General features: G+C 50.7%; 1 protein-coding gene across 1 annotated transcript; it reads left to right on the top strand.

Moving 5' to 3' along the window:
- Positions 1-22,324: 22,324 nt before the first annotated feature.
- Positions 22,325-112,003, top strand: LOC144152674 (uncharacterized). Its single transcript, XM_077684057.1, has 8 exons — positions 22,325-23,385; positions 69,558-69,851; positions 85,837-85,948; positions 87,364-88,775; positions 95,391-96,096; positions 102,395-102,568; positions 103,568-103,674; positions 104,872-112,003. The coding sequence occupies exons 2-8, from the start codon at positions 69,642-69,644 to the stop codon at positions 105,328-105,330; spliced, it is 3,180 nt and encodes a 1,059-aa protein (XP_077540183.1). The 5' UTR covers positions 22,325-23,385; positions 69,558-69,641; the 3' UTR covers positions 105,331-112,003.
- Positions 112,004-114,889: the final 2,886 nt, after the last annotated feature.

The raw sequence follows: 114,889 nt of genomic DNA, 5'->3' as shown, positions 1-114,889 counted from the left end.
AAAATCAAATGCCGGACTGCTTCTCGGGGAGTCCGCGGTGAGTCCGAGACTGTAAATCGAAGAGTGCGTGGACTCCCCGTGCGTGGACTCCCGCATACTCCACCTGTGGGAGGCACGTAGAAGCCGTGGAAGCGACAATCGTAGCCCTTCGCAAACGCACCAACGAACTTAAGACAGCCGCGGGGCACGCCAAAGCACTCTGTAAAGACAATTGGCTTGAATTTTGCAACGACCTTCAAGGCACAGTGTCAATCAAGAAAACGTGGCAACTATTTATTTATTTATTTATTTATTTATTTATTTATTTTAGTTCACAGACTCTCATGTTTTCGTTCATTCATATGGCGTAGCATGCTAAGCGATACGGCTCGGCTAACCTCGCTTTTACCTTTAATTGCATTCTCTCTCTCTCTCCCTCTCTCTCTCTCTCTCTTTCTCCGTCACCTGATTGACCCACTAAAACGCGAGAGCGAAACCAACCGCAGCTTAGTTCGCACTTTCAACAACTACGTGGGCGATGCTCCAACACTAATGAAAGCACTCAAAGATTACCTTCAGACAGACCTGCCAAGCACCCCTCGACGTCACCACGCGGGGCGCCCCAACGTCACCCTAGACCGGCCAATCCTCCTTCACGAACTCAAAGCAGTGATAGCCGAGAGTAAAAAAAACAGCACCCCTGGACCCGACAGCATCACGTGAGGGACACGTGAGGGAATCTGAGGGACGACTCTCTTGCCTCCCTACCGGAACACCTCAAGTCAATCTGGGCCTCAGGCACCCTACGAGCTCCTTCATGGAAAGCAACAGAGGTACGATTCATTCCGAAACCTGGTAAATCCCTCCACGTGGATAACCTCAGACCCATATTCCTTACGTCCTGCGTGGGAAAGGTGATGGGAATACAGAAACACCTCGACGACGAGCTGATGTCCACGTCCATGTTTGGCTTCTGGCAACACCTCGGAACTTTGTCGAGGACCCCCTTCCGGTCGAGGGCCAAAACTGCTCTAGGAGAATTTCGGGTGGCATGTTTGAGTACCAACTCATTTAGTTGAAGGAGTATATTGACCCCCGAATTCATAGATCTATCTTAGACGGCGAGCGTACTTCAAGACGTCCGCTCCAAATCAGCAGGAGGCTTGAACGGGTCTAAGACGACCTTCGCGTTTCATATGACCGCATACTGGCCGCCCTTATTGCCACAGACTGCGGGGAATGAACTTATTCATACATCAAAGACTTCCTTTTCGATTGTATGGCGACACTCAAGATTGGCACAGTTACATCATTCGATCCCATCCAGTTTGGTTCCGCGGCACCCCTCAGGGGTCCGTGCTCTCTCTGTTGCTGTTTATCGTGGCTTTACTGAACCTCCCTTAAAAACTGGCGGATATACCAAATCGCGGCTACACCCTGTGCGCCGATGACATTACCCTTTGAACTGGGACGGGGTCTCTCGGAGAGATCCAAGACACGCTCCAACAGGCCACAGATGCAGTCCGCCAGTATGCTAAACCTTTTGTCGCCTCCAGTGTTCACCTAAAAAATCAGAGCTCCTTGTCGTCGCCCTCACGCCAAACGACACATCAAGGAAGGCATTAAAATACCCCTTGACGGCCAGGCCATCACTCCAAGCCCCGGCATCAAGATCCTGGGCCAGGATGTCCAGGCTAACACAAAGAGTGTGTCCTTGCAGCGCCTCAAACATAGCATGAATCAAATAACACACATGATCAGACGAGTTGCCACCAAGAAACGAGGCCTCAAGGAAGCCGATACCCTTCAATTAATTCAAGCTTTTTGTCCTCTCGAGAATCACTTACGTCATCCCCTATCTTCTTCTCGGCAAGGAGGACATAAAGATGCTTGATATAATTAGAAAGGCGGTTAAGCAGGCCAATGGTCTTCCCATGAGTGTGTCCACGGAGAGGCTGCTTAGGGTGGGGCTCCACAACACGGTGGAAGAGCTGATAGAGGGCCACCTTTCTAACCAGAAGCTGCGACTGAGCAGAATTAACTGCAGTGGATCGCCGCATCCTCCACCAGATTGGCTGGGCAGCACAAAATGTCACTCCGCGTGATGTACTCTCGGGCTCTTGGCGAAAAGAACTAAAGATGCCCCCTTTACCTCGAAATATGAAACCCTCACATCACGAGGGTCGCCGACAAGTACGGGCTCAAGCGCTCACCACCACCATCGGTGGTGATCACGCGGTCATCTACACAAACGCCTCCCAACATCGAGGGCAGCAGTACGCCATCATCGTGTCTACCACCAGAACCAACCTCCTTGCGTGTGCCTCACTCAAGATCCAAGACTTGGCGGTAGCAGAAGAAGCAGCCATCGCCTTGGTTCTCACTCAACGAGGAGTTCAGAAGGTGTTCACCGATACCCAAAAAGCCTACCGGAATTACCAGTCGGGGTAGGTGTCCCAGGCTGCACTGCGTTTGTTAAAAAACCCCTCCCCAATCGGTTCCATTCAGCTCATCTCGAAGCCCGCTAACGCTTCCATGGAGAGCAGCGAATACGTCCACCAACAAGCCATCGCTTTTACCCTCCAGGCTATGGAGCTGCACGAGGACAGTCACCCGCTTGTCACGTTCAGGGACATAACTCAACATAATGCTCGTTGTGACACTCCTCACAACAGCGCACTGCAGCTGTTGCCCCCGTCGCTGCAACTGCAGTAGCCGTCGCTGTGGGACGGACCCCCTTGCCCAAGCTGGCTGCCCGAGATTCGAATGGCCACGGCCATGACCCAGCCGCTAGAGCCAGTGCCACGTGCTGAGCTCGAGGCATCGGTTTCACCAGAGCAGCCCAGCTACGCCGAGATGGTCAAGTAGCGCAGCACCCAGCAGCAGTCACGGCTCGACCCACAGACGCAGCAGCCTGCCCCCAAGGACTACAGCAACACCGGCCTGCAGACCAGCGGAAAGCAGCCAGCCGCCCCATTGCCCAGCAAACCGCCCCGCCCGCAGCCCCAGTCGTTCCGCTTGCAGCCCCACGCCCGGAGCAGCGGAAGCCCGTCCTGGTGGCCGGCGCACAGCTTGGTGGGCAGACTGCCCGCCGAGGACCCTGCATGGATGGCGGCCACGTACGCCCTGGCCCTCCTGAACCTCAACGCCCACATTCACCATGACTAGCAGACAGTGTGGGAAAGGCCAGCGGTAACGCATACTTCAGTGCAACGGCCTCGGCCGAAGCAACGCGTAGCTGACTGAGCACTTGCTGCGGGAGACCTTCGACGTGTTGGCTCTGCAGGAGGTGTACATCTACGGAAACACTCTGCGCTTGCAGGGCTGTGTGTGCTGTCTTAGAACCACAAGCTTCCGCCTGAGGTCCTGCAGCAGCACACCGTCCCATGACGCCAGCCACCCATCGGGGAAGTCGCGGGCAGCCGTCTATGTGCGGGCCGCCCTCAAGAGCGCCCCTGTTGACATGGCCCCAGTTGCTAACGGCCCTATGGAGTGGCCCCCGTGACGGTACGCATGGGGACAACAAACACCACCGTGGCCAGCGTCTACATCCGGCTTCAGAAACCCTGAAACGTCGTGTCCCTGAGTCGGTTGCGCGCAAATTTGGTCTGGGAGGTCGTAGTGTGCTCAAAGCAGAAATTCGGGCTAGTTGGTGGTACGACTTCGACGTGGTAAAAGGCGCGACAAGACGGGGACACAAGGAGAGGCAGTTACACGGGACGAGCGCAAGAAACGGGACGAGGACGGGAACAGGAGGAGAGGCAGTTACACGGGACGAGCGCACGGTACCAGCGCTCGTCCCGTGTAACTGCCTCTCCTCCTGTCCCCGTCTTGTCGCGCCCTTTACCACGTCGAAGTCGTAGTGTGCGGCGACTTCAACGCACATCACCCGGCCTGGGAGAGTCCCCGCGCCACCAGCAGGAGACGAGAGCTTATGGACGCCGCCACCTCCTGTGGACTGCACGTGGCCAACACCGGCAGCCCCATCTTCGTCCGCCCTTGTCGTCGTTGTGGCACGGTCCAGCAGTCATGCTTCGACGTAACCCTGGTGATGCAGTGGTTCGCCTCCTCCTGGGAGACCGCCGCCAGGGGTATGACCCCATCCTTGGCACGCCCGGAAACCACCGCAGGTGAGCTGACACTGGGGTTTTTATGCTGTCACTATCTATAGCTGGGTCGACTTCCGCAAGGTAAAGACTAAATGCACCGAGGCGACAGCAGTCGACTTCATCGCAGATTGATTAATTATGAGGTTTAACGCACCGACGATACACAGGCAATAAGGCGCGCAGTAGTGGAGGGTTCCGGATTAATTTTGACCACCTGGGGATCTTTAATGTGCGCCGAAATCTCGAACACACGGGCATTTTCGCTTTTCGTCTCCATCAGAAAAGCGGCCTCCGCTGCCTGGAGTCGAACCCACGTCGTTGGGCTCCGCACGACCCAAGTCGTGCGGAGCGCCGACAAGGCCATGGTACGTGGGAGGTACCCCTGTGCACGCCACTCCGGACCTGGAGATGCTTCAGCTTCGGGCCAGCCGCAACCAGTTACAGAGGAAGGCATCTCCGAGATTACAGCATCTCCGAGATCTAACATCTCCGAGATTACAGCACCCCTGCGTGCGCTTCTGAGCAAGAAAACGGCCTGGTCCTGGCACCACGAACAAGAGTCAGCCTTCAGCAAGATCAAGCAGCTGCTGGTATCAGATAGGTGCATGGCTAAATATCACCCCTCCTCGCCACCACGATTTCGGCGGACGCCAGTTCTTTCGGACTCGGAGCAGTCTTACTTCAAACGCAGCCGTCAGGAGAACGTCGACCAGTGACTTTTGTTTCTCGCTCCATGACGGTCACGGAACAGAGGTATAGTCAGACAGAGAAGGAAGCTCTGGCGGCGACATGGGCAATGCGCAAGTTCGATGAGTTCGTACGGGGCATAAACTTTGCCGTGGAAACGGATCATCAACCACTAGTCACTCTGTTTAGCAAAATGGAACTGGATATGCTCTCTCCTCGTGTTCAAAGACTGCGCCTCAAGCTCATGCACTACCAGTTCACCATGCAGTATGTTCCAGGCAAACTACTAGCAACTGCTGATGCTCTCTCAAGGATACCACCGAAGGTTTCTTCTCCCCTTGACTCGGTGGAGTTGTTCGCAACAGAAGTTGTTAGCAACGCATCCTCAACTTTGCCATTGAATCCGGATGACGTCAAAAGAGCCCAAAGCACGGATGGCGAGTGCACATCCCTTATTTCTTTTGCCCAACGTGACTGGCCTCATAAGAAGAAGCTGCCCTTATATTTGACGAAGTATGCGGCGGTAGCTAATGAGATAACACTCTGTGATGGGCTTCTGCTCAAAGGTCCCTGCATTGTAGTTCCTACTTTCTTGAGACCAGCAGTCCTGCATCTGTTGCATGAAGGACATCAAGGTATAAACCGGTGCAAAGCGAAAGCCAGAGACTCGGTGTGGTGGCCGGGGATTGCTAAAGACATCGAGTCCATGGTAGCCCGATGCGAACAGTGTGCACGCACTCGGATTAATCCAGCGGAGCCACTTATTTCCACACCCTTACCGAGCCGCCCATGGGAGGTTCTGGGCATGGATCTCTTCCACAGCAAAAGACAAACGTTTTTGCTCCTCGTGGATTATTACTCCCGCTACCCTGAGGTTATTACCTTACGGTCGTCCACAGCTTCTGCAGTCGTCGAGGTGCTCAAGAGCATATTTGCTCGACATGGTATCCCAGAAGTTGTGAGATCGGATAACGGGCCACCCTTTTCTTCCCATGAGCTCAAGAGGTTTGCCGACTCCTATGGGTTCACCGTTGTGACCAGCAGCCCGCACTTTCCTCAGTCAAACGGAGAGGCTGAAAGGATGGTCCGCACAGTGAAAGAACTGCTTGTCAAATCGAGTGACCCACATCTAGCTTTACTCAGCTACAGAGATATCCCGGGCGTGAATGGCTTCAGCCCAGCTCAACTCCTAATGGGAAGGCAACTCAGAACTCGCTTACCGAAGATGAAACAGTTGCTGCCACAAGTGATGCATCTTACAAGATGAAAAGTGAGCGCAACTTCAACCAGCACCATCAAGCCAGGCCACTGCCTCTGCTGGAGGCGGGAGAACGAGTGTGGGTTCGACCTGAAGGAGTTCGAGCTGCGGTCTGCAAACCGGGACAGTGCTTACGCCGGCGCTCGCGCGCCACGTGTGCCCGGACATGTACGAGGACGAGGTGTGCAGTGTGTGTGCGCGTGTGAACGCAGACTTGGCCCACTTGATGTGGGGATGTGCGGACCACGACTCAAGTGCGGGGAGGCCGATCCTCCCACCGGACATTGCGGACTCAGTGCGCTCTTCGGGGCGAGAAGATCAGCTAAGGGCCATCCAGCGGCTCGAGGCTGCACTGGACAGGCAAAGGCGAAAGGGGAACCCGCACTCCCCTCGGCCTCCTCCTGCGGGAGCGAGGGCTAGGGGCGACAGCGGCGGCACTCCAAGTAGCCCGCGCCGACCAGACGTAGACCTCGGGGTCGGCCCGACGCCGCGGTGAGCGGTGAAGACTACGGGACGGTGAAGCCCTGCGTGGCCTGATCCGTCCCCGACTGCCGGTACCTCAATAAAGTCCTTTCTCTCTCTCTCTCTCTCTCGAGCTGCGGTGTTAAGTGAGGGCCAACGACCTCGCTGTCATATTGTAGAGACTGATCAAGGTGCAGTCCTGCAGCGTAATCGGCGACACCTGTCGGGGTTCTCACAGCTGAATCAAATAGACCCTGGAATTCCTATGGACGCAACGCAGGGTGCTTCTCCTGCAAATCCAACGGTGGAGATACCGAACGCTGCACCGAACGTAGCAACAGACGTCGGCAGTGACCATCGAGACGATGGTGTTATGAGAACGCGTAGTGGTCGCCGTGTAGTTCCACCAGCCCGTCTGAACTTGTAAAGCTACACAAGTTCTTGAAGGAAGGAGGTGTTGTGGTGTCACCTGGTTTCAGCCAGCCGTCTGGTGGCGCCGCCCGTGACAAGGGACACAGGGGGGCGTGCCCGAATAAAGTACTTCGTGTTGTGACGCCGACGGCTGCGGTGGTGTCTGCTCTGGCCCCGACGAAAACAGCGTCGGGGTCAACATAAAACACAACAAGGACTAGACGGAGTACCGGCGGGCAGACGCCCAATGCCGGCGGCGGGCATGGCAGCGTTGCAGGCGAGGGTGGGAGCCGCTGTGCTCGTCCATGGACTTCCGCAGGGACACGGGCAGAACCTGGCGTATCTTTAAAGCCCGGCTGGGGTCCACCACCAGCAGCCGGCGCCCCCTGCTCATGGTCGCCATACCCCTGGACATCACCATGAGGGCCCTGGCGGAGCCGTTCGCCGACCAGTTTGCTCGGGCCGCTCAAATCCCGCATCCAGTTTCTGCGGCCCCGCCGGCCGTGGCGCCAGCCGCCCCACACGATCAGAGAGTGGTGTGTCCCTTTGCTCCACGAACATCACACCCCGTGAGCTGCAGGACGTCCTGAATCGTTGTCCCAAGCGGCAGAGCTCCCCTGGCATCCGCGGGGTGACGTATTAGACGCTGCAGAACCTGGACGTCACCCAGCTGGAGCCGCTTGTGTGGCTGTTCCATCGGGTATGGCCGACGGGTGTCCTCCCACCACCCTGGCTTATAGGACTCATTTAGCCGATCCTCAGGGTCGACAAGCCCCCAATGGAGCCCGAGTCCTACAATGCCGTGCCCATGACGTCGGCTGCCGGGAAGGTCATGGCGGGTGCGGTTCAGTCCCGTCTTGAGTGGATCGCGTACCAGTGCGGCGTTTTCCAGGAGCCGCATAGCGGCTTCGGGCGGCACAGCTGCACGGCTGACTCCCTGGGGGACGTCATGCATGCTGCAGCATGGCCTGCCACAACAAGGTGGTGGCCTTCCTGCTACTTCTGGACATGCGGTCGGCCTTCGACACAGTCTCCCCTGGGCCTTCCTGGAGGCTCTGGACAACCTCCTTGCCCTGGACGGCATGGTCGTTGTGGGACGCCTCGTATACTATGTCCGGGCGTTCCTGCGCGACTGGACTCTGCGGGGGAAGGTCGGCAGGGTGACCAGCAGTCCTTGAGATGTCCGCTTGGGAGTTTCCCAGGGGAGCGCGCTGAGCCTGTTCCTATTCGACTTAATTGGTGCTGGCTCCCCTCTCCGGCTGCTGCTGACGATGATGAAGATTGATAGTGGTATCCCCTTAGTAGCGGGGTGATGACGTGTCATCTTGCCAAAAAAACTAATGTACCCATGTTTCACACTCTTCGTTTAATACTTGCGCTTCTCTTAGGCCAGGCACAAAAAAGTATTAGGCAAAGAATACTTCTTTTTCCGTTACAGGTGGTAATTGTCCTAGGCAATATTCCCCTCTCTGCTTTTCGCCCACCAGCATTTTAATCTTCTCTTCGTCGCCTCGACAGCTTTGAAATTAACTCTCTCTGTGTTACCCTTAAATCCTAGGGCTTCTGGAAGCCGAATATTTCCCTCATGTAGATTTAGATGGATACCCTCGCATTTTATGTGTCGCATAGTTTCTGTTTCTTTTCCGCAGACCACGCATACCCCATCATTTTGTTCGTACTTCCACACAAAGCTCAAGCAACCTGCTCTAGCCTCAAAAAGCAAAGCACTCCCGGCTTGCGCCACCTAGGGGAGGTTGCGGTGTATGCCGACGACGTGGCGCTCTGGACCGACGGCCCCATCGCAGACTGCCACACAGTCAAGGCGTCCCTCAAGGAGGCTCTGGCGGAGGCCAAAACGCAGGCCCTGATGCGGCACCCGGGAGGCCACAGCGTCGACGGGCAACACCGCCCATCACCCATCACACTCCGCGGACCTGCTCTTTCCTGGCGGCTGACTGTGAAGTACCTGAGGTTGCTCATTGACTGCTGGCTCACATGGTTGACGGCCGTCAAGGCCGTCGGGGAACGCAGCGCGCGGGTGCTCCAAGGGGGTGCGGCAGCTTCTGGATTTAGGCAACGGCTGCTCACACCAGGTGGCGCAACCCGTGTTCCGCGGCGTGTTCCGAAAATTCTTCGTATTATTTTTTTTATGTGCATCGAATTTAATTACTCAAATCTGAGTTTCGCTTGAAAGAAAAAAAAACATACTTTTCTATTAACCACGAGAAAAAATGTTTTTGTTGCGCACTGCTCCTTTAGTTCACGAACTGCGCCAACGAACCCAGTGAGTTTGTATTTTAACGTGTACGAGTGGCGAGTTTTCTATTTCCAAAAGAGCAAGACTAAAGAGGATTACCGAGCCAATAATAATTGTAGAGAATGGTTCATACCGTAGCGAGCACTGTCTGCCGCTCCGGTAGCAGGGCCGGTCGACGCCGTGCCTTCTGAACGAGAAGAATAGTGCAGCTTCGTATAAGATGAGCTTGCTTATTTAAAATGTGTTTACAGGTCATGGTGAGAATCATGTTGAGAACGCACTCGTCGAGCTGCAGCATTGCCTCTTTATCTACACGTCGCTTTGTGGTCCCCTACTCGAGGACATGTCCACAAACAGCAGGGTTTGTGGTTGGGCACGTTGGTACATCATTTAACGAAACAGCGCGATGCACGGGACAAAGGGAAGAAAAGACGACACAAGCGCAGACTAACAACTGTTTATTTGAAAACAAAGAACGGAATATATTGTTACGTAGACAAAAGACGACGCAGCTGTCCTAAAGGGAAAACAAGTTTATTAGAGCCAACTTGTGCTCCCCTAACAACTCAAATAATACACAGGCGGCGAAGCAGCAGTGAACAATGGGATGTGCGTAGGCGAGTGTCGGCGAATGGAATACCGCGGCGTCTGCTCTGCAGGCTTTTATCTTTCGGCGCGAGTGTTTCTGGAACCGTCGATTTACATCCAGAACATTGTAGATCAAAGAAGATTATTCCAGGCCAGTGACGTTAGGGGGGAACGCTCTCCTTATCCAAATGAGATAACCCGCGCGGCATCAAACATGCGCTTCGCTTGGGACACAGATAACACAGCAGGGCGCAGCCGGGCAGTAAAAACAAACCATAAATAAACAAACCCAATGCTTGGTTCGCGGCAACATAGGCGAAATGTTATCGAAGAGTAGCCGTGCGCATGATCAGTGAACGAATTAGGTTATTTGCAAACAGAGAGAATGTTACATAGAATGGAAGATGCTATCTTGACAAGTATGATATTTTTTTTTCCAGGAGTGCTACTGAAAGGGTGCTTACACACAAGGTTCCTATCGCAAACGCTTCACAGATTTCGCGCGTGCGCTGGGCTTTGTATCGTCGTAAGATATCCCCCTTTCACAGACGGAGAGCACTGGGCGAAGGCGTTGTGCAGCTCGGACTGTGAGGTCCAGGCTAAGGTCATCCAGCGAGCTGCAATGGTCACCGGCCGGTTACCACCGCCGGTCACCCGCCACCGCCCCGTGCATGGGCTCAAATAAACTCTCTCTCTCTCTCTCTCTCTCTCTCTCTCTCTCTCTCTCTCTCTCTCTCTGCATTTCTCGAACTGTGGTGCACATCGGCAAGCCTTGGCGTGTTGAGCAATCATGCTCCCGTGCCGGTCTTCAATGAGTTGGCATGCTCCCTTCACCTGTCATTGATGCAACGCCCGGTTTGTCCGACGTACGACTTGCCACAAGGCACCAAGGGGATCTCGTAGACCACTGCTTCCTGTCATTCGACATAGGGCTTCGTGGGATTTATCTGACATCCTTTCTGCGCTGCTTGGTGTCCAAGCAGCGGAGAAACAATGGTGTCTAATCGGAAGAGTAAAAGTTCCCTCTCTTTAGAACGACGCTCAGAAGAGAAACGTTTCGGGCGCACTGCAAGACTGCATACCCACAACAAACACACGCACGGCTTTTGTCGGTTCGGCACAGCATGGGAAACAGGGGTGGCACAGTGCAACAACAGTACTGAACAACTGCAGGTTATGGGTGGTGTTGAAGGCTGCATCGTCATCCTTTCTGTCCGCGCCGTTCACTAAACCTCAATGCTCTGGCCCATGTACGAACACTTCTTGCCGCCACATTGCACATGTCGCTGGCTGCGTTGATTTTCTTTGAAGTCCTTCACTTTAGATTCGATGTGACCCTATTGGGGATCGGTCGGCCGTTGATCGAAGAGATGATCAAATGAAACGATGACTCGCTCGCTCGTGGTCGACGGCACGTCGCGAATTTATAACGGGGTCATGCAGACAAAATACAAGTTTGTTTTATTCGAAATATTTTATTTTTTGTAGTGCCCCCAGCGCTTGTCCAGTAGCAAATGATGCCGTATTCACTGAGAAATTAATCAATTTAGGTTAAAATTTTGATTCTCCCGCCAAATCGTGTGTTTTCGTGACGTCTGCCATGAAGTAATTGGTGCGCGTATTCAAACGGACTTTCACTGCATCACTCGGTTCTGCCACGGCCGGACTCGACTCTCCTCTTCCAGCGCAGGAGGAGGACAGTCGAGTACGGCCGTGGCTCTGCAGCCTTGCTTGCCCTCAGTCGTCCCATGCAGATGGCGCTACAGTACTCACCCACGTCGAAGGAGAGACTGCGCCAGTGGTGGTGGCGGACCCGGCAACCAGGGCCCAGAGACAAAGGTGCTGCACGCGGTGACACTGACTCATAGGGAACCCAGTGATTCGTGCAGACAGTGCCTCCATGCCTATCCTTCCCTCTGATAATCTCCTTCCTGTAGATATAGTTTGCAGCGACGGCTAGGGTGCAAAAACTGTGCCCACCCGATACAAAGGGGATAGCCACATCATCATCATCATCATCATCATCATCACGGACCGTTGCTCGCCGTTGTTAAATTTGTTTTCGACCTGAATTGTCTTTGTTACTCTAGAAAGTAATCGTAACATGGGATACAGTCGGCAAACACGGACACGTAAGACAACGTCGCTTACGTTAATCGGCCAGTGTCGTGTAAGAAAACTCCAAAGCGGTGGACTGCAGTTCAGCCAAAACAAGCATAGTGCGCCCAGTATCAACAGCAGTGCGCATCGGTACTTCTATGCTTACGTGTATTTTCGTAACTTTCCAATTGTTTACCGCACCATTCTTACTGCTGTAAAATGAATATGCATTATATTTCAGCGCAATCACCACATTCGGCAAGCTTATCAGCCGTGCCTCATTTGCGTTTGCTTTTGCCGTCCTCAGCCAATCGCAGAGCTGGGCGCATATGACATCACAGGTTATGTTGCGGGAAATGAGCTGTTGGGTCGCATGGCCATTCCCTTTTTTTGCTAATTATGTAGCTCATTCTAACGAGGCAATCTTTCGAATGAACCAAACTGGTGTTTTGTCTGCATGGCCCTTTAAGAAGCATTGCAAGATGCACAAATTATTGTACAATTTATTTATAGTAAGCGTTTACAACTGTAAAGTCACAGCCAAGACCGCAGAAAACAGGTCGGGCAAGGCCCGCATCGAGCGGGGCTCACCTCTCTCCTCACAACATCAAGCTCCTCGGTTTTGCACCACGACCGCATTAAACGCATAAAGATGCATTATTTCGATTGATTTATTTGATTGATTGATTGATTGATTGTAGGGTTTAACGCGCCGACGCAACGCAGGCGATGAGGCGCGCCGTAGTGGAGGGCTCCGGATTAATTTTGACCACCTGGGGATCTTTAACGTGCGCCTAAATCTCGTACACACGGGCGTTTTTGCTTTTCGCCTCCATCAGAAAAGCGGCCGCCGCGGCCGGGAAACGAAAAGATGCATTATGTATTTCAAAGGGACAGTTTCCGGGTCTAAAAAGAAAAACGTATAAAGCCGAAAACGTATTACGCCGAATCGTATCAACGAGATTCCACTGTAGTACATGGAAACACAGACACAATGACCGATATCTAGTTGCGGGGCGGCTTTAATTAACAAAGGTGCAATGTACACACGACCCTCTTGAGGTTCCGACAAGAACCAGATAGGGGAGAAAGTGGTGAAAGTGCAACTACAATTTATAAGTGCTATTGCCCTGTGGCGCAGCATCCTTTGCTGTGAGCTACATTCACTAAAGCTCGCCCATGCCCACGCATATCTTGTCACCAAACCAGACATCCCGGTGGGTGCGTTTACCTAAAGCCATTCATGGGGTTTTTACGTTTACGCACAGCACTCCTCGTTCACGGTGGGGTGGATTAGTTCCGCGCGGCCTGCCTTCGCCATGCCCGCTCTTTCCCTCCGCTGAGGGGCAACCTCCTCGCACTCCCCGCGCGCGCATGCGCAGTCCGCTCCCGCTACTCGCTAACCTTTGCGTAGCGTACGGGAGCCGCTATGCTAAAACTCTCCGCTCCCTCGCTCCTTTCGGTGCAAATGCGATTCCCTGCAGCCTCTCCCGTTTGCCGCCTTCACGAACGACAAGCCCTTGCTTCACCCGCCTAGCGTGGCGAGTCGGTCTCCTCTGTTGCTTTGTCCCGCGGGGAGGACGGCTCCGCTTGGCAATTATCTAGCGCGTCGCAAAGCGCACAAAAAAGTTTACTGCAGACGCACGGGCCTGATAAGGTGTCGGCACCCCACGCCAGACAGTTTCGGGCCCTGTTCTCCCCCTCTTTCCCCCTCAAAGCCTTTTAGCTTAGCTTACCGCACGAATATGGCTCCCGCGTTCCTCAACCGCAGAGCCTTGCCGCCAAGCACACAAGCGTCAGCGTGTCGGTTCGGAAATCCGTGGCTGGTTTCGTGTTTTGTGGGCGTTGTCAACGTAAAATTGGCTACTCTCCCATCCTGGAAGCAGCGTAAGTTGTGCAACAAATCTTAATGGGGCAGGAGGAAGGGGGGGAGCCCGCACACGAGCTCTGCATACCGGTTCCGGCGTCCCTGTATACGCTTGCCTACACGATATTCAGTTACAGCTTCTCTCAACGGTAAAACTAGTGGCTCGGGAAGGTGAGCTTGTCTCCGATTTCGAGCAAGATGGACATTTTGGAATTGCACTACTGTGTATTCGGTTGTTTTCCTGTGTCCTCCACAGCATGCATACACACCCGTCATTCCATGGTGTATTCGAACGTCTCCTGGTTGCGCGTTTGTATTTTAAATGCATAGCATTTTAGTAACTCACAATGTCACGCGGCGTTGGCGTGCCTTGTCGTAGTCCGCATGCGCGCCTTGTCGTAGTCCGCATGCGCGTCTTGTCGTAGTCCGCAGCCAGGAAGAAATAACAGTTTCCGGCGCCCGGTTTCGAACCCATGACGCCGCGGGCGGAACGCAAGGTGCCCGGCGCACTACCGACCGAGCCACGAAACCGACACAGATTTCGATGCACCGAAAGCGCCTTATATCCTTCACTCATTTCTCGTTTGTTTCGAAAGCGCCACAAGTTGTCCCGCGCCTCCAAAAGATGGCGACACGGGTCCCGCGATCGAGAGATACGACTTGCCGGCGCACCCCCTCGGAAATGCTGTGCATTTGGTCGTGCCCCTCGCGAGGGGGATGTCTTTTTTTTTTAAAAGAGGACACCGAGACGTCTGCCGGCACATCGAGACTTACATGCGACCCGGGAAAAAAGCCCTATAAGTAACAGGGCAAAGGGGAAACGAGGAAGTAAGAGGAAAGGGGAAAAGAAAAGTAACAAATTTTCACTTTGCGGAAAAAAAAAAGTTTTTTGTACATAGCCGTCCGGTTTCTTGTCCTCTTCTGCCAGGATGTCTGCGCTACTAAGGCACAGGTACCTGTGCACCCTCCTTTCTCATTTCATCTCATCCAGGTTTTTAACCTTTAGGTTTGGTTAGGTATAACTTCATTGATGCCTGCAAAACGATGGTTTTTACGCGCCGCCGTGAGTCCCGTGACGCGGGCCTGGCGCCGACCTAGGGTTTGCTGTTCTCTGCACAGAGCCAACGCATCGCGTTGCCGGGTCGCGTATTCCCCATATCCCGTAGGGGCCCAGGCCGACCACACACCCCCAACCACGCGACGCAGCACCGTGACGTCACTTCCTCTATGAGCGCGGCTTCATGCGACGTGGATTTTTTCTTTTTTCCCCCTCTCCTCGTTTCGGCTGTTTTGCGGGCGGCCGATGGTTTCGCTCCGTGCGCGCGCGGCTGGCCTGCGGCGCTGGGGAAGCTGACGCACATGTGGTAGAAGTTAACCTTTTGTACCTGAGTCCCTGATCTCTCCGCGCTCTTCTTGCGCGCCTGCAAGTTGACGCTGACCCATAGGCGTGCGCAGAGTTCTCGATTAGGGGGGGCAAAGTCTTACCGCTGCCCCCCCCCCCCCCCCCCCCCCCTTACAGCAACTCCCGACCTCTTCCCACTGACGGCCCAGCGGTCCGAACGCAGTGCAAAGAAGGATGGTTATAAAATTTTTATTTCAATGCGATGAAATTGCAACACATAGAAAATATTTCTGAGCAGAAATTTTTACTTTAATGTGTTACATTGACAAAATATGGGCCAATTTGGCGCCCCCCTTCAGATGATTAGGGGGGGCGGCCGCCCCCCCTGCCCCCCCTGTGCGCACGCCTATGCTGACCTCCCATCGTGTTCTTAGATAAGCGCTCGGCTCGGTGCTCGAAGTTCGCGCACTCGGATGGACGCTTTCACGTACATGTGGCTATTATATACGTTCTGGAAAGCAAATGCTCTCATTGAAAGGACATTCTGTGTTTTCGGCGGGAGGTAGTACCAAGGCGTGTAACTTTACATGTTTTATTTACTATCCCGGGCGTAAAACCCCCCAAAATTGAAAAAAAAAAAGGAAAATGCAACACAAAATACGACTTTCGTGTAAAGTATGAGTGCGAACGGAGAGGCGGTTCGCTCGGGAACAAGTTTTAAAGACACTCACCTATGGTTGGGACATCCTATAAAACCCTGTCATCGATGAAAGCTTTCCGTACCTTTACGGTAAAGCGAACTGGAACTGCTGGACTATCCATGGTCACAGGAAAAAGAAGGGAAACACTGCGACCAGAGCACGGGACCATTTTTTCCTAGATTGCCTCTGGGGCCATTTTTTCCGGGACCATTTTTTCCGGGACCATTTTTCCCGGGACCAATTTTTCCGGAACCATTTTTTCCGGAACCATTTTTTCCGTTTCCGGAAAAAGATACTGGGCTAGGCATGGAATGCGACCTTCGTGGCTTGAACATATCATTCGCCTTTATAGGAACGCACGCCCGCCGTCTGCTTCTGGGATTCCTTTAGCGAGACGAAGCACGTCCGTCAGCAGTGCTAAGCAATCCCTCGAAGGAGAAGATGCACGAGGTCAGTGAGTGGCGCTCACCATACACCGCGCTCTCCCATCTCCGAAGAAGATGATGCACACTACAACGCACAGCTGTTCAAAAGCTATGATGGCTGTCGCCCATAATCATAAAATCGCCAACATCCACCACCATTCACGTAACCTCTAGTCCTCCGCTGCTACCCGACTTGGCTCCTCCACCTACTGAGACATTACCACCAGCGATACAGCTTCTACGTTACAAAAAGGAAAAAAAAAGACCGCCTCAAGGCCCTTACTCCAACCGGCTTTTTATCCGCCCTGCCCTCGCTCCTAAGATCAGCCGAAATTTTCATACACAAATATTTTGCTAATGCTAGCCTTACCACCGAGACCTTCCATAAATGGTACACCCCGTCTCTACCGCCTCGATGTCCCTTCTGCGCCTCCCCCACTCCCGCCAATCTCCAGCACCTAATTTGACACTGCCCGAAGTTCGCGCGCTACAGAACCTTCAAGCCTCCTCCAAATACAACCTCTCTTTACATCGACCCTCGTACACTGGAACCCTCCATGCTGGCTTTAATTGCACACTTTTCCCTAAAAAGTGGTCTAGCGCGAGCAGTCTGGAGTCGTAGCCTGGCGGGGGCAAGATTCGCAAGAGGGCCGCAGAAGAGGCCGAAAAGAACATTGTGCTGAGAACGGGAGACGGCACCGTCATCCCGAAAGCACAGAGCATAAGGGTGCTAGGCATGCACGTCGAAGCGAACCGGAGCAACTCAATTACGATCGGCCGGATGACCACGAAAATGGGAGTAGCCACGCGCCTCATCAAGAAGATCTCCACGCGCAAGCAGGGGATGCGAGAGGCCAGCCTCCTCCGATTGCTACAGGCTTTCGTGATGAGTCACGTCGCCTACGTCGGCGCGTTTCATCGCTGGAAAAAGCAAGAAAAGGATAGGATAAATGCGGCGATCCGCAAGTCCTACAGGTCGGCCCTCGGCCTCCTGAATGGCACGAATAACGAAGCGCTCCTAGCACTGGGGGTGCACAATACCCTAGAAGAGGTGAGCGAAGCGCAAAGGGTGGCACAGCTCGAGCGCCTGAGCTCCACAAAGACTGGCAGAAAAATTCTGCAAAGACTGGGAATCAACCCTCCCTTGGGATCGCTACGGGAGGACGAGATCGTCCCACTAAGAGACGAAATCGCCCGAAGTATCAAAGTACCGCCGCTCCCGCGCAACATCCACCCGGACAGAAACGCGGAACGGCGAACGGCGCGAGCACAAGCGCTCGCCAAGGCGTATAACGCAGACGAGGGAGCCGTGTACGTGGAGGGGGGCAAATACCGCGGACGCTCCGACGCGTACGTGGCGGTGGTGCTGAAAGCCACCACTGGAGAATTGCAGAATGCCGGCAGCGTGAGGGCCAGAACGGCTCGACAGGCGGAAGAGGCGGCCATAGCCTTGGCCATGAGCTGCCCGACAACGACCACGATTCTGAGCGACTCCAGGTCGGCGATCGCGAGCTTCGCCAGGAATGCAGTGTGCAGGGCCACGGCACGCATCCTCTCGAACGCCGAATGGAAGGGTCGAACAAGGACTACAAGAATCCGATGGTTCCCCGCACACGCGGGAGTGGACCTACCGGACGGACACAGCAACCGCAACGAAGAGGCGGACGCCGCAGCGCGAGAACTATCAACGTGCCGCACTGCGCCACCCCGCCCGCCGTCCCCCGCATCAGCGGACCGGCAACAGCAGCACAACGCAGACGCAGAGATGGAGCCCTTGACCGTCTACGGTGAAGTGCTCCAATGGTACAGAGACGGGAGACGCGCCTTCCCGCCACCCCACACGGGACTGACGAGAAGAGAAGCGGTGCTCCTACGGCAGATGCAGACTAAGACTGTGCTCACGCCAGCGCTTGCGCGACACGTGTGCCCGGACGTTTACGAAGACAGTGTGTGCAGTGTGTGTGCGCTTACAACCGCGGACCTCGCCCACCTGCTGTGGGGTTGTGGTGGACACGTAGCAAGCGGGGGCTGCAAGGACCTCCCCCCGGACATTTACGGACTCATGAGCTCGCCAGAATGCGAGCGGCAACTGCAGGCAGTCCAGCGGCTCGAGGCTGCTCTGGCGCAGCAGAGGCGAAAGGGGGACCCGCACCTTCTTCTTTCTGCCGCCCCTCGGGGTGGCGGAGGGAAGAGAGACGGGGACCCTTCTAGTAGCCCAGGCTGTGGTCCAGGCCCCAGTGCTTCGAGGTCTGCCTAACCATATAGACAGGGGGGACGGCGAAGCCCTGCGTGGCCTGACCCGTCTCCTCCCGCCGGACAAATGTTCAATAAAGTCATTTCTCTCTCTCTCTCTGGAGTCGTAGCCTGCTCTCCTCACCCCACGCGGCCTCTTAAGCCTTCTTAAGGAGCCCATCTGTTTTGGGTCGAAATGTACGCATTTAAGATGTCCCAAGTTACAAACCCCCCACCTTCTACTTCCCCTTCCCCCACTTGACGTAGAGTCTTCCTGCCACAATAAAGGCTACCTCCTCCTCCTCCTCTTACTCTAGCTTGCAGCCACGAACACAGCGTTGTATTTCAATTAATAATTTATTGTTAGAAATAATACTAATTCCTTGTAAATATATTATATTTACCAGCTGTATTCCATCTTCCCCTCGCTCCCCTCATTGCAAATTGAATCAAGGTTTGTTCCATGCAATTCAATTTTCCCGTCATCAAACTGCTGGCGCGCCATCTGTTGGATCCGCGCCCATCTTTTTCTTTATTTTTCTTTCTCGTTCTGCCTGAAGCAGCGCGAGCGCGCGGGCTCTGTTATCTCCCTTCTTGCTTTTACATCGCACAAGCTGGAGCGCGTTATTTTTAGATGCAGAGCATCTGATTCACTCGCCTTGTCCCTCCGGCGTCGTCGTCGTCGTCGTCGTCCGCCCCTCCCCCATTCTCCTCGCCGCGCCAGCTGCGCTCTCCGCCGCTCACCCCCTCTCCTCTCCGATAGCGAACACTCTCTCGCGAGGGGCATTGGATTGGATTCGATTGGCTTGGATTGGCTTGGAGTTGGATTGGATTGGATTAAAGTGGATTGTGTTGCGTCATAGCCGCGGCAGACGCGCTGGGGCCGGCGCATGTGCAGTACTCTCTCTTCCGCGGTTTCCTCTCCTTCGGGCGCGCTGCGCATATAACCGGTGTGCCGTTCTCCGGCGAAGCAACATCCACGCTTGGCTCAAACACCTAGAGTCCACGCCGCTTTAGAAGTATGCCAACGTCGTCATCGACTGGGACCGGCTTACGCAGTCCCCTCAACGTTATGCGCGCTATAAAACGCGGTCCCTTTACCGCTCCGCCTATGCGTCGCATCTACACAGGTGTTCCCGCGAGGGGAGGTGGGAGTTTTTTATGCCTCACGGGCTATCTCATTCCGCAGACTGTTTCGCCCTAACGTCACTAGCCCAGAACAGGTGGAGGAATTTTGGTCTTGAAACCACTCGCCGTTCGGAGAGCGTTGGCAAGTTCAGTTTGGTTAGCATAGCAGTTACACAATCTGTTCGATTATATTTTGAAAGAATAAATCGCGCGGCTCTAGATCTCCTCTGAATACTTTCAACTTTATCGATTTTGTTCTTTTTGAAGGAAGAACATGGGACGCGCAAGAGACAGGTAGGCTGTCAATTTCACATTTGGAGGACTTAGTTTGCGTGTTAAGAACTGAAGCTTTTTTTCGGCCGAGCTACACAGATGGTTAATGTGAAGTTTCCAGTTGAAATCATGCGATATAGTTACGGCGAGGCATTTACAGTTGCTGGTTTTTTTTATAGAAGTTTTCTGTGAGCGGGTAGTTGAAATCAATGACGTTTTTTTGTTATTGTTGTGTAGGCTGTTTTATCGCAGTTTATTTCTATTCTTTTTACTTTCCACACCAATCACTAACAGTTTTTACGGCTGAGTTCAGTGCTACCTGATTCTCCTGGCGTGAAATATTCGAATACAATGGAGAGTCATCTGAGAATACACGCAGCGTAACACTCTTTTCGAGTCCTTCCGTTCTGTCGTTGATGTAGCATAAGAACAAAACATTACTCAGGACCGAGTTCTGTGGGACGCCTGAAGTTAGAGTTTGTGATCTTGCTCCTTTAAATTCAACAAATTGTTTTCTATTAGATAGATAGGCTAACCCACTTCAGGATGTTATTATGGGCGCCATTATTGAATAATTTTTTCAGGAGTTGGGAGTGTGAGACGTGGGACATACGGCATCTATTTGGGATCGTTCTATTGCCTGATAGATTATGAATTGTTTCTGTGAGCAGGGACGCCGGAACTGGGTGGGGGGGGGGCGCAGGGGGAGGGGGGCCGAGCCCTTTGGAGTAATTTCATGTGCGTGCTCGCCTCCCCACCCCCTTACTTCCTGCCCCATTTTCATTTTTTTTGGCAACTTGCCATTTCAGCGTTCCTATCAATTTGGCTGCTTCCACTACGTGATAGTTGCCCATTTTACGTTGATAACAGTCACAAGATACGAAAGCAGCCACGGATCGCCGGACCTGCGAGGACACAGGAGACGCTTGTGAAGCTCCGTGGGCAGCCTCGGTTGTTCTACCTGCAGGACGACGTAGCTTGGGGAAACGCGCTGCTCCAAGTTTGGAAAGGAGATTTACTCGTCACGCTATGGCGGGTGAAGCAAGGGCTTGTCATCCGTAAGTGGAGGCGGCAAAAGTGCTACCGCAGCTAAGGCTGAAAGGGGACCGGCAAGCTTTGCCAGTATGACCAAAGCGGCGACGGAGCGAACAATGTTACTCCCAGAAGCGGTGGCGGCAGACGGACATTCCTGCGACCATGGAGGAAAGAAAAGGTTAGGAGAGGCCCTGACGTCACATTTGTGAAGCCGAGTCCCGCCATGACTTGAGCCCACGGAGCCCAGCACTCTATCCCATCATCCTTTGCTGTCTCCTGTTTGATTTGACTAACATGGCGTCATCCTGCATGCCCTTACTCTTCGAAGCGAAAACAGCTTCGTCGCTAATTCCTCGGTGCGATGTCATCTTCTAAGCTGTAGATTTCGCCTTCAATTTGCCCATTCTAACCCTCACCAAAAGTTTCAATCGAAAAACGGCCTTCGTTTTTGAGATAGGACGATTTTTCAGCTATTAAGCCTGGCAAAGTAGCGTTTGTCGTCGTCATAGAAACAGGCTGGCGGGATGGCGAACGCAGACGCCTCCGACAGCAGAGTTTTCAAACCGGCCTAATTTAAAAACGTTTGTCGTAGCAACTGCGCTGGTTTGCAAGCGTAGCGAGGCAGCCACATACCAAGCGCCCTAAAAATTTGTCCGTTCTATTCGCACAAATTTGGCCGCCGCAGTTGTAAACAAGTAAGCAGCAGTCTATGGGCACAAGAAAATTCACATGACTTCCTCCACACTTTTCGCAATGCATTGGTGTGCTATATTCTTTCCTCCATGCCTGCGATGGATGACCGATTAGCTCTCGCGAGGGGGCGGGGAAGGCGGCGCGTCAACGTAAAAAGCGCATGATTGGCTTTATAGTTAAACGCACCCAACTGCATGTGTGGTTTGGCGGCAAGATACGTGCGGGCCCTGGGCAGCGGACAGCAAGGTCAAGCGGACCGCTGTGTCGTGCAAACCCGATTATAAATTTTAGTTGTACCAGGTTGTACTGTGTCACCCCCTTTACCACCACCTCTCTCTCATTTTAAGAGTGACGGATCCAAGCGCTCTCATAATCACTCAGGAAGAATACACGCTGCCTGCCATCTCGACGAGGACAGGGCACTCCTACGGGAACGTCAGCACAGAGAACACTAGTGTGATCTATGGTCTAATACCGCAGAGGCATCTCTTGGTTAACCCGATTCTGCGCATCCGATGGTTCCTCGCGCCAGGAATTCGAACGGTTCCACGCCACGCGGCGACTTCAAGAAGGTGGAGAAGGAACGCATCCTTTTCGAAGACGAGCCCAGATGGCGCCACAAGTTTAAGAGCAGACGGCGCCTGTTGCCTGTAGCACAGCCTCGGAAATGCTCGAAAAGGCGGCGCGTGTTTGTAGGAGCGCGTGGTTATGGTTTCTAAAATTAGGGCACATACATCGACTTCAAGAGCATTGCCGCAATCAGTGACAGGAGGGATGGATTGAGGTTAAAGCAAAATTACGATCATAACGCCCAAAGCGAGTCCGTAGGAGCACTGTGCTTCGACATCTAAACCGCACCGCCAGATTGTGACCTGCACAGGACCTTTTGTACACTGTAGCGGTACCTCGTTCATGTCCTTTTCGAAAGAAAGTTATTTCTGAAAACAGGAGAAAACGAATAAACAAGGAAGAGCTCGGCGCAGGACGAGCTCTCCTCCCGTGCACGCGCAAGGAAGGAAGCCCTCGTTTCGTCCACGCGTGTGTGATCGACATACCGGACGACGCATGTCGATTTTGCAAGAGCAGCAGCGCGCAGAAAGGGAGAACTGCATGGAAAGGCAGCGCCGCAGTCAGCAACGAGGAAGTGAGAGGGCGGACGTGAGACTATCGGAGCAGCCGTGTCGGCATTTGCGGCGCGCTTTGATTTACGTCTCGCGCCTTTTGCGCACCGGGCCGAAGAGGCGCGCTGCCGAGCGGGGGGCGAGCGAATGTGGTGGCTAAAGAAAGCGGCCCTTCTCCCTCCTTTATCTCTCCCTACGGCGGCCGCCGCCGGAGAGAAAATCGTGCAAATCCCAACGGCCGGCCGGCGGAGTAGTCCCCTCGGCGAGTCACGTGGCAGCCTCAGGAATGCCAGGCACGCGGGGGGCGGAGCGTGCGTCAATCAAGCGCGTCACGTGACCGCACTGGAATGTCAACAATGTGGAAGGTGGGAGGAGCTTGCACGCCACTCAAACTCGGCTCCCGGGCGCCTGTTCATGGATCCCCGAGGTGGAAACTGTTTTTGAACGAATGCGGCAGCAGCCAGCGACCATGTCGCGATGTGTTCGCCGACGACCGACGGCCCCGATGTGGTGTGCGTGACGTGCTGGTGTGGTGAAGCCGACCGACGACGCGTTCAGGATACCGTGCCAGCAGTTCTCGGTCCTACGTGTAAATGATCTGCGCCGTGGTCCGCCGGAGACCATGTTTGGAAGTGCAGTGCTCCGCACCGTGGTGACTAGTGCACGTTGTGGTGACGCTTGGTGCTCTGGATTACACGTATCCCGGTAACCACGTAGGTAGGTGCTCGCGTTTTTTCCACCCCTCCGCCCGTGTCCGCGAACGCGCTTGCTTGGTGCACCCCGGGCGGTAAGGGCTAACCAACATGGCGACTGTCGAGGCAGCAAATTGGGGTTGCCCCTGCTCTGTCTCTCGACGGCCCTGGTAGATCGGGACAGTTTTGAGACGTGCACGCGGCACATCGGCGTACGCACGCCACGGCCCGTGGCCGCACCGTGCGACCTGACTGCTGCCGCGTGCGCGAGCACGGACGCAGACGGTGCGTGCCGCAGCCTGCTCCGGGATATCACATTACCAGTGCTGTAGCGCGCTTTATTCTTCGCCGCCGCGGGAGACAGCGCAGGAAACACTCTGTGAACGCGTTTGCTTTGATTCTCAACGCCGCATCGAGGCGGCATTAGGTTTGGGCCGTGCGGGCGCAGCCCCGAAGCGTCTGCAGACGACCGGCAGAAAGTTTATTCATGCTAAGCCTAACGGCGGCTCGGTTTCGCTCGAGACGCGCTCGATTCGGCCGTTTCGAGGCTTGTGGCACGCTTTCGGGCGCCCGGTTCTTCGCAGCGTGGCTCGCGGAACCGCGGTCCGTGAGCGCTACCAGATGTCTGTGCGCGTGTTCGGACTGCGGTGTCGGGAGGCACGCGAAGCAGACGCCATGGGACCCGAAAACAAAAAGACGACGGCGCGACCTCGGTTAGTGCTTGACCGTCGTCGTCACCCGATTGGCTTTTTCCGCATTGCCGCATTTCGCGGAAGCTACATCGCGGCGTGCCGCCGTCGTCGTCGCGGACGTTTTCAAACGAGCCCATCAGCGCGCCTCGATCGAGCGTATGACGAGCGGATCTCGTGAAGTGTCAACAGTGTGGGCCGACCGCACGCGTGTGCGAGCAGCGCAGCACTGCTGTGACTCACGCGGTTGGCTCGGATCTTTTCTCTCTCTTTTTCTCTGCTGGCGCGTACGGATCATTGTGTTGTTTTTACAAATTCTCTACCCAGCGCGGTGCTTGCTTTCACAAAGCCCCGTTCGGCATCTTCTGCAATAACTGTTGGCAGTGCGCTCGTGGAAGAAAGGGCAGTGGAAACTCGTCGACGGTCGTGTCGCTGAAATAAAGCAAGGCAGCTGCGCAGGTGATGGATGAGAACGTTTCGCTATTGCGTCGAATCTCGTGATGGATGTAGGCTTCTTCTCGGACACTAGCGCGTTACACGTAAGAAAGCTCCTCGGTCGTGCGTCACTGCATCTCGGTGCGAAGAAAGCACGCGCAGAGCACGTGCGACTGCGTCCGTCTCCGTCATTCTAGCCGCGTGTCCCAGCTCTCCCCGGCGGAATGATTCGACGTTCTCCCGTTTCCACGTTCCTGGCCGCTCTGCTTGCACGTCCAAGTATGCGCGGCGCGTGAACGGGGTGTCGCGTTTCCTCGGGCCGTGAAGTTTAGCGCCTGCGTTGTGGCCGACTTTTTTTTTCGCCACCGGACGCGCATTCTGAGCTCCGTAAACACTGCAATGCGAGCCCGCCCACGTTTTCTTTTTTCATGCCCCTGGGCGTGGTACGAGCTCGAATGAAGCGCGCTTTTTAACCGACAGGGGACAAACACGGGAAGGATTCAGCGTACAGATTGAGTGAAGCATTTAAAAGATTCAAAGCACTTAACGACTTAAGCGCTGCACTCGTTCTGTGCGTGGAATCTCTTCTGTGTTTGACCCCTGTCAGCCCAGAAGCGCTTTTCATTCGGGTTCATACTGATACCAACTATACTCGGGGACAACTTTCTTTGGCAATGGAGCGAAAGCTACGGAGGGAGGCGGAGGGGGAAGCTAACTGCTCTGTGTTACTGCGCGAAGTAGTTCCCAGTAAACTGGTTTCGGTTTCAGTTTCGGCATGACCGATACGCATTTGATACAGTTCATTTCTTCGCATCAGCTCCGTAGTTGAGTGCGCTGAACCACGATCACCGAGCATGCAGACATGTTGTCGTCTCCTTCAACACGCTTCATTTGTTTGTAAACACAGGCCAACGCTTTGACTGGACACGGCCCGAGCGGCCGTGAACTCGAGAGCTCAGACCGACTGTGGACTCTGTATCGTTCAGAAAAGGAGTGAAGTTTGTAATCGCTGCAGTTTTGACGGAATGCAGCGATCTGTAAACTGTTGTACGGGCAGCACCATCGGCATGTGCGGCGTACTTACCTAGCGCAATCACGCTATACCGAAAGAGCAGCATGCACACATGCTTACGCACACGCTTGCTTACACCGGGAAACTGGTTAACCGAACGATTGCGAAAACAGCGGAGAATCCTGGTTGCATCAGTCTCACTTGAGCGTGCACTTTGCAAACCACCCGCCTCGTTTGTTTAGACAGCGCAGCTTATTACAAATCATACGCAGAGAATGAAGTGGCGAGCTGCCGAAAGCCGTCGACAAGAACGCCATGTTTTTTGTTTTCGGGAGGGAACCATTGCGATGCTGTCGCCGCAACCAGAAATATCCGAAAATGTAAAAACAAGCTCTCTGTTTTGTATATTCTGGCTAGCAATATAGTAGCATTATCCCTGCGAGTCTAAAACATAAGAACTAAATATTGTTTAATTGCTGAGGTTACCGCCAGCCGATTATTTTTGTTGAACTACTTTCAGGTGCACGTGAAAAGGCGTAGTCCGGCTCCGTAGCCTTGGCTGCATTGCCACAGAAAGTTGTCCCCGAGTATAGCCCAACATCGAGCTTTACTTAGCACAGTAGGAAGTTGCAGAAGAAACAGGTATTCTGCACATTAAGTTCAGCCAAGCTAACACTTCTGACACTACTGGTGAAATTTGGGGAGTATATGCATGCATGGTACATATATCTGGCACCTGTACAAAAACGTTATTTTAGACAAAATTCTGGAAGATGCTTTTCATCAGACGCCGGAATTCTACCCCAATAATCTGCTTCTGTTTTTGTCCGTTTCGGATTGCAAGTTCATTGATTCAAACAACAAATGTGCAACTAACTTCGTGGGGCCAACGAGAATGTTATGTCGGCGTCGAGAAGGAGGTTTTTGGAAGGAACAACTGTGGTTGAGAGCTACTTTGCTACACGCTCGTAACCACCCTTTACAGCTGAGATGAACAAACTGTCCCATTTCCCCGTGTTCAATGTTCCTACTTGCTGCATGTAAAGAGCTTGAGCTCATCTGTGGGCACTACACTCTGCGGCATCAGTTTCGCACAGAAGTGTAGAATGGCAAAGTCTCGCAAGGCTTGCATCAATTTTCTGAATGATGAGAACAGATGGCGTGAAGGAACATTGAACATTCATTGGCTGCTGTAGCTTTCCTTGTGTGAAGCGACGACTGTCCTCTCATTGAACACTTTTGTTTATCACTGTTTCAGAGTTTTCAGTTATACGGGGGTCCTTAAAGGTGACATGAAGGCAGAATACAAGTTTGATTGATTGTAGGGTTTAACGCGCCGATGCAACGCAGGTGATGAGGCGCACCGCAGTGGAGGGTTCCGGGTTAATTTTCACCACATGGGGATCTTTAACGTGCGCCGAAATCTCGAACACACGGGCATTTTTGCTTTTCGCCTCCATCAGAAAAGCGGCCACTGCGGCCGGGAATCGAACCCGCGTCCTCATGCTCAGCAGCACAACGCCTTAGCCACTGTGGCGGGTAGAATACAAGTTTGGTTTATTAAAAAAAAAAAAGAGACTGATTTGTCCCGATAACTATGATTCCACTTTGTAGCAAACTTCGGAGAAATAATTCAGATATTTGAGAAAACAGGCAAAGCAAGATGGCCAGTTGGTGCAGATTCACATTCATGATGGAAAAACAGCGCGAGAAACGCAGGGACAAAAGAAGAGGGGACGACGCACAGCGCTGAACTTGCAACTGAAAGTTTATTAGATAGAAAGTGCGTATTTATACACAAAGCCGTATCATAGCTTGAACAGATAACACTGCGATTGGATGCAGAACATCGTCACGTGCTACGTTGTTTAAGGGTTTCACCTGTGGTTGATCACATGCAATCCCGTGTTATCTGCTCACACAATAGTATGGTTTTGTGTCTGAATACGTGTTTTCTTTCCAATAAACTTTTAGTTGCCAGTTCAGTGCTGTGCGTCGTCACCTCTTCTTATGGCCCTGCGTCTCCTGCGCTCTTTTTCAAGTCCCTTGCGATGTCTCTGTGACATCGCAGAATCTTGTTTGTGCAGTTAGCTGATCAAGTCACTGCCAAGAGACATGATTGGGGGATTACAGTATGTCCTCTGGTTGTTTGGCTGTGACACATGAATGCTGTCGTGAAGTTAATACCCCTGCTACACTAGCGTCCGAATGTCATTTGAACTAAATGTCATTTGATTCAAATGCCAAGTTGTGCTGCTTCACTAGGTCTTGAAATGCCATTCGGCTCAAATGACATTCGAGCCAAATGAGCACCGAGAGAGACATTCGGGATTTCAAATGCCATTTCTAGCACTCTCGCACGCAGAGTCTTCGATTGGCAATAAAAAATATAACACTTCCGTACGAAAAACAAGCAAAATATTTTTGTTTGTGGAACTTCATTTACTTATAATATGAAATCAACATATGTATAATTTTCATACTCGCAATACCAGTGCGTCAGTACACAAACAGCCACCACATTAGAGTCAAAACTCGTGTGTCTTCTAATTTGATATCACTTTACTGCCTTAGACTCTCCTAATTTTGATCGTTGTATTATTGTACGGAAATGGAACGGGGCGAAAACAGCGCCACTACAGCACGGTAAGCGAGCAATTGTGAAAGCTTTCAAATGCCATCGAAATTGTATTGTAGCACAGCGGATTCTGAATGGCATTCGAAGCACCCCATTTGAGTCAAATGACATTTGGTTCAAGTGACATTCGGACCCCAGTGTAGCCGGGGGTATAACACGCCGAAAACGGCATTTTTATTGCTTGCCTCTTTTGCAGCCCTCCTGCCCATTTTCTGTCTTTGTACCATCAAATTTGAAAGATGTTTAATATTTTTCGCCTATTTCTGGTTAAGCAAACGTCTTTTGTAGCTAGAATGGATTTGAGTGAGTGACAAAAGACAAGTTCTTTCAGGTTGAACCTGGCTTTATTTTGTCTTCATGGCCTCTTTCACAGCCGTTTCATCTGTGACAGGAAAGACAATGAGTTTTAGGGGCGTAGCCTGCAGGCCTGACGGCCTTACACACGCTTCACTTGCAGGAAAGATGGTAGCAAGAGCAGATCGACACAAACTCAGAACCCGGGTCGTTCGTCAAAAGGCTGACGTGTTGGCATTTCTCGGTTGTGGTGGAAGCGCTTTGCCGTGCATTGTTTATTCCGTTGCTTTGTTTTATTTTGGATCCTGTGCTGCATTGAAAAGTGGCAACCTTCAGATTTAGTAGTCTATATGTTTGTGGTACCTCTTGTGTGTTGACATGGGGGAAACGTGATATCTTCTTGGATATTTTCAGTGTTTTCTTTACGAAATTTTTGCTTGATGGCATTTTTTTCTTTAGGGGCCACTGGGTGGTGTGTGCGATGTGCTTGTTCATGATTCTGTTTCTGCTGCTTCCCTCGATAACTTGTGTGACCAAGAAAATGAAACTTAGATGCGGGTAATGTCACAGATGCTTTGAAGTGGAATGATTATCTGATAAAATAGCGGCATTTCGGTGACGCTGCACCTTAAAATTTTGTAGTTTTAAGATTTTAGAGGCGTTTTGCTCAATCGTTGTGTCAGGGTGCCCTTCAAGCATATTGCCGCAAGAGCTGCGACCCTCAAATGGAGGTGCAACAAAGTCGTGAATTGTTCTCAGGTGGCAGTCATTTTGCTCAACTTGCGTTTGAATGGAGTGCCGCTGAAAAAATGTGGAGAAGCATAATATTCTCATTAGAATCAGAATGACATTCATTTCAGATGCATTCGAATAACCAGTAGAGCGCGGGTATGAAACATTTTGAATTATCATTTCAGTAACTTCTTTTTTGCAATTTGCATGAAGCCTGGCTGACCTTTCATGTGATATGCAGCGTTTGGAGTTCGACTGTGCCATTTCATTTTTGGCTGACGTCGTCTGCCTTGGCATTCCTGGAGATTTTGATTGTTTTTCATCGATCTGGGGACCACATTCTGCCTCCGCCTCGACAACATAGCCTTATAGTGCATTATTTGTTTCCTTGCTGGTTGCTCGGGGTTTGCTGTTGAAATTTATTACTCAATTAGTACGCAAGTTCCCTGTAAAAGTCATCGAGGTTCCGTACTCGTCTGCTTTTTCTAACCTCTGTGAGTGGTGTCTGTGGAGAACAGTCTCCATTTGTCTTTGAGAAGACAGCTGTGTCCTTGCAGTTGTATAGCGATTAATGGCGATCTGAAAATACTGCAAAGATTTTTAACATGGCAGAAACTTGGTGCAGTAGAACCCTGGTATAGGGGAGTTGCTCGGACCAAAAAGATTCACCATATCAGTGCCTTCACTAAATCACTGTGTGGTCATGCCCCATGGCTTCTCCATTTGAAATTCCCGCTAGTTAAAAATTAATAGTTTTCACTTTAATCACTCCACAGAACCACTTTATTAGGTGTGGGATTAGGAGTGCAGTGGACAGAAGTCCTGCGGGATCGTTGTTTGTGCAGATGTTCGATCAGGAAGTGCTAAAAGCTTCTCATGTGTGTGAAGCCTTGGTAGTGGTAGTGTGAAGCCTTGCACACTCGAGGGGCCCGTTGTGCCCCTTGAGTGTGCAGCACTGTTCTCATGATACCAAGGTCCGATATGAGCTGAGCTTGAAGGCATCTTCACTTCTCCATCGCAGATGCCGAAGCGCCACTTGGTGTGACAATCTCACATAGGATGGCATCGCATATTTCATTGTCTGTCAAGACATCGGACGTTGACGCCTCGCTGCCACATTGCACAAACTCTTTGAACCTCAAATGGCCCTCCATGTTTAGCCTGTTGCACAGCTGTAGTTCTTGCGTGTCCCTTTCACTTGCATCACCTCCACGGACACAGTTCACGGCAACGAAAACGGAAGATTGTAGGGCTTTTGGGCGTGAGCAGAGAAATGCTCCTCCCTCCGGACCTGGAAAATGCCTGCTGTTGGCTGCCAGACAAAGCTTCGGATCTTCGAAATCCAACTGCTCATTTAACGGGGACATTACTTCGGAATTTCTTACTTCAGTAGAGTGAATTCTTGATCTTTTATCTTGTTCATATCCGTTTCTTCATTATAACCATCTTCACTATATAGGGGAGAAATGTGCAGATGGATGCAAAATTGGGATTTTGGTTTGCTTTCCCCGTATCCATATCTTCACTGTATGCAGCTTTGCTGTATCGAGGTAGCAAATATCCTAAAGGAAATTGAATAAACATTACTGAAGTGGGGGAGGCCACATGGCCGCAGTTGGGGAAGAGGAGGTGGCAAAAACAAGTGTAAACTTTTGTGAATGCCGCAGCATTTTATGAGCACATCTCCAGCTTAAAGGTGCTATGAAGAGAAAACGCAAGTTTGGTTCATTCAAAAGCTTGCCTTGCTAGAAGCATACTGACACCACTTTTAACATAAACTTCGCTCAAATAAGCTACATAATTCGGAAAAAAGGGAATGGCCATGCGACCCACTAGCTCATTTCCCGTAACAGAACCTATGATGTCATACCACACAGCTCTGCGATTGGCGGAGGCCGGCAAAAGCAACCGCAAATTAGGCAGGGCATATAATCTTGCCGAACGAGCTATTTGCGCTTAAATTCAGGGCACATTCTTTTTAAAGCCCTAAGAATGGTGGGACAAACAGTGGAAGTTACGAAAGCACACGTAAACATAGAAGGACTGATGCGTATACTGCCTGTTGGTACTGCGTGCACTATGCTTGGTTTAGCTGCACAGGACTGCGGGGCTTTGGGCTTGTTTCAGACGACCCTGGCCGATTGACGCAAGCGACGATGTCTTACGTGACCGTATTTGTCGAGCGAGCACCATGTTTCATGAAACGATTGTCTCCATGAACAAAACAAGCCAGATACAAATACGTTCACAAACAAACCAAAGGCAGAAAACGGGTTGCGGGAAAACCAAAATTTAGCGGGAAAGTCAAAATTTTAACTTAAAATAATTTCTCAGTGAATAAAGCAGCGTTTGCATTCGGACAAGCGCTGGGGGCACTATAAAATGCGAAATCTTTCGAATAACACAAACTTGTGTTTTGTCTTCATGGCTCCTTTAACAACGGTCCCCTCCACCAAGATTTACCGCTCCTTGGGAATCCTTGCTGCTACAAACTTAACGCGATCAAAATATATCGAAAAAGTTGCCAGTGATGGTGTGTCGCGAGCGACAATGTGGCAAAGCACCGCAGGGCAGTCAGATGTCATGTGAGGATAAAACCTGCCACACACTGTTGAGACACTTTTCAGTGTGTCTGACGTTTAATTTGGATTACAAACCATGTTCCCACTTGTCGGCATTTATTGAAGGCCAACTGCACCCAAAATTTCAACCTCTGGAAAACGTTATTGCCGTATAGTCTACCTAAAAAGACTGCAAGATATGGAATATGACGGCTGAAATACGCCTATCCACGGCGCAAACGACCATCAAAATTCGGAAAATACGAAACCGAAATTGAGAAGAGCACGGCCATAATGGCCAGGCCGATGCGACATTGCAGCCGGCGTGCGACCGGCCAAAGCAAACCTGCGCGCAACGCTTCACCCTCACTGCAGCCGTAGGGGAGAGAGAGAGAACAAACTTTATTAGTCTCTGGGATTAGGAAGGGGGGGTGGCGGAAGACCATAAGGCCTCCGCGACATCCAGTGCCCGCGACGTCACCAATAGTTGATCGGAGATGTCTGGGCTCCCCAGGGCCTGTTCCCAGAGGGTGGGGGAGGGGAGAGGGGGATATGGAGAGGCTGGACACTCACAAAGGGAGTGGTAGTGGGTGTCCAGAGCCCCACATACTGAGCAATTAGGGGATGTGAAAATGTGGGGGTGTGTGTGGACCAGTTGGGTGCGATGGGGGAAGGTGTGTGTTTGCAGAATGCGCCACATGTGAGCTGCAGCGGGGGTGAGGGAGGGGTGGGGTGGAGGCAGAGTTCGGCGGAGGAGGCGGTGGTGCAGGGTAATATCCCTGTAAGTTAAAAGTGATTCAGAAGCCACTGGCCTAGGGGCCCCGTGGGTAGCCGTAAAAGAAGCGGGAGGAAGCACACCCGGCGGATCTTGACCGATTTTTCCTGGCTGGCCGTAGGAAAAAGAGCAGGGCCAGCTGCAATGTCACTTCCGTTTCATGGCTTTTTGTCCAGTCCAGCGGCAGGTGCAGCAGCGCCTGCGACGGCGCCATATTTAAATGTTTTTAACTGATTAACAACACCTTTCACGGGGCCTCCAGTCATTCCCCAGTTGGTTTGGTGGTATGTACCGTACGTCCAAAGTAAATTTGACCGAGGTGAAATTTGAGTGTAGTTGGCCTTTAAAACCTTTTAACGAGATGAACCCTTCGTGCCTTGTGCCCAACCGAAGACATGACGTCCACTTAACATCTGTCAGCCAATGGCAACACGTTGCGCCTTTTCCCATCCTCTTTCGTCGTGTTGTAGTAATACCACATTTCAAGGAGTACCCATCGGCCCCGTTCGTCGTCCTCATAACAACAGTTCTTTTTTTTTCCTTCAGTTTTAAGTGCGAATGCACTTTATAAGCGACCCCAAACCATCCACCGCCGGCGTCGGCGGCGGCGGCGGCGTCGGCGGCGTCCGCAGTGCTCTTTAAAGAAGAAACAGCATCCGGCGCCAGGTTTCGATCCGAGGACTTTGCGGGCCGCAGCCCGACGCTCTACCGAATAAGCCATGGACGCGACGCTGACGTTGTCAGTAACGCGCCTTATATCTTTAACGCATTCAAACTACGTCGTCAGCGGCGTGCATTGGCGACTCAGCGGCGTTATAGCGGCTTGATAACTGCGTGGTGTACACGTGATACTACAAACCCGATGGAAGAGATGGAAGAGAAGGCGGCGAGGCGGTGGGCTGCGGGGGCCGAGCGCAAGCGCCGCAAGCGGGCCGACAACCGTGCATTCGCACTTTCACATTCTCCCCCTCGGGGAAATGCGGGGGAATTTTTTTTTTGGCTAGGGTGGGGCTGAGTGCATTACCAACAGCTCATCCTTTTGAATTAAAGTAGTATTTTGATATATCCCCAGTAATGTGTCTGCATGTATTTATTTTTATATGTATATATCTGTCTGTATGTATATCTATATGTACGCACAAACACACCAGCACGGTAGAATCTCATTACCAGAAAACAAAATAAATGAAACGGCAGTGCCGAGGTTCAGGAATGAAAGAACAATCTATTATGCCGAATCGTATTTACAATTTGGTGTATTACATGCGCGCTAACATACACACGCACACATAAATAACGCCACACGTTTATGCATGTGTGAGGGAGCTTTTTGCTTCATGTTGGAATGCAGATAAATGACCGTGCACACCAGTGCACATGTGAGTAGGGGTTTTCAACTTGTGTACAATGTGAGAAAGGAACAAGAGGAGACCTGTCACACCCCTGCCACACAGGCATTTGAAATGACATCCAAGTCGCGTGGCCTTTGAAGGTTCAAATGTTTGAACTGGAAAGAGTTCCACTGATCAACACGACAATTCTCAAAGGCAGTTGAGCGCTGCCACGTGTTAGTGCCGCTACTGCTGTCCAGTTTTGTTCTGTTATATTTGCAGAATAATTTAGTTTCAGAGTTAAACTGGGCCAACAAAACAGCTTTGTGAGACAAACATGCTCAAAACGTGTCAAACCTTTGTGAGCCAAACATGCTCAAACCCATTGTTGCGGGAAGGGGGGGGGGGGGGGGGGGGGGGGGGGAAGTGGGCAATTGTTTTTGTGCAGTTGGGGGGGGGGGGACACCCATTTTGCAGGTGGTTCTTTGTTGCTTTTATTTTTAAACCTCCGTGTTGAGAGTACAAAGTCAGCTTGTTATTGTAGCTTGAGCGATAGAAAACTAAAAAAAACTGTGGTTGATGCCTCTTTCATAGGAATCGGTAAAACACGAAAGTGAAATGTGCCTTCACAGGAGCATTTATTGTGCATCCATATGAACTTGCACATTGCTATTTATATTAAGTCGGTGTGGCACCGTTAAGATGCATCAACGTTAGACACTGGACTGCACACACCAGAGCATAGTGTAAATCTGACTGAAACCACAGCCCCTTGAAAACCGTGCGAACGAAACGGAACCGAAAGCAGTAGGTGGCGGACGGTGACTCAGTTCACTCGTGCCCTTCGTACACGAAGACGCGGGCGTCGAGGTGCCAACTGTCGGCGCTCATTAGCGTCATGATGAATTACTTCGCTTTGCTTCTCCTAGGAGGCAGCACCTCCTAGATGGCATCTGAATGAAGAAAGTAGTGGGAGAGATATGAGGCGCATTCGTAGACCCACTTGCACTTGAATTCGTAGCGCAGTGGGCAGAGCGCTGTGTGCCTCCCCTGCGGCGCGAGAGTTCGTGGCTCAAATCCGGGCCCCGCCGTGTCAACAAAACTTTTTCTGGCAACGTCATTTCTGTGACGGACATGACGCCGGTCAGATCTTGGTGTACCCGGGCATAAAACACTTTCGGGTTAACAATGAAAAAGTATTGGGAACACGCCATTTGAAATGCAAGTTTGCTTGTAAATAATTATTTTTGCAATTGCAGTATGCAGAAACTGCACTTGAGAGTATCAATGTTTGCATTTCAAAGGCCTTTGAGAACCCTCAAATGGCATTTGAACCCTGTATCTTTGAGAAGTGCCGTGTAGCAGCTCAATAGTGGCATTTGAGTTGAATGACATTTGGTTCAAAGAACGCTCTGTAGCATGGTGTTAGGGCGCTTGCACAATTAATGTATCGGGGGGGGTTGCCTGGCCTTTATTAGGGTGTCGAAGTTGTACCATATGTTAGACAGACAGCAATGCTATGGTGTCGGCTCTTTTTTTGTGCACTTCAGGATGTGCTTCGTTTTGGTGCTGAACATACTGTCATGGCAGGCTTCCGACCGTTAGTTGTGAGGTATTCAGAGGCGTAAGCAATGGTCGCACTTTGCACGTTGGCACCGGCGGTAATCATTCGAGGAGGAGGTCGAGGGCTTGTGCTTTTCTTATCAAGTCGGCATCTCTCGGGCTACTGCAGCCATCGGGCCACTTGAGAGGCCCTCCATCACCCCTTCTTCGCGAACCTGATAACTGTTTCTTTACGGCACAAGCTATCTTGGGACGCCTGCCACTGTCTTACAGGGCATCAGAAGCACTGTGCAGCATTCGCAGCGACCTCAGTAGCTACCTTGGGTGTGTTGTGTCTTCTATGTTTTATTTGCGAAGCATGTCTTGCCAAACTGAAACCCAGCAGGCTTTCAGCGTTGTTATTTGCAAAAGCAAAAGCATTTCTGGTACTATGGAGCAAATTTGGGGCAGAACAAACACTACATAAACAATACAGCATTCTTTTAATTAAAAATTCACTCTAGATTGCTATTACGAAGTAATTGCTACTACAAAACAAACCAACTTTAAGCAGACTCTGCAACACTTCCGATAAAAACTTTCTCTCTTTCCTTCGCGTCTGGAAGCACTGTGACAGCTATAGTTATTGCCGGCACGGAGTGCCACTGTGTAATTTGCTCGTCAGAGATGTTTTTCGTTTCTGCTTTGCTTTTGTGGCTTTTTTGACTAGTGAATGCATTTATTGCTGCAACTAGAGGAAAGCCTTCCAGTAGCCACTACACCACTGTAATGGTGTAATTACAGTGGTTGAAGAACTCCAAGAAAAAAGATCTTTTGAGCAAGTTTCTAAGTTACCTGATGGGCATAGAGCAGTAATTTTCGGCTGGGGTACCCTGCGGCCTGCTAATCTAAGCAGTTGAATGTGTTGGTTGACTACGTTCTGCAAACATTAGGATTTTGAAAAAAGTTTGAAAAAGTGTTGCAGGGCCCCTTTAAAGAGAGGCGAGATTAAAACAGTATGAAAGCAAAGGATAAATACTGCCTTGTGCTGTCTCAAGCTATGCCAGACACAACAGAAGCAAAACCGAGTACAGACAACGATGCTGGCTCACGCTGTCAGTTTGAGTGTTGCTAACAACTACATTTAGGTGGTTTAAAGGAGCCATGAAGACAAAATACAAGTTTGTTTTATTTGAAAGATTTCATGTTTTACAGTGTCCCCAGCGCTTGCGTGGCAGCAGATGATGCCGTATTCACTGAGAAATTAATCAATTTAGGTTAAAATATTGATTCTTCCGCCAAATTGTCTGTTTTGGTGACGTCTGCAATAAAGTCATAACGGCGCGTATACAAATGAACTTTTACTGCGCCATTCGGCTCTGCAGCTTTGCTGCCGTTAAACCTCCCCGATGGTCCTAGCATACTCAGCCCTACGCCGTTGCTTTGTTTTTGGCCGTATTTACACCTGGCTTGTTTTTGTTACGGTAGAAAGTAGTCGCTTCGGGAAACATGGGGTATGCACGACACACACGGTCACGTAAGGCAACGTTGCTTACGCCAACCGGCCAGCGTCATATAAGACAACTCCAAAGCGCCGGAGTGCTGTGCAGCCAAAACAAGCATAGTGCGCCCAGTACCAACAGCAGTGCACATCGGTGCTTCTATGTTTACGTGTATTTTCGTAACTTTTGTTGTTTACCGCACAGTTCTTACTGCTGTAAAATGGATATGCATTACATTTAGGCGCAAATAACTTGCTCGGCAAGCTTATACACCCTGCCTAATTTGTGTTTGCTTTTGCCGGCCTCCGCAAATCGCAGAACAGGCTGGTATGACATAGGTTCTGTTGCGGGAGATGAGCTTGTGGGTCGCATGGCCATTCCCTTTTTTCCTAATTATATAGCTAATTTGAGTGAAGTTTACATTAAAAGTGGTGTCAGCATGATTCTAACGAAGCAATCTTTTGAATGAACCAAGCTTGTGTTTTGTCTTCATGGCTCCTTTACACTGCCCTGATTCGCTAACACCGCCTTGTCTATGTTTTATCGAGTCAAGCAAATGACTGTGCTTGTGTGAGTGATGGTGTTGGGTTTCCTGGTGACGTGCCCCACAGCAAGGCAGCCACAAACTACGTCACATTGTTCTTGTTGGCAACACTGTGAGTCCTCGTACACGATTCTTCGCATATTGTAGACCACCATCATAGCAGTTTCTGCAAGATGGTATCCTTGCCCCTATTTTCCCTATGTGCTTTCTGCACTTCCTGTACTATTGTCTCGTTTCGTTCCTTTCATCCGTATTTTTAACCACAGTCCGTTACGTTGCCACAATGAATCCAACAGTCTGCTCCATTCGGTGACGACAGTGTGTGTTATAGGTTTAAAGGAATAAGGTATTAGCTTGGGCAGCGCTCCTGAAAGCCGTTCTGAGCAGTGAATCCTTCGGCGCAAAATTCTTCGTGTATGTTTGTCGAATTGCTCACTTAGTAGATTGTTGTCTAGACTCTCTTTGTATGTTTTGTCCCAGTAGCGAGACCCGATTTCCTTCTGTAGCGAGAAATTGTAAATCAAAATGTTGCCGCAGTTGCTTTTTGTCACAGAATGTGTTCTGTCAGCCAAATTTCACACTTGGAAGTCATCATGGAAAAGAGACACGCCCGGCTGGTGGATGAATGACTGTAATCTCTCAGTTGTGGCCATCAAGTAGACTGCACGTGTATGCGCAGGAGATTGGCCAATCATCACTACTGTAAGAAGAGCCAACCGAAGGAATCGAAGTAGATTTGACGACCGATGTTCGTGTGTTTGCTGCAGTATGTTTAATCTCTAGAGGGACGCCAACAGTAAAAGAATCTTTTCTAGATAATCGATTAGCTTGCCAAGATGATGGCCATAACACTCTTGCACGCTGCTTGCAGGATTTCTTAAGTAAATTGAAATATGGTGATAAAGTAAAGATGAGTATCGCCGCCTCAGGCCTTTTTGCACAACTTACACAGGAACTTGCCCAAAAGAGCAGTTGATACTGGATGAACACTGATGGCTGAATTACTTTTTATTTCTACGGAAGGATTACAGCTTTAAAAGCTCTTTTGGCTTTCGTTGGACAGCAATCAAAGCTTTCTTTGTTGAGTAATGAGCAATTAAACCTAGCATCTTTTTTCCTGTCATTTTTTTCCAATGCAAAGGAGTATCTCACAATGCCTGCAGAGGGACGGACCATCTTGGAGTAGAGAAAGCAAGAAGGGTGCTGTTGGCACCTAAGGAAATAAGTAATATTGTTGCGGACGTTACGAATGGGGCGGGCTTTATTCGCAAGGTCTGTGACAGGCCAATCGAGGTGCGGGAATGGGGGCAGGTCAGCAGTCAGCCAGCGGTAGCATGCACGTTCTTCTGCATCCCCCTCTTCTTGCCAGTCAGCATCGCAATCAACACAGTTCATTCTTCCCTCTTGGTTATACACCATACGGGTGATTGGCCACTGGGCACTGTAACAATGTCACTGGTGCTGATGGTCGGATTGGCCACATTTTCTATTGCGCCAGTAATCTGACTTGTGTAGCATTGGTTGTTACATTAATTGATGCTTACAGTGGTAGGGGCACTGAGTGTAGAAACGAGTTGGCCTCTATTGGTAGACTGCAGGGCCATGAAGGCAAATATACCGCATGCGGCAAGCAGAAATTGCCTGTTAATGCTCAAAATGCCAAAACCGTGGAAATGGGTATCACCGCCCCATACACCTTCTTGCCCCACAATTTGGGATGGCGCAGATTGTGAATTGTGGAACGGTATTGGTGGAGCTTGTTCCAGCAGTTTCCTGGAACAAAAATTTGATTGATTGTGGGGTTTGACGTGCCAACGCTTCACAGGCGATGAGGCGCACCTTAGCGGAGGGTTCCGGATTAATTTTGACCATTTGGGGATCTTTTACGTGCGTCGAAATCTTGAACGCACGGGCGTTTTTGCTTTTTGCCTTTACCATAAAAGTGGCCACCTGGAACAAACATGAAAGCAGGTATCAGGAATGTAAAATAAATCTGCGGGAACTCTTGCTCAGGGCGAGTTTCAAAATGGCACAAACTTTAGCTGTTGAACATTATTAAGCAGGTGGTTTTATTATAATTGCTGGTAAGTTGTGTTTCAGTCTTGATTTGGCTCCAGTGTTTTGAATAGTTGGACGTGCTGTCAGAGGACTTATGTGGATTACCGTAAGAGCTGTTGCTCATTTTGCCGTCCTTGTGTATTTATATATGACAACCTGCGGGAAAACTCAAATCACTGGCACAGTTGGTTCAACGACATGTTCACCAGCCCTCAATTCATCCATTGGTTCATCAGCTGTCGTGCTGGGAAATCGCTTGAGTAGCTTCTACTGCTTTTCTTAGGTGACGGGCACCTCTCTTGTAGGAAATGCCTTAAGTTACTTTGTAGGCGGTCAATCTTCATGATGTGTGACGCGACCTTTTGCGAAACCTACAAAAGAGAGAAATGACAGCTTTAAGTGTATATTTCTAAAAAAGGCATAGTTTGCACCCAACAAAGGCTGGAACAGGTTTGGGTAGTGCGGTCATTTAATTAAAACAAAAATTTGTTCAACCTTTATAGTCCCCCCTATAAATGACACAATATCTGTGACGTTCAGCCACATAAACCTTTTGAAAATACTTTCACAACAAGGCAAAACATAAAACTTACCACCAATTCTAGTGAGAAAACCTTTTTAATAATGCATAATTGCTGAAAACGCGTTGAGCAGATGTTCGTACATGCATATATTTTGCATTTACATGTCCCAACCTTACTGTTTTTTTTTTTGCAGAAAAACGTTTTGGATTATTTTTACTAGTTTGTATAATCATTCACAATTTTGACTTAAAAAATGTACTGTGGGAAAATGGTTGGGGCAATACCTGGTTTGATGCAAGTTACTTTTATTAATTAATATGCAATGCTGCTGCCGTGTGCTTATATATTCGCATTCAGGGCACTTAATGTACTGATATAGGCCAACTGGTCTTTGAGTGTTCATTTGAAGCATTGAATGAGTCGTAACATTTTCCCCTTTATGCGATAATTTTGTTTGCACATAAATTTTTTAGACAAAGGAAGCATTCAGGTCACCGTCTGATGTGTTTAAGAAAGCCTTTTATAAAGCTTGAAGTTGTTTCTGACAGTGGTTACCAAAACTTCCTAAAAAAATGAGTGTCACACATCAACGAAAGGGGCACCTCAATTTGCCCAACACTCCAAAGAGCACTTTCAGGCGTGACGGCACCAATTTAGTTGGGCCCAGTCCATTCTCAACACCCTAGTTTAATAAGGGATGCAGGGGCAGACAAGGGAAAGAGGGTTTTGGAAAAGGGCTTTTTTATGAAACTCGGGGGTCACACGTGCATGCCTCTTGGAACACTCTGTGTGCATGCTCAATACTCTGAATCTCACGCCTCATGCATCCATGAAACCACCCCAGGGAAATGGTGTTGCCAAACGAGTATCCGATTTGTTAATGTGATCGTTCAGCACAGCTTCATGATCACCCGACAACATTGCGATGCCATTAGTACAGTGTGGTGGTGTTTGATGGCATTACACTGGTATTTTGATATTACATGTTGTTATTGCAATTATATCTGCGCAATGCGTTGGGGTTCTGTTTGCAAAGTCTTTGGCCGTCTTTATTTGTTGACATTACTGTGGTATCGTTCATGTTCTCTCCGTCATTGAGCACACCCTTGCCCAAGCATAGCTAAGCTTTGCACGCGAAATTGGCGTTGATTCAAGTAACAGATAGCATAGAATTTCCAGCAGTAGCGAAAAGCTTTTCATACACTGTTGGGAATGGAAGGAAGAGAGCAATAAAAACTGAGAAGTCCTTCACACCTTCCTGAGCAAAGTAGGCCAGTAGAGTAAGCCTTAGGCGGGGTTTCAATGGGGAGGATAGTGGGGAGCGCGCAACAAGAAGTGCTACAGGTGTACATGCCACGACTCAACAGCATAAATGTAATAAGTAGTCTAGTGTAATTTCCGGAATCAAAAGTTGACCTGTCTTAGACTTACAGAGTGCGCCTTACGCTCTTGTGGACTGTCTGGGAAGGCAGGAGGGAATTTCTGTTTGCTGCATTAGCTGTAATTGCCATGCTCTTTAAGATATGTCTATCTTTCATGGTCACCAGATATGATCAATGTAGCTGTGAGAAATGGATGCTCCTTTGTAGGGGGTGGGCAAAAAAAAAACCAAAAGTAGTTGTCTAAGAAAGATGTCATGTTTTGTATAAAAGTCTTTCGCCATAACATCAGGAACGAAATCATTGTGTTGCCTCCACTAGAGCAGTGGAGGAACAATCTGATTGATTGATTGATTGATTGTGGGGTTTAACGCGCCGACGCAACTCAGACGATGAGGCGCGCCGTAGTGGAGGGCTCCGGATTAATTTTGACCACCTGGGGATCTTTAACGTGTGCCGAAATCTCATACACACGGGCGTTTTTGCTTTTCGCCTCCATCAGAAAAGCGGCCGCCGCGGCCGGGAATCGAACCCGCGACCTCGTGCTCAGCAGTGCAACGCCTTAGCCACTGAGCCACCGCAGCGGGTGGAGGAACAATCTACTCATCATCACCACTTTCTACACATGCTCAGCACTGTGCACTCAAAAGAGTCATGTGAGAGTCTGAATCCCATCCCAAGATTGTTCTGCTGACGCTGTAATCCGTGTAGCACCCAGCAGGGATCGTCCCTGAGATTTTTTTTTATTCATGTGCTGTTACAGAATTACCGACACTAATGTGAAGTGCTTAGGTGTGCTGGGAGTTAGTATTGTTTTTTCCACCTCTGACCCAATAGTGTGAAAAATTGGTTTGTTTACAACCAGGTATTGTGATGGGGGAAGTTGAATGCAACAGTTACGTTTGAGGCCATACCACTTGGTAATTGAGAGGTCCCTTCCAAAAAGAAAAAAGTTATTTGTTTGTATTTATACTTCTTGCATGTCAACTAATAGAGCTCCTTGCGTGGCTGTTCATTCCATTTCTTGTCACGAAAGTTTCCCACAAGCAGGTTAATTTGGCTTTGCTGGTTGCCTATTTTAAAGAAGTCACAATCATAGCATGTGGGAACCGACATCAAAGCAAATATTTTACTGTACTACGTAGTTAACATTATGAAGGGTGTCGCTTGACTTTGGCAAATAAGGAGTTTTAATGGAAATGAAGCATGAAGCATCTACTTCATTGTAAAAGAAAATTTTCAGCGTTATTTATTCCTTTTGAATAGTGAAATCTACGTGCTAGAATGAAATGACAAGAAAGGGTACAAATGTACGTAGCTTTTTGTGCGTCCAAAGCAAATTAATGCTTCTCTAGCGTGCGGAAGACCTTTCAACTTTCTTTTCTTTTTGCCTTTCTCTGTAACGGCGAAGTAATTCGAATGATTGATTACATTCCAACCTGTCCAACGGTCACAGATGAAAACAATGGGCTGCCCTTTTAACCCGACTTGGTGACCTTCTGTGGGAGTATAGTGGAGTGATAACGAAGGAAAAAAGGAGCTGTCAGATTTCATTGAAACAGTGCCTGTGTGTGTGAAATCTCGTCGTGCTGACAGGAGTCATTCATGTCGGGTATGATTTCTAGCCGCATTAACTTTAAGGTGACCAGGCCTTGTTCGGCAGCCATTGTAAAATGCCTTTTCTTTGCTCCATTTCTGTTTGCATAGAATTATAAACAGCCTGTTTTTCGATCAACCTGTTTTTCGTGCTTTACCTCATTACACTGCTGCGGACGTCATTTAGAGCGAAATTTGAGTTTCTCAATATTGCGTCGGCCTTTTCACTTGAAACGTTTTCCTGGGGTGAGTCACAGAATACTAAACCCTGGTATTCTGAATCCCTCCTCCACTTGGCACTCCAGTCGAATGGATCCTTGAAAGCGAAGAGATCCTTGGAAGAACATTGCGGTATCCTCCACTCAGCCGAGTCGACGTAACACATGGAGTGGAGGGCAGACTCGGAATCCGGCTTTAATTATTTCAATATACGCAAAGTTGTATTTGGTATTCATGGAGCCTTTACGGTTGTACACCTTAATTAGGTTGATAGACACGTGAATAGCACCTGAAAAGTGTAGCAAAATTGGGGAGAGGTGTAGCTTGCGTCAGACACCCAGAAAAAATTCACGCTTTTCGCCACCTCACTCTTGCAGCAAAGTGGTGACACAGTGTACATTCCGCATAAAGCCTGCTTCAACCTGCTGTTGCAATTGTGTTATTTGTAAGCAGTGGTGTAATGTGATGCCTCAGCCAACTTAACTCTCCGGTACATGGTTTTTTTTTTTGTTTATAGCCTATGTATGATATGCCCGTAGTCTGAACACAGCATAAGGCTGATGGCCCTTACATCTGCGAATTGGAATTGCCCTTTATGAGTAAATATGAGTAAAAGAATAATGTATCGAGTTAAATAAAAAAAAAAGTTTGCCTGTGGGGTTTTGTGGTGCTCCCTGCCACTGCATGAACAAATGGCCCGTTGACTGAGCAAGGGCCCATGGAAGGCCGTGTGATGCTGAAATGGCTCATGTAGGTGACATGTCAGCTGTAAGGCACTCGTATCCTGCTGCCTTTCGTGGGATAGTGCTCTAAATCGTACAAGTATAGCATTCTCTGCTGGTAGGGTGGATAAATAATTAGCTGATAAAGGTTGGTTGCATTCTTTTGTGCGGGCTATTATTTTGCTGATATTCAGATTGATCACTTCGCTATAGCTTGCGAGCATTCTGGAGCAGAAGGGATGAGCGTGTTGGTTCATAGTCACGCAGAAAACAAGCGCTGTAATTCTGGAGCAGCTTGAGTTCTTTTAAAGGTTGCACAAGCCACAAGTTTGTTGAGAGGAAGGGGGGGGGGGCAGCTACGCAGCCCAGGTATTTTTAACAAAAGCATAACGCATCTCCGCCGCATGCGTGATTTAAAACCGCCCCTTTCACAGCAAAACATGCACGTTGAAAAGCGGACGTTGTTAGGTTGTCTTGCAGCGTTTAGCGCGTGCTGCAAGGACCCGTTGTCTTCACGTCGCATTTTGCGATTCATTGTTCGGGTGACAGTAGACCGCATTCACTGTAATGAGAGCACCTGTGGGGGAGTTCGTCAAGCACGCCGTAGCGCTCCTTCTTGCATCATTTACAGGCTCTGGATTTCTTGCGTTGGCTGGGTTCCCCTAGCGGGTCTTTAAAAAGACTAGTTTGTCTTTATAACAACGGTACCAATTTTATCGGACACTTCAAATCAATAATCAAGCTATTAAAAAAGAATGAACAGTGGCGACAGCCGAGCCACTTGCTGGTGGTTTTTCTATGACGTTGCGGAATCTTGTTTGTGCGGTTGTGACCTAAATTACCACCAAGAAACATGACTAGGCAGTGGTATTGCCTGTTTGATTGTATCCCTTGGGTGCTAACGTGCAGGTAACACACTAATAACCATGTTTTCTAATGCTGGATCATGTTACACCACTTCTGCTCATATTACATCTCTGTAGCGTGAAATTTTACAATATTTCTTTCGTTTTTTCGTTTGAAAAAACGTTATTTGTGGCTGGAGTGAAGCTGAATGAGTTGACAAAGGCTAGCTGTTTCAAATTGAAGAGGTTTGTTTTTTTGTCTTCATAAGCTGGTTGGTTTGTAATCCACTGGGTTTACGGGAGAGCCCGCAAAAACCAATCCTACGCGGACAACAAAAGGGCAGCGTCACACAGCGCTGTGTCGTTGCATATTTGTTGTCCGTGTAGCAGTAGTTTTTGCAGGCTGACCCGTAAAACAGATGGAAGTGTAAGAGCATTTATGAGCTCTAATGTGCTTTTCATAAAATTCCATCCGAATGTGATGTTAGTGAGCTGCTGTGTGAATGTTGTATCAGCAGAGAGAGAGAGAGAGAGAGAGAGAGAGAGAGCATTTTAATGAACTCGGAAAATGGGAGGGGAACCCTAGTGCGGGGGAATCCATGCGTTGCCATAGCCGTCTTGGCTCGTGTCGCCAGGAGAGTTTGGTACTCTATTGGCAGCCGGTCAACAGTGGGGCTCTTCGATTTACCGTCTCGGACTCCCCGAGAAGCAGTCCGGCATTCGATTTTCCCATGTATCCCTATGGCTTCGGGGAATCCTCGGACTACCCGCGGACTATCTGCGGTGAGTCCGAGACTGTAAATCGAAGAGCCGCTCTGGGCGAAATTTTCATAGAGCGGTGTGCTTGCGGGAACCGATAAGTTAATTCAAACCGGGCTTACGTACGTCCCTGCTTGTTAGAGAGTTTTAGCAGTCCGTTTGTTCCGCATTCGTCACGGTTGGGTGCGCCTCTTCGCCCTTCCGCGCACGGGCGAAGTCGGGTCCCGGTCAACACGGTAACTACGTACACGACAAAACAGGCGGACTGCTAAAACTCTATTGTCGGAGTGATATTTCCTGAATTTTGCTGAGGGATAGGTGAGGGCACGGGAATTTTCGTCTTGTGCGTCGGTAAAATAGAGTAATTTCCTGATAGTTGAGAAGTGGCGTTGGAGCTGCGGAGACCTCGGGGGCTCGGTGGGCCAGCTCGCAAGCCTGTAGGTGTGCACAGCTGTTGCCCGTTACAGAGGTATGGGCAGGTGTCTAAACGATCGCCACTGCGTGAGGTGGACGGTACTGTTGAAGTGCCCGTAGGGTCGTTGGTGCGACCCTCCCTGGCAAGAAACTGCGGCAGGCTGCTTGAGGGTCAGTGATGATGACTCTGCTGGAGCATTGGGTGAGGGCTAAGGCAGTGGCGAGTTCTTCGGCGTCTCGAGGGGAGGTCGTCCGGATGCATGCAATTAGGTAGTTTTTGGATGTTGTCACTGCAACCATGGTTTGGTTGTCAGCGTAGCTCGCCGCATCGGTGTAGGTCACGTCAGAGCGATTGCCATATAAGCGTTCGTGGGCTTGGCTGCTTGCGGTCCTGCGCTCGTGATGGAGGTCGGGGTTCATATTCTTCGGGAGGGGTGTCACGGAAATATGTTTGCGCCGCTTATCTGAAAGGGGCCAGGTGGGTTTGTTCTGCAAAGGGCCAGTTGATGCTTTGAAGAACAAAGTGACCTGCTTGAGTATGTGTCAGACGGAGGCGCCGACTCACTAGATGACCTTCAATGAGTTCCTCGATTTGGAAAAGCGTGGATGTCGAGGTACTCGCGGGAGCCCGAGGACTTGTTTAAATGCTTTTCGAATGATCCTGTCAAGTGTTTCAAAGTCAGATTCGGTTAGGGTCATGTCTGGGACGACATAGGTGAGGCGAGGTGTGACAAAAAGCTTGAATTATTCTCATTGTGTCCTTTTCTTTCATCCCTCGATGCCGGCTGGTGACCCGCCTAACTGTGGGCACGACTTGATCAGGCATATCACGCAGTTCGAACATTGCAAAGTCGTTTCTGGTATTGGCTTGTATAATAAGGCCTAATACCTTCAGTGACTAAGTAGTTTCTATTGAACGGTCGTCTAGGTTTATTTCGATGGGCTCGGCGTGATGTCATGGAGGGTGTTTCCGGATGATGGTGATCAGGTTTCCCTGAACTCTGAACGGGCTTGGCAACATTTGCCTATCGTTTTCTTTTTTTTTTTTTCGTGCATGATCCACAAAGAGATCGTCCACCTGACCAAAGTCTTCTTGTTGCATGGAGTATGGAAAATGATGCCAGCGACACCAACCGAGCATGGACTGGACTGGTCTGGAAATGACTTCATTCTGAAATAGTTCAATAGAAATCTAAGCAGGTCAAAAGAAACTCTAAGGCAGCTCTCTCCAGTCTGTCGTTCTGCGCTCTACTAGCTAAAACAAGAATAGGCATAAAGTGAACACACGAGGGAGAAGGTACATGCGAGACTAAAAGCAGGGGTTCTCGGATGCATGGTTGACTGAGTCAAGCAGTGTCCAAGGCCGTTTGAAAGGGTGGCAGCCTCTATGATAGCGCTCTTTTGGGAACTACGTCGTGTAAGAATTGCGCTGGCCGCTCGCGTGTCGTATAATAGTAACCTGTTGCTACTCCTGTAATACTGGCTTGCACAGTTGAATCTCGCTTTTACAAAACTCGATTGTACTAATTTGAAATTTCTCAATTTAACGAACAACGTCCGATTCCTCCCGCAGTTTCCCGTATGCTTAACGCTTTTCCGATTTAAGAAATTAATACGTGGGGCCCGGTAGCTTTGTTAAAGTGGGAATTGGTTTCTATAGGGGCATCGTAATTAAATCAACCCGGTAAGCTGCTGCTTATTTGTTTATCAGTTTGGGCCGCCTTCCAAGCTGCTCTGGGCTTGTTTCCGATTCCGCAAGAAAGCGCGCACGAGGGTGGAACGTCGTCCAACGGTCTGCAGCATAGCCGAAAGTACACTCGAGCGGTGCAGCCCCGTACGAGCACCCCTTCACTTTCGTCTGGAGCGCGTTCCCAGTCGTCGGCAAACAGGCTGATTAGATAGATGTGAGAGCGGGCCCCTGGCAGCGTTATTGCCGCCCACAACATCAGTGGAATGTGGCCGCGGGTGTCCGGATCCGGGCTATCTAATCACGAGCGGGCAAGTGGCGGGCGCTTCGGTCGGTCATATGGTGCGCGGGGAATACTTCCGGTATCTCTCGCATCCGCCAGCAGAACGGGGTCGAAGCTCCGCTGCGCGCGTGCTTGGCGCCACGCACTGGCTGCGAGCTGGGACCGAAAAACAACAACAAAAAATAAACTGGAAAAGCTTTGCCGCTTTTTGCGCAGCGCCGACAAAAAAACAATGGCAGTGGTTGTTTTTTGGGGCGAAACACCTTAGGACCTCGCTTGGTCCGTGACTTGTCCCTTGGTGTCTGTGTACGCAGTGTTGCGCATGCGCGAGGAGCATTGGATTGGATTGGAATTGCGTATACTGTACACACTCGTCACTCATTTACATGCCCCAGTGGGCAATTCACGGGTGATTTACGGTAAGGACGATCCCTATGGTTTCGCCCACTCGTCATGATTCACTTCGTGGAGATGCGTGAATTTTTTTTTTGTCCCATGTGCTGCGGCGGATAAAGCCTGGTGTACAGGTGCCGTCAAAAGTTATCGGAACACGGTCTTGTAGTAAATTTACCGGAAATTCGTCTTCCCGAAACTCCCTAGCTGCGTCGGTGTGCGTTTAAAGGAGTCCTCCATAATAGAAATAGCTTCCTGTAAACAGGTAATGCCTACCGTGAAGCGAGTGGGACAAATATTTTGTGATATTTACCAATCCTTGTTCCAATTACTTATGGCGGCACCTGTGCAGTTCCGACTGTATGATTCCTGCCCCAACCACTTAACGGAAATCCCTCGGGAACTTTTCAGTCTGCTTACGCGCTTCAGTTTGATGCGAAAGCCGAAAGATGATCAAAATAGGCTGTACTGCTACACCGCGTTGGCGTCTCTTTCTTCGTTTTCATTACACCCCGACTGAACGAACTTCCCGTGTCGCCAGCTCTATGAGGTAAATTTGTTAATTGGTGCCGTATTTTGGCTAGGTAGCAATATGACCGCGGGTTGGCCGTTTGGGTGCACTCAAGCTTGCCGACTCCGATCTTGCGAGCATCGGCAATAAGCGCGACAGCTTACGGAGAAACGTTTTCGTGTTTGATGCAGGAGGAGGACGGCTTTATTGTCTGAGGGGACGTGAATGCCCTGATGGGGAGGGAATGACTTCTAGCTTTTGCGCTTCTTCCTGCTTCATTTAGGGATGGATGGCAAATTTTAGTCGCTACTTCCCCCGAACGTGTGGGTGTCTTGAACGGGCCTAATACACCCACTGGTGCAGCACCTTGCAACCTTTTTGGTATCTCTGCCATCATAAGAAAAATTGGCCCCGTATCTGCTCCTTTCGTTGCAAATGTCGGCGGAAGACGATAGTCGACTGGCGCCCCTGCCAAGTAAAGGCCTCCCTTCTCTTTCCCGCTCACCTCTCATGCTGTTCCTCTCCCGTCTCGTTCCTCCCAAGATAACACGCTAGATGTTTTCTCAGGTCAATTTAAATTTACCGAGTTCCACGGCTCCAGGACGGCTGCCTCGATGCTAGCGCTGCCGTACGGCGGAGACGCGCGTGAATCGAGGCACCCTACTACAACATTTGTAGAACCACGATGCCCTACTGCGCGAGCGTTCCAAGCGGAACGTGTATCACATCTAGTGGAACCTTTCGTTGCTATTGCCGTTTGATTTTTTAAAATGCCGCCAGGTAGCGTGGGCAACAGCAGGCGACGGTTTTCTGCCGTTGATGTATTATTTCATTTGCTATCGCGAAAACCAAGCATTTATGATTTTTGAAATAAAGGAACACTGTAAGTGTCCCTTGTGTACTAATTTCCTGTCTTATGTTGGCGTAATGACTCGATGTTGTTCAACAGTGTTAACAAGTATGGACGCTGACACCGGACTTAGAAGACGTTTAGATTTGGCTGTGAGTATATAAGACTATTGCGCAAATAATTCACTTTGGCCGGGTGGCTGAATCGAGTCACAGACAGACAGACAGACCAAAATTTCTGCGTTTAAGTAGCCCAAAAAAAGACTATCGTCTTTAAAAAAAAGAAAAAAAAAATCCCGCGCCTTCCCGCGAGGGGAACACGAGTAAATGCAGAGCATTGGGGGTCGTTAACGCCGCGTAAAGTCGCGTTAGGGTGGGTAGTTGGGTCGTAGTTGCGTTGGTTTTGGTTTGGGGTAGAGAGAGGAGAGTAAAGTCGCGTTAGGGTGGAGCGAGCGTCAACCAAGGAAGGAAGGAGCAACGCAGTGACTGAAGCACGAGCGACCGCTAGCCGCTTTATATTTGCAGCGCGCGCAGTAGAGGGAGAGCAGTACGGGGGGGAGAGCGCGCATGCGCAAGCAGCGCGCGCCCTTCCAGGCCCCACCGCGCTACTATCAGGCACCTGTTACGCCGAGATCGCGACGGAGCGAACGGGCTGACTACGACGCATGCGCGCGCCAGCTGCTGCTGAGAGAGAGGAGGGAAGGACGAGAGGCGCACCTGCTGCGGACGCGGAGCTGTGGACGCCGTCCGACGCAGGAAGAGGCGAGGCTAAGAAATGCTCTGCATTTAAAAGAATGCTGAGCGCGCGGTAGCTCGTCCACGCTGACGCACGTGGCATATTGCTGTTACACACTACCCTTCCCACCTTGTTTCGGTACGCAGAGGAGGCAGCTTCGAATTCCGTTAGTCCTCGTTTTTTTCGTGCGTGTTTTATATACACGAGAGTGAACTCCGTGTATCTGTCAACGTGTCACCCCGCCCGCTTCCGTCACAAACGAGAGCGTCGCTTTTCCGCTCTGGCTTGCGCCCACATTCATTCGAGTAGAAAACGCGAGAGAATAAAGGCAGCTACTGCTTTTTTCTTTTCTTTTTTATTTGCCAGTCGCAGCAGTCCCGCTGCAGCTGCGGTATATAATTATCGCCGATACGTTGTGTTTTTACAGCTCGGTGGTCCCGCGCTCGGTATTTTCGAAGGCGCGGAGGAGCGGATGCGGTTGGAATTCGGAGTCACCGTGACGTCACTCATGCGTTCGGGCTTGTAGACCTTTTAATAAACTTCCTTATGGGCGCTGCCTGTTTATCAGTGAGCTGTGCGAGCGCCCACATTGCGACAACTGTGGCGCCCCCGAAACCGTCGAGCATGTCCTGCTAGAGTGCTCCGCCTACATTGACGCAAGGAGTCGGTTAGAGCAAAGGATCACATGTCTTCACCCTGGACCAATTACGCTGAGCCTGCTACTTGGACCATGGCATTCTCCGTCATCTCAACGGAAAGTCCTGGATGCTCTATTTGGGTATCTTGAAGATATTGGCGTCACCGAGACTTTATAGCCCCCCTTAAGCGGTCAGTCTATGCTACGCCGCATGTCCCTTTATATGACCCTCTCTTTTTTTCCCCTCTTTCACCTACTACTCTTCTTTTTACTACTCATCTGTCTTTTCCCCGTTCCCCTTCCTGCAGAGTAGCATGTCGACGTACGCATGTTGGCAGACCTCTCTGCCTTTCCTCCTTTAATAAAGAGCTTCTCTCTCTCTCTCTCTGTGCGAGCGGCCCTATAATTGGCGCAGTCGACAGGAAGATGTCACTGTACATGCGCAACACAGCCCAGAACACGTCCTGATTAAAGATTAACGGATGGAAAGGTGCATAATCGCACTCGCATTTTTAGTCTCGGGAGCATCCTGCAGCATGCGTACTCGAGCACTTCTTGCTCACGAGTGCGCATTTGGGCTTAAACGTACGTGTGAGGGATGATACGGAGTGAGCAGGACTGAAAACGGGAGTGCGATTATGTATGCGACTGAGTTCGGACGTGAGTGCGTAATCACTGATGAGCACGTGCTCGTGATTTGCGTCGGTGTGTTCGCGAACTTTCGCAGTGGTGGCGTTCGGTCTTGTTTCTATTACAATCGGTTTTGGGAAAGAAGTAGTAAAGCGAAAACGCCCGTGTGTACGTGATTTCGGCGCACGTTAAAGATCCCCTGCAGGTGGTCAAAATTAATCCGGAGCCCTCCACTGCGGCGCGCCTCATCTGCTGCCTGCGTTGCGTCGGCGCGTTAAAGGAGCCATGAATACAAAACACAAGTTGGGTATATTAAAAAGATTGCTTAGTCCCGATAACAATTATACCAACATCATCGCAATCTTCGAACAAATAACAGAGATATTAAAGAAAACGTGTGAAGCCAACGCCGCCTGTATAAACAATGCCTAACGCGTGAGCGAAAAATGGCCAAACAGCCACTCTCCTGTTGCTCTCTCCTACCCTTCTCCGCTCCGTAGCCTTCCAGCGTGCTTTCGTGTCCGCCAGCCAGCGCCGCTTCTCAGAAACTACGCAAAATAGTGGAAAGTTTGTTTAGCGTTCCCGAGGCGGCGCTCCTACGCCTTCTTGTTTTTCACCATGCCTGTCTGTCTTGGTCTGTCACTGATAAAACTTCCTTTGTCACGAAGCAAAATCCCTTGCGCTGCCGCGGGCTGATGCCGGCTTTGCGCGCTTATCTACTCGGATCACAGGCCCTGAAATTTTCTGAGTGGGGCATCCCACCTCTATCCCCTCCGCATTTAGGTATTGTTTTGACCCCGCTGTTCGCACTCCGCATCGGTACGCACTTCTAAAATTGAGGACGTACTGTAGAAGCGCAGGACAGCGTGGCGGGATCCCAGCTGCTTATCCTTTTGTTTCCTATAATTTTCTGAAGTTTACAAGCACGTGATATTATTGGAAAGTAATCGTAGAAGTGAGCGCCTGAACAAAAAACGTGCACGCAATTTTTTCTTATCTAAATACTCCAGGAAGAAAAATATCAGTAAAATAATGGCTGCCCCATCCGAAAATATCCTTTTTCTGTTAGCTATATGTCTACCCGACAATCAGTATGTTCTTACACTATTTCAGTCCGCCTCCGTCTTTATCTTTGGAAAAATGCAGCAAGTATGAAGCGAGCGACACGTTGAACGAGATCCCCATTGCTCCACAGAACTAGCGCCCCGTCGTGGCTAAGATGTAAGCGAAACGACCCTTGAAGCCCAACAGGCAATCTGACAGACACACGTCGTAGAAGTGGGTGCAGCGTTCGCGACTCGCGAGCAGTGACGTAAGGCGAGATGTCCGCCGGTACGCGCCACATAGCGGATCAGTGCCTGAACTAAGCGTTCCTACCCTTCCCATTGAAAAGCGCGCGACGCGTCAGGCAATGTAATACAGGCGGCGTTGGTGAAGCAGTCGCCACCCCCCTAGTTTCCCGCAACGTTTCTACCACGTCACGGAACCTTGTTTGTGCGATTGGCGGCCGCCTAACTGACCTGTCGCGACGAGACATGACTGGACGTCTGTAATGGGGCCTCTAGTCCCATTTGACCGCATCACTTGAATGCTAACGTGCAGTTAACGCACTGGAAATTATGTTTTATTGTTGGCCCGTACGACGCCATTCTTGCTCATAACACGTTACTGTGGCTCAAAATTTGAAATTTTTAAATACTTTTTGCTTTTTTTTTTCGTTAAAAAACATCTTTTGGGGCTGTAATGGAGCTGAGTGAGATACTGAATCCTTGTTCTTTCAAATTGATTGATTGATTGATTGTGGGGTTAACGCGCCGACGCAACGCAGGCGATGAGGCGCGCCGTAGTGGAGGGCTCCGGATTGATTTTGACCACCTGGGGATCTTTAACGTGCGCTGAAATCTCGTATTCACGGGCGTTTTTGCTTTTCGCCTCCATCAGAAAAGCGGCCGCCGCGGCCGGGAATCGAGCCCGCGACTTCGTGCTCAGCAGCGCAACGCCTTAGCCACTGAGCCACCGCGGCGGGTCAGTTCTTTCAAATTAAACGAAGTTGTATTTTCTCTTCATGGCTCCTTTAAACCCTAGAATCAATCAAGAAGTAAAGTAAAGGAAATCCGCTCAGAAAAGTTCGAAGCGAGTGCGGAAATCGAAAGAGGCATTGCTTCGCGTGCTTTCGTGAATACCGCATGCGTGCATGCATGCATCTTGCATCTGCATGTGTTAAGGCCAAGAAACTGGCGTGACATTTCTGGATTTGGCGAACGCAGCTCGACGGAATGCGGCTGCTATCTATCGCGCGTGGCGACATTTCGATGCTCACGAACGTTTCCGCGATTTAGTTGGCGCAGCGCATTCACCGGCGGCAAAATTCGCCAGCAGGTGTACCGGCGTCAACAAGTTGGTGTAATGGACCTGGATTTTTTTTTAAAAAGAGCGATAGTATTTTCTAGGCTTCTTAAGCGCGAAAATTTTACTGTCTGTACGCAGCCGCCCGGCGAAAAGTTAAAAGAGTTCTTGAACGAGACGTTTTTATAGTATGCAGCCGCCCGTCCAAAAGTCAAAAAGAATTCTTGAACGAGACGTTTTTATAGGCAGAACATTTTCAAACTACCCAACTGGTGGCAATGTTCATACTTGTCAACATTGTTGAGCATAAAGGAATCGTTGGGCATATTTGAGACAAAAAAACATAAAAAAATCAGTGCTAATCGCCGCGTTCTTTTAATTGCTTGATTTTTGTGTTAGCAAATAAAAATACCCCCTGAAGAAAAAAAAAAATGTTTTGACCCAAAAATACAAAACGCGCTCGTGGCGCCCCTCGGGGCGGCTTTACAATAACCCCAATAGTAAAAAAATGTTCTAGTAGCTGGTGCGCGAGCTGTGGAACGCGGCAAAATTGAAAGTGAGCCGCTGTGCGACCAATTTTCTGTCGTGGATAGAGTAGCGAAGGAGACGTAATTCACGCCAACATTTTTTTTTTATTATTTGTACCGAACAGTTGTGAGCGAGCGGCTTGGTCCAAAGTCTCGCATAGTTTCAGGGTCAGTGAACGCGTTGTATATCCGAGAGACCATTGTTCGGACGAGAACTTTTTGTTCGCTCTCGATTATGTCGCGCTTTTTTCGCTGTACGCGATGCAGTAACTTGCGTCGTGCCTCCGGTATTGAACTTTATTGACGTCAGTGCCTTCATTTTAGCGAGCACGTTCGATTGTTTCGCCGAGGCAGTGTACGAAAGCGCGTACCGCCGGCGTGTTTGAGCCCCGGCCTGCTGCGGCTTTTGCCCGGACGCGTTCCTCAGTGGTCAATTCTGGGCTTATTTACTTTCGTATGTGCAGGTCAGGCTGCATTGTTATGCTGAGTGAGTATTGATTGATTGTAGGGTTTAATGCGCCGACGCAACGCAGGCGATGAGGCGCGCCGTAGTGGAGGGCTCCGGATGAATTGTGACCACCTGGGGATCTTTATCGTGCGCCGAAATCTCGTACACACGGGCGTTTTTGCTTTTCACCTCCGTCAGGAAAGCTGCCGCCGCGGCCGGGAATCGAACCCGCAACCTCGTTCTCATGGAGTAACTGGCCCCGTTGGTGACATGGTGGGTGCAGCGTCGCCAGAAAGTTTCGAAATTATTCCAACATCCCGCACCAGGAGGTTTTAAAACACACGCGGATCTATTGGAAATGATTATTGGCTCTGTCTGCACTGGTCGTCCGTGTAAGTTAAAAAAAATAAAAACGATGTTCTTAGTTGTGCTTCCTAAATGTTAGAATTTCGGTCTCGTCTGTTTCTGTCGCTCGATGCCGCCGCCCAGCGAAAAGTTGAAAGCTTGCTTGAACTATTAATAAGTATGCACTCGCTGGCGAGACCGTTTGAGACTACTGAAACTGGCGGAATGCATCGTACATGTCAACATTGTTCGGAGAAACAAAAACAAAACGTCAGTCTTGGCAGAGGCAAAACATGAGAGCGTGACTGACAGAAGCGCCGTTCTTTTAATGTGCGGCAGCGACTTACCCGTCCTCTTGCATTGCTTTTTCCCTTTCCCCGCTTCCGATGCTATTTCTCGTCCTGGGATTTAGTGTAACGGTTGCGCCCCTGCCTACGGACGTTGTAGACGCGGGTTCGGTTCTCCCGAGGTTCTTTTGTTTTTTGTGTCTGTGTGTGTGTGGCCGTGGCTAGCGTTTTCTAATAGCTGTACTTCAAGCCTGCTTCACAGTGCGCGCGGCGAGGGCAGTCGGTCTTGATTTTTACTCAACCGCCCAAATCGCAACCGCTCACAGAAGCCAAGGCCGACGTAGCCATCGCTAGTTACGCCCGATCGTCTGTAATTATTGACAGCGATTAATAATTAGGTGACTCCTCTGGCTAGTCGGTGAGCGGAAGCGTTTTGGCCGGTTGTTTGAAAATCGATTGTGCTCTCGCTGTTTCATATTGTGGGGTGTTGGGCGTGGGGTGGCGGCTTGGAGTTCCGTTTGGATTGAGCTAGAGGTTAGTCCGATCGTCTGAAATTATTAATACTGATTGATGATTAACAGTGATTTGGCTAGTCAGTGAGCGGAACCGGCTTGGCCGGCTGGGTAAAAATCAAGAAAGACTGCTCTCAACGCGAGTTGTGTTTCCCCTCGAAGGAACTCGAAACATTTCTCTTCGCGTTCCGTCTGGACGGAACTTTTAGCACTTGTTATTGTACCGTCTGGACGGAACGTCAGACACAGCCATCAGAGAAACGGCCGCTGCGGCCGGGAGTCGAACCTGCGCCCTCGGTCTCAGTAGCGCATTGCATTACCCACTCAGCCACCGCGCCGCGTTTTCCACGGGAACTGATGCCAGCACCCAGTCGCCAAACTAAAACGGGAGCAAAGGATTAACGCCAGTCTGTAAGAAAATCAAGGAAGGCATACACCAGGAGCATGCAGAAGCGACCTGAAATAAAACCCGGTATTTAGCGTCCAGTGAAGTGAATTTTCGAACTACGTTTCGATATTCCCGGGCTTCTGTTTCCGCCGCCAGCTGTGTTTGGCAAAGGACGGATGACCCCACGCGGCTAAGTTAAAAGTCACCCAAAATATAGGTGCGGATGTCCTCCCTGAGAGCAGTCACGTAAAAGTGCTCGGCGTGGTCCGGGAGTTGAGGGGCGTAGCCGATATCGCAATCGCCAGAACAGAGAAAGTCTTTAAGGAAAGAGAGAAGAAACGATAAGACTCATGAAGCCACTGATCATGCGCCAAAAAATCGCAGGGACTGCCGTACCGTAACGTACGCGCACCGAAGGAAATAGCATTTACAGCATCATCAGGACAGCAGATAAGGCAATCCTCCACCTCGCATTCTGTACCGCGAGACGAACTGACAATCGGTGCACCAGCGGGGTTATAGATGGACACCCAGAGACGGCTCTATAGTAGAAGGGGAAGGCCGTTAATTGATGATGGAGGGACGAAGTAAGGAAATTCAGAGGCAAAGGATGGACTGGGGCAGCGCAGGACAGCGCGGGTGAACGTCGATGGTAGAGGTATTCATTCGTCCTGCAGTGGACGTAAATTGGCTGTTGTTGATGAGGATGAGGCATAGGTCCCCAAACTGGGTCTTTCAAACGCTTTTAAAGAAACCAGAAAAATCAGAGAAACCGCTCTCTCAGCACCAAGGGTGCGGCTCGGAATTACCCCCCCCCCCTTCTCTCCCTAAAAAAGAATTGACTGCATGCCATCATGGATGTCACCGATGCAGCGACTCCAGCAACTCTCTCTCTCTCTCTCTCTCTCTCTCTCTCTCTCTCTCTCTCTCTCTCTCTCTCTCTCTCTCTCTCTCTCTCTCTCTCTCTCTCTCTCTCTCTCTCTCTCTCTCTCGGTGTAGGCGTTAGATAATAAACACTTTGGAACACCGGTTCTGCCCCCATCTCGCTCAAACTGGCCAGCACCCGGCAGCCGCAACCTTTCACGCTCACATCTTAAGCCACAGAAGCACAGATCTGGCCCCTGTCTCTCGCGGGCCACGGCGATTACACGCCGTTGCTGCTAGTCTCTCTCTCTTCGCCGACCTTCAGTGCCCGTGGAGTGTAGACCGTAAATAAAGTAACTCCGTTACAAAGTGCATCTTGAACCGTAACCGTAGATGTCATCTGCAGTTTCTTTTAAGTGCGAATGCACTTCTTAAGCGAGCCTGAATCGTCCGCCGCCGTAGTCCGCATAGCAACAGCTGCGGGTGCGCGCGCTCCTCGTCTTCCTTAGCAACGGGGGGAGATGGGCGCGCGCTGCCTGGCCGCTGACATGGCACATACCCACGTGGGGGATTTGCCAAGAATCGGGCGTGAGAAGGGCTAATGCACCCGCTTAAAGGAGTACTGACACGAAATTTCAAAGATGGGCGCGCGCTGCCTGGCCGCTGACATGGCACATACCCACGTGGGGGGATTGGCCAGGAATCGGGCGTGAGAAGGGCTAATGCACCCGCTTAAAGGAGTACTGACACGAAATTTCAAAGCTGAGATCCGCTCTAGCAATCAAGTACAACGACAACACAAATAGGTGTCTGTGAATAAATGCATCTTTCTTTCTTTGTAGTTGTTTGTGTGTGTGTGAACCGCGCAAATTCAACTCGTGCATTCGCACTTTCACATTCTTCCCCTCGGGGAAATGCGGGGGAATTTTTTTCATGGCAGGGGCGGGTAGACGGCTGGGCAAATAAAGCGTGAACACGAAAATATGAACGGGAACACACAAATAGCGGGATTTATTTCCCTGCTAGTCTAAATGCAGCGTTGCTTTATTACGGTGACGAAGTTGGAAAATGTGTTTCCCAAGAGGCACGTTGCACCGGACAGGTGCGACTGTGAGCGCGGCACTTTTCCTACTAAAGTTGTCTGCAGCGCACGCTAGGGCATCCGTAAAGGAGTGGCGATTCCTCGACCCGTTACCACCCACTACCTGCAGCATGCCGTGCCAAAGATCTGTGGGGTTGACCCTGAGACGCGGTGTAAAGAGAGACGGCCGTGAATAATGCATCGGTTCCTCTCTGCCATTTGTATTATCTGCGATCTGACTAGTGGGCTACAATATCAACAGCTAACGTATTTTCGCCTGCGCCACTTAAGCTGTTCGTTGTTCTCGGCCTTGTTATCATGGCGTTACCTTAGACGCCTTCTTTGTGTGGGCGCCCGTGCGTGACTCGTGATAATCCCGGCTGTTGCTGTCTAGGACAGGGCGCCGACACTAACGTAATGTGAATGTTACGAACCGAGCCCCTGAAATGCGTGGCATCTTTTCCCACAAGAAGTGACCCCCCGAACCACCAGGATATAGAAAACGGCGCTGCTGCTTGCGAGGCAACCAGCAGCGCAGCGTGCCTATATACCACCATCGGGTCGTTATCTTATCTCCACTATCCGTATTCTTTGATTTTGCGTGTTCTGGTCGGTATTTCCGTGTTCTCATTTCATTTGTCGGTGACTACACTTCAGCATGCGTTTGGTGTCGGTTTGGCAGCTGATAGAGGAGAACAAACGAAGATGTACTCTTCTCTCTTTTCCACATTCCGATGTGGCTACGTCGTAGAAGACGGGCCTCCGCGTGGCGACCCGAGCGACGATTACCGCTTTTCCGCATCGTGGGGGCCGCCGTTCTCGTACGCGCCGTCGGGGCTTGTTTATACAGCGGCGCGATGATGGATTGGAGCGCGTAGGCGCCGCCGCGCATAGACTGCGCGTCTGAAGTACTCCCGCGACGATATCTGCGACCAAAACAATGCCGCTTGCGCAACGAAAATATTATAGGCGGCGTGCTTGGGAATTTCTTGGAATGTGAAGGCGAAAGCGTCTAGTCGAACCTTCCGTTTACACACTGCTGACATTTAAAGGGACCCTGCAGCACTACCGATAAACGCTTTCACTCTTTCCTTCGCGTCTGGGAGCGCTGCGAAAGCTGTAGTTATCGCCAGCGCGGAGTGGAACTGCGTTATTTGCTCGTCGCTGCGGATACGCCTTCCGTTTCTGCTTTGTGACTTTTTTTTTCTTTTCTAAAGTGGCTATCGAATGTGCTTAATTGCTGAAACTGAAAGGAAACCGGCCAATAGCCGCTGCATTGCTGTAATGACGTAATTCGAGCGCTCGAACAACACCAAGACTCGGGAAAGGGAGTAAAATCTGAGCAACTCTCTAGCAGGTATTTTTGACTGAGGTGCTTTGTGACCCCCTAATGTAAGCATAGCCCTGGCCGTGGCTATAAACTGCGTGTATGTACGCGTGCATGTAATGTGTGTGCGGGCGTGCGTGTGTGAGTACTCTGGGAATACTTAACTGGCAGTTGCGTTAACTTCACGTGTCCGAACCGCCGTACATCACAAATACAGCAATCCCACACTTGATAGCTAACGCGCAAAAAAAGGACAAAAAGAAAGCGTGTCCTTTTTTTTTTGTTTTTTTTTTTTGAATGGAGGACTGATGTCGGGCAGCAACATTGCAGAATGCGGGCGAACAAAAAACGAAACGACCAGATGCTGTTATATTGGAGAAGGGCAGATTGATTTTGAAATGTTTTTTGATGTGAGAACCTAGGCTTTCATTTAAAAGAGTGGTATAATGTGAAGTTCCAGTTACGCTCTTAAAACGGGAATCAGTCTATAGGTGGCTGCAGGGCGATAGACCCTCCGCGGAGTTACGACTCTCCTGTCCTGCTATTTTCCGAGCCTACTCTGCTTCTGGATACCACCGCTCCTTTGAGTTACCTGTCCTTCCCTATGTACGCCTGGTCCCGTCTCTGAGTAGCCATGATGTTGCACTGGTGGCGCACTGGTGTTCCTCCGAACATCTTCCACCGTAGTTTGCGCCCTAATAAAGGACGTTCGTTTCGTGGCGCTAACCGTTACATCGTATCATTCTCTTCACGGCGCCGGTCCCAGTTCTTTATGTGGTTTCCTCATCTTTAGCCCGAAGGTTACCGTAAGTAAGCACCGGTTGAAGAAAAAAAACTTACCATTCATTCCGAAAGGAACTTGAGAGGTGCGTGAAAGCGATCAGTGCGTCCAGTCTTCGCTAAGAGTGCGACCAATGAATCGCCAAACGTTCGAAGTGTCAAACCGCGTACGAAGAACGAACCCACATGCGACGATCTTCCGCTCAGCAAGTAAACGCAACTACGAACGATATACGTGGTTTACGAGATAAAGGTGTGCTTCTTTGTCATGGTCCATGCGTGTTATTGTCTTATCTATACCGGTCCCTTTTCGCGTTTTTCAACTAAAGCGTTTTGACGCAATGGTTTCACGCACGTACCGCGTGTCCAGAGATCGTTTGAGCGCTTTTCAGTCGACCGACCGGTCTACGGGCAAATGCGTTAGTTTTTTAACAGGACATCATCGATCCCATTAAGAAAGCTTTCGCTTTAAAAAAAACGTTTGAAGTGACAGGGGCAGCTTATTAGTCAAGTGCTAGCCGAATGCACTGGCAGTAGTTTGTTTGAGGTAGTTATACTCACCCTCCTGCACAAAGAACGAGTAGCTATAAGTGAACGATGTGTTTTTTTGTTGTTGTTCCCCCCCTCCCCCCCCCCCTTCCCCCCGAGCGCCGAGTCTGTTTACCGACCGTCTGATACATTTGGGCCTGTAGGCTGTTTGGTTTTCGGGGCTTGCATGCTCTGCGCGCAGCGAGCGTTTCATGGGTAGGTGAATTCACGAAGCCCCAAATTAAGGGCAAAAAGGAGCCGCAATCGCGCTGTTCGAATCGCGGCTCTGAAGACGTTATTGATTGTTTAATGATATATTCTCGTTTCACTACAACGGCACTGCGCAGCGTGCCGTCAGTCACGGCTGAGTTTGAAGTTACCGGGTTCGTTTATTAGCTTTACCGGATCCCTTATTAGAGTGAAGCTTCCTAGGCCTCGGTGATGGCCATGACGTCCGAGTAAAACACCCTGCGGGAAAGCCAACTTTGCGCAACGGGCTTCACACAAAGGGTGCATCAATGGGATGCCTTTACCCAGTTAACGGACCTCTCGTGACGCGCAGAGTGTTGTTTGGCAGTGCAGACGGCTGGCGATGGTGGTGATGATGATGATGATTACATTCTCCAAGCAGGGTTGGACATTGGCTTTGACCCAGGTTGCTTTGGAGACAGCTTTGCATTTTAGCCATCTTTCTATCAAGGAAGGGGTTTTGATTTTTTAGCTCATCCCGGATGGTCTGCGTTCATTGCTTGGCGCATACGACGGCTATAGTACCCACCGTTCTATCTACGCTGTGCTGTCGACTGCAGACGCGGCTTGTTTCCGACAAACCAAGACTACATTTTTGCTGGCGTTGTGTTTGAAGGAGCCATGAAGACCAAGTTTTGATTATTAAAAAGATTGCGTTGTCCCGTTAACAGCGATACCGATTCTGTCGCGAACTTCAAATAAGTAACCTAGGTGATAAAGAAAAAGAGAATGAAGCAGTGCATAGCGACTCTCGAATCACTTTCCGGCGTTTTTTTCATGACGTCACAAGGCCTTGTTTGTGTGCATTGGCGGCCCCCACATAAGCTGTCGCCAAGATGTCTGTGCAATTGTGGTCCCATTGTATTGTATTGTATTGTATTGTATTGTATTGTATTGTATTGTATTGTATTGTATTGTATTTGTGGTCTCGGGTCCCATTTGATTGTATTGCTTTCGATGCTATCGTGCAGTTAACACATTGAAGACTGTTTTAGCGCTGGCCCGTTTGCGTCACTGTAGCGCGAAATTTTAAAGTTTTTCAATATGTCGCGACTTTTTTTTTTTTTGGTAAAGCAGTCTTTCAAGGCTGCAATGGAGCCGAGTGAGTTACCAAAGACTGGTTCTTTCAAATTCAACAAACTTGTATTTTATCACCATGGCCTCCTTGAAAGGACCCGCCGCGGTGGCTCAGTGGCTAAGGCGTTGGGCTACCGAGCACGAGGACGCGGGTGCGATCCGGCCGCGGCGGCCGCTTTTCTGATGGAGGTGAAAAGCAATAATACCCGTGTGTTCTAGATTTCGGCGCACGTTAAGGATCCCCAGGTGGTCAAAATTGATCCGGAGTCCTCCACTACGGCGCGCCTCATTGCCTGAGAAGAGTCGGCGCGTTAACCCCGCAATCAATCTCTTTGAAGGAGCCGTGCAGACAAAACACAAGTTTGGTTCATTCGAAACATTACCTCGTTAGAATTACGTCAACTTCCGCTACATAATCAGGAAAAAAGGGAATGGCCATGCGACCCGCTAGCTCATTTCCCGCACTGGAACTCATGACGTCATATGCACAGCTGTTCGATTGGTTGAGGCCAGCAAAAGCGAACGCAAGTTAGTTACGGCTTATGAGCTTGCAGAACGAGCTATTTTTTGCTGAAGTGTAATGCATGCTCATGTTATAGCAGTAAGGACGGTGGCGTGAAACAATGGAAGTTACGCTAGTATACACGTAAACATAGAAGTACCTGTGCGTACTGCTGTTGGTACTGCGCGCACTGTGCTTTTTATAGCTGCATAGCAGTGCGGCGCTTTGGGGTTTTCTATCACGACACTGGCGTAAGCGACATTGTCTTACATGACTGTTTGTTGAGCATATCCCATGTTTCACGAAACGATTACTACGTACCGTAACGTAACAAGAAGCAGCTAGGGGCAAATGCGTTCAGAAACAAAGCAAAGACGGACAGCGGTCCTTCGCAGTATGGTTGCGCCATCTACGAGGTCTAACGGTAACCAAAACATTCGACAGTCCGCTGCAGTCTAAACAGCGCACCAACGTTCGCTTAAAGATGTCTGGTTGTTACGTCACCACAGGCGTCACGAAACACGAATTGGCGGGAGAATCAAAATTTGAACTTGGATTGAATAATTTCGCAGCGAATAAAGTTTGCCGCCGCACAAGCGCAGGGGGCACAATGAAACACCAAAGCTTTCGAATAAAACAAACTTGTGCATTGTCGTCATGCATGCATGGCCCCTTTAAAGCTTCGCTGATCACACCCAGTTTGAACGGGGCCCCCCAAGTGTGTCGGCCTCCCCTTTCGAGCGTCGGCGACGTCTCGAGTTGACCGTACTCGATGCGGTTTCGGCGGGTTGCGTGTGTGTGTGTGTGTGGGCGGCATTCCTCTCGTAGTATACGAACGTCATCGGCACGCGGGCCACTTCGGCGCTGCCTTGTCCGCGCGGAATCCAGACGTGCAAGGCCGCGTCTGCCGTCCACGGCCTTGGGCGGCGATAAGGGCGTCCCGTTCACGGTCGCGCCCCGAGGAAGGCACGTTATCGGTCAGGGTTCGGGCACGTATGTTGCGCACCGCGAGAGATAGGCGGGCCGTGCGATCGGTAACGGCGACAATGCGTTGTCGGACAGGATGCGCTAGAAAGTGACTAATATCCGCAGCTTCCGCGTCAGTTCGCCGCGAAGGTCCTCGTAGTTATCAGCCGCTTTTGTAACGGAGCGGAAAGAGAGGAAATAAACAACGAGGGAGAAGATAGGACAACGGAGGGCGTCGAAACAATAGACGACTGCCATAACGAAGTGGCAACAAAACACTGATTGTGTGAGGCCAAATTGTCCTCCTTTTACGCATCAGCGAGGCACAGGACAGCGGCTCGCCGTTTTTGGATTAGCTCTGTTCCGATCGCCCACCTAGCTTGTGCGCATTGATTACGCGTGCAATCACGACGGCCGTCGTCATCTGCCGAGGGCCCGCTTGAGAGGGCTGCTTCGTCAATCAAGAACACGTGCTATGGCTATGCCCCGAAGTACAGAAGCGATATCCGCGGGGGAGGGCTGACGGAACAGGCCACGCCGCAGCGGAAGCTTTGTAGACTTTGCAAGCTTTGTCCACAAGACCTTAGGCGCCCCTTGGGCCACCTGGAATGAGGAGGCCTTAGCCGAAAGCAAATCTCTCTCTCTCTCTTTGGCTGTGCTCGAGATAAGGGCAGCAGGCTGCGACTTTCCAGCGTGAACCTTATCCTCACGCAACTCGAGGGGTAGCTATAGAATCACGCCATCGAGTGTTTTTATACAGTGGTCGGGTCAGATTGACTGTGCCATATCTATCGTTTATGCATCCCCCTTCCATTTCGAGCACAGGAGGTGGGAAGGGATAAAGAGGCTTTGAAAAGAAACGTGCGTATGCGAGTTGTGGTTTCCGACCTGTTCGCACGCTAGTGAGCATTTCTGTACAAGAACCGGCGGCCGCGTGCTTCTCCAAAGTACTTTCAAAATCTCGGAATTTCTTTATTCGCCAGTCCTGCGGTAGAAATTCTGTGGGCGAGTAAAAGGCGGAGCTGCTTTGGAGCAGTTTATGAGCAGTCCAAAATGAGCAATAACACATACCTTCCCAATCTCGCGGAAACGCATCAAGTGACGTCTGTTTGCTGACCTGTAATGTAAGGGCTCACTGCGTGGAGCAAGCACGTATACTTTACGCCGGGGTCGCCAATCCGTCACGCGGCGTCGCGTATATTGTGACGCTCGGCTTACGTACGCAGTAGGTCACCACGGCGAAAGCGCGTCGCTCCACGGCTGCCCCTTTCTTCGTTAGCAGTGTGAGCGGGAGGTTCGCGTTCCTCGCGCATGTGCGCGTGCGGCACGACGGTGTCCCCTTCTACGCTTGTGACAGTGCGGCGGCGTTCCTGAACGTTGACGTCATCCGAAGCAGCTGGCGGGCGCTTGCGCACTTTGAAACGTCCGTGCGTCTCAAGTGACGCAGCAGCGAGGGCTGCGGTTCGCGCGCGTTTCGCGCTGGTACGAGCTAGGGGGGAATGAAACACAACTGCGCGCGGAAATCGTAATCGTGCGTGCGTTTGTTCTCTAAACGAGTAGCCGGGTGGTCTGGCTGTCTGTCATGGTGCTGTGACGTCGCTGTGACGTCACCTGGGGGAACTTATGGCGTCGCGGTGCGAAACGCCGGGCTGGCTGGCGGGCTGGTCGCGGCTTGGTTGGGAAGATTTGAAATCTAAATTTACAGGTTTAACACGCCGGAGCTGCACCAGTGCTACTAGGCGCGACGTGTGGGGTCTCCGGATTAGTTTAGAACACCTGGGGTTCTTTAACGTGGCCGAAGCTCGCCACACGCGGGCGTTTTTCGCTTTTCGCCTTCGTTATTTTATTTCGTTTTATTTTATTATTATTATTATTTTTTTTTGAAAAGCGGCCGCCGCGGCCGGGCGTCGAATTCGCGTCCTCGTGCTCGCGCACGCGCGTGAAAGCCGCCGGCGTACGGGAGAGCAGGAGAGATCTTGAACCGGAAGTGGTGGGTACTCCGCGGTAGCAGGCAATGTGCCCATGAGCCTTTGCGCTTTTTACCGCTCACATATTGCCAAGGTTGTGCACTTCGTGGGAAAGAAATTCCTTCAGCTACCTGCGTGCTTCCCCTTGGCAGCGCGACGCGGAGCATTCAATGCGGAAAAACAGAATGTGGAGGGAGGCGTCCCTCCGGAATTTGGGCCAAGGTCACACTGTTCGGGACTGCTGTTCTGCCGTTCCTTCATGTATCGAATGAATGGGAGGCTTAGCGCAAAAAAGACGAGGACGGTGGCAAACGTGGCACTTCAACAGAACGTGCTGTTGGGCTAGTTGGTACATACTGAATTAAAGATCCCCAGGTGGTCTATATTAATCCGTAGCCCACACTGCAACATGCATCACATCCCGTGTGCAGTTTTCGGCGCATGAAATCCCCTGAAATTAGAATTCAACTCGCTCTAAGTCAGTGGGAAACATCTGGATGACTCCGGTAAATGTGGATGTGGCCATTCTTACCGCTAACAGCCCGGAAAAATGACGAACAGAAAGAAGCACGGGCGAAATAGTGGAGGATGTTCTTAGCGTATGGTGTAGGAGACGTCAGCTGAAAAAATGTAGTTGGGTTGATAATGTGTAATTTGCCCCAAATAACCGTCGACTCTTCATTCATTGTAACACACGTGGAACGAGATCGCCTCACCGATCACTTTGCTGACTCATTGTGTCCATGCGAGCATCGATCGGGCCGTGTCACAGGAAGATACGTACATACATACGTACATATGTACATGCCGGGACGTTGTTTTAGATGCGACGGCATCTCATTCACTCGCCTTGTCCCTCCATACGGCGTTGTCGTCGTCCGTCCACACCCCGCCCCCATTCTCCTCGCCGCGCGAGCTGCGCTCTCCGCCGCTCACCCCCTCTCCTCTCCGATAGCGAACACTCTCTTGCGAAGGGCATTGGATTGGATTCGATTAGATTTGGATTGGATTGGATTAAAGTTGATTGTGTTGGACTGTGTTGCGTCATAGCCGCGCCACGTTGCGTCATAGCCGCGGCAGGGGGTTCACGGCACGTTTCACGCGATGGGAGAATCAACCTAACGGAAACAACAACGGAACCCCCTATGCGTCGCATCTACACCGGGGTTCCCGCGAGGGGGGGTGGGAGTAATTTTTTTCGACCTCCAGCCATGTCTAAATGTGTGTGTGTGTCCATTGCGTGTTGTGTAGTCTTGCAAGGGCGTATGCGACCCTCACGTGCGACTCAGCCTGGCAGCTTAGGCATTCGGGTGAGGTGGAGTACGTGTTTTCGCAGCTCACGGGTGAACTCGGCATGCTGAGATTGTTTAAATCCATTGCATTCTTCCAAAGCATTGGTCTGTTTTTCATTCCGAATGAGGCGATTTCCTGTAATAGCCTTATCTCAAACGCAATCCATTTCATTGTGGTTCGTGAGGATGCTGTTCATCATTCCTTGGTCGCTTTTGTTGGACCCATTATCTTACATTTGGACCCTGCTCGGAATGGTTCCATGCTTCTGCAACACTTTGCGACCTGGCCTCGGACCAAAATCGACGCGATACCCTCCTGGTTCCTTCCCAGCGAGGCCGCCTTGGCGCGAGCATCCAATTCCTTTGACCTCACATGTTGTCCCTTAGAAGAAGTAGTACACTCTAGCATGGCTGTCAGTTATGCAATATTGATATTCGAACTTGACTGGCCACAGTGCCTGCTACAACAACCACGCTCTGCTGAAATGTCCGTGGTCGAAGAATTCATTCTGATGACCAGGGGCTGTGTGGCGCCTCTGTCCATTGGAGTTATTCTTCTCTGTCATGGAGTGAACTAGCGTTGGAAGTGGTGCGCGAAGACGCGCTTCACAATTCACTGCACCGCAGGCATATGCCGCTGCTGTGTCCAGTCATGACGCTCTAAATTTGCCGGATGCAGTATTGCGGCTGCTAATATATGTAGTACAACATTAAGGCATGTTTTTTTTTTCTGAATAGTCACTTCCTGTTTGTTGTTTCTGTTCTGAATAAGGTTTTTTTTTTTTTTATGAAGAAACCGTTCAAGCCAGGCCGGAGCCGCTCTCATCACTTTTTTGGTAGATGTATTTATTTAGTTCAGTGACTCGGTTCCAAAGAGGGCGGTCGTCAACAGGCCGTGTGATCGATCTGTCGCCATCTGCAGGGGGCAGGCAAAGTCATTGCTGAAACGTCTGTGTACTATGTGGTGCAGTTCAAGATGCTCCAGAGAGCTCGAGTGTTCGAGGCCGACTATGAGTGGATTTAAAGGAGCCATGAAGACAAAATACAAGTTTGGTTTATTAGAAAGGCTGCTTTGTTCTGATAAAAAATGATACCGATTTCATCGCAAACTTCCAAAAAATAACGGAGATATTAAAGAAAATGTGTGGAGCTGTGGCGACTCGCTAGCCAGTTTCCAGCAACTTTTCTATGACGTCACAGAATCTTGTTTGGGCGATTGACGGTGGCCGAACTAATCAATCGCCAGGACACATGACTGGACGATTGTAGTGGGGCTGCTAGTTCCGTTTGATCGAATCAATGCTAACGTGCACCCAACCCACTGAAAATTGTTTTTAGTGCTGGCCCATATGACGTCACTAGCGCCGCTAACACGTCACTGTGGCGCGAAATTTGAAAGTCCTTAAGTATTTCTTGCGTTTTTATCGGTTAAAAAACGTCTTTCGAGGCCGGAATGGAGCTGAGTGAGGTACTGAAGCCGAACTCTTTAAAGTTAAATAAAGTTGTATTTTCTTTTCATGGACCCTTTAAGTTACCTCGTTAGTCGCACTATTTCCATTCCCGCGGCTGCTGGCGGGACAGAGCTTTACGAAGTCAACTGCAGTGCTCTGCAAGGAGGAGTGCTGAGCTCCACTCTGTCTAACCTTCCACTCGTTGGCTTCGTTGGCGGGGTTGCGATGATGTATGCATTGGCCACGATTGCGAGTCTGCGTATAGCGTGCTTCGACAACAGCGTCGCGGCACTTGTGCTGTCGAGTCCTTTGTTTTACTACAATTCTGGCTTGTACCAGAAAGACAGCGCTACTTTGTTGACGCGGCCGTGATATCGTACATTACGCACCACGCATTCCTGGGCGTCATTGTGGACCACGGATTTTCGTAGACGAAGCTTACCGCCGCGCTGAAGACTAAGCTTGCCAACTTTGTGATGTTCTTCATTTAACGGATTCTTGCTGAGCTGCCGTGCATAAACCACATGCAGGAAACTTCTGCATAGCAGATGTAAAACCGTTTATAGTTTTGCAATCGGTACTATCGGTTGCTGTAACAAAAATCATTGACGGGGACGAGAAATAGCACTAGCAATAGTTTTACGATTGTCTCCACTGTTGAAGGCATAGAGTTTCGAGAAACTCTATGGTTCAAGGGGCCCTTCTTTGTTGCCTGTCATGGCTTCCTAGGCGGCTTCACTGTATGTGTCTGTGGCTTGTGTTGTGGGCCTGTGTCGGGGGCTTGCCAATGTTGTTGCTTCATGCGGGTGATGAGTCTTGCGGTTTCATCTTTCGTTGAGAGTATTGGGATGGTACCATGCCCTGGTCCACTCATCTACATCCAGGTGGTGGAGGTGGTCTCTTTCGTGAGATGATGGTGATGAAGAAGAGTGGAGCGACAGTGTGTCCCTGTTCTTGTTTCAGCACGGAGGTGGTGTCGGGCCGGTCGCCAGGAGGGGGGGCCCCCGATGGGCCTAGCGGGGGACCTCCCTGAGAAGGGCTGAGGCCATGATGCGGCCCTGCGGCGGCAGCAGCGGAGAGCCCGGCAGCGGCGGCGGCGGCCCCGCGCACAAGGAGTACCGGCAGAAGGCGCTCCAGCAGATCCGGAACAGTCTCATGCCCTTCGCCCACCAGGGGACCAGCAGGGACAGACGGTCGAGCGCCTCCTCCACGGCCAGCGAGTCCGGCTCTTACGCCCCCTCCGTCGCCTCGTCCGAGGTACGTGCACCCACTCTTTCGCCGCTTCAATAAGAAGCTTCAAATGCGATAGCGGGGTAGGTGCAGTGATGGTGGCGTGTCTCTGGACCTCTCCTGGAGCCGGAGGCCGTGTAAGGACTGATGACGTGGACAGGAAGACGATGCTGCATGCCTCGTGCCAGCGGATCCTGCCTTGTGCAGACGTAACAGGGTTACGCAGGGATAAAGATTACACACGCATTTACGCGGAGAGGGAGGAGAGACCATTTGAAGGAAATCGGCAAATCTGGAACGCAATTTTGAACTGGGTAGAGCCTCGGCCGAACCCATTGCCTCGTCGACTGGGCCGACGCCCTCCTAGTTAATTTTTTGGCTTGTACACACGCTCTTCTTTCTCTGTCTCCTGTTTAGGGTGAATTTTGAGGGCGGTTTTGTAACTGCAGGAGTACCAGTCTTGATGTTCGACTGATATCCCTAATATTCGATGGCAAATAAAGCGAACGCAGTGGTTCGATGAAGATGGGCATGGTAAATTCTGTCACTTGCACACAATGAGGCCTTCCCCTGCGTACACAACCTGTATAAATCCCTATTTTCACTGCGAGTCAAAGCGTTACGTTGAGCCGAGGTGGATGCAGCGGTGATGTCATTCATGTGAACGCCAAATGAGGTCGACTTGGTATGGTTTGAAGTGACCGCGAAGACAAGTTCAAATTTCGTTCATTCTAAACGCGCCAAAATAATGGTTTTGTCAACTTGACTTTAGACTGAAAGCATCCAGTTGAGGTAATAACGAAAACGGTTGAACTAGCAGTGACTCTCTGCTCGCTTTTTCGTACTGAATATGTGACGTCACTAGTCTGTGCGGTTGGCAGCCACCCCCCACTGGGGCTAACACTAGTGAGCATGGTTGTACACTGTAGTGAGGACTGTGGTTCTGTTTGATTGCACTGCATGAATGCTAGCACGAATAAGGCGCTTCGAAGCGGTGTGCTTTGTTTATGATTTCTACTCTTATTTGGGCTTCCATTTTGATGGTGACCTGCGAGCCTGGCCGATGCAGAGGTCGCTTGCCGACAACCATTCCGTATACCACACGAGTCTACCGTTTTCCCTGGGTTCGCTGTACATCACATGTGTTCCCCATCTCTGCGGTCTCTGCCCAGTGTGTGGTGGAGGTGGTAAGGAACAGAGTTTATTTTCTTCTAACTGTAACGGCGACTCCACGCTCAGCGCTGCTAAGACTAACTTCAGCTTAGCTTCAACGGCAAACCGGGTGCACGGGACGGCTTTTACTGGTAGAGTGCCTACGTAGTCTTCTGCCTCCCATGGCGGCATTAAACGCTGAATTAAGTCTTCTTCCTCCCTTAGTTGCAGCCGCGTAAATGCGCAAATAACGTCACTGCTGCCATTACGTCACTGTAGCGCGAAATTTGAAAGTTTTGGAATAGTTGCTGCTTATTTTTGATAAAGAGAATAGTTTTTGTGGCTAGAATGGGGGAGTGTGGCCGAAGGCTCGTTCTTTCATATGGAAAGTTGTGGTTTGTCTGCTTGGTCCACATTTAAGGCGCACTGTGACACGCCACGAAGCAAGATAGTCTCGGTTAGAGCGCGGGCCACAACGGCCGAACCTATTTAGTGCCTCTAGCCGAACCTATATGGCTCGCGCATGCATGCACTGGCCTAGCCTGGAAGAGCGGGCTTCGGAACGCGGGGCCGGCCAGGTGTGCATCGGGCAATTATCCGAGCCCCGAGGCCGCGTTCGAGCGAGCTGTGCCTCGCGTGCCGTATGCCTTTCTGCTGGTCGCGCATCGAGATGGCACGCGAAGGAGCTGGCGCGCGGCCCGCTCGCGAATTGCGTCGCGTGCTTCGAAAGCGGATGGTGATGGCTTGCCGATGTCTTGGGCTAGCGCCCCTGGACGCAATGGTGGGCGTTGCGCGTCTGAACTGCGTGACCTGGGGGTGCTCTTGGAAGGCCAGTTCTTTTTCCTTACGGCGTACCTAGCGAGCATCGTGTGCGCTTGATTTTGTGTATCCCCACGCGGGGTGTTCTTGCGTGTCTTTACGCGATAGCGTTAGCAGGCTCGTTGAGCGGTTTTCCGTGGGCCCTAGCTGTTGCTATCAGCCACGTTTATCGACGTCCCACGTCATCACCGCCAACTGAAAGCGACAGCCAGCCGTCAAAACGGCGCGCGCTTATTTAGATTGAAGCTGAAATGGGCCAGCGCAGCGTCAACTAAGCGTGGAAAGGAAAACAGCGGTACTACGGCGGAGACGAAAGAGAATACGCTATTGAAGAATGCGCTGTGAAAATCGTTCTCTCCGCACGTCGGCGGTAGCTCGGAGGCTCCGCCTGCGCGGTCGCCAGCCGTGTTCGAAGTTGACGTCGTTACACCAAAGCCCCTTCCCAACCGAACGGATGCCGGCGCCAATATTGTGTCACCTAACCGCAAAAAGTGGCCAAATTTCACGCTAGGTTCTCAAAAATTACCAGAAGGCCTAGAATATGAACAACAACGGACTGATCTACATCGTATCCAGATTAGAAATTACGCCGAGAAAACAGTGTCTGATACACACAGTCGTGAAGTACTTTTCGGATCTCTCGCGGCGTGGCTTTATCTGCCATATGATGGCGGGCACCACGCAACCGCGTGGCGCTTCGGGCCCCGAAACGGTCGCCCTCTCATACCAACACCCCGCAGCTAGCCGCACGCTTCGTGGCCACACACTGGCGTAGATGCCCTCTAACCCGCTTATTGCTTATCTTCGGTATATGCGCAAGTTCTAAGTCATTGGGTGGGCGTTTTTAAGTGCAGAGCACTTTATGGGCTCGCTTTGTCGTCGTAGCTCGCTAACGGTCGATGCGACTGCCGGAATCAGGCGGCGCAGCGAGATAACGGACCCAAGTAGAGCCTCCTGTACCGTCGTCAGGGGGTCACGCTGAGGCTTCGAAAACCACGCGGTTTAAATAGTCATAACCGTTCAAAGCTCGCGAACCGCTGGCGCTTGCAATACATCTCCCCGTTATTTAGCCCAAAAGAAAACTGCAGGTACGTTTCAGGCAAAATCTGTGCATGTAACCTGGAGCCCCCGCGTTCATTTAGTTAGGAATGCTGGTTGGGTTGTTTTTACGACAGTAAGCGAAAAAAGCGGCCGCGCAAGAAAAAAATGGCGCGTTCGAAACAGCTCGCAACCGGCTTGGTTTTCTCGCGTCTGCTCGGTGTTGGGAACTTTAGGCTTAGCGTCGCGGTCGATATTTGACCGCCGCTATCTCTACAACTGCGAATTTCAATCCATAGCAAAATTTTCACCACACTAACATCCACTTTCTCGCATGTGGAAGTTCTTTTCCGCGATCAGATTGATTTCGAAGAGCGGCGATAAGCTGTTGCTGCCGTGGTCTGGGCCGGTTCGAGCCGCTTCCAGTGTTGTGCCGAAAGGCGCGCCGGCGTGTTTGTGCCCGAACCGACGTGCGCGCCGATCGTTTCCGTGCTGAAAACGCACCATGATTGCCTGCTTTGGCGAACGACGCGCGGAATTTACAAATTTAGCACGGCTTTCGTCGTAGTTGATCGGATGGATCGGGAAACCAGCCGCTGCTGACGGGCAGTCGCGCTGACTGCGAGAGCGACGCAAAGAACGCGAGCGCCTCTTTGGGGCAGCTTTGGGGCGCCCGCTATTTGAGAACCTTCGTCTCCTCCGAACGCCAGGTGATTTTTTTTTTTTTTTTTCGCCTCCGCTTATGCGCCGCCACTTGCGTCCAACTGACTTGTGTGATTTTGAGCATTTGCGGCTGCGGGAACTGCGGTTAGCGTGACCGAACTGAGGTGTCCAAGCTCACTGCGCATTAACCACATTTAGCGGGGTAACCGCAGTTTCGTCTGTCGTGTAACGCAGCAAACTGCGCTTTTGTCTAACCGCGGTTCGCTTAACCGAGGTAAACTGTGCCCGTGCAAACCACTTGCGTTCATTGACTAGCCAGAATAACCGTTAATTAGTGATCACCATTATGAACTACAGATGATCGGAACTGTGGCGATGGATAAGTCGGCCTTAGCTCTAGTGGGCGGTAGCGGAGCGGCCGGTTGAGTGTGAAATCAAGGCCGACTGCTCTCACCGCGTCAATTGTAAAGTGGGCACGAAGTTAGCTGTTACAAAACGCTGGCACAACCCCGCAAAAAAAAAAAAAAAAAAGAATTATTCCGGGGGGAATCGAAGGTTGTACAATAGCGCCATTATCCGAGGCGGAACCTCTACACCAAATCTGAAGGTTTTTTTTTTTTCTTCTTTAATACATAGAAATTTTAGAGACAAGTCAGCCAAGACAATTGACACACAATATAAACACTAACAGACAGCAAAGGGTAAGCACGTCAGTCTAACAAAGGTCGGCACCAATTCAAAACTCAGGCAAGCAAACGCACGCATCCCAAAGATGCAGCCACTTTGCTCACTCTTCAGATTTGGTGTATCACTCTGCGCAACGGTGTTTACGTTGCGCAGAGTGATACACCAAATCTGAAGAGTGAGCATGGCGTCTAATCAGCCGGTTTTGCTTTAGTCTGGATGGAACTGTACAAATTTTACGCTGGCTTCGTCTGGGCGGAACTCTAAGCGCTCAGTTGTATTCCGTCTGGACGGAAGGATAACCCGCAGCGCTCCGTTCCGTCCGGACGAAACTTTAACACTTGTATATCGTTCCGTCTAGACGGAACGCTAGCCACAGCCGTTTTGAAACTCCGTACAGAGTTCCAAAAGTTTCATTCTCGTACTGGCAGCCTGCTGGAATGTCGGTGTGGGCGGGCGCCTTGCATTTCGGAACGAACACCTTCTTTCCTGGTGAGTTCATATTTGGAGTCGTATCCGTTCGATTTTTTTCCCCCCGTTCCCGGAACCGTTCCTGCTCGCATCCTTCCCCGACCAGGTAAACTTGGAAACTCCTTCTTGACTGCCCGCTTTGCCATTATCGGTGTAAATCCAACTTGAGCACCGAACTCCTTCGGGAGCATCACACCGTATTGTGAGGTCGGGTTTCCGCTAGCATCCCTGATTCCCGGCAAAGGGGTGGCTGACGCGTTCTGCGTGTTTTACAATCGATTTCGAAGCTGCTCGCACAAGGGCTGTTCGTGAAGCTACGTTTGTGTTCTATTGCGCCATGTCGGAAAGCCAGTTGGAGTGATGCGGGCATTGTCGATCGCTAGAAAAATGCTCTCGGGCCGTTTGTCTAGCCTGCGATACTTCAGAACCGAAATAGCAAGCGGGCAGCAATAGCTAGCGTTAACGTCGCCCGAGCGAATGCTAACAGTTGACAGTTATCCGGTTCAGGCCGAAATAAACCACGTTGTTGTGGTCGAAACACTGCTGGAGCTCGGACCGCACTGCTGTCGGAGCACGATTCGGCCGAAATTCGCTACCATACGTAGTATCTCTGTCCGTTGCGTTCTCTGTCTTTTCGATGAAGACAAAAAAAAAATCATTCCAGTGTCTTAGTTTCTAGGGTATAATTGTTTTGAAGCGAAGCTTTTATACCTCGCTGGCACTGTATATCGTAACACCAACTTTACACAGTGTGTTTTCACAAAGGCCACGTGAGGTGATGGCGATGATTAAACGAGAAGCACCTCAGGAGAAAACAGAATACTCATGCCGTGGTAGGAATCGAACCTGCGCACCTCGCGTTCTGAAGTTGCCGTCTACCAGATTGCGTCATTCGGACACGGTCGAAGCACTTCAGATTTTGGACCTTCGCGTTTTAACACTGTTTCTCTTTAAGAAATGGCCTCGACGTATTCTGTTTCGCCAGCAGTGGCGTTTTCACTGCGTCGTCTTTGAGGCCAGGCAGCAGCGGCGGAAAGAGGCCGTTCCGCGTGAAGTGGCCACGCCACCGGCGGCGGCTGGCTAGCGAAACGCGGGTGCCGTCTCCCTGGGGCGTCGCTGCCTTGGGACGACGACGTTTCGGCTGCGGTTGCTCCGCCGCGACGACGACCCCAAGCTGGCGTCCTCTCCTCCTCCTCCTCAAGGTCGGCGTCGGGGGGAAAGGGGGGGGGGGCACCACCGCCACGCCCACCGCACAACAAAGGTGGCTGCTGCCGCCGCCGCCGGGGCGCACACATTCCGGGCGTGCTTTCCAGCCTTCCTGGGCATCGCCCTCCTCCTCCTCCTCCGCTGCAGACGCGCTGGCGGTGATGATGCCCGTCGTCCGGACGGTTTAAAAGGCCGACCCACCGTGAGGCGTTCTTTGGGGCACTTCCCTCCAATTTGGGCCTTTTCTCTTCTCTGCGTAGCCTCATTCCTCCGGGCCTGCTCGCGTGTCGTCGTTGTTTGCGAGGAGGAGAGGAAGGGGGGGGGGGGGGGGGGGACGACGACAGGAATTCCTTTTCGTCTCGCGAGCTCTGTTCGTGCTCACCTTTTGAGCCTTCGGCTCGTTTCTGTCGCTTGGCGCTCTCTTCGCGAGTGACGCGTGCCTCGGCACTGGCACGTGACCAGGTTGGCCGCAACAGCGGAGGAGGAGGGGAGGTTTTTCTTCTTCGCTTCTTTTGCTGTCAGACGCCCTAACGTGCCTCACTTTCGCCTTTGCGTAGCTTGTGTTGTTAGGGGTTACGTGCGATGCGACCCCTGTCAGTTGATGCGATGAGGCTGTGTAGTAAAAATGGGTTAGTGTAACCAGAGGATCGTGTCAGGGTCCTTGCTGACTCCTCTTCTCAATTTCCCCGCTGGTTACCTTAGGGGTTAGTTTTCTTTGTGCGTGCTTGAAACTAATTTTTTTTTTCATTCCTATGTCTCTGGCGTGTTGCCTTTTAAGCTTTGCACAAACTATAGCGGCATTGGACACTGTTGAGCGTTTGTTTTGCATTTATCTCCCATTTGTCTTCTGATACTGGACCAACATCAGTTGGTGGTGTTCGCGCGAAGTCAACAAAAACGCAATAAACCGGAGGGCTTTATCTCCCTACACGCGTGAGAATATGTGACCGTTTTTTTTTTTTTTTAGTACCAAAGCACGTCTGCCCCACCTATCTGTATTTTGATTGATTACGAAGTTTGACGCGCCGACGCCACACAGGCGATGAGGCGCGCCGTAGTGCGGGGCTTTCGGATTAATTTTGGCCACCTGGGGATCTTTAACGTGCCAGAAATCACGAGCGTTTTCGCTTTCCGCCTCCATGAGAATCGAACCGGCGTCCTTGGGCCTATCTAAATTTTGCACGTCTAGGGCGAAGCCTCAGCAACGGCGTCGCCGGTGCTAAGGCCTGTGCCGGTCTTACGTTAGGCCCACAGCTCTGACGTCGTCCAACGGCATCCGCGGCTTGACGCGCAATGAGTGTGACGTTGCTTGTGTGCGGCAGCTCAAACTGCAAGCAAGCGCTGACCCCGATCTGCGGGCCGCTCGACCCCAGATCTCTCTCAGGTCCGCACAGATCGAGTCTCCGTCCCGTGTTATCGTCAAGCCCGACGTGTGGCTTCCGATCCCCCGGGCTGACTTTTGTCTCGCGGAGGACAACAAATTGCCGTGGGCACTCAGGTACTTCAAATACGAAAGCACTGGGGCTACGGGATTCGATGAACTGGCCGTGAGCTTTTGACGGCAGCTGTCGTAGGCAAGTCCCGTTAAATGGGCTTGCGACCAGTATACGAGGGCTTGGCTGCCAGAAAAACAGCGCAGCAGAGGCACGGACAGAGGTAAAACTATAGACACACATGCGCGTGCTGACCAACAGTTTAGTCGAAGAATGGAACAAATATGTAAGAGCGGCAGCCGCAACACAATCTTCCGATAACGAGTGACCGGCGGTTGCGCAAGAAATTCAGATCTTTCTTAGTGCAGTGGAGTGGGAGCTTACGGGCGGCCCGTCACGGTTATGAGCTCGGTTTCGATTATTTCTCTTGAGATGCGGTCGCAGAATCTCTTGACAACAGTATTTTTAAAGCTAGGTGTGTCACCACACGAGGAGCAGTGCATAGAAAACCACCGCGCACATCTCATTCAAGGGCGTTAAATGGTTCGCGTACCCCATTTTGACCTATCGTTCAGGCACCTTCCGGTTTTTATGACGTACTGTCTCACATCTTTTGGAAAATTTGTAAATGCCGCCTTCTGCGTATTCAGCGTACGCCCTTCTTTGCTCTCGCAGTTCTGTCCCCTAGCGCGGTCTCCGCCTCGCTCACGCTTTGTGGATCTTATCAAGAGCATGAAAGACAACCTTGACCATCAAACGTTGAGCTACTTTTTTTTTTTTTTTTCAAGTTGTGGCACCGCTTGTGGATACGTGCAATGGGTACAGCCTTTTGTCTGCTTTCTGTAGTTCGCGCGCTTTTGTGCCACAGTTGCGTTGGCAATGGAGGTGAGAACAGAGATGGTATAGCAGCCCACCCTGCGGGCTGCCACCCAACATAACGGGCTCCCAACGTGGCAGTGAAAGCTAGTTGCGGTTATTAGGTGCGGGCGAGATTCCGCCTGGTCACCCTTGAAGAAGCACAGGTTGACAGTTCCCCCTTTTTGGCAGGTTCAGAATGGGCAGAGTTGTATTATACAATGCCAGTATAGAATACTGGCAGTATATTCTCAGTAGTATAGTTGTATGGCAGAAGAGGTTTGTCGACATGCGTCTCAGAGCACCAGCCTCCTCCTCCTCCTCCTGCAGTAGGTGCGGGCAGTGCAGAGCTTTAAAAACGAATATCTAAAAACAATATTTGTATCATTAGCCGATTTTCCCCTTACCTACAGCCGTTCAGCTTCCGCCAGTTCGGAAGATAATCGCAGTTTGTTGCTTCGGCCTTGCGACCCAGGTTGCGGAAGAGGTTACAACGACCTGTTTTTCTTTCCCGTCGCCCACGCGGTCGTCAATCTTCCGAGGTCGGGTGGAGCGAATTTTGGGAATTTCGCGCATTTACAACGGAGCCTGAACACGGCTTGTGTTCGGCCGCACCATTTGTTTCCCGTTATCGCAACTCATCGAACGCGGGAGGAAAAAAAAAAAAAAACTGTGGTTGATTCCTCTGTCATAGGAATCGGCAAAACACGAAAGTGAAATGTGCGACGAAATCTGCAGCTGAGCATGATTTGCGGGTCGGCGGCTGTCTTGTGGGTTTGCTTGGAGAGCGACGTCCCTGCTGGCGGGTCGCTTCGGCTAAGGTGTATTGGCGTCATTTCCGAGACGGATATAACATCAGTGAAATCTTGGTGTATCCCGGCATAAAACGCTCTCGTGTTAGAATATAAATCTCCAAATCGAACAACCCGATGTATAACGTGCAACCTTTAGTACTAAAGGTTGCTTCGCCGCAAGAACACCCTGTGTGCAGGGGTGCACCCTTTACAGGCCGCTTGCTTCGTTATTGTGGCGTCCACTTCCGTGACGGATATGACGTAACTGAAATTTTCGTGAATACCGGAATAAAACACTTTCGTGTTAAGAAAAAAATTTATCTTTTGCGCTACGAGCATCACCCCGAACTCTGCGTGTCACTTTTCTCTGCCGTGTCGGTCACGATGTTTGTGCATGTTGGCACGGGAGCTGTTGTTGCGTAAGCAAGGGGAATGTGATGCGGGAAAGAGCAGTGAGTGCGCCCCGTCTCTCTTCACTGCCTGGCGTCGCGCACATCATCTCCAGGGCGGCAGATGCCACCGGAAAGAAAGAGTGGTCGTCCTCCGAGTTGCGCCGGGGCCTCCGTAATTTAATTTTCGGCGAAGTGCGCGCCCGGTGGTGGCGGGGGCCGACAGGACCGTCTCCTCCTCCGACGGCCGTAATGGGACGCCTGTCGAAGCAGCAGCAAACCGGTCGCATGGCGCCGTGTTCCTCTTCCCCCGAGGGCAGGCGACGCCGCTGACCCTTTCGCCGCTCTTCGCCGCTGGCGTCGCTTGCCACTCACCCGCAACCGCCGCTGGCTTTGCACGCTGTTGCTGTGGGAAACGCGTGGCGTGGGGCTCGCGGTCGAAGCGGGGAACGGTTTCGACGGGAGGTGCGGTTGCCGCGGACGAGGCCGCGGCCTGCACTCCTTGTTCGCCAGTAGCTGTCCCGTTTCGCTGCTGATAGTGGTCGACGCGACGTCTCGGGCGTCGCATTTCCGAGGCGGGCGTCTTATTATTTTATTTTTTTTTTACGTTGAATGCGTTTTATGGGGGTCAGTTCTCGGCGTCGTGGAATAGCGTTGAGACGGGAACCCGATTTCGGCGCAAGACGGGTCGGGTAACAGACGTTGGTCGCGCTAATCAGTTTTCATGGGTGTCTGAGAATTTTCCGTTCGTGAAGCAAATTGGCTCCCTGTTGAGCGTGAGCATTCCGTGGTGATTTTTAACACGAAAGTATTTTATTCCCGGTTACACGAAGGTTTCGCTGACGTCATATCCGTCACGGAAGTGACGCCAGTACAACGAAGCAAGCGGCCTGTAAAGGGTGCACCCCTGCACACAGGGTCTTCTTGCGGGGAAGCAACCATTAGTACTAAAGAGTGCGTTATACGTAGGGTTGTTCGTTTTCGGGTTTTACGTTTTAACACGAAAGTCCTTTATGCCGGGATACCCCAAGATTTCACTGACGTCATATCCGTCACGGAAATGACGCCAGTACACCTTTGCCGAAGCGACCCTCCAACAGGACGACGCTCGCCAAGCACACCCACAAGCCAGCCGCCGACCCGCGAATCATGCTCAGCTGCACATTTCGCTGCACATTTCACTTTCGTGTTTTACCGATTCCTATGACAGAAGAATCAACCACAGTGGTTTTTTTTTTTAATGCTTACCCGATGCCGAATTTCACCCTTAGATGTTCCCCCAACTGGCCTTTCTGGGAGCAAAACTCGTCGCTTGACGAGCTACGCCGACCGAGACAACTGCGCTGCACATAGACGAAGGACTCCCGTGCTATACCCGTTAGATCGAGCGCAGCAGTTTCGATTTTCTCACGGCTCCTACTGGGATGTGGAGAACCAGTTCTATTCGAGGGCCAACGAGCGATACCGGACATTTTCTTTGGAAAGGATGGTTCAGTTTCTGGGTAATGCTTGCTTCCGTTTTCTTGTTATGGACGCGTGCCCCAGAAGCGGGAACTGAGGAGTTAATTTCTCTACATTTTTGTATAAGTCATCCGGAAGCTACCCTGTCATGCAATGGCTGATGGTGACAGAGGAAGGACATTGTGCCAGTATAGACGGAGGGTTCTTTTTAGAAGAGGACACCGAGACGTCTGCCGGCACATCGAGACCTACATGCGATTCGGGGAAAAGCCCTATAAGTAACAGGGAAAAGGGGATACGAGGAAGTAAGAGGAAAGGGGGAAAAAAAAGAGTCACAAATTTTCACTTTGCGGAAAAAAAAAGTTTTTCATGTCAGGCGGGAGATCGCGGTTTCACCAACCTCTTGTAGGTGATCAAACAGATTGATTGATTGTAGAGTTTAACGCGCCGACGCAACGCAGGTGATGAGGCGCGCCGTAGTGGAGGGCTCCGGATTAATTTTGACCACCTGGGGGGGATCTTTAAAGTGCGCCGAAATCTCGTACACACGGGCGTTTTTGCTTTTCGCCTGCATCAGAAAAGCGGCCGCCGCAGCCGGGAGTCGAACCCGCGACCTCGTGCTTAGCCACTGAGCCACCGCGGCGGTATAGGTGATAAAACAACGCGATAGAACTTAAAGGCTACGACGAAGGAGGTGGCGAGCAGGACGTTTGAGGCCACTGGTCCTTTGCTGAAGCACTCCTCGATTACCGGCATCAGGCGACACCTTGGTCGTATACAAGTGGCTAAGGCGTTACATGTGCTGCTGAGCCCAAGAACGCGGGATCGATTACCGGCCGCGGCGGCCGCTTTTCTGGTGGAGGCGAAAGCGAGAACGCCAGTGTGTTCGAGATTTCGGCGCACGTTAAAGATCCCCCCAGGTGGTCAAAAATAATCCGGAGCCCTCTACTACGGCGCACCTCGTGGCCTGCGTTGGGTCGGCGCGTTAAACCTACAAAAAAAGAGGCCCGACATAGGACGTCATTCAAATACTACATCCACTGCAGAAACTCTGGCCCTGGTATTTGTTTTTCTTGGAGAGCCTTTCAGTTTGATCATATGCAAATGTCGTTTCAAATCGCGCGCCATCAGCCGCAAAGGGTTCGCACAACATCCGACAGATGGCGACGAGTGTACTGGCCAGTAGGAAGACGCATTGAAACATCCCCCTCGCGAGGGGCGCGATCAAATGCAGAGCATTTCCGGGGGCGCACGACGTTAAGTAGTTTGCGTTACGTTAATGTTGTTGCACTTGTGGCAACTGCTGACGAGAGAGCGCTCGTCAGCAGTAATTTGAATGAGTCAACGATATAAGGCGCGTTCATAGCGTCCCATTAATTCTGTGTCGGCTTTGTGGCGCAGTGGTTAGAGCACCATGTACATTGCGTTCCGCCCGCAGGGTCGAGGGATCGGAACCTGGCGCCGGATAGTATTTCTTTTTTTTATATAGTGGGGAGGGGTGCGGTGCGGACTACGGACGTCAACGCGGGTGACATCGTGAGTTACTGAAATGCTCTGCATTTAAAATTGTTCGTGTACAAGCGGGGAACCCTAGCAGCAGACGGTGCGCGGTTTTCGGCGATCCGCAGTTGCGGCACATTTGCGGATCGTTGAACCCGCCAAGTCGAAACGGGTGCGACTTGGTGAGCGCCGCGTTGAGGCGCAGGAAGTTGCTCTGGCAGCTTCATCCTGAGCTAGCGGTTCTTGTCGCGGTGCCTGTCTGGTCGGCCCTGAAACCGACCTGCGGGAATGGCACTTGGGCGTTGCAGTCGTTTTCACCGCAGTGGGCGCTGAGGCGAAGTCGCTTCCTTTGTATCTTATCTCGCACGTGCGTGCGTGTAAATTTCCAAAGGGTGTGGGTTCGGCTCCCACCCGGGGCAAGGGGCGAGTCCCCACAGGGACTGGGGATTGGCGTCTCCTGTCGTCGTCGTCCTAATCGTCATCTCATGTAGTCACGGTACTAAAACTCCGGGAAACTCTTTTACGCCTCGCGCTAGAACCTAACGTATCCTAAAAAACACCGGCACACCCGTTTACGCCTCCCGCTTTGTGCTTCAAAGACAGGACACCTTTACAGCAAAGCTGTATACCTAGACCTACCTCCCAACGGTTTCATCTCCGTTGGCAAAAGCGCAAAGGTGCCGAGAATACACTTCTACACTGCATGCTTCGCCCCTCTCCAGGTTTCACGTTAGTGGAGATGGCCCAGGATTTTTTTCTCCTCTTTATTTCATTTCAAAAAATACACGCACGTTGACACGAAAAACGGGCGAGCTCCTTTCCGCTTGCTTTCCTTGGCGTTCATGACTGTTGGCCTTCCTCTCTGCGTCCGTTCAGCGAGCCCCTCTTTGTCCAATTCTGATTCGCACGTATGAAAAAGGAACGACACTCCTTGCAAAAAACATGAGCGTTCGATTACTGAACATGTCATCTCTTAACAATCCTACCTTTTTCTTCTTTCCGTCACTCTGGCTGAGAGCCTTGGCCCAGTCGCCTTGTTAAGCCTATGCCCAAGCCTAGCGTTACGTAGTCGTAACCCCGAGCCTTGCGACATGTCAAGCGACGTCGAACTCGTTGCGCGTCATGCCGCGGGGCACCGGTTGACGACGCTAGCCGTCAGAGCGAAGCGTTAGGTGGGAGCATACCCGCACTGTTCGCGCGCCGTCTGTTGGGGCAGCACCGTATACGACGGATGGTTGTTTGCAGCAATTGGTGCCGCGTGAAAGAGCGAAACAAATAAAAATTCCCGCGCCTTCCCGCGAGGGGAACACGAGTAAATGCAGAGCATTGGGGCCTCAGTACTGATTGAAGGCAGTGTTGCTTCCATCGCTTCTTCCGTGATGCTGGAGTAGCAGACACGAGTAAACGTGGGCACGAGCGTCAACCGAGGAAGGAAGGAGCAACGCAGTGACTGAAACACGAGCGACCGCTAGCCGCTATATTTGCAGCGCGCGCAGTATAGAGGGAGAGCAGTACTGGGGGGGGGAGAGCGCGCATGCGCAAGCAGCGCGCGCCCTTCCACGACCCACCGCGCTGCTATCACGCACCTGTTAGGCCGAGACCGCGACGGAGCGAACGGGCTGACTACGACGCATGCGCGCGCCAGCTGCTTTTGAGAGAGAGGAGGGAAGGAGAGGCGCACCTGCTGCGGACGCGAAACTGTTGACACCGTCCGACGCAGGAACAGGCGAGGCTAAGAAATGCTCTGCATTTAAAAATTTAGAGCCCTCCCTCTACTGGGAAGATGGACAACCAGCGAAGCTGTATTGAAGTACGTACGGTGACTTATTGGACACATACAGGGTGGTGCGACGATAATTGGAACACTTTAAAATTTTTTCCTGAGCGAACCGCCGCTCTGTTCACGCTCAAACTTCACACGAAGGTCGCATTTTGCGGTCTATTTTGTTCGACACTGGGGACAACGACGGTACTTAGCTGTTTATTCTGAAAATAAATAAAAACGATTTTCGCCCGAGAAAATGACGGCTGATTTGGACGTGCGAGCCAGCGCAAGTTGATCTTGGAACGACGGCGACATCTGGGGTATGCAGAGCGAAACGCACGTTTGGGATTCTCGGTAGCAAGGAGCCAAAAGGTTCAGCAGAAAACCAGAAAATGCACCTAGGAAGGAGCCAAATGGGCTAGCAGACGATCAAAAAACCCGCTTTCACATTTTCTGGTTGTCTGCTGAACCTTTGGCTCCTTCCTACCGAGAATCCCAAACGTGCGTTTCGCTCCGAATACCCCATGTGGCGCCGTCGTTCCCAGATCAACTTGCGCTGGCTCGCACGTCCAAATCAGCATTTTCCCATAGGCGAAAATCGTTTTTATTTATTTTCAGAATAAACAGGTAAGCACCGTCGTTGTTCCCGGTGTCAAACAAAATATACCACAAAATGCGACCTTCATGCGAAGTATGAGCGCCCAGGAAAATTTTTCGCTCAGGAAAATTAAAAAAAAAAAGTTTCAATAATCGTCGCACCACCCTGTACAAGTAACTTCCTTAAAATTATTTATAAATTAATTCTCCTGTAATTTTTCTCTCTCGGTGGTCTCCTCAGTTCAGCGAGAGAAAAAAATCAATTTATAACTAATTTTAAGGAAGTTACTTGTACAGGGTGGTGCGGCAATTATTGAAACATTAAAAAAAAAAAATTCCTGAGCGAACCGCTGCTCTGTTCGCGCTCATACTTCGCATGAAGGTCGCATTTCGGGGTCTATTTTGTTTGGCACCGGGAACAACGACGGTGCTTACGTGTTTATTCTGACCGTTTTTTTATTATTGTTTTTTTTATCAAAAACATTTTGCCTCCTCCCCCTCCTCCTCGGTGGTTTCGATTAAACAAGACAGCTGTTCTCTGTAGCCATACTCGCTCCGTGGACGGTCCTGTACGGTATTGACACCAGACGAAAATTCGGCAGCGTTTACAACTTCGCTGTGAGGTAGTTGCGAGAAGTAAATGAAACGAAACATAATGATAGTCATCTCAGCGTCGAATTTCGGCATAATTTTTTCCAAGACAGCTACATTAGATTGAAAGCTACAGAGCATTTTACTCTAGTTCCCGGGGCGAGCGCGTGCGGTCGTCTGTCGACGCAACCCGGTAGACCCTAGCGCGAGACAGCTTCTTTCTAAAAATGACTTCATTGTTTATCGTCTTGTGCACATCGCGCAGTTATACCCACGAGGCGTGGGCCAACTTGCAGAACGTAAACCCTTTGTCAAAATGTTCGAGGCCAATCCTAGGCCTTCTCTACGGCAGAGAATTCAAAGTACTAAAGCTTTATTTTTTAAACGGGACAAAAATATTTTATGGCAGTCAGAAAGAAAGGTGTTCTCTCTAGCTTTCCGACATAAAACGTTTGGGCCTCGCTCGGGAAATTAGCTTGTACGGAGAATTTTTTGCGGCCTGCGCACTTTCGGCTTGGCCTAAAGAATTTTGACAGAGACTGTTCGTGGCGATGGCATTCCACAACGAGTGTTGCTGTTCCCTTTGTGTTCCAGGACACCAGTTCCCGCAGTTCGAAATGGAGCGCGTCCAAGGGCATCGAGTACGGCCAGGACAAGGAGCCGCCGCCTCCGCCGATGGTCAACGGGCTCTCCAGGAGCGTCCCGGGTCTGTACTACTACGTACCCCTCTTCGAGCCCCGTCCCACTATTTGTGTCCTTGTGGTTTCAGAAGCGAGTTTCGTTGCCATTCCAACTTACGGCGACGAATCGGATCGCGGTCCGTCGAAGGTGTTCGAGCGCATTCGGTAGGGTGGTTTGGGAAGTGCGCGCAGTGGCGAAAATCCAGAAAAATCATTAGGTGGGACACGCATCTTTATGTGGCGGCCATTCTGGCTTTATAATTATAGGTTTTACGACATATTCCGTGCCATGTGGGTGTTAGTACCCCCGAACCGCCTATGATTTACACCACTTGGTGTGTGGTGAAGCGAAAAATACGCGCAAAGGCTTTTGAATGCCTATACGTGCGCACGTCTTGCCGTCTGCCTTTCCGCCCGGCGATTCCAACTAGCGAACTGCGGAGCGTGCGAACGCGTCGCTAGTCTGCTGCCGCGTCATTGTTCAGAGCGGGCGTCGGATTTGGGGAAATGGTGGGAAAGAAGCGCAGAACATTGAGGAATAGTCAAATTTTGCCCCTGCACGCGCCGTAAGCTTGCCAAAAAGGAGACGTGGGTGGCGCGCGGTGAGTCACGCCCAGCGACAACCGCCGCGAAGGAATCCGCGCGGTGGTGGGGCCGGCGACTGCTCCGGGAAGCCGAGGTTCCAGACGGAGTCTGGGCTCGGGCCTCCTCGCGGTTTGTTTGTTCCTCTGACGCACGCCGTCGCTGGCGGATCGCCTGCGGCGGCGCCGCGGCCGACGCGCTCGGCAGAAACGAAGGAACGCCGGCGTTCTTCTCGGAGGGCCTCGCCGCCGCCGCCGTTCTATTTATACGCGCCCGGGGCTCGTCTGCTGCCACCTCCGATCGGCCCCCGGTTCGTCACGCGTGTATGCTGCCGCGGCAGCTGGAGAGAGCCGCCGGCTCCCGGCCATGTGTCAGTCGCTAGGTGCTCGATCGGACTCTCCGCTCGATTGACTGCGAGACGGCCGCCGCCGCGTGCCGGGCTGGGCGACATCGCCGGGAACTATAGCCTCGCTCTGCGCGGAGGCCACTCGGAAGCCTCTTCTACAGCTCTGGAAGACCCCGTTCCGCCCATGTGGTGTCCAGGGGCTGATTCAGGACTCGGTGCGTTGGAGCATGCATGTGCTCTCCCGACGGTCTCCCCACATCCTTGACACCCCATTACTGTGTTGTCAGCGCGGCCTTTGTTGGCACGAAACCTGCCTTGTCATCCGTTCATTGACTCTTGTAGGCAGTGCTTTTCTTCTCTTTTTTTTTCTCCTTTGTAGCTGAGAGAAACAGTTAGCAGCAGTGTTGTAGTCAGTGCGGACATACGGTTTCTGAGTATGCCCAGGACTTCTGGAAGTGTGCTCGGAGCACATGGCAGTGGTTTTTTTTGTTGAGACCCCTTGTGTCCACGCAGGCAAGGTGTCCGGGATGAAGGGCCTCCGGAAAGCGAGCCTGCAGGCAGACGGCGTCCCCCTCTGGGAGCGCTCCATGCTCGAGGCCACCCGCTCCGACAGCCCCCTCGGAGCGCCCCCGCAGCGGGCGCCGCCGGACTTCCCCCCAAGCGAGCCGCCTCCGCCACCCCCGCCTCCCCGCGGCGTCGTGCCGGGCTCCCAGCTGGCCACCAACTCTGTCCGCCACCCGCTCCTCAAGCAGCTCCCACGGGCGCCCTCCTCGGTGGGCGCGTACAGCAGTGCCTCTTCGGGATCGGTGCCACTCAAGGGACCCAGCCCCGGGCCGCTCATGCACGGTGGCGGCCGGCTCCTGTACCCGAGCGGGGCCGCGCCTCCACCCTACCCGTGCAGCGGCAGCCTGTCGTCGGCACCCTCCTACGCAGCCTCATCGAGCTCGGGCGGTCGCCAGAGCCCGGCCAACACGACCGTGAGCAGCAGCAGCGACTACTCGGTTGCCTCCGGCAGCTCCAAGTCGCGCGCGCTTCCGCCGACGTACACGCCGCCTCCGCCCAGCCAGTCGCCGTCATCTGTCGGCGGCGTGCCTCCGCCGCCTCCGCGACCGCTCCAGGCATGGTCGGCGCGCCAAGCCAAGTCCCAGTCACCGGTCATCATGCAGTCCGTGAAGAGCACCCAGGTGCAGAAGCCCGTGCTCCAGACGGCCATTGCACCCACCGCACCACTCACGCCTTACAACTACGCCTCTCCCGTGCCACCGCCCACCTTTTCGGTCGCCTCGTCGCGGCCCCACGACCCGCGGCCACACGAGCCACCACCCTACCCGAACCAGGGCGCGACGGGGGTGGCGACGGCTGCTCAGGGAACACAGCCGCCGCAGCCACCACCCTACGCGGCACACAACGGGGCTCCACCTCCCCCCTACGCTCTTCACCGCCAGGAACCACCGCCACCGCCTCACCCGCCGGCCGCCGTTGTGCCCACCACGGAGCCTCCGAGCTACGCATCTTCTGTGATGGCGCTGGCAGCGCAGCGAGCGGCGGCGGTGTACAGTGGCAAGCCCCCGTCCGCGCTACTCAGCGGCCGGACATTGGCCACGACGACCGCCTCGGCCAACTCGGACCTAGTGACGACAGTGGCGAGCATTTGCTCCTCGCAGGTGTCGGCGCTCCAGGGTGGCGCTGCGCCGGGTGGAAGTGGAGGGCAGCGGAAGCCGTCGCCCGTGGCTACGGACACAGCAAGTTCGGCATCACGCTCCGAGTCTCCCGTGTCTTTTGTGTCGGTGACCTCGGCATCGTCGCCATCCACACAGTCGGACTCTACGCACGACTCAGGCCGTGGTAAGACGACGCACCAGTCGCCCATTCCGATCCGCCGGGCGTGGACGCAAGATAAGGAGGAGGAGAGGCGGGTGTCCAAGGTGAGCTTCCAGTTCATGCCTCCTTGTAGGCTGCTGTGTTTGCATAGCTGCTTAAAAGCCACCTATTCTAGCCTAGTAGAGTGGAAAAGGGATGGTGTTCTGCAATGTTTGTTGTGGAACAGTTCTGCCGTTGGCAAATATCCTGAGTGCGGGTACTGAAACTGCTTCGACCTTGAAAAAGAGTTGTTGATATGTCCTGGTACGCACGTAGAAATCTGCCTTTCAAAAACTTATAACAAAGGTGTCTGCACAAAGCAAAAAAACCAGTGATCACAGAATTCGTTTTTGTGCACTTCAGAGCCAGCACTGGCCAGGGCAGCCCACAGCCTTTCCTTGAGCTATTTGAGAAGTACCTATGGTGGTGTCTCTCCATTCGCTGCATTATAGCAGCACATTTTGAGGAGAGGCAGAGATTCGGCCCAGCTGGTATCTCGATTTTTAAGACATGAACTCGAGGATGGTCACACGAGTGAATCAACAAGGATGTTCCCACTGGTACCTGCTTTGTTTCAGGCCTGTTCTTGATGTCCTCGCGGCTAAGTACCGCACATTAGCGAGGCCCCTCCAAAAATAGCAGCTAGCTGGAAAGCAGTGCAAGGGTAGCCTTCACACTGCCGAATCCTGGCTGTTGCTCTCCAAGCTCGGGAGTGGAACGTTTTGTCATGCTGTGACAGGTGCACTGAGGTAGGCGCACGGACACAACCCACACAGAATGTGGCGTGGCTAGGGTTACTAATGGCGTATTTGGTTGGCCGCTTGGTCCTCTGGCTCGGAGTCGCCAGACGCCGAGGTGGTTCGCAATCAGAGCGTGAGAGGCAGTGTACCAACCGAATGCATCGGCAATCTCGTAGCAGTGCACCTGCAGCGCCACCGTACAGCCAGCACGGGAAGCCACCGGGTAAACCGTGGCGTTTTGTGTCACGTGACCCGTCCTCCCGGCCAGATCGCGCCACGCTCTCTCTCACTTCGAAGTCAGAGCAGTCAGGAGCACTCCGAGTCGGAGGCTGATGCTTCGAAAGAACCAATCGAAGATAGTTCAAGCGCTCGAATTCTACCAACCGAAGGCGCGGCCGCTTTTCAGAGCACTCCAGAGCACTCGTAAACACCCAACCGAATACACCATTACTCGGCAATGAAGGAAGTTGGGACGATGGGGGAGGGGGGTTGAAGTATAATTAAGCAATGAAATCAGTTTTCTTAATTATTGCGGTATCTTTCAGACAAATCTATTGTTTGTTCTTGTGGCCTCTTGAAGTGGTACTTCAGGTGGCTACGGGCTGCTCGCAACACTTGCTCTTGCTGAAGCATGTACTTGTAAAAGTTGCCCACTTTGAGTGGAAGTTCAGCTTTACCGGTAGCTCTGCCTGGACAAGTTCGTGCTAACTTCGTGTTCTGTAGCGTGACGTGACTTGTGGAGGAGCATGCGCTGGATCACATAAAAAGTTCTCACTGAATGGCCCGGTTTACGTCCTGGACATATAGGTGTCCCGACAGGGACAGCATGGGGCTCGGGACGTTGTATGAGAAGTTGGGACAGTCCCGCAAAATCCGGGATGGCTGGTAACCCTGGGCATGGCTGGCATCAACAAGGCAGTAAATATCCGGAGGGGTAGTATCGCTAGGCAATGCAACCCAACCAGCTGCTCCCAATGCTGCGTGTCGCACTTGGTACCTGCCATTTCTACCCGAGGCGGAAAGCCCTTGTGTCGCCTGCATCACGTGCACGGCCGGTTTTTGGTTGGTGGGCGAGAGCAATTTGGAAGGGCCTTAGCAGAAACAGTCACCAGTGCAAATTTTTTTTATCATTTTCGTTCTTTCCTTTTCCTTTTCTTTCTTTTTTTATTCGTGTCATGTATCGCACATTTCGCCCCCGCTGCTGTGACCCCTTAGCTGGAGTTAACAGTATTGCAAATAAAGAGGCTCATTGGACAGCAAACGGCAATCTCTCTCCGACTGTGGTGAGCGATGGAGCTGGCCTAGCAGAGGTCACTGTGCTGCCATGTCGCTATCTCGCTGAAAGCTCCCTCGTGTGAGCACCGCTTAAATGGCCAGAATACTGGGTTCCCTGCAGATTTCCTCATTGTTCCCCTTTCCCCCGTGCAGGATAGCATACGAGGCCGTAGCCTGGTTAACATTCCTGCCTTTCCTTGACCTTTTCTTAGGCGCAGAGTTCCTTAGGACCTCACCATCTCCATCCACGTCCGTGCGCATTGCATTTACAATCGCAAAAAAAATCACACAGGCACCGGCAGGATTCGAGCTGGTGTCTGGTAGACCAGACAGAGTTAGTGTCAGTCGTCTTACCCATTGGGCTATGACCGTGAGTTAGTACCCGACAGTCAGATGGCTTACTCCCTCGCCTGTAATGGTGCGGAGTACCTTTGGACCTTGCAGTGTCCGTCCGCGTCCATCCATGCGCACACCATCATCAAGCGAAATTCGATTGGAGCCGTCAGTTGCAGTTTCATTTAGGGAATGATCAAGGTGCAACTCACTGCTCAAATCGAATGATGGTCGGGGTGCAAATCGGATGTCACTCGGGACGCAACTGAAATGTCATTTCGCGTCCCCGTACTCCGCACCCTCACCATCATCCACGGAGTGGAGATGCGGCCATTTTTTTTAAGAACGTGTGTATACTAAATATGGAGTTGTATACTAAATATGGAGTTGATACGGGAGAGCTCCGCAGCTTAAAGGTGTTGTGCCACCAAATTTGTTGCTTGTGCATTCTTTGTTGCAAACGTTTTATATTTCTTTAGAAAGCATGATACATGCTCTCACATGCGCATATTCTGAGTAAAAAATTTATTATCGCACGATTCGTGTGAACAGGATTCGGTTTCGGTTTCTGGGCGCCGATTCAAGCAGTGACGTCACAGTGTTGCGAGGACGCTTTGCCACGTGTGTCTACCATGCGGTGCTGCGGTACGCTGCGACTTCACTGTGGCGTCTGCTCCCGCACACACGTGCTTCACCACGGAAGTAAACACGCCGACTCGTCATGTCAAGCTGCGACAGCTCCGACACGGACTCTTTGTCGGCATCCTCGGATGCAGACGAATGAAAACCATGGACATGCAAACCATGGAAATGCAATTGGATATGCTAACCATGCCCCGTAAAAAAAACCGCTAAAAAAAAACCCTGCCCCCGCCGCGAATTGAACCCGCACCGCTGATCGAGCGGGCGCGACGCGCGAGACCACTGCGCCACCGCACAAATGTTTTCACAGTGCGAAATAGCCGGTGTACTAGATGGAGGCCCATTCTTGGAGTCGTACGTCGGTGTTTACTAGCTAGTTTACAGAATTCCTGGCTTGTAAACTAAAATTTCTTAAATAGCGCATGCGCAGGAAGGTTCCGCAAAACCCCGCAATAGCTTATCGCCACCAACTCTGCTCCTTCGCGAAAGCGCTCGCAAAAATAAGTGTGCCCAGCTGCGACTGGGTTTTTGCACTGTAGGGATAGTGCTTGCCGTACTTTGGTTTTACGTTTTACGTTAAAAACCTTTGCCGATACTGATCTCTTATTACCCAAATTACCGTACGTAACTCTTCTTCTGCACGAAACTGACCTTATATTTTCTACAGGCGAGCCGATCGCACACGGATTCCGGGGTAGCGGCGTCGCCGAAGAGCACGGCCGAAGCGTCGAACGCCAAAATACGGATCGCATTAGTGCTAGTGTTGAGTTGTATGGGCTTCATGGACCTTACTGAGTTTATTACACTCCAGAAACTAACAAAATAGACCCGCGTTCATTGCGGCACGAATGTTGTCGGGACGCAGTTTTCGCTTCTCGGTCGATTCCCGACGACGCGTCGGGCGACCAGTCAGGCGACCGGTTTTTTTGGCATCTTCGGTCGGCGATTCAGTCACACTACAGCGACTTTCCATCGGCCGACATGTTTGTATTGCCATCGGCGTAGTGTAACAACGCGGTCTGGCAATTCGTCAGTTGGCCGATGGTTTGGTGACTCGTTGGCGTTGCGTCGGCGTCGCCTTAGTGTCGGCCTAGTGTGTCTGATACGACCAAGCGACCAAACAAACTGTGGTAACTGGAGTTCACGTTGGCGTCGCTCGAGTCGCTGACGTGGTACGTTGTCACAAACTTTGTTATGCTGACGTCAGGTTAGTGGCGCTGACGTCATGGTTAGTGGCGCTAGCGATGGGTCCCGATCTCCAGAAGAGCTTTTAGGTACTTTTTAGAAGCGAATTAAAATATATATTAAGCACTTGCTGTACCCAGCACTTCGTGTTGATGGTCATTGCATACAGAGAAAGCCTACAGGTTGGACAGCACTTGCTTGAGATTGGCTGGTTACCTTTGTTCAAACCAGCTGTGTAATTTTCGGGGCGTACAGTAGAAAATAATGGCGATTCAGCAGAAAAACAACTAATATACTGGCTTTTCATATGAGAAAAAATTGCCACTAACGTGAAACCTGTGGAGGGGCGAAGCATCCAGTGTATTCTTGGCGCCTTGGCGTTTTTGCCCATGGAGATGAAAAACAGCTTTGCTGTAAAAGCCTCTTGTCTTTGAAGCACGAAGCTCTCTAGTGTGAGGTGTAAACAAGTGTCCCGGTGTTTTTTGGGTACGCGTTACGCTTTAGCGCAAGGTGTAAACAAGTTTCCTGTTGTTTTAGTACCGTGACTACATGAGACGACGATGACGACGACAGGGGACGCCAACAGTCCCAGCCCCTAAAAAGTTTGTGCGTTTTCCCACTTTAAAGGGGAGGCCACGCCAAAGGAGGAACACAACTTTGATCTGTTTGTTTGCCTTTGGTAACTCATTCAGCCCCCTTCCCTCCACGGAAGACATTTTCAATCTAAAAAAATGCAAGAAATATTTAGAAACGTTCAAATTTCGTGCTACTCTGACGTATAATGGGGAGGAGTGATGTAATGTGGGCCAGGATTGAGAACGTGGTTATCCGTGTTATCACGGTTACCGGAGGCCCTGTCATGTTTCTGGCATAGGTTGGCAGCGTGCCAGTCACACCAACAAAATTCTGTGACGTCTTAGAGAAGTCCTCTGAAAGTGGGTGGAGACTGTCAACTGCTTCATCATCATCATCATCATCATTATAATCAGCCTATCTACGCCAACTGCAGGGCAAAGGCCTCTCCCATAGATCTCCAATTACCCCGGTCCTGTGCTAACTGCGACCAATGTATCCCTGCAAACTTCTTGACCTCATCTGCTCATCTAACTTTCCGCTGAACCCTGCCATGCTTGCCTTCTCCAGGGATCCACTCTGTTACCCTTAAAGGGACCCTGCAACGCTCTTTGAGCTGTGCGAGTAAACCTGTGCGACGTTTAGCTTACACGTTAAAAGGAATACCTGAGCTCAGGAATACCTGAGCCAAATATTGCACATGCACGTGAAGCGGTGAGTGCGCAAACCGCTGTGAAAGACGTGGAAAAACCAACCGCACTCTCTTCAGTTCTCCTCATTATGCACCCCTGGCATGGCCTAAACGATGTCATTGAGGCCATGGCTATCCGAAAGGCTGTCATTGGTCAACTTCGCGGCTTATTTCTCGCATTTCCTGAGACGATCCGCCGTAGTTGGCGCTGTGTACCAACCTCTTCTATGCCAGAACCTGTACGCACAGTTTTGCCATTTCTTTTGTGTTTTGAGCGTGCGCGGAGTTTGAGTGATCAGCTCAATACTTCCCTCTCGGCCAGATCGTTCGACAACAAATGTTTATTGCTTCAAAAATGCCCTACCAGCCCGAGCGTGCGCTCGCGAGCAGACAGCCATGCCTGCTTTTTTGTGGCACCAGACTGGAAATAGGCGCCTCCACATTGCCGAGGAAAGGAGAAAACTTCCCGGCCGGTGATATCTCGAAGGCCAAGGAAGAGAACGCTGCGAGCCGCCCCCATCTCCGGGAGAGAGCGAGCAGCTTTCGGTGCGTTGTCCGCGGTCGAGTTGAGAGGGAACAATTGTGCGAGTTTTTTCATTGCGCATAGTTTCACTGCTAGTGAACAGATTTTCATAATTCTTGCGGGAAAAGATTGCTGGGACAATAGACTTTACCCCAAAATACATTCCAAGTAGTCGATGGTAAGTGCTGCAGGGTCCCTTTAATGACCAACAGTTATCTTGCCTTCGCATTACATGCCATGCCCTTCTTACTTTCTACTGGTATGTCCTTAACACGCATTTGTTCCCTGACCTTCTTGTCCCTTAGTGTTACACCTGTCATCTTCCGTTCCGTTTCTCGCTGAGTCGTCCTCAATTTAAGGTGAACCCTCTTAGTGAGCAAGTTTCTGCCCCGCAGGTGAGTATTAGTAAGATGCAGGACAAAGGTAGGCTGCTATTCATTATCTACCAATGCCTGCCCAATGCACTCCGCCCCATTCTCATCCTTCTGATTATCTCTGCCTCATGATTGGGATCCGGGGTCACAACTTGGCCTAAGTACATATATTCACTTACCACTTCCACTGCCTCACCATTGCCACTGCTTCATATGCTTTCTTCGTTGTTTGTTTGCAGTTTGGCGTCCTTGTGATAGGGGCAGAGCAATCGTTTTAATAACTTGGCACAACCCGTTAAGCCTCTTGTGCCTAGAGAGAAACCGTTTCCCCCCCTTTTTGACAGGTGCGCAACTACTCACCCGAGGCATACAAGTTCTTCATGGAGCAGCACGTGGAGAACATCCTGAAGAGCCACGAGCAGCGGCAGCACCGGCGGCAGCAGCTGGAGGCGGAGATGGCCAAGGTGAACCTGTCGGAGGAGGCCCAGCACCAGATCCGCCACATGCTGTACCAGAAGGAGTCCAACTACATCCGGCGCAGCCGCGCCAAGATGGACAAGTCCATGTTCACGCACCTCAAGCGCATCGGTGTGGGCGCCTTCGGCGAGGTGGCCCTGGTGCGCAAGCAGGGCACCCACCAGCTGTACGCCATGAAGACGCTGAGCAAGCAGGACGTGCTCAAGCGCAACCAGGTGGCCCACGTCAAGGCCGAGCGCGACATCCTGGCCGAGGCCGACAACGAGTGGGTCGTCAAGCTCTACTACTCCTTCCAGGACGCCCAGAACCTGTACTTCGTCATGGACTTCATCCCCGGCGGCGACCTCATGTCGCTGCTCATCCGCCGGGGGGTCTTCGAGGAGCCCCTGGCCTGCTTCTACGTCGCCGAGCTCGTCCTGGCCCTCGAGAGCGTCCACAAGCTGGGCTTCATACACCGCGACATCAAGCCGGACAACGTGCTCATAGACCGCGATGGACACATCAAGCTCACCGACTTTGGCCTCTGCACGGGCTTCCGGTGGACGCACAACTCCAAGTACTACCAGCAGAACGGTGGGTGGTTTTTGCAGGTGTTTAGGCTTAGCACATCACCTCTCGCATTGAGGGTAGAGTCACACTTTCTACCAATCGTTGCTTGCTTTTTGGCTAATGCTTTGGCCACTAAGAGTTCTGAGAGCATGTCCCTGACGTGATGATCTAGTGAGTCTTCCTGGCACATTGGAACCATTTGCACGGGTGCGGCGCACTGGAAAGATGGCATGATGCGGTCAGTGTTGCGTTCATTTAGACGCGTCTGTCAAACCTGGTGGAATCAGCAGAGTTGCTTATTCGGGTGTAGCTTTTTTTTAGACATTCTCTGATTATGTGTCTTGCAACAGTCCGGGGCCCATTGTATGGGCTTTTGATGTGGGCTGTGCGACCAGTGGGTCACTCTTCAGGACTGATGGAACACTCACTCACATGATTCTTGGTGTTGCTCAGTAGCATCACCACACACTCACTCACTCACTCACTCACCGCGCTGCTTGGTCAAGTGTTGCAAGAGTCACGTTGCAAGAGTTATGCTTTGTGGAGTGTACAGCGGAGCCGTATGTTGGCTGCTGTATAAGTGGTGCAACGAAGATCTCGGCAACCTCGATTCGCTTGTGCAAGAGGACTAGGGTCTCAGAAAATGGCTCTAATGTTCATCCTAATGTGTTTGTTTTAGAACAAATTATATACTGCATTTGACCGTGGAGCCTACAACTGACTGCTGACTACTGACTTGACAACCGTACTCAGTTTCACCTCGTTCTTTACCCATTGCTAATTTGCTGAAAATGTGAATTGGGAAATGTTTTCTGTTATGTTCGTGCAGTCGGGGACGAGTTGGCGCGCAGGCACTCTTAGAACACGGTCTACCATCTTGACACATAAAGAGCACTTTCTTGTGATAGGTTTCTGCACGGCTTGAGAGTGTGTGCTCGCTTGTGGCAGCGATAAGTGCCATGGTTCCCAGAATGTTTCCTCAGAACTTGTGTTTCCGCACGGAGGCACAGGCGCAAGTTTCGTTTAAATGCAGACTTTCCCAAAACAAAGTGTGTCATGTTTTGTCCGCTAGGATAAACTGCATTGCTCTGCCAATTCTCTTGACGCTAATTAAATACTCAGAGGGGTTCAGCACCACGTTCTGAAAACAGCTGCAGTTTAGAACCGTGCACCTCTTTGGTTATAATCACGATTATTCTACAGGGCCCCATCGTTTCAGCTGCAATGCACTTTGATTGATTTTGGGGTTTTACGCGCTATAGTGGATGGCTCTGGATCAATTTTGACCGCCAGGGGATCTTTAATCTTTAACGTGCGGCAAAATTTCGAACACTGGGCACATTTGCTTTTCGTCTTCAACGAAAAAGCGGCCGCCACGGCCGGGAATGGAACCCGCGTCTTCGTGCTCAGCAGCGCAACACTATAGCCACTGTGCCACCGCGACGGGTTGGCATGCACTTCAATCCAGAGCATTTGACAGTGGCCAACCGGGCTTTGCATATGGCATTCCTCGTCTACTCAGTTGTCTGGGAAATTGTTTCATTACTCAATGCAACACATTCTGTCGAGTTGTGCTCACGTGATTTGGGGGTTGGTAGTCCAAGTGTCTTCATAGTTTGCCGCTTGTATTGCACGAACATGGCCAAGCTCTTGCATAAAGTCCACCAATTTTTGTTGGCCAATTGCCTCGACGTGTTTTTGTTATCCCCCGATGTGTGAAGCAGGGTACTTAGCGCAGTAGGTTTTGTAAAGGTCTCCCTGCACCCGGGATTTGGTGGAGCAGTACAACATTACTAGGTCTATTTCAGTTGCAAAATTTCACCTGAAAGCTTCGCGTGAACTGTGGGTTTCCCACCACACAGCCAGCCCAATCAGCGGGCTTGGCAGAGGCTTCATTGTGCAGCTCTCTGGAGTAAACAGGCAGCAAAGGGTTTGCTTTTGAGTTGGTTGTGCCAGAATTTCAGGCTTGTGGGAAGCGCCTTGGCACGATACCTTCTGGACTAGAGGGTGTTGCTCAGAGCCCCTCGACGCGAGCTCCCTTTCCTCGCCCTCCTCACCAGCTGTGTGGCCACCGGGCCGCAAGACTTGGAGACGTCAGCGCCCGAGGGGTGGCGCTGGTGGACACGGAGAGCGGTGTGGGGGGTGATACCGTGCGGAGGGACGCGCGCGGGGACTGGACTACAGGGAGTTTTGGTGTGTGTGTGCGTGTGTATGCCCAGACGGGCAACAGCAAGGTGGAGGATGTAAGTAAAGAGTTTGCTTGTACACAACCGCAGTGCGCCTCGTTTCTTGGCATGCCGTAGAGAGCAGGCCCACAGGCTTTAATCTCACGGGGCAGGTATTCGGAGCGTAAATATTAACGTGCTTGACGCTGTGGACTGGGTACGTAACGCAGTGCCAGCGAGTTGTTGCACGCACCGAGAATTGCTAGAAAACAGAGCCCCTCTGACCGGTGAATGGCTGAGCATGTTTGCCCTGCATGCTTTATATATACAGTTAAACCTCGATGTAACGAACTTCAATGTAACGAAACCCTCGATGTAACGAACCACGGAATTTTTTGTAACTTCAAGTGTATGCACACCATGTATTTTCACCCTCTGTGTAACGAAGTCCCGTTTGCCGAAATTTCAATGTAACGAAGTTTCATGGAGAACGAGGCACGATATTTAAGTTGTAGAAGTAGATTTTGGGAGACGCAAGCGCCGAAATGGGGTCCCAATAAAACGCTAACGGCGACACGGGTCGCCCAATGTCGCGGATGCAGCCAGCCACGGAGTCTTTGATTAAGTCCCTTGCCTAGAAACTGCGTGGCGTGCATACACGGCTGGCGCACTGTTTCTGTCGGAGCTTAATCGTCTACGGCTTAATCGGCATCAGCGTGAACCGCACGCAGCGTTTTCTCCCTGCAAAAACGCAAAACGCGCCCCGCAAGCCACAGGCGCGCTGACGCAGCCGCGGAGACCACCCGCGCGATGCGGGTAGCTCCAGCGACCGCTTCTAACCTCTCGCTGAAACGCAACTCGAGGGGCATATGAGAGGGGCCTGCGAGAAAAAAAGCGGATAACGTGGGCGAAATTTTCATTGTAAAACGTGACACGCGCCGCTTACGAAAGCGCCCATCAAATATCCTTCGCGGTGGTAAGCCTAATCGCCACTGGCGTTGCCGCCGCCGCCGCAAGCCGCCGCTTTGCACTTCGTTCGAGTTCGCTCATGCTTGTTGGGTTTCGTCGTCCCAGCAAGCATTTGTGAATCTTTATGAGCCTTGCACGCGCGTTTTTTTTTTTCACACCGGCGTCCGCGATTGCGTGCCGGCGGCGGGAAGTGACTCGCGCTGCGCGCAGCAGTGGGAGGAGCCTGACCAGTTTCGCCAATGGGGAGGCGCTCACCCTATGGCGGGAGCTTCGAAGCGCTCGGGGATGCCGGCTGGCTAGACGACAAGGCCGCCGCGAAGGATATTTGATGGGCGCTCTCGTAAGCGGCGCGTATGACGTTTTACAGTGAAAATTTCGCCCAAGTTATTCGCTTTTTTTCTCGCATACCCCTCTCGTTTGCCCCTCGAGTTGCGTTTCAGCGAGCGGTTAGAATCGGTCGCTGGAGCTACCCGCATCGCGCGGGTGGTCTCCGCGGCTGCGTCAGCGCGCCTGTGGCTTGCGGTGCGCGTTTTTTCGGGAAGAAAACGCTCCATGCGGATCACGCTGATGCCCGCGTAGACGATTAAGCACCGATAGAAACAGAAACAGTGCGCCGGCCGTGTATGCGCGCCACTTTTCTTTTTCAGGAAACGCTTCACGGGATGAACACTTCATTATAACCGCGAATTTCAATGTAGCGAAATTTCAATGTAACGAAGTAAATTACGAATTTTACCGACTTCGTTACATCGAGGTTTAACTGTATATATATTTGATGGTCGTACCATCCATACAATGCTTGGGAGGGGCGAAAAAGGCCACAGGTATGATACGTAAACTTGCGAAAATATCAACGATGCTCGAAGCTAAGATGAACAAAGCACGCATAACTGAAGTTATTAGATGCCGCGAAAACTTTCTGAAATTTTGAAATGTCAACTTGGGCTGCAATTTAGTATACCTTACATTTTTGAGACTGTGCACTTCATCGGGCGGTGGTGGATTCATTTGTCTGCAGGGTACTGGTTCGCAATGTGGTATTTCGCCGTTCACAGAATGCAAACAGATTGTTTTTGCGCGCGTTGAGCAGAAATTTTGTAATCTAAGCTGATGTGGCAGGCTTGAACATTGATATTTACGCGCTTTATGTGCGAAAACTTCTGTACTGAAGCTGATGCTGTGGGCTGGGCCAGCGAAGCCAAGCGAGGTGGTGTATGACAAAAACGCCTGCTTGATCATTCACTTGCGGTCTCTGTTCACACGTGCTGGGATTTTATTTTTATAATAGTAAGAGAAAATTACTTTAGAAGCTGTGCAGTGATGACTTCCTTGCCAGGTAACTTACCTGCCTATGTGCAAAATAAATAGTGAAATAAAGAAAAAGCGTATGGAAGAAACGTGGGTAGTCACGTCTGCGCTGCTTGAATTTTGTTGTTTAACCAAATGCTTCCCGATTAGGCCAGGAAAAATCCTTTTTGAATTGTACTCCCAGCAGCCTCTGATGGCTGCTTGCAAGATAGCAAAACCTCCAAACTAGAGCAGGAGTTCTCCCATGGGAAAGATAAACTCAAAAGCCAGCCGATGCACTTCTTTTAACGCAAATAGAATAGTAGGGTACAAGCAACAATCGTCGACAGTTTTGTGTGAAAAAGTGGGGCGCGGGTGCTTGTTTCATCCGCAGGGTTAAAGCAGGCGACAGCTGTCATCTCCAGTAGGAGTGCATCCCTGTAACAGTGAGGGGCACACGCGAATTAGTTGTTGTTGCCACGGTCAAGTTAAAAAATCTTCTATTGCCCAATATAACCCATCTCCACAAAGAGGGCGGCCGCCTTTCTTGAAGGTTTGATGGGTTCCTGGGGAGACTGAACAAATGCCTCTTTTCGTTCGAAGATCACTCCAAACTGTGGTTGCAGCCAGTATAGCAAAGCAGCACTGCGTGTTAGCCCAGAAACATGTACGTTTTGGGATCGCAATGTGAATGCGAACAAAAAATTTCACCCAAGCAGAAACACACTCAAACATGCTGTTTGACGCGACAGGCTACGTTCCATAGCGTGGGAACTGGGCTGACCGTGTCACGTGCTGACCTGTCACGTGTCACATGGTAGCAACCGGAAGGGGTTACGCACCACGGCGGAGTTTTACAACGGAAAGTTTTAGAATTGCGCACACGGACAGGACACTTCATTTTCAAATTTTTTCTTTTTTCCGGTCTGTGTGCGCATGTTGACGTTTCTACGTGGAAAACCAGCTAGTAGCTGTTCTGCACTGTATTCACATCTTTGCGTCTCCTCCGCCAGCATTCCAATCTTGATTTAATTACCTCTACGGCCTTGTAGTTTACTCGTCTAGAAAGGCAGACATTTCCAGCATATAGATCTGTACGGGTACATTAACGGAGCCATGAAGACAAAATAAAAGTTGGGTTTATTAGAAAGAATGCTTATTCTCGATAACAATGATACCAATATCATCGCAATCTTCGAACAAATAACGGAGATACTGAAGAAAACGTGTGAAGCAGTCGCGAACGCCTAGCCAATTTCCCGCAACTTTTCTATGACATCATGGAACCTTGTTTGTGCGATTGGCGGCCGCCTAACTGACCTGTCGCGACGACACATGACTGGACGTCTGTAATGGGGCCTCTAGTTCCATTTGACCGCGTCCCTTGAATGGTAACGTGCAGTTAACGCACTGAAAATTATGTTTTATTGTTGGCCCGTATGACGTCATTCTTGCTCATAACACGTAACTGTGGCGCAAAATTTGAAAGTTTTTAAATACTTCTTGCTTTTTTTTTTTTCTTTAAAAAAACATCTTTTGTGGCCGTAATGGAGCTGAGTGAGATACGGAATGGTATCCTAGTTCTTTCAAATTAAACGAAGTTGTAATTTCTCTTCATGGCTCCTTTAACCTTCCAATGCAATGTGCCAAAGTGTCGCTTCTGTTTTCTTTTCACAGACCAACATGTGCCCCATCATTTTGAATGTCTTTCCCCACAAAGCTCCTGCTTGTAATTGACACTCTCCTGCGCTGCTTACCCTTGCAGGCAATGATTCCTAGTGCAGCAAAAATGCTTTCCAAAAAAGGGGGGAAAAAAAGGTTCCGTACTTGTGAGCACTCAATTTTGTCCGGCCGTCATGGAATGTGCAGTTGATTGAAACGCCTGTGTGTGCGCCTTGCAGGCGAGCACGCGCGCCAGGACTCAATGGAGCCGGACAAGAACTGGTCGGAGGACTGCTCCTGTACCAAGAGCAAGCCGCTGGAGCGGCGCCGCAAGCAAGAGCAGCAGCGCTTCCTCGCGCAGTCACTCGTGGGCACGCCCAACTACATCGCACCCGAGGTGCTGGCCAGGCATGGTGAGTGGCCCCTGGTTTTAATGGCTGACATGAGTGCAGGGCCAGAGGTTCAGTCCTTCTTCTGTTTGCTTGCCACTTGCAAGTTGCAAAATACAGGACTAGGTAGAGAATGAAAGAAAATGGCGGCATCAGACGGGAAGAGTTGGCAAGCACTTGTGGACGTGTTTGCTTACTGCTCTTCCCGTTGAATCTAATGCACAGTCGTTTTTCTTGTTTTTTTTTCCCCCCCTCAAAGTTGGGTACTACCAACCATCCAAAGTTTCAACTATTTCGAGGTAAAAGGCGGCAGTAAGCTTCTTTTTTAAAATTTTTTTCTTTAATAATGTCCATTGCTACGTGATGGTCCATAGCCTGCGTGCCTGCCTGCAAAATGTCAGTCTGTGGCCGTGTCAATGTTACCGAAAGAACAAAGACTGTACCTTTAACTCCTGCCATAATTTGTTTTTGTTGTTAAAACTTATCTGTGCAGGAAATTTGCACTGACACTAACAAGTGTCAGTATCATTCAAAACTGAGACTGGCGACGGCACTGATTTGGTTGGTCCTCCGTCAAGTAAACACTAGCGTCCATTTTTGGAAGGAGCTTGGGGAGTTAGAGTAATAAACGCCATCACATTAAAAACGTGTAATCTAAAACGATAAGTTCTGGCTTCCTATATGTGTGTAAGGTGCACAGATGTGGTAGCGTGCAAAGCGTGCTCTATGCGACGAGCAAGCAAGCCGATAGGCCCGGAGGATCAGGTGAGCACCAGCACTTGCTAAAGGACTCGCCAATTACTGCGTTCAAAAAGTAGAATAATTGAGTGATGTGTTGGGGCTTCTGGAGGGACGCGTCCAGCCTGCCAGGTACCTCATCATAGTGTTCGTTACCAGTGCTTTAGGCAGAAGAAATGGTGCCTAGCTGCTTCTTTCAAAGTGCCCAAGTTTCGGGAATGGGAAGGGGCTTGATACAAGCGATGTACCTGCGTAACTTGATGTCCACTTTTTGTCACCTTGCAGGCTACGGCCAGTCGTGTGACTGGTGGAGCGTTGGCGTCATTCTGTACGAGATGCTGGTGGGCCAACCGCCGTTCCTGGCCAACACTCCGGGCGAAACTCAGTACAAGGTAAAGCGCGTGGTTGGGCGAGTTAGAGCACGATACTTGTTAGAGCGTGGCAAACAATGACGGGACAAGCACTTATTACATAGTTCGTCTTCCTGTCGCTGTGTTTGTCGCGCTTCAATTTGTGGAGCAGCGCATGGTGTGTGCGTGGCCATCCGTTGATGGGAACGAGTAACATGCCTACGGTAGTTTCTTTGAATGCTTAAGCATGCTTTACGTGTGTAAACGTAGACTCAGCGATGAAAACCATCTGTCAGCGTGTGACACTCGAAGTGTCCCACATTTGTTGCTTACGAAAAAGGCGCTAGGGCCTTAACGTGTCAATATATCGCCCCTGGAAAGGTGTCTTCCCAGAAATGCAGTCGGGTATGCTAGTAGTAAACCTGAAGTTGAAGAGGCTTGTTATGGGGTGGCATTTCATGGAGGTAAAATTCAGCATAAGACCTTCATATTTTCATGCAGGACCGCCTATATTGTCCCTGAAAAACGTCTTCCAAGCGAAGTATTTGTGTACAGTTGGGAAGCTGACTTTAATTAGCGCTTTATAGGGATGCATGGGGTTTTGGGGAGATATTTCATAGAAGGTGGTAAAGCCTTTCTACTTTGCGTGTGTGGCACCTGGTAAAATGGTCTCCCGGCAATGTATGGCTGTAGAGTAGTGAAGCCAACTTTAATGGGGCTTGGCGTATAGCGGAGCAGTTGCAATTTTTTTTTTTCCCTCAAGCGGCCGATGGATGGCACGCTAACACGAGATGGCTGACCAGCCGTGGAAAGCCTCAGATTGCCTGCTCACCACAGCGCACAGACGAGCACAGCAAGCAGTGACGTGCGAGCAGATGACGCTACTTTTTCAATTTTAAATTCCCAGGAAAAATTATTCCGGTGAGAAAAAATGCAATGAAACAAATAGCTTAGGAAAGATCAATCAAAATAATAGCAAAGTTCTTGGAAAAGTGCCCAAAAAGGGCCGGCACGAGCGGAATGAAAAGTTGGTTTGGTCATTGTTGCGATGACACACCGCTGTAATGAAATACTGGCCTGGACAACAGACTGGGTAAATTTGTAGGGACTGTGGCTTGCCTTAGTTAACGGCTGTATTGGCCAGTGTTGACTGGGCTTCTTTCGCACAGAAACTTCCCACAAACGGCAGCGAGTCCAGCAGAAGTAACGGCGGCACTTCGGTTCTCTCCCCCCCGGCAGGTGCTCAACTGGGAGACAACGCTGCAGATCCCCAAGATGGCGCAGCTGTCCCCCGAGAGCACCGACCTGATATTGCGGCTGTGCTGCGGCGCCGAGAAGCGGCTCGGCCGCAACGGCGCCGACGAGATCAAAGTGCACCCGTTCTTCGCCTCGGTGGACTTCGAGGCCGGCCTGCGCAACAAGCCGGCCCCCTACATTCCCAACATCCGCTACCCGTCCGACACGTCCAACTTCGACCCCGTCGACGACCTGGTGCTCGACAAGCCCGCGCCGGGCCCGCCCGAGCCCAACGGCCGGCACCCCGAGCACGCCTTCTTCGAGTTCACCTTCCGGCGCTTCTTCGACGACGGGGGGCAGGCGTACCCGGTGCGGGCGGGCACGGGCGCCGCCCTGGGCATCTCGGAGGCGCAGCAGGGCGGCGAGGACGGTGTCGACCGGCAGCACCCGGTCTACGTGTGAGCAGCCGAAGGGGCCGGTCACCGTCATACCCCGCGCTGTTTGTGTCACATTTGTTGGAAGGCACGCGACGTCGAAAGTTCAGCCGCACTAGTTGTCGTAAATGGCGGCAGCAGGCAGCATCCTGGCTGGATTTGTAATCCCAGCTGTAGGCGTCGGAAGTAACCTGTGAAGGTCAAGGAGTATCTTCTGAAGCCATCAAGGGTGCGTTGGGATGGTTGACATAAAGCCCTTGCCTTGACGACCCTGCATCTGACATGACCTTCGTGGCGAGTTGTCTTGATGGCCAAAGCTGCAAAAATTGGCTGTTGTATGGAGATTGAAGAAGTGCCACCCTAAACTGAAAGCAAGGCACCCCACTACATCCCAGTGGCTATGCCTCTCCCACTCTTTGCGGAGATGCTTGTTAACCAAGCCTGCAAATTCGCCGTAATCCTTAACTGCAAAAAAAGCCCAGTGCCTTATTCATTGGGATGATGACCAGCTTTTTTGGACCCGTCTGGCGGCTTGAACGCTGGCTTTGGCTAGCAACACGAATGAGCCGTGGAAAATCGCATAACTTCAAGAAAGACCGTCGCCAGGGGTCAACGCTTTGAGGCTGATACTTTCGACGTCTGCGATCAACCAACGGCCAAGCTGGAAGTTCCACCACCCGTGAGCCGGCAACGCAAGAACAAAGACGACGGCCGTCCGTGAGCCGCCGCCACAACGAGGAAGCTTTCTCACAAGTAGCGTGCAGCACTGGTGAAACTTTGTGCGCGTCAGGTGACGCTGATGAAGTGGGAAAAATGAGGGATCCTGCCGCGCTGTGTGTTGTTCGCCATAGCCCTGTTATCTTCAATTGTGTGTTAGTTATTTTTGCTTCGGCAGCAAAACCAAGCCAAGTCCCGGTTTTTTTCGCTAGGAAGCGAAGAAAAAAAAAAAAAGAAGAAAAGACTGTGTTTCAATTTCGCGATAAGGTGTACATGCTCCCTCACCCCCTCCCCCCTCTTTTTTTTTTTTTTTTTTTTCTGTGTCGAGTAGAGACGCTGTGGACTGTGATACGTACCGATGTGCTTCTTCTCGAAAAGAAGAAGAAGAAGAAGAAGCTGCCGTCTTCTGCGTGGGGTGCGTGCGTGGACACAACTCGTTTCCCGGCGCAAACTTGCGGCCGGGGGACCACACACAAAGGGAGCTGTGTTTTTCCGGCCGCGTTGGCGCCATTGTTGCTTGTTGTTCTATAATGCTATTATTATTATTATTATATTATTATTATTATTACCTCTTGTATTATAGCTTCCCACCAGCTACCTCTCCTTCTCAAGGAGTTTCCACCCCCCTCTGTGTTATTTATTTGATCTGCAAGGAGTTCCGGAGAAGTCTGCGAGTGCCTGTCCACCTCCCCCCCCCCCCTCTCCGTTTTTCTCTTCTGTCGGTTCTCTTTTTCCCGTCTCCTGTGCGTTTTCTTGTTTTGTTACAGCTGTTGTCGATTTGTGGCATACGATTTTCTTTTTTTCTTTTTTGTCTTTTGTTTTCTTTGACAGGGAGTTGGGCGCAAGGTTGGGTGTGTTCTTCTTAGTTGCTTGGCCAGCCTGTTTGAATGAGAATGCGTTGCAACAGATTTGGTTGGGACGAGGGCGAAAAGAAATGGCAGCAACAAAAGTTTGCAAATTTATGACAAGAACACTGTCTCGCGCAAATTTTAAACAAGGTTCCATGGTGTGAAGGTAACTTTAGGTGGGGGTGAAATAAACAGTTTATGGTTGGGGGAAAAAATAAAATAAAATAAATTTTACATTTTTTAATCGACATCAAATTGGCTTTTTTCTAGAACTGTTTTTGGCCTAGTGCCCATTTTATTTATTCCGAATTGGTTTAAACCTCCGATAGCTTTGTTGGTGTGGCTTTTGTCCTCGAATTTTTTTTTTTTTTTTTCATGTGTAGATTAAAGGACAGGAATCGCATGGGGGTGAAATAGAAAAAACGGTTAATGGTGTCGGGTTGCTCAAACGTGCATCTGTCAATTTCAAGCACATCCAGGTGACAAAAATTGACACGTTGAGTCATTTTCTACATGAAATTGTTATGAGTGCATTAGTTCTGTGAGTCATGAGCATAAGATGTTGGCACTGCAACAGAGTATTGTATAAATTTTGCCTGCTCTTAACACCATGAGGGGTGTAGCAGAGAGCAGATTGATAGCTTTTACGCAGTGCCCTAGTGAGAGGTTCAAATTTCAAGTTTCGCAGTTTTCTAGATCCATTTGAAAAATATTTATAGGACAAAGTGAAGACGGTGCCCTCGCCATTCGATAAATGTTTAAGTTGTTTATGAACTGAACTTATTTTACTGATTTCAGTCGGCTAAATAGCTGTAGCTACGTCAGCACGTCAGCACTTTGTTTCTGCGCTGCTGCATATTTTCTAGTGTGAAGGACTGTTTCTGTCAACATAAAGTTTCTCACAAAATTGGAATACTAATGTCTTGGGGCAAACTTTTGCACTGCAGTGTCCAACTCGTTCTGTAAAGCTGGTCCTGCTAGGAGAATCTTCAAACTGAGAACGACGACGTAATGAGTTACCTTGGTTTTTGTCGGTGTGCATTTGTTAGGAATTGAGGTTTTGGGAGGATGCGCAGTCAGCTTACACGGCCTAAAATCTGGGCCCCTAGATTGTGCTGTTGCTTCAGTAATGCGCCCTTTTTGAAGCACTGAAATTGGCGTCAACATGCAAAAGATTTTTTTTTTCCTTTTAATTTTTTAACGTTCCCTCGGTTTTGAAGACAAGCCAGAAGAGGGTGAAAAGGCATGGAGCTTTCTTGTCATGCAGTGCTAGGCGATTTCTCTTATTCATCATATTGATTCATAAGTTACACCTGAAATGGGCATCCCGTTTCTTGTATTTAAAAAAAGTATATGTACCGGTGGGAAAAGCTGCCGTTTCTGCTGCAAATACACCCAGCCTAGTTTTCTTGAGTGGGAAGGGGCCCACTGACTTTGCCTGTCGTGCCTTTGGAAGAACAGTACAAAGTTGCATACCATTGTGTCTTTAAATTTAAATAGGCTTCCATATACGCGTACATATGGAAGCCCGTATAAATCCATATGGGCTTCCATATGTATGCATATGGATTCCATATGGATGATATCGATTCCATATGGAATCCATATAAATGAGAAACTTCACAGAAAGAAGTTATAGGGAGAGGACACTCCCTGTGCTTTGAATGCGGCGGGAAATAGCGCAGTTGGTGGTCAGGACTTTTTCTCCGCAAATAGTTTTTTGTGGTTAACCTGGCTTACAATCAACATAGCATATTAGGTGTTCGGTTGGCTGTATTTAACCGCTTTACACTACAGCGAAAGCTGACTGTGTAACGATAAAGGTCGTTAGGCTCTGACCATTAAAAGTGATGCTGTCTCTTAATTACAGCACTCGCAAGTATCGAAACGCGCATGTTGTCACTCCTGATGTTACTGGGCTCGTTAGTTGTCGCCTACTTTCATACTTAACGAGCGAGCTTTAATAGCCATTGTTGCACCATGGCTGTGATGGTGTGGGGTATAAACAGTCAGCCGGCCTAGAAGTCCACGAGTGCCTTGAAATGGTCTGTGCAGGGTTATGCAAATGTGCCAAATGGAATGAGCCTTTAGAGAACCATGGGTAGCGTTTAGGGGCATGAAAGAGTGACAGGGGGGCCCTTTGTTGGCCGAGATATTTTTCTACTGGACGTTTCGAGGAAGGTTCTTTATTTTAAGAGCTCTTTTTCTCGTTCTCATGAAGCGCAGTCTCTACCACGGAGTTCGGAGGCTTGTGTCAAAGCTTGTCAAACTCTATCAAAGTTTGAGTACCGAATGGGCATACAGTGTAGAATATCGTAGACCTGATATCACGAGGCCTTGATGCAGCATTTTGGGTCGTGCCTTCTCTTAGCGTTTTGCAAGAGCGTTTCACCTTATTCGTAGCGAGTTTGTACTTGGATTTAAATTCATCGAATAGCAACGCTGTGTGCATTGTAAGCACACCAAAGCGTCAAGATCTACGCTACTTGTAATTGTGACCTGCATTGGGCAGAATGGAAGCGTACTATTCGCGTCAAATGAAACGCAAACATGAAAATATGAACCGGAACGTTCAAAATTGAAAAGCACTGTTCGTAGAGTTCATATAAGGGCACGCTATTGGTATGTTTGGAAATCCACATTTCCCGACTTTGTTTTTTTTTACCAAGCCACGCGTCATTTTGGCTCGCATGGAAAGAAATCGCGCTATTTGTGTGTTCAGGTTCATATTTTCGTGTTCGTGTTTCATTTGACGCCGATAGTACACCCACTGTCAGCGCAATCGGGTTTCATGCAGGGGTTTGCAGATTTAGTTTCAGGGTTTGCAGATTTAGTTTCACTTGACTTAAAAGAAAATAATTTAAAACCTCACAACTCCATCAAGTTGGCAATCTGAGGCATAAATGCTTAGATAAAGTATTGGTACTGGTAAAGTACTGGTAAAGTACTGATAAAACGAAGTACTGGTAAAGTGAAGTACTGGTAAAGTACTGATAAAGTGAAGTACTGGTAAAGTACTGATAAAAGTACTAGCAAAGTACTTCACACATAGTAAGTTTAAACTGCAGATCTTAATGTCAAACAGGGCCTAGAACAGGCAGCATGCAGTGGGGGTGATCATTGTCATTATGGCAAAAATTGCCGTAGTTGTGAAACCTTTTCTTGCTAGTACTGCAAAATGGGGCGAATTTTCACTGAATAGGCACAAACAAGTCTGGACATGCGTTGACTGAAAATTATCCGCAGTGCCTGCCTGAACATGTACATTTTTTTTATCACACATCTCTCAAAACATGGAGAATCCGAGTCTGAATGTTTATGTGTATCGTCTGCATTAGTGAAGTTTAGTGAAACTATTTCGAGTGCCGCTGACGAGTGCCTTTTTTTTCAATTTCGAAATTGTTCACCCCTTTTAAAACACGCGAGCTGCACTTTTCAATTTTTATGGCCATCCTGCAGTGTTTATATTTCTGGTCTTTTTCTGTTTGTCTCAATTTCTTAATGAAGCAGTCTTTTTTTAGTGTAGCGCAAAGAATAGAAGCTTGGCGTAGCAATGAAAAAGACATTAGCTTGGTGATTGCTATCCAGTCAGGCCGTTTTTCGCACATTTTGTGCACACATTGTCGGGTCCCTTGATGCCACGTGCTTCTTCTGAAGGAATGGTAACTTGTTGAAATTCTTCTTTTGCTGTTACACATTTGTCTGTGCCCCTCGCTGCCGTGGCAAAATTTTTGCTTGTGCATCGTTATTAAGGGGTCTGCAAAGAGCTACCTACCACTTGTGCAACACCCAAAAGCAAGAGCTTCTTTTCATTTTAGAAGCATTTTGTCACTTTCTGAGCATGCCTCTGATCATGCTTGCTGATGGGTCGTACCGTATTTTTCTCATTATAAGCAGCGCTTTTTTTTTTTTCCACGCCTGTAGTGTCTAAAACAGTACGGAGAGGTGCTTAGATTCTACTCGCATACCTGTTCAAACTTCATCCTTGCTGACGTGAGGAAGGGGGATGCTTAGAATTGGGGAAATACGGTATTTTTTTATTGTTGTGAAAGGCACCAGCAGATGACTTTCTGCAGTTGGGTGGAATGTTGATTTTATATGCTGTGGTGTGTCTGACACTGATTCTGTGTTTACGGTGCAAAGGGTTATTGCTAGAAGGAAATGTTACGGCGGTGTTTTCACAAATAGGCTCTCTGCAACTTTTGTAAAACTGGCAGTAAGATGTTCAAGCGTAGTCATGTTGTCGCCACCCCCTCTTGAAAAGAGTGAAAAAATGTCATCTCGTGCGAAACGGGCGATGTGTTATGTACAGTCATAGGCGAATGAAACGAGAACACGAAAATATGTGGTGTATTTGGAAAGACACATTCTTAATCTTTGTTATTGTAATGAAGCCAGGCGACAATTTCACTCGCGCGGAAGGAGATCATGCTATTTTCGTGTTCTCGTTTCATTTTTCCACGAGGTGTGCAAAATTTCCATTGCCATTGCCTGATGTCACGACAGGATGGATTGAACGACGTTGCAGCATTGTTTGAACGCGGCCCTTTCGACCTGTGTTGTTGTCTCCCTGCAAAGAAAACGGGCACGAAAGAAAACTACTCCTTCCCCCCGTCTTCCCCTCCCTGTAGCTCTCAACATTTTACTTTTTTTCCCCCCTTTTCGTTCGGTGCCGTGTGTACATATTGTATATTTTTTGGTTGGACGTGCGACTTGTATTGTTTCCTCTTCTCTCCTCGTGGCTTCCCTTTGTTTTATACATACACATATACATAGGCGTCTCTTTTTTGTTCTTTTTGGCGAGTTTTTTTTTCTTTGTTGTTTTTCTCCTTTTCATAGGACGACGTGTACATAGGAAGGTGGGCTTTTAGTCAAAACAAAGAAGCCTTGTACAGTTTTTTCAGCCTCACGGTATTTCGAGAGGGTGTTTAGAAAAAAAAGGGCTTTTTTTCCCGTTCTCTTTCTCTCTCTCTCTTTCTTCTCCACGCTAGCTGTTTGTTTCCGTCTGGTTATCCCTCAACCTTCCTCTCCCCTTTTGGCCCCAGCACTTCTTCCCTTTGCTCCAGTTTTTTTTTTTTCCTCCTGTTCCTGTGTTGTCGTGGCACAGAAGTAACAATAAAACAAACCTTTCAACGAAAGCTGTGGCTGCCCTGTGTGTCTCTGCTTTTTTACACTGCTGAGTGTGTGACCTTCATGAGTAGCATGACTAGAAGTTTTGTTCGCGCCATGAAAGCCCTGTTACAGGCGTTTACTCGGGCCCTTTTGGCCCCGGTTAACCCTTTCAGGGTCAAGGGTGTACATGTATGTCCCCTGCTAACACCTTCAAAAGGGTCAGTTACGTACATGGACGTCATCACTTCTATGTTTACAGGGTCCCTGCAACACTAGTGCAAGTGAACGCTATCCACCGTTTTCCTACGTTGCACGGGTCCCCGGACATTCCGGTACTGGCGGGAAAGAGTTTTAGCCCACCAACTCGCTCGTGGCACTCTTTACCGGGCACCGTTGATCCCCTGGCCCGGGCACTCGGAGGGAGGTGGGAGGCTCCTGCTGCGCCACACCATAAATGAGGTCTACTTCAAGCTCCGTCTGGAGAAGCGCCTCTACCTACCGCCTCATCCGTCACTCCCCGTGCCGGAGGCTGAATTTCTACGGTACATTCAAATGAACGCCCTTCTTCCCATTTCTCTATCGCTATGGATCCGCCACCCGTTCTTACGGCCACGCGGCATATGCTAATTTACCTCATTGCCTCTTCTACAGCCCGGCGGCTGAGCTATCCGGCTCGTATCCCTATCCATGTCCATCACCACCTGGCGCGACTGGCTTGGCCCTGAAAGGGAAAAAGAACACGGCAGACTGGTCGCCCAAGCAGTCAACAGGCTGGGCTTGTAGTTTTGGCCGAATAAAAAAAGTCTTTTCTGTCTTTACTACTGCTACGGTTGAAGGGGGGACAACCTTCGGAATTTCAGAGCGAACTTTCGAGGTGTCGAGATTCTTCCGAACTTTTAATATGAACTTTTGAGAAGTGGAAATTTCAGTATTGCGAAGCAGACTTAGATTGTTTAGTGTCTGCCTTTTTCTCCATAAAAGCAGAAATGGCATTTTTTCCATGTGATACAGAAAAACAAACAAACTTTGTATCTTTGAGTTACAGTCAGTGCTTCCTATATTGGACACGTCCTGAGTTCAAACCCCCTAAATCCTATACGTATTCATGCTGAAATGTTCGGAATCAAAACTTGTACCATTTTTTTCGTAAATAACAGCGGTTCGGTGTGCTTCAGATTGCTTCGGCGCTGTGTGCATGCATATCAACGTGTTAAACTGGGGCTTCGCGCTGTGCAGGAAGGCCCGGTTCTGTACCGTTGACGAAGTGGAATGTCGCGGCCAGGCTGGAGCGTCATGCGAGCCTGCTCTGAGTAGCGCAGCACCGGCGGGTCTGAAACAGGCTGACCCAATGACTGCGCTTGACTGGTATCCTGAGAAGACTGCCGTAATAGATTTTCACAGCACGACTTGGAAGTGATGCGCATGGCGAACGTCACCATACCGCCCTAAACAGGGCGGTATGGTGACGCTTGCCATGCGCATGTTTCGCCATGTTTTTTTTTCTTTTGGCGTCCGGAGGGCGAAAAAAATTACACCATTTCCCACGTGGGAACCCTGAGGGGATGCAAAGCCGTGGAGTAGTATCGTGTTAATTGGTTGTTAGAGTAAAGACACGTGTAGTAGCGTATTAAATGTCTTCTTTATTGATCGAGTAGTGGGGAACGATTTGCGGCCTCTCGTTCTCGAAGCGAGGAATCCGTTGTTCAACGCTGGCGTTTCGAAGCGTTGTCACGTTGCCGAACGCCATCTGGATCAGCTACTCGCAGCTGGCGTTTCAAAGCGGCTTCTCGTTCTCGAAGTGAAGAATCTGCTGCTCGACGCTGCCGTTTACGTTCGGCGTCGCGAGCTCTCCTCTGTGCAGCCTTGTATTCGGAGGCACGAACGAGCCGAGCGGCGTTATCACAGCTGGTTAGGGTTAGAGCTCCTGGAGCGACAGTGTTGCCGGTGTCTTCCTGAGCCGGCACGAGACGAACCGAGCGGCGAGGAGGAGAGCGGCGTTATCACAGCTGGCGTGGAGAGGGGTACGAGGAGGAGGGGTGCGGACGCCGGATGACGGAGGGTCGACTAAGAGATGCTTTGCATCTAAAAATCTGCTCCCACGTCGGTGCTCACTGGACGTGCCGTGGCTAAATGCAGATATATGTTCTACTGTCGCGCTGTATGCTCATATCCTCTCTCTTTGGACACCTCTCTCTTCGGGCGCTTCATACTTTATAGAAAGAGGCGTTTATTGCCCCTGGAGAAATGTCTTAGCAGCAATGCATTTATGTCAACAAGGGAAGCCGAAGTTAAAGACATCCTTGTAAGCTTGGTCTTTGTAAGCGGGCTTTCCCACATTGTCTGTTGCACAGTGAAGCCTACTCCTAAAGTAAAAATTCACTGAATATTCCATTCTGTGGAAGGTAATCCCTGCAACTGAGCTGTTTGCGAGTTATTGGTTGGCCACAAACCTCCGCTCAAGCCTCTCCCTCGCGACGAGGAAACTTTCAGCGGTATTGCAGTCCACGGCCGGACTGGAGCAGCGGCGAACGCGCAAGTGCTCGCCCGCCGCTCCTCCAGCCCGGCCGTGTGCAGTCACACTGACGTCTAGCCCTACAGGCAAACCGAATCGGTAAGACCCGATCGGTCGTCATTGCTTTCGAAGGGCACAAAGTACCCAATTACGTTAGATACGGCAACCTGCTCACGGAGTGCACGTTGCACAAAAAACAAATTGACGTATGCTATGCGTGCGGAAGAGTAGGCCACAGAATGGACGTGTGCCCGGATCCCTCGAACAAGATCTGCCGAGGGTGTGGAATCTCCCAACGTTTATAGAACCAAGGTCAGTTTTAAAACTCTCCGCCTCCGCCATACCAGCAATACGGCGCCCGAGCGACCCACAGCGCCAGGTGGCGTCGCCGTCGCAAC

This window comes from Haemaphysalis longicornis, unplaced genomic scaffold (assembly GCF_048455015.1).
Source record: "Haemaphysalis longicornis isolate Haplotype H1 unplaced genomic scaffold, Haemaphysalis longicornis Haplotype H1 scaffold_9, whole genome shotgun sequence".
Classification (NCBI taxonomy): domain Eukaryota; kingdom Metazoa; phylum Arthropoda; class Arachnida; order Ixodida; family Ixodidae; genus Haemaphysalis; species Haemaphysalis longicornis.
Note: the sequence above shows the minus strand (reverse complement) of the source record. Positions and strands in the feature narration are given on the sequence as shown.

Coding starts and splice junctions, on each gene's coding strand:
- LOC144152674 (XM_077684057.1), top strand. CDS start 69,642: ATGATGCGGCCCTGCGGCGGCAGCAGCGGAGAGCCCGGCAGCGGCGGC. Junction 102,569..103,567: donor CGAGGTGCTGGCCAGGCATG/GTGAGTGGCCCC, acceptor GTCACCTTGCAG/GCTACGGCCAGTCGTGTGAC. Junction 103,675..104,871: donor CGGGCGAAACTCAGTACAAG/GTAAAGCGCGTG, acceptor CCCCCCCGGCAG/GTGCTCAACTGGGAGACAAC.